Below are 144,179 nucleotides of genomic sequence, written 5' to 3'. Positions count from 1 at the left end.
ACGAGTGGCCTACTGGGACCATCCGACCGCCGTGTCATCCTCATGGAGGATGTGGATAAGAGGGGCGTGGGGTCAGCACACCGCTCTCCCGGTCGTTATGATGGTATTCTTGACCAAAGCCGCTACTATTTTTGCTGGGTAGTTTTTGGTCTTCTTTGGATAGATATATAGTCCAATTTAGCTTTGATGTCTCGAAGAACTCTTCAAATGCACCAGTTCCTGCCATTTCCTGCAATCCAGGCTGCTACTTTACTGCATATATGGCTGCCTGAAAAGTCTTTAGTGTTTCCTTATATATTTATAATTAGAATGCCAGGTAACAATTAGTTCATTTATATGTCTTTTTGTATGTAGTTCCATAACTAATGCACTGTGGTCAGAGATTATTAGGTCAACTACAGTGATCTCATAGTCCCAAGTCTTTAGATTTGTGATCACAGTGTCAAGGCGGGCACCACCTCTGATTGGTAGATGGTTTGCTACTGTGGCAATTTGATACATTGATCTGTATGGTCTCTGTATATGATGATCTTTGAACTCACTTGATGTCTAGTTTTGTTCTGTGTTGTTACATTTTACTATCACAAAGTGAATAAAGTATACCATTATGATAAAATGGTATTAAATATTATTATTATTATTTCGCCACACTGGTGACCCTGTGTTACACATTTTCTGTGAGTCCAGCGATTTGGACAATTTCCATGATCAAAATACCATAGGACAATGTGGCCCACAATAGCAATGACTGTTACAATGCAGCAACTGAAACCATCCACTGGTTCTATGCATACACGTACATCTTCTGCTTCAGTTTGCTTCAGATCATGTGCAAATAGCTAACTGTGACCAATTTTCATCAGCTTCATCACAACTAGCTTAACAAAGTGCACAGACAATGGACATCACTGCACATTCTCTTACACCCTGTGAACATTTTCCAGGACAATTGACTGATTATACCACTATTCCGACGGGTTTCTGTGCAGGCGATAGTGCTGCTGTGTCACAAAATCCATTTGTTACCCTTTCAGATTCTAACCTACAAACAATGCCGTCGGCTCTGCACCATGGTGTCATATTGCTGGTAGATTCACATAACCTCAACAAATTTGATGATGAACCACAAGTTTTTGGTTCAGTTCAATAGCAATGGTGCTTGAACAGTGACTTTTTATCAATGAAAAATGTGACTTTTGCCGCCGTCCCATCCGGTGCTCCTAGTGCACCAGAACTAGTAGACAAACCTCCCCATGTGTACCGAATCTCTTGGCAGCCAAGGCCGTTTATGCAGCGCCAGTCACACCTGCAACCACATGTGCCACATCGGGTTATATGTACGAGCATCAAGAACAGTGTCAAGTCGAGCATCGAGATACGCCGCAGGCCACCACAACATCGTCTGTTTTTACCACTATGCTCTCGCTTGTTCTTTCGGGATGTCTACCACCACTGCCTCCGCTTAACAAGGATAGCCCAAAGACATGGTTTGTGCTTGTGGACAGCATCCTCAACATCCATGGAGTCTTATTCGATGAAATGCGGTTCGTATCTTTGATTGCAGTTCTGCACGAGCACACGGATTTGACGTCTGATCTCATCCTCACGGCACCAACGAGGGATCGCTATGAATGTGCAAAATCTATTATTATTGAGTGCTTGTCAAAAACTCCACAAGAAGCAATTAATCACATAGTGCACAACATATTGCTCGGTGAGCTCACATCATAACAGTTTTGGTGAAAAGATCATAGCATTAATCGATCCCTCCTTCCTATCTGGCGCCGCTTTGTGGTCGCTATGGATAGTGAAAATACTGAAAGCTCTTCAGCTGCAACTTTTACACATGCCACTGACCCATTAGAGCTGTGCCTATGACCAGCAGATGACGCCTATAAAATTATCAGACTTCGACAACTCACCGCAATGCAGACTTCTTCACCAACAGTTGGCAATACTACACACACCCACCGAGCAAGGCCATGTAAGGTCACTCCAGTCAACAACCTCAGCTGAGGTGCTACCTGGAGCCTGCAGCAGTAAACCAGCCACCTCCTCCATCCCTCCTCACCCAGACCCCCTCTCTGCCTCATCTGATTCCAGTGCTGCAACTACAGATGTTGCACACAGTGTGCAACATCACCCCATATATCAGCTGTGTTGGTACCACACCCATCACGAAGAAATGGGTCAGAAGTGTCAGCCACTGTGCACCGTGCACCCAGACTTCTGTCGCGGGATGAGTTAGGTGCATCATCTCACGGGTATTCTACAGGGTGTCTGCAGCAACACCAATCTTCACACAATATACATCTACCTCTGGGAAGACTGTACAACACATTCTTCCTGGTCGACACCGGCACAGATACCAGTGTCAAACTTCCAGCGCTGTCAACTTTGCCACTGACATCTTCCGTCATGACACGGAGAGCAGCAAACAATTTGTTGGTCACTTTCTACGGCTTCACACACCTTTGCCTCAAACTTAAACTGAAATTTTGATTTGAATGGACATTCGTTGTGGCCAACATTGATGGCCTCTGTCGAAATTTAACGTCAGAAACGCTGCTCCATCACTCTTCTGACACATGCGTCAAGGGCTCCTTCGTCACAACACCCACATGTTTACAAACAACAACGGCTGTCCCTCGCATCAGTTGGCTGTCCTCACATCCCTTATTTCAGACCTGGTGGATTCACTGAACAAGCTACTCAACCAACGACATTGATGTGTCGGCAGCTGGGCCAACACCTTGTAGATCGAGATGGCTGAAAATGCACGCTAGACTAACGCAGACGGGCGTGAAGTACTGGAACAGGCTACGTAATTAATGCTATGAAGAAAAGTACGTAGCTGGATTAATACTTATCTTTAATCAATCATTGTGGTACATCGCTCTTGACTATACACAGGAGACTTTAATTACAATCACTGTAAGGCTAATGGCGCCTTGCTAGTTCGTAGCCATTAACTTAGCTGAAGGCTATTCTGTCTCTCGGCTAATGAGAGAGAAAGGCTTCGTACATCTAGTCGCTAGCTAGGTCGTCCGTACAACTGGGGCGAGTGCTTGTTCGTATCACGAGACCTGCCTTGTGGTGGCGCTAGGTCTGCGATCACACAGTGGCGACACGCGGGTCCGACATGTACTAAATGGACCACGGCCGATTTAAACTACCACCTAGCAAGTGTGGTGTCTGGCGGTGACACCACATTCCTCCCCCGCAAATCGGCGAACGGTCGTGAAATAAGGCTTCCGCCCGCCGTGGGGAGGACCCCATGTTGACGTATGCGATGAGGTGGGGAGCCTAACAACAGGCGAGGCTGTGCCACCCGCACCCGGCCATTCGGTCCGAGGGGAGCTAGGAAACGCCTGAAAACCTAGTCCAGGGTGCATGTCAACATGCGGTGTATGCGCCCGTAAAGAAACAGGAGGGGCCGAAGGGTCAACCTCCATTGCGTCGGGGTAGCCGACGCGCGATGACGTCATGTGGTCCAGAGCGGGCGGGAGTTCCATGGCGGAGGACAGCTGGTCACGGGAAGCGATCGGCGGCGCGTGACCCTGGGAGGCGCTTGGCGGCTGCAGCGAAGCGTCGAATGCGGGCGGCGCCGGCGGGAGAACCGGCGGCGGCGGCTGCTGCGGCGCCGCGTCGCCATGGGGCAAAATGGAAGGCATCGTCGGTAACACCTGGGGATGAGGCGAGCCAGTAGATGGGTCCCCAGGGCGCTGACCGGACGGCACCGACGCTGAAAGCAGCCGGGGAGCGGCAGAACCCGTGCGACGACAGAGGCGCAGCTGATTGAGATCCCGACGCACCTCACCAGAGGCCCCCAAAACCAAATACATCGCGCGGCCGAGGCAGCGAAGAATGCGCCCTGCGAGCCAACGCCGTGAACCTCGATAGTTGCGATAAAATACAACGTCGCCTGGAGCAAAAGCAGGAGTCTGCCGCTGCAAAGGAACCTGATGCGGCGGATGCAGCAAAGACATCAAGGTGCGATGAGGATGACCATGGAGCAATTCAGCCGGCGAGCGACCATCGCGGGGCTGAGAGCGATACGAGGACAAAAAGAGCAACAATGCGTCCTCCCGAGAATGCGACTCTTTCAATTTCAACATCTGTGACTTGAAAGTCCGGACCAATCGTTCAGCGGCACCGGTTGACTGAGGCGAAAACGGCGCGGATGTCAGATGGTGAATACCATTGGCCTGGCAGAATGACTGAAATTCTGCGGACATGAATTGTGGGCCATTGTCGCAAACAATAGTCTGCGGAAGACCTTCAATGCAAAAGATAGCAGACAATGCTTGGATGGTGGCGGAGGACATCGTGGAAGACATCCGAACAACAAAAGGAAAATTACTGAAGACGTCGACCAGAACCAACCATCGAGCATTCCAGAATGGACCAGCAAAATCAATGTGCAAGCGTTGCCAAGGGGAAGTGGCTTTTGGCCATGCAAAGACTTTCCGCGGCGGTGCGGATTGTTGTTCGGCACACGCCATGCAAGAAGAACACATATTCGTAATCGCAGCATCGATTCCGAACCAAGTACAGTGCTGACGAGCAAGTTGTTTCGTTCGCACTATACCCCAATGTCCTTGGTGAAGAAGCCGTAAGACAGAGGACTGTAACGAACGAGGAACCACGACTCGGGACTGATCATTATCAGAACGCAACAACAAAACACCACGTCGAACAAAAAGTCTCTCCTTGTGAGCAAAAAATCTGCGAACCAACGGATCCTCGATCCGAGACTTTGACAACGGCCATTGCGTAGCAACAAAACGCAAAACAGTAGCAAGGACAGGGTCAGCAGCTGTGGCTGTAGCTACACGACGAAAATCAATCGGAAACGATTCGACCACTTCATCGGTTTCCGAATCAATGAACATGCAAGCAAGTTCGGAAGAATCGAATGCTTTATCCTCAGCAACAGGCAAACGGGACAACGCATCAGCGTTGCCGTGCTGAGCAGTGGACCGATACAAGATATCGTAGCGGTACTGCGAGAGGAAAATAGACCAGCGAATGAATTTCTGTGCTGTACGCGGAGGTACAGGCTTGTTCGGATGAAAAAGCGATGTCAAAGGTTTGTGGTCTGTGATGATGGTAAAGTGACGACCATACAAGAAATCATGGAACTTAGTAACACCAAACACGAGAGCCAAAGCTTCTTTCTCTATCTGCGAGTAATTTCTTTGCGCAGACGAGAGCAATTTTGGACGCAAAGGCAATAGGGCGATCATGCGAGCCAACTTTGTGCGCAAGCACAGCACCGATCCCGAAATCCGATGCATCTACCATCATCAAAAGGGGTTTCTGGGGATCGAAAGGCGTGAGGCAAGTATTAGAAAGCAACGCCGATTTCAACTGGCGAACAGCGCGTTCGCATTCCGTCGTCCAGAGAAACGGAACACCTGCACGGCGTACGCGATGAAGCGGAGCTGAAAGAGAAGAGGCATTGCGCACATTCACTCACACCTTGTGATTCTACATGGTTCAATGTTCTTGCGACCTCCTGACGCAATGCGTGAGGAACATTGCGCGCTCTGAAAAATTGCGGTTGCGCGTTGACCTTCAGTTCCAAATGTGCTGCATAGTTTTTAGCGCAAGCTAAGCCCGGTGCAAAAATGTCTGCAAATTCTTCACATACACTAGAACCACTGTCTGTAGGCACAGTTTGATTCACTGATAGGACCTGATTTACTATAGACATGTTAAACAACTGAAATAAATCTAAGCCAAACAAGTTCACTGCAGAAGAAGAACGAAGAACATAAAATGACACAAGTTTTGTTTGTCCTTTATATGTTGCAATAAGAGTGCACTGTCCTAACACAGGTAAAGTCTGTCCTGAATAACAATGTAACTTAACATTTGCGGCACGCAACGGAGGTGCGCCCAGTTGTTTGTACGTGTCGTGATTGAGCAATGAAACTGCAGCTCCGGTATCGAGCTGGAATGGTATCACTTTGCCGTCAAAGTCTAAGTCCACAAAAAGTTTATTGTCCTGCTGACGACAAGAGCGACTGTTTTGTGCAATTTGAATAGACACTGGTACAGAATCACTTGCTAATGGACGTGATTTCCGGCGACGTCGACGCACAGTTTTTGTGGGACGAACACAGTCACTATTAGAGAAAGTGGCACTGGACGAATCGGAATTAACTACATGAATGTCCATGGGCGAAGGTCCATGATCCTGTGTGTCCTTGGTTCGATTCCGGCGCGAAGCAAAGGGCCTGGAATGATTGTGATTGTCTGATCGGAGCTTTTTCTGGCAAACACTTTGAACATGTCCTTTCCTATTACAGAAAAAGCAAATAGCTTGGCGTGACGGGCAATGTTCACGCAAATGTCTAGTAGCACACCGCGGGCATGATTTCACTGCATTTGTGGGCTGGCGCGGCACACGTGGCTTAGAGCGCGGCGGCAGCTGCGTTTGTTTGTGCGATGGCAGTTGACCGGGCCGCGCAGCTCGCCCGGCGGGCCGGTTAATGTTACACACTGCAGGCGAAGTTTCAAAAGATTCCTGAGCACAGTCAAGTGTGTCTTGTCTATCCAATATGTCTATCACTTGTTGAAGGGAGGGATTAACTAGTTTCAATATGTGCTCCCGTATGCGAACATCAGAAACGTTCTGTGCAATTGCATCACGCACCATTGTATCTGAATAAGAAAGACCACAGTCACAGTCAAAGGCACAGTCCCTAGTAAGTCCTTGCAATGTTGCTACCCACTCCCTATTAGTTTGACCGGCCGTAAGTTTTGTACGAAAAAACGTATACCGTTTTGCAACCACATTAACTGTTTCTTTGAAATAGGCATCTAAAGCAGACAAAATTTCTTCATAGGACAGAGTTGCTACGTCGCGTCGGGGAAACAATTTCACTATCACACGGTAGGTGGACACACCGACACAAGAAAGCAAAAACGGCTGCCGCTTATTACCTTGAATTCTGTAGGCGGCAAGGTGGAAGGCAAACTGGCGGGACCATTCCCGCCAAGTCTCGTGGGTTTCATCAAAACTTCGAAATGGTGGTGCAACGGCAGGTTGTGGCTGCGGTACCGGTGAAGCGGCGGCGGCCGCATCGGTTTGAAAGGCACGTTGACCCTGGACGAGCTGTCCAAGGGCATCCCATAACGCCTGCGTCTGCTGATTCTGCAAGCAATAAAATTCGGACAGTACATCTGGCGAAGCCATGACACAAATAAATTAGGGCAAAGTAAAACACAAGATCCTTTGTAGACTCGTCGCCATGTGATGTGTCGGCAGCTGGGCCAACACCTTGTAGATCGAGATGGCTGAAAATGCACGCTAGACTAACGCAGACAGGCGTGAAGTACTGGAACAGGCTACGTAATTAATGCTATGAAGAAAAGTACGTAGCTGGATTAATACTTATCTTTAATCAATCATTGTGGTACATCGCTCTTGACTATACACAGGAGACTTTAATTACAATCACTGTAAGGCTAATGGCGCCTTGCTAGTTCGTAGCCATTAACTTAGCTGAAGGCTATTCTCTCTCTCGGCTAATGAGAGAGAAAGGCTTCGTACATCTAGTCGCTAGCTAGGTCGTCCGTACAACTGGGGCGAGTGCTTGTTCGTATCACGAGACCTGCCTTGTGGTGGCGCTAGGTCTGCGATCACACAGTGGCGACACGCGGGTCCGACATGTACTAAATGGACCGCGGCCGATTTAAACTACCACCTAGCAAGTGTGGTGTCTGGCGGTGACACCACAGACATGACAATGCAGCCTTGTGTACAGCCAATGTGTCACTGCAGGCATTGATCAACAACACTTCTGCAAAGCTGGCACGTGCACGAACAACCATCGCAGTGCTTTCAGCAGCTACCACCACTACAATGCCGGCCACAGCTCGGGACTTGCTGCCTACGGGCAACATTCATCACGAACTGTCTTCTTGCTCCCACAGCAAGCAGTCCATCTCCTCCACGTCGGCAGACTATGCTCATTCTACAGCTGCCAAACCAACGAGCTATGCAGCCGCTATGAATGACGCCATCCCGCATGCTCATGTCGAGCCCGCACACCCTCACGCCACCTCGCCCACCGCTGACACAGACCATACCCCTCTCGCCACACTGACACCACATACAGCAGCTGGCCTGGACGCCACACCTGCAGCTGCTGACATATTACACGATGGCAGAGAATCTTCACCACCTTCGCCATCTATTCTATGGTTCAGTTCTCAGTTTCACAGTGCTGCATGTGACATCGTTCCCCACTCCGGAGTGCCTTCTGCTCATGTAGGCCCAATGAGATTCTCCATTAAAGTTATTATGAATGGTACATGTCAAAGGTTAATACTACAGAAGGGTCTGATGTCCACACAAAAGTACACCATCCATCGGCTAAGAAACTTCGCACAGCAAAAGAATGCATTCAGGAACTTTTACAACTAGGAATCGTATGTCCTTCTAAGAGTAATTGGTCATTGCCTATTCACCTCGTCCACAAAAAGGATTCAACCTTCTGGCTTTGCGGAGACTACCGTAGACTCAATGCCCACACCATTTTAGAAAACTACCCCATCCCCTACATTCAAGATTTTGTGTTGCAGTGTAATGGTGCTCAGCATTTCAGCATCATTGACTGTCGTAAGGCATATCATCAGATTCCAATGCACAAAGACGACATTCCTAAAACAACCATTATAACCCCATTTGGCTTGTTAAAATATTTCTATGTGCTTTATGGACTTAAAAATGCAGCTCAGACGTGGCAACGTTTTGTAGATTAATTATTTTGCCAGTTCCCATTTTATCATGCTTACCTTGACATTTTTAATTTTCTGCACCTCTGCTAATGAACATTAGCAACATCTTTCTCAGGTACTCCACATGCTTTCAGACAACGGCGTGGAGATAAACCAGGACAAATCCTAGCTGCATCAGCCAGAAGTTACATTCCTGGGCCACATAGAGAACTCTGAAGACATACACCCCACATCTGAATGTGTCGCTCACATTATGAACTTACCACCACCTGCCACTTTTTGTGGCCTGCATCGCTTCTTGGGCATGATCAATTTTTTCAGGCACCACATCCCTCATGCCGCCTACCTGCAGTCTCCTCTAACTGATGCCTTGCAAGACAAACACACCTCGGGCGATCGCAAGGTTACGTGGACCCAGGGCATGATGCGTGCCTTCAGTGACCTAAAAACAGCCCTAGTTAATGCAGTCAACTAGCCCATCCCAGTGCCAACGCACCTATCCCATTCCGTATAGACGCTAGAGAGATGGCAATCAGTGCCATACTGCAGCAACACATTTACAAAGGCTCTCAACCACTACGTTTCTTTTCAAAACAACTATCTGCCTCTCAGCGGAAATGGTCGGCATCTGACGGGGAGCAACTGGCCATTTATGAAGCCGTACGCTATTTCTGAGGGGATTCTGAAGCATGTGACGTCACCGTTTACTCGGATTCCCGTCCCCTGGTTGACGCACTGCATAACCCTGCTAGTGACCTCCCTCTGCATCGCTTCAGGTATATGGTTTTCTTCAACCAATATACAAAAGACATATATTTTATCAGAGGTTCAGGTAACATCGTAGTAGACTACATGTCACACATTAATACTATTACGAGCCTGTTTGATCCCATGGAGCTCACGTGGCTACAAACTACTGATCTGGAGATACAGTCGCTAGCTACTAAGAACTCCAGCTCTCTCCACATTCAACCACACCTTTTCCCTAGCATCACACAACCGATTCTTTGTGATACTTTGACTAACATACCATGACCACTCACACCCCTTCCCCTTTGACAGGCCATTTTCTCTTTGCCGCACAGTCTAGCTCATCCAAACATCAGAGAAACAGTATGCCTAGTAACTGAACGTTTAGTTTCGGCACACATCAAGAAAGACTGTCACGAGTGGGAACAAACTCGCGTATCTTGCCAACATCCTGAAGTTGGTCCACATGCACATCCAAAGCTCTGGGACATTTTGACATACTGAAGGGATGTTTCAAACAAGTTTATGCGGACCTTGTAGGCCCCCTACCCTCTTCTAATGGCCTCAGTTATGTTTTGTCAGTCATTGACCGCATGACGCAGTGAATGACATCTCGGCAGATACCGTGGCTTGAGCATTCACTACCTGCTGGCTCTCCTGTTTCGGCTGCCCTGCATCCATCACCGCAGATCAGGGCAGGCAATTCGAATCTCTATTCTTCAAACAATTGTTTGTCCTATGTGGTGCTAAGCGTTTACCCACATCATGCTACCACCCTCGAAGTAATGGGTTAGTGGAGCACTGGCACCACACACTAAAGGCAGTATTAACGTGCCACTAGGTCGGATACACGTCCATGGGTACTGCTAGGCGTTTGCACAGGATATAAAGACGATTCAAAGGCCTCTCTAGCAGAGAGCCTTCTTCTTCTTCTTCTTCTTCTTCTGATACTCCTAGCAGAATTTGTCGAGGACACTACTCTTCTTCATGAAGAGAGGCTACCTTCCCTAGTCGAGCAAGTTCACTCTCATATCTCGCATATGCTCATACTGCAACCACGAGCACATAGTCGTCCACCAGTCTTTTTATGCATGAAACTTGTAGGCTGTGACTTTATTCTGTTGTGAGATGATACCATTCATTTGGCTCTTACTCCACCCTGTTCAGGACCACACCTGGTTCTTGACCATGCTGCAAACACTGTGACCATCCTGCTAAATGGCATATCACAAATGGTCTCTCAACATAGAGCTAAACAGGCATGCATCCTCACTGAATACTTCTTCAACAATGAGGCCTCAATGCTTCCTCCACTTGTCAACACAACAAGTGAATCGGTTTCCAGTGAGTGTTCAGCAGGACCTTCCTCCCACCTCCTTTACATCTTGTGAAGCCAGTGTTAGTGTTCGTGTCTCCCCCCCCAGTGACAGTTATGAGTGTGACGAACTTGGAGTACCCTTCTTCTCACCTCCAACACTGTGCTCAACTGTGACCACATTTACTGTCGACCTCTTGGCATATGGCAAATTGAAAAAATGAGAGTTGGGGAGAAGTGATATTTATACATGTGTATGATAAATCCCTTCCCTCAAAAGGATATCTCTTCTTCATACCTCCTCTGTGTTGCCACAGATGACGTGCCACTGATCTCTGATCTCATTTGTACTACGATTGCAGTACACACGACATGCCTATTTGCTTCCACTGCCATGAGTGGAATGTATAACTTCTAATAAATGTTCACCAACCTGCAGTCTTCTATAGCTGTTGTCCCCTGTGCAGAAAACAGTACACAGATCATGAATCCATTATCTTGAGGCTATAAGAAACTCTCATTGAGGAACTGTTATTTAAGAAATGATTACATTTCCAATCAGTTTAGTTATACGGGCTGCCACTCGCTTCTTATTAGCAGAACACGAGAAACTGCACAATTACATTTCACTTTAGAGTCACAAATAATCTCTATTCTTCAACAAATTACTGAACATGTATCTCTGTAATTACTGTGACACTGTTCTCAACTATATGTACCAGATAACCATAGATTGCTAATGAAATCTTAACTAACACCAACCACAGCAGACAATATGTCTGTCCTCCGACACTGCCAAACCATCTCTATTCACAAACTAGACACTGCAGATTAAGTTTTAACTGATACTGTGGCAGACAACATTATTGTCCTCTGAGACTGCAGAACCAGCTCTGATCTCATAGCTGAACCACTTTGCCTGCCATCCAAGTTAGGCACGATCTGAAGATCACTGAAGTGCTTCGTCTGCCCTTTCATTTTGCAATTGTTTATTATTCTGCTGGTTATTAATACTTGTGAAATAAAGGAATGATACCGTGTTATTGAGAGATGTTGAGATATGCTTTAAACATGAGATAAAAGTAAATATGCTCTGTAATTTGTCTGGTATTAATAACAGAAGATGGCCAATTTGGCACACAACTTCTGAATGCAGCAGCTAATCGTGGAAAGGGACCACAATTAATGCAGTCTTTTTCATGATGCCCTTACCGAACAAACCATCTGTCATTGGCACCTCACACCACATTACATCCTCTTGCAACTGCTGCCTTCTCAACTGCTCTAAGAAGTGCTTCTTGTACCTGAATATGAAGGCTGAAAAGCCAGAAATATTACATATCCCATTTCCAAAAATTGGTATGTTCTGGCAGATAACAACCAGTTTGGGAAATAAGTAAAGTTTTACTCAAATTTTAGAAATTTTTTAGCTATCATCTCTCAAGAGCCATACCACTCCACTATACTTGTAATTTTTTATTGTTTTTCAGAAGTTGAATCTACTATATAATTTTTCATTCTCAGATTATTAATCAACTTATATAATCATAGACTTAAGTATTTTGTGATTAGAAAAAACTAATTGTCACCCTCAATAAAATCGTTTATAACTATATATGCAAAAATCATGAATCTTTAGTAACACTTTCTATATTAATTACATTGTTCTTTTAAACAGTAAAGATTTTCCAAGTAGCATCATTCTGCATCGTTATGTTGTTTCCAGTCTTTTTGTTAATTTACAATCTACCATTCTCTAAAGCAGTCCACTGTATCCTACCCAAGTTTCAGTTACAACTGAAACTTGTCTAGGACAAACAACTACTGGTGCAGTGCAGTCCATTAAATTCAAAGAAGTATTACTCATAAGAAGTTACATTGTTATTCACTTTTGGCACACTGCAGTTCTTTAAAATGACCAAATGCTATACTATTACTATTACTATCGGCGCATTGCTATCCATTAAATTCTACAAAATATTTCTCCAGAAGTTACACTGCTACAAAATTGCTATTATGTCAGCATCATGCCATTCTGCACTTTGAATGCGTCAATGAAGATGTCCACTTCACATGGTTACAAATATAATTAAACACAACATCTATACATTTCACAAATACATCTAGATGGAAGAACATTACACTCACACCTTTCACCAGAACATACGTAAGCAGCCCACAACAGCAACCTATACTGATGTTTCTGCTATACATTATGTGGTCTTGCATTGTGAAGCTCCAGACTTTCCAAAGTGGTGTTGAGGTCAACAACTGTCAGTCCATTCCCCCATCTCTGATCTCAGCATTAGATTAGATTAGATTAATTATTCACTCCATAGACCCATAAAAGAGGGAATCCTCCTGGGTGTGGAACATGTCAGATAAACACATTACAAAAATGTAATTAGAAAAACTTGAGTTTCATTAATTTTAAATATCCTCAGTCAATAAACAGTAAAATTACGTACATGAATTAAATTTAAACTTCTAATATTTACAGGTTTAATACTTACATCTGCTTTCATTAAATCCATCATTCAGACATTCACTAGTCTCTTGGCTATCACAACCAAATTTTCTCAAAAATTAAAGTAAATCATTCATTTCAGTGATCCTCAGTTAAGAACAGCCAGATTATGTACAAGATTTAAAATTAAACTTCCACTATTTACAGACTTAACACTTACATCTGCTTTCCATACATCCATCATTCGCACAGTAGGTAGTTACTTGGCTGTTACAACCAAGTATTGTCAAATATTAAAGTATGATAAATTTTCATTAAAATGGTCTACTTGTTGAGAAACTCATGGATGCACTTGTTGAGAAACTCATGGATGGAATAGGAGTTTGGCACGAAAAATTCTTTTAAATTATGTTTAAATTGTGCCCTGTCTGAAACTAAACTGGTAACTTATTGAAAATATGCGTTGCTGAATACTGGACTCATTTCTGGGCAAGAGTAAGTGATTTTAAATATTTATGTATATTGTTCTTTTTCCTAGTATTGATACTGTATACTAAGCAGTTAGTTGGAAAAAGAGATGTATTATTTACAACAAACTTCATTAAGGAATAAATCTACTGAGAAGCTATGGTTAATATGCCCAATTCTTTGAATATGTTTCGACATGATGTTCTTGGATTTACACTACTCATTACTCTTATTATACGATTATGTACTCTAAATAATTTTTCTGTTTGTGGAGTTACCCCAAAATATGATACCACATGACATAATGGAGTGAAAATAAGCAAAATATGCCAGTTTTTTAATATTTATATCTCCTATGTCTGACATCATTCACATTGCAAACATAGACTTGCTTAGACGCTTTAGCAGTTCGTTAGTATGTTGCTCCCAACTGAAAGTCTGTTTCAGTTTCCCGATGTAGTTTTGCTCACTGCTTTCGACTTCTCTTACCTCCGAGCCACCACTAGCCGAAAATTCCGCACTGCAAATCTATCAATCTGCAGAGCTCGATGAAGGCATCGTGGTTATTCCTGAGTTCATGAAATGGCCGAATCTGTAGTTGTTTCCAGATCTCTCCCACACAACGGCCTCCCGGAAGCTTGGATTGCAGGAGTATGTCACTACTCACAGTATACAGCTCCAGTACAGTTCCATGAAACAATACAAATTGGCTTAAATTAGTCTTTTAATAATTTTAAACAAATTTCAACTAAACATGTTTTCATACATGTTAACAATATAAATACATAATACAAAATGCTTTTTTCTGATTTAGTGTGTTTATGAACAAACCCAGTGTTAAGGTCATACTACGTCAGTGATTCGTTAATGTTTTTGTTTTGGTCACAGTTGTAGCTACAAACAGCTGGGTCATTGCCCTTCACATTCTTTAAGAGCTCTGTGCTTTCTCGCACCATTTGTTACGTCCTTAATGACTCAGATCCCTAATGAGTCACGCCATTAGCCAGCGTCACCTGCTATGCTCTTTAAACCAAATCTACGGAGGCTCACAATTGCAATTCACAGATACATCAAGAGAACATTTCAGAATTTTGCTTCGAAGATAATGCACAAACACTCATTTACCAAATCGTTGCTTCACTCCACAGTATGAGGTATCATTCCTTCTGTAGATGAGTGTCATTATTGCTACAAAAAGTGCTAGTGGAACTCTAATTCATGTAATGACTGTGTATTTTCTTCTGACTTTCATATGTGAGCATTATGTAACCTTTTAATATGTAGGGTCTAATTAACTTATTCTTAGCTTGACTTTTATTCCACATTCCTTTCAGTGTGTGTTTATACAGTCTGTCCTTTGGATTATTTGGCGTTCTATTGAAACCTTATTTACTGTGTTCATGTCTTGTAAGAGATTTCCATGTCTTTTGTTGACAATATGACTACTCCCCCGTATTTCATAAAATAGTTGGCGGAAACCACTTACCTCTTTTCTCTCTTCGTAAATAACTGGCCAACTTTCTTAAACACTACTGCTAATGTTTCCTTTTCTGTTGCTGAATATATCTTCTCCCATTTATTTAGTACGCGACTGGCAAAAGCAATGGATTTTACTTCCACTGTATCTCCATTTTCTAAGAATTGACAGAGATGAGCTCCCAACCCATATTCTGAACTGTCAGTAAAAACGCAAAAAGGTACATTTAAGTCTGGATGTGCTGAAACAATACTATTACATAATTCGTCTTTTATTTTTCGAAATTCTCATTCACACTCCTGGGTCCAGATCCATGTGGCATTCGTCTTTGTTAATTGAAGCAGGGCTTTCACATTAAGTGCCCAATTATTCACAAATTTGCTATAGAATCCGTTTAAACCAAAGAAGGCCTTCATTTGCCTTTGTTCTTAGGTCTTGGAGAGTTTCTTATAGCATTTAACTTTTCTGGGTCTGGCTAAATACCTTCAGCTGATATAACATGCCCTAGGAACTTAATTTCCCCTTTACCAAATTCGGATCTGTCCAGACTTACATTAATATTCTTCTTCTCAAAGTTACGTAACACTTGACTCAATATGTCATTGTATTCCATCCATGTTTTGGCAGACATCAACAAGTCATCAATATATACTGTAATTTTGTTCAATAGCTGCTCTCCCAGAACCTTATCTGGCATACATATAAAAGCAGCCGTCAAGATCTTCAAGTCAAATGGCAATACTCTGAATTGGTATCTTCATCCCCCATAAACAAATGCAGTAAACTTTCCACAGTTTTCTACTAGTGGGACCTGCCAGAAGCTGTTGTCAAGTCTATACTTGTTAGTATCTTGATGCCACTGAACTTCTGCACAAGCTCATCTGATGTCTCAGGCCTATCGATCTTTGGAAAAATTACTTTGTTTAAGGCTCTAGCATCCAAGGTTATGCATACTAAGCCATCTTTCTTTTACAAGTTAACTGCAATAATTACTCTGAGATCGATTGATAATTCTCCATTCAATCATTTTCTGCATCTCTTTATCTATTGCTTCTCTTTTTGCCAACGGAATGGAATACGGTTTAAACCTAAATGGATCAAGTGGTTTTACTTGGAAACCATATTCATAATCTTTCGTGCACACTGGTTTCTTTGAAAATGCTTTTTGATGCCGTAGTAGTCTTTTTCCAGTTCGTGTGCCTCTACCTTACTCGATCCCTCAATACATGTGACTTTTTAGTTGATTGTAACCTCTATACTTACCTGAATGAGATTTTCACTCTGCAGCGGAGTGTGCGCTGATATGAAACTTCCTGGCAGATTAAAACTGTGTGCCCGACCGAGACTCGAACTTGGGACCTTTGCCTTTCGCGGGCAAGTGCTCTACCATCTGAGCTACCGAAGCACGACTCACGCCCGGTACCCACAGCCTTACTTCTGCCAGTATCTCGCCTCCTACCTTCCAAACTTTACATAAGCTCTCCTGCGAACCTTGCAGAACTAGCCCTCCTGAAAGAAAGGATATAGCTGAGATATGGCTTAGCCACAGCCTGGAGGATGTTTCCAGTATGAGATTTTCACTCTGCAGCAGAGTGTGCACTGATATGAAACTTCCTGGCAGATTAAAACTGTGTGCCCGACCGAGACTCGAACTCGGGACCTTTGCCTTTCGCGGGCAAGTGCTCTACCATCTGAGCTACCGAAGCACGACTCACGCCCGGTACCCACAGCCTTACTTCTGCCAGTATCTCGCCTCCTACCTTCCAAACTTTACAGAAGCTCTCCTGCGAACCTTGCAGAACTAGCACTCCTGAAAGAAAGGATATAGCGAAGACATGGCTTAGCCACAGCATGGGGGATGTTTCCAGAATGAGATTTTCACTCGGCAGCGGAGTGTGCGCTGATATGAAATTTCCTGGCAGATTAAAACTGTGTGCCCGACCGAGACTCGAACTCAGGACCTTTGCCTTTCGCGGGCAAGTGCTCTACCATCTGAGCTACCGAAGCACGACTCACGCCCGGTACCCACAGCCTTACTTCTGCCAGTATCTCGCCTCCTACCTTCCAAACTTTACATAAGCTCTCCTGCGAACCTTGCAGAACTAGCCCTCCTGAAAGAAAGGACATAGCTGAGATATGGCTTAGCCACAGCCTGGAGGATGTTTCCAGAATGAGATTTTCACTCTGCAGCAGAGTGTGCACTGATATGAAACTTCCTGGCAGATTAAAACTGTGTGCCCGACCGAGACTCAAACTCGGGACCTTTGCCTCTCGCGGGCAAGTGCTCTAGCATCTGAGCTACCGAAGCACGACTCACGCCTGGTACCCACAGCCTTACTTCTGCCAGTATCTGGCCTCCTACCTTCCAAACTTTACAGAAGCTCTCCTGCGAACCTTGCAGAACTAGCACTCCTGAAAGAAAGGATATGGTGGAGACATGGCTTAGCCACAGCCTGGGGGATGTTTCCAGAATGAGATTTTCACTCTGCAGCGGAGTGTGGGCTGATATGAAACTTCCTGGCAGATTAAAACTGTGTGCCTGACCGAGACTCGAACTCGGGACCTTTGCCTTTCGCGGGCAAGTGCTCTAGCATCTGAGCTACCGAAGCACGACTCACGCCCGGTACCCATAGCCTTACTTCTGCCAGTATCTGGCCTCCTACCTTCCAAACTTTACAGAAGCTCTCCTGCGAACCTTGCAGAACTAACACTCCAGAAAGAAAGGATATAGTGGAGACATGGCTTAGCCACAGCCTGGGGGATGTTTCCAGAATGAGATTTTCACTCTGCAGCGGAGTGTGCGCTGATATGAAAGCCATGTCTCCGCTATATCCTTTCTTTCAGGAGTGCTAGTTCTGCAAGGTTCGCAGGAGAGCTTCTGTAAAGTTTGGAAGGTAGGAGGCGAGATACTGGCAGAAGTAAGGCTGTAGGTACCGGGCGTGAGTCGTGCTTCGGTAGCTCAGATGGTAGAGCACTTGCCTGCGAAAGGCAAAGGTCCCGAGTCGAGTCTCGGTCGGGCACACAGTTTTAATCTGCCAGGAAGTTTCATATCAGCACACACTCCGCTGCAGAGTGAAAATCTCATTCTGGAAACATCCCCCAGGCTGTGGCTAAGCCATATCTCCGCTATATCCTTTCTTTCGTGAATGCTAGTTCTGCAAGGTTCGCAGGAGGGCTTCTGTAAAGTTTGGAAGGTAGGAAGTGAGATACTGGCAGAAGTAAGGCTGTGGGTACCGGGTGTGAGTCGTGCTTCGGTAGCTCAGATGGTAGAGCACTTGACCGCGAAAGGCAAAGGTCCCGAGTTCAAGTCTCGGTCGGGCACACAGTTTTAATCTACCAGGAAGTTTCTATACTTACCTCTTCATCTGGGGCCACCCCCATGTACAAACATAAGCTTTCTTCTGGTTCGTAGTTCCAGTACATCTGTTCCCTTATGATTTGTAGTCTCACAAAATCACCTATATTTTGTGTAGCTCTATTTCCACTAAATTTAAATATTTGTTGCTCTTGTTCATCCTTTACCCTAATTGCACTCTCTGAAATATCTGGCATTGCCCTATTAGCAATTAACTAATCTGTCCCCAAAACCAAATTGATGTGCAGGCTGGGAACCACCATGGCATTCACCGAAAAATTATCTGTTTTGCATTTTGACGTCTGTTAAAAACTGCTTCTTTGTCAATTTACTTCTAGATCCAGAGGCTGTGACCACTTTAACTCCTTGTACTGATAACTCAGGAACATCTGTATCCTACTTTATTTCTTCATATAAATTGCTAGAGGCAGCAATAATTTTGCTATTTGAATCTGGGATAGCAATTGTTTTCATGTTTTGTATTTCAATTTCAATTGTTGGTTGGTACCTTTCCCTTAATTCCTGCCTATCTTCATCCATAAGTGCATTTTTTACTTCATCCCTTTCACCATATCCTAAGAAACTTACTAATGGTCCATTACATTTTGCCATTCACGATTGGACCAGATCCAAACTGTCTACTAATTTCCCAGCTCTGTATGATTCCTATCTCTTACCTGAGTATGTTCCCTATTTTGATTATCATAATATTCCCTGTTCCCACCGTAATAGCCTCCTCTGTTTGTACCCCTTTGAAAAGTGCCTCTCCCTCTTCTGGATGGGCTGCGACTATGACGCGGTTGTCTGTTTGCCTCCCAGTCACGCCATTCGTCATATCGATTCGGACCTCTGTTTTGGCTTTGCTCTCTGTCATTATGGCGGTCTGTCTGCCACCTGTTCTTTCTCCAGCCTTCTGGTAGTTGCCTATTGCTGGACAATGAGTCTAATTGCTCCAGCACATGCGTTAGGTGACTGATATTACTTTTATTTACATTGATTAACCTCTCTTGTACTGATACTAGGAATTTAAGTATAATAATCTCTATTAGGTCAGATTCTATTAATGGGTTGGTTAAGTATTGATTCTTTTCCCAGTAATGTCGGAAACATTTTTTGTAGTTGCTTCAATCACTACTTGCAAAGCTTCTGCTCCCAAAGATTTCGTTTCTAAGACTGTTTTGTGTGCTAGTAGACCAGTACTGATTCAAAAATGCTTGCATGAATTCTTTATATGTTTTACATCTGTTACTGATCCCAGTTCCCCACGATATTGCTTCTCCTTCTAACCTACTGGCCACGAATTTAATTTTTTGCTGTTCTTTCATGTTTTCAGGAATGATGCCATCAAACTGCCTAACGAAGGCTACTGGGCGTTTAGTTCCCTTACTACAGAAATGTTGGAATTTATATGCATTAGTGCAATTTCCCATGTCACTTAAAAAGACAACACCTTTCTTTCCTTCTTGTTCACACCAAATTTCTACTTTTTGCTTAACTTTATTTTCTATTTTGTCTTGCATCTCAGGGAGTACTTTCTGCTCCAGTTCTCTTAATTTTGCCTTAATAGCATTTTTGTTGCCTTTACAAGAGGATTCTATGTGTGAAATATTACAACTAAATATTTCATGGTCATTTTTGATACTTTGTGAATTATTTCATAGTATATTGTGGTTATCCTGACATGCTTTGATAGCTTTGCTTTGCTCTTTTCTTACATTACAAACTTCATTAACTGTTGTTTCTGTCATCCCATTTTGATCCTGCTAATTCTTATTTAATTTTTTGATTTCATGGTCAACCATTTGATTTTTGTCTGACTTACAGACTTACAACATTTTACCCTAATCTTTTGTTTTATAATCCATTTTCTTGCAACATCCCCCAGTTTTACCTTCAAGATTTGTAACCTTTTGTTCCATAGCACTGAATTTATTGTTGATTTCAGCTATTGCTACACTGACTTCTTCTAACCCCTTATCTATTTTATTGCTTAACTCCTCCTTATTTTCTCGTAACCCTTTAGCTGTTTTATTTCTTAATTCCTTCTTATTTCATTTTAGTGTTTTACTTAATTGGTTATCCAATTTCTCTATTTTATTTTGTGTTTCTTTTTTTTCCTTTTTTTGTTCTTGCAAAATTAATATTTTTATGGACATCATATCTTGATCATCATCCTGAGTTGGTAATATGTCAGCTGATTCTGTGCCATGACGTAATGTATGTAGCTCATCTATTGGCTCATTAGTAATGTCAATGTCATAGCCATTACCTCTGGTATCGCCATTCCAATGAATTGTTTCGTTTTGGCTAGGTACTGCAAATCCTGGGTTTACATAGTCATTGTTTGCCACTAAATCAACGTTTCCACTGCCCTCATTATTGGTTAACTCGACATTTTCAGTCAAATAATTCGTGGCTACTTCAGAATTCTCAGTGTGATCATTGGTTACTGAATTCGCTGTTCGGGACTCATCACCAAAGTTTGAATTTACATTTTCACGTTGGTTATTTGTGACTACTTTCGACACATCAACAAACCCATATCTGACTTCACCACCATTTATCTGTATCCGTCCTACCATTTCATTACTACTACTGTGAGACTGAACTCCTTCTCCACTTCTCAGAGCGTATTTTATTTCCCTTTCCCCAGACGTCCTAATATTAACGTTCCAATTACAAATCTACGACAGCTATATGTAGGTGTAACACTTACACTTTTTTTCTTCCTCAACGTACTGCCTCTGATTCTTGTAACTGTGAGCTGCACCACTGGCTGCGCTGCCGCCGCACCTGTTAAATACGACTATCTGATGCTGCCCTGCACATTGCGCCACCTCGTAGTATGAAGAATCTTGAAGTGATGATTAATAACATAATCCCATGGTCCGCACACACAATGCTAACTTTTATTCTCGTTGCATTTTTGCACATTCCATTCCTGCTTTACACCAATACTACTTTCATTGTAAATGAAAATTTGATTTTGCAGCATCAGTTATTATAGTTCAAAGTAGAGTTTAAACCAGTTCAAACACAGTTTAAAGCCTACTTATCACAGTTCTGATGCAGTCCTCTGGTCATTTACAGTCCACATGAATCACAGACCTTACACATTTCACTGGTTGGTTACAGTTTACAGTTCTCGCTAATAAAATCTAGCCTCATAATGTCCAAGAACTGCGACTTCAAAGATTATCTGCACCAGGGAGGCTATGCACACCAAGTTAAAAAAGAGAGAGTTAGAGAGAAGTGACATTTATACATATGTATGATAAATCCCTTTTGTAAAAAGTATTTCTCTTTTTGATACCTCCTCCGTGTTGTCGCAGATGACGTGCCACTGATCTTATTTGTACTAAGATTGCAGTACATGTGACATGCCTATTTGCTTCCGCTACCCTGAGTGAAATGCATAAGCTCTAATAAAAGTTCACCAACCTGCAGTCTTCTATAGTTGTTGTCCCCTGTGCAGAAAACAACACATACATCGTGAATCCATTATGTTGAGGTTGTAAGATACTCTCATCGAGAAACTGTTATTTAAGAAATGATTATGTTTCCAATCACTTTGTTTTTATGGGATGCCACTCACTTCTTATTAGCAGAACATGAGAAACTGCACAATTACATTCCACTTTAGAGTCACAAATAATTTCTTTTCTTCAACAAATTAATAAATTGCTTATCGCCATAATTACTGTCACACTGTTTTCAACTATATGTACCACACAACTATAGATTGCTAATAAAGTCTTAACTAACACTGACCATGGCAAACAACATGTCTGTCCTCTGACACTGCCAAACCAGCTCTAGTCACAAACTAGACATTGCAAGTTAAGTCTAACTGATACTGCAGCAAACAACATGTCTGTCCCCAGAGACTGCTGAACCAGCTCTGATCTCAAAGCCGAACCACTTTGCCTGCCATCCAAGTTAGGTGCAATCCGTAGATCACTGAAGTGCTTTGTCTGCCCATTCGTTTTGCAGTTGTTTATTATTCTGCTGGTTATTAATACTTGTGAAATAATGGAATGATAGCATGCTATTGAGAGATACTTTAAATATGAGATACAAGTAAATACGCCCTTTAGTTTGTCCAAACATTTAGTAAAACACTTATCAGAACCAAAATACATTAATATAGGGGTTCTGCAAGGTAGCATACTAGGACCAATACTGTTCCTGATATACATCAATGTCTTTCCCAGTAGTGTTACTCATGGTGAAAAAAACCTCTTCGCTGATGACAGCAATATTATAGTCACTGAGAAAACAAGAGAATTCCTTCCAGAATGAGATTTTCACTCTGCAGCGGAGTGTGCGCTGATATGAAACTTCCTGGCAGATTAAAACTGTGTGCCGGATCGAGACTCAAACTCGGGACCTTTGCCTTTCGTTGGTACAGCACTTGCCCACGAAAGGCAAAGGCCCCATGTTAGAGACTCGGTCCAGCACACAGTTTTAATCTGTCACGAAGTTTCAAGAGAACTCCTTGCCGAAAAAGCAAATGAAACTCTCAAGGAAGTTTACGATTGGTCAATAAGAAATAAAGTGACGTTGAACATAAAGAAAACTAATGCCATGAATTTCAGTTTGGAGAGGAAAAATGACAATGTTAAATTAAATGTAGATGGCACCTCTATAGACTGTGTAACAAATGCAAAATTTCTAGGAATGAATATTGATTCTCAGTTGAAGTGGTGTGAACACACAAAGGTAGTTGCAAACAGAATGTCATTAGCATGTTATGCACTTAGAATCCTATCATCAGTGTGTAACATGCAGTGTCTTTTAGTTACATATTATTCATATGTACACTCAATTCTTAGCTATGGAATTCTTTTTTGGGGAACAAATGCACAAAATATGAACACATTTTTCAAACTCCAGAAAGGAGCCATAAGAATAATAACCAAAAAGGATAGTCGAGCTCATTGTAAAGATCTGTTCAGAACCCTGGGGATTTTAACTGCTCCATGTGAATACATTTACCATCCAGTTGTACACATCAAAAATAACATTGGTAATTACTGCACAAACAACTCTGTCCATGACCATGCAACAAGAGATAGACTCAACTTACATTTACCAAGAAAAAATAAACATACAACTCAAAATAGCATTTTCTACCAAGGAATAAAACTGTACAATAAATTACCAAAAGAGATTAAAGAAATTGCCAAAATACACTTCTTTAAAAAGGCAGCTAAAAAGTACCTGTTATGCAATACATTTTATACATTGAAGGATTACTTAGCTAAAACAGAGCAGGGGTTTGATAAAAAATGTTATACAAATAAATAATAATAATAATGATAATAAAATGTCCAACATTCCACATAACAGCCTTACTTTGTTTTTTTCCTTCTTTTTCCTTTCTAGAAATACTTACCCCCCAAGCTATACGTAGCACAATACTAACACCTCTTCCTCTTTCTGAGCTCAACATCTCACTCATTATGGATGGATGCTGACTCAGTTTTTCAGGATAGCAAATGGGAAGTTGCAGTACAGAAAATGGCTCAGAGATCACCAGTGTGTGTGTGTGTGTGTGTGTGTGTGTGTGTGTGTGTGTGTGTAGTGAGTGAAATGTTATGAAACAATGTGTGTATTGTGTGCAGTGACTGATAGTGAGATACGAGTGAACAATGTGGCATTACATTATTTAATAAGTTATTTGTAAAAAAAGGATTGTAAACCTGGAGTAAATTTAATGATTGTCTGTAACTAGAAGTCTGTAAATATATGTATATATGAATTAGCTTATTTAAAATTGATCTAAATTTTTAAATACTTAGACATGTCCTATATCCATGTAAAAAGAGATCTATGGATGAATAAAGCTACTACTACTAGTAGCAGTATTAATAACAGGAGATCGTCATTTTGGCGCACAACTTCCGAATGCAGCAGCCAGCCACGGAGAGGGACCATAATTTAGGCGGTCTTTCTCATGATACCCGTACCGAATAAACCATCTGTGATCAGTACCCCACACCACATCACATCATCTTGCAACTGCTGCCTTCCCAACCGTTCTAAGAAGAACTTCTTGTACCTGAATATGATGGCTGCAATGCCAGATATATTACAGGCATTCCTTGTGGACGTCATCTCAGGGCAATGTTATAATGACTATTTGTTCATTTTTGTGCACCTTCTCATGTATGTAAATCTAAGGATGTTAACCTCAAGTTGGCCGAGCTATTCATTTACCCGAAAATTTTGTCAACAGCACCATTCGAGATTTCATCGACGAGGATGCCATTCAGTTGTCATTCTGTCTGTATGTGACTGTTCACAGTCCCTCCCTTCCCCTCCTATTCAGATCCCACTCCCTTCTCAATACAATTCCCTTCTTCCTTTGCTCCTACACCGTGCTCCGCACTCCCAGAGGGGGGGGGGGGGGGGGGCTGTGTGGTGGTTCGATATATCAGTAGTTCTGTTCTGTGTTGTTACGTTTTGTGACTACAAAGTGAATGAATATATTACGAGGGTCAGTCAAAAAGTAATGCCTCCTATTTTTTTTTTCTACGTTTAATTGTCAGGAAATTTAAATGCAATTACATAGGTTGAAAACCACAACATTGAGGATCATTTTGTCATTTTTCAATGTAATCTCCGCCCATCTCTACAGTTTTGGTCCATCTTTGAACAAGGGCATGTATCCCAGCACGGTAAAAATCACAGCTCTGCTTCCTAAGCCGTTGACGCACGGATGTTTTGACGGCCTCCTCATCTTCAAAATGAATCCCACGATGAGCTTCTTTTAGTGGCCCGAACAGATGGAAGTCTGATGGTGCCAGGTCAGGGCTGTGTGGGGGATGAGGCAAAACTTCCCATCCAATTTTGACAATCTCGTCAGAGGTGTGACGACTGGTGTGTGGTCTTGCATTGTCATGCAAAAGAAGAACATCTGCCATTGATTTTGTTGGGCGAACTCGCTGAAGACGTGCTTTAAGTTTGTTGAGGGTTGTGACGTATTGAACAGAATTTATTGTGCATCCCTGCTCCAAAAAATCAACCAGAATCACACCCTCTGTATCCCAGAAAACTGTTGCCATAACTTTCCCTGCCGATCGCACAGTTTTGAATTTTTTCTTCCTCGGCGAGCTTGTGTGACGCCACTCCATTGACTGCCTCTTTGATTCGGGTTCAAAAAAATGCACCCATGTTTCGTCCCCGGTCACAATTTTTTTCAGAAACTCATCTCCCTCCAAACGGAAGCGCTGCAAGTGTTGGGAGGCTATTGTTTTCCTTGCCTCTTTATTCTGATCGGTTAACATTCTTGGAACCCACCGTGCACAAACTTTTGAGTACCCCAATTGTTTAATAATCGTGATCACACTGCCTTTACTAAGAGAAATAATGCGACACACTTCATCTGCAGTCACCCGACGGTCACCACAAATGATGTCATCAACTTGCTGAATGTTGTGTGGAGTCACTGCACTCACCGGCCTGCCGCTCCGCTTTTCGTCAGTCAACGGTGTTTGCCCTTCAGCTTCCTTACGACGACGAACCCATCGTCTAACAGTGCTGACATCCACTGTCACAACACCATACACCTTCTTCAGTCTTTCATGAATGCGTATGGGCGTTTCACCTTCTGCATTCAAGAATTCAATCACACAACGCTGTCTCAAACGAACATCGATGTCAGCCATCTTACAAACTTCTGCTGTGCTGCCACCTGTTGACACAGAAAGTTACTACTGCAGTGGATTGCAGAAGAAGGTTTGAGGAATGGCGCCAAATTCAAATTTTTCACTTAACTTAATTTCTTTAAGTAGAAAAAAAATGGGAGGCATTACTTTTTCACCGACCCTCGTATTATGATAAAGTGGTGTTAAATTTATTATTTTGCCATAATATCATTACCCACCACACTAAAAATAGCCAATAACTCGCTACTAGTTTCATAAATTCTCTCTCCTTAGTGCTCTCTTCACCAAAGTTTACCCTGAAATCACCACACAATGCAATTTTTGATTTCTAGCACATTAAGCAGTGCAGATTCCATTTGATTAAGAAAAATTTCGAAGTTGCCATTTCTAGAATGGTATCCTGAAATAACAATTATATTAAGATCTATGAACTCCAAAGACGTCAACTCTAAATCTAGGTCTAAAGAGTAGCTTTTCAAATCAGTTTCTTTAATACTGAATTTGCTGTTGGCATATATAGTTACAGCACCAAAGTAAGCAGTTGTTTTGTACCATGTACTTACCAGTTTTTCACATAGACACAGCACATCTGGCTTCACTTCTTCTATAAAGAATGACAGCACATCAAGTTTAGTCCTAAGACATTATACAGTGGCACTGCTTATAACTATAGCAGTGATTTTCTCTGTGGTGTATGATCTGCTTTCACTCAGTTACTCCTGGTAACTGTTTATCATAGAGGAGCCTATTTCACAGGGATATTGGCCATTCTTCGGAATAAAAAATGCTTTAACATAACATTTTTGGGCCATATAGCGCTATTCATTACTTTATCTTTTAGCTCAATGTCAACACTAACTTCGAAATTGTTATTAAACCCCTTGGTATCAAGCTTCTCAGCTTAAAGCTGTTATGTTTAGGAAATGTCTTTTGCAGGAAACTAATGACATCTTCTGGAGTAGGTTGGCTTGAGTTCTATTTGTATTACCATGTGTCCTCTCTTTGTAGCATAAACTGTTTGTCCAGCTTTCTCGGCAACTTGCCTCCTCTTGAGGTTAACAGTGTTTTTCTCTTCTTGCTTCTCTTGCATCATTTGTGAGGTTTACCTTGGTGATTGTCATGCCTCGTAGTTGTTCTCAGGTGAGGCTGCTCACTTTGGCTGTGTCACCTGTTCCTTTTGCATGGTCTTGCAAGCGATATCTATCATCTGGATGGCATGATTGGCAACCATCTTGAATTGGGTCTTCAGCATGGTCGTCTGGGCTACCTGTGATTTTATTTGGCATACTGGGTGGTCCCCCATTTGTGTGGACATCGTTGTGGCTGCATGCTCACTGGTCTGAGTGGCTCCCGCCTCCCTTTGTGGCTGGTTGCTGAAGGTCCCCCGTAGCAGGCGACAGGTGGCTTCCATATTCATGTGGAGCACCATTTGGAACTTGGTTACAACTTCCTGCATCAAAGTCAGTGCTCCATACGTCTTGCTTGCAGTTGGTTGTTGCACCACCTTCTCCCACTGTGGCTTGGTCTTCATGGCAGCAATCCAGTGCTGACTGCCTCTGTTCTGCCACACGCAGACAACCTCCCCCTCCCTCCCCATCTCTCTCACTAATGGTGGGGTTAGCCAGCTGTGCAAGAGCAGAGGCTGCTTCTGCTTCACTTCTGTTCTGCTCTCGAGGCGAAGTCACTTTCTTGTCACGTTCTCGCCTCCTTCGGCGTCTCCTCTTGGCTTGTCCAATGTCTGCTGAGCTCGCTTGGGATCTCATTTTCTTCTATAGCAGGTCGCTGGCGTTTTTACAGCCAGCAAAGATTCAACAGCCAGGACAGCTTGCGATATGTGGTCCCCAGCATTAGGCACATGTCGGTTGGTCCTTGGCCTTCCATGGACAAGCAAGACTGGCAAGCTTGCTAATGCACTGCGGCACAATCTAGGTGAGCAGCCTCACCTGAGAAGAACTATGATGCATGACAACCACAAGGCAAACGTCACAAATAAAGCGAGAGAAGCAAGAGGAGAACAGCATTGTGGCAGTATCTCGCCAGGAGAGGCTCCACTTGCACATTGAAGCCTGTGAGCTTGTTCAGCTCATAGACTTGTTTGGTTTCCTTTCTTCTTTGCTGGTTCTCAGCTATGTCTACAGCCAAGATGAAGAGCTGCAGCTTCTTTTTGTTGGTTTTGTTGTGTACCCATATGTCCACATCTCTGTACCCAGCACTCTGAAGCCCTCTGCAGACTGTGTTTTCATTACACAGCCGTGGTGTCCCCCTTGTGGAGCACCTTGATTGCTACCATTTCTTCTTTTGTTGCATCTTCTCCACTGCTGGAACTATGTATAGGCCAAGAAAAGACTTGAGAGTCTGTTAGTCGGCCCAGAGTTCAGATCGAATCTCTATAACATCGTCATTGTCCACATATTTGGAGCTGATTCCTCCCTTCACAGCGCCTTTGAGTGTACCGAGGAAGTCCAACCATTCACCCCGCCGATACTGGAAGAAGAGGTGGAGTCGGAACATCTCTGTCGTAGATGGTCTGCTCTATGACTGTGTGATAACATATCGTCTACCCTTCTTCTTTGGAGATGGCGGGGGTGTCGCCTATGAGCTGGTGGTTATCGGAGATGCCTGGTTCGTCTTCCATGATTTTACTCTCAGTCGACCCTCAAGTACGTCACCGATGCGTCTCTGGTCTCAATTGTCCTGTTCTGCTTTCCGCGTCTTCCTTTGCGCATGGTTCACGCACACTGGCACGACAATTTGCTTTCACTGTGATGACAGCAAACAGGCCAAGTTTGCTAGGTGCACACGCCCACTAAAGTCGTCTCCAGACAGCGGTAGCGACACGCAGCAGCAGAGATACCCTTGCTCCGGCTGCCGTAGCGGAATTTCGTTGAGATGCACAAGATAGGGAAGCATGCCTTGCTTCTTTCCTCATGCCACACGTCTATGGACAAGCTAAGAACACATAGGTAAGTTTTTTTGCAAACAGGAACATTAAAATATTGTGAATACGAGTCGAAAGCTGAAACTGTAACGAACAAAAAGCAGTACCAGTAAGTAAACGAGCACTGGTTTCGGAGTTTCAGCTTCATTTGCAGTCGAAACAAATACAGTAAAAACGGAAATAAATGGATTACGAAAGCATGCTTTTGAAACGCTTCTTTCTCCTCTTGGTTATTCGAAATATATCAAGAAAAAGCAAGTAAAATTAACGAGGGAAAATGTGTCGCATAACTAGAGTAAATACACATTTAAGAACAGAAATGCATTCGAAATTACCTTCATGGAATTATGTTATTCATGCAAGCACTGTAATTTTTAGTATTTAACGAAGTTGTTGTGTGCACACGAAGGAAATAGTGGACAAGAAACAATCATCAGCTATGTACAGTGCCGGCTGGCCCCGCGTACTCCGTCTTTAAAACAATGTACAGCGAAAGTCTATAGCGCCATCACCTTTCTTTATTTTATTTCCATGACAGTTCGGAATTGAGGAATTAACAATGATAGAGCTTATTAGTGGCTAAAGCAAATTTCATAGCGTATGTTGTTGATCCATTTTGTCTAGTAAGAAGAGAAACAACATTTCAAAACATATATATATATATATATATATATATATATATATATATATATATATATATATAAGGTAATAAATAGAGCTTATTTACCTTATACAGAATGTTTTGCTTCTTACGTAAGTATGTCGTCATAAAAAGTGTATATTTCCCCTTTTTTAGAGCTTCTTCCCTGAAAATGTTGCTTAATGAAAACTGGTTCATCAAGTGCGTTCTTATTTACACACAGTAGGCGTCAACTCTGTCCTGTTATTGTAAAACCTAAATAATTTTTCGCTTTCAGAGATCTGATCTCGGTTATGGAAGAATAATCAATTGTAAAATATAATGTGGCCATAGAACATTTGCAATTTGGCACGAAAACAAAGCAAAATAATAAAATAAAGATTAAGAAGACACAAAAACACCATGTTTACTATTATAACATTAGTGAGTATGGTGAAAGTACGTTAACGTCCGATGTTAGCAGACGACGGCAGCGTCAACACTTTCGTCCCTAAAAACCTCGACAGTAACGCGACGTGATGTGACGCGACATGACCGTCTGTTGTGCGAATGCCGCCATTTGAAATCCACTGTAGAATGTCTTGTTGTGACGTGACGGCAAGTATGAATTGGCCTTACTGGGTCACTTTGTGCTTCTGATAAAAAGGGAGAGTTGTTATTTGACTTCGAGTTTGTTTCATTCTTATTCTCAGCAAAGGATAATTACAGATGTAGTGAAAACATACGAGGTCTGTTCCAAAAATTCCAGAGCATCCGCAATTTCGCGCCAATGATGTGTTGGAGCGAAATGCGGTTGGCATCTCTGCACACGCCTGTGTTTAATGTGTGACTGTCGGAAGTTTCATTGTTGTATGTGTGTTACTTATTGTTCAGTGCTGTATTGAGTAGAACATTGTGTTGCACAGTTTTGTGAAATTCGAAATGGCAGTGTTAGAGTAACAACGCATCTGCTTTAAATTTTGCGTGTACTCAAGAAAACATTTACAGCGACACGCCAAATGATACAGAAAGCCTACAGTGATGAGTGCTTAAGCCATACTCGGAATGATTCACACAGTTCACAAACTGCCGGACACAAGTTAAAAGATGACCCTCGTTCAGGACGCCCTGCTACGTCTACAGACGACGCTCTTGTCAAGGATGTCAACAAAACCATAGATGCCAATTGAAGTCTGACTGTCTGAGAGACTGCAGAAGAATGTAACATTTCGGTTGGATCATCATGAAATCCTGACACAACATCTTGGAATGTATCTTGTTGCTTTAAGGTCGTCCCACCACTCATGAGTCAAGACCTAAAAGACCTGCACCTCACAATCTGTGAAGAGCTTTTGCATCGCGCAAATGAGAACGAGATGTTCCTTAAGAGAATCATAACTGGTGATGAGATATGGATCTACGGTTATGATGTCGAGACCAAGGGTTGGGGAAAGCTCTTCAAGTCAGGTCAAATGTCAAAGCCATGCTGATACTTTTCTTTGACTTTGAAGGATTGGTTCATCATGAACTCGTGCCACAGTGACAAACTGTCAATCAATGGTACTATCGGGATGTGTTGCGGTGCATGCAAGAAAATGTGCTCTTCCATCACGATAATGCACTCGCACATTCATCACTTTTAGTGCGTGACTGTTGCACAAAAAGCGAAATCACTGAGCTGTCTAATCCTACATACTCACTAGGCCTGGCCCCTGTGGAAATTTTTTTTTATTTCCGGAGTTGAAAACCTCACTGAAAGGACGAAGATTTGCAACTATAGACGATATAAAAAAAATTCGCAGGCGGCGCTTTGCTCAATCCAACAAGAGCATACCAAGACTGCTTCCGGAACTGGAAACGCCATTGGGAACAACGTATCTGTTTCGGAAAAGACCATGCATAATATGTGAAAGATAAGTGTATACAAATGTTGTGGACAAAGTTCCAGAATTTTTTTGAATGGACCTTGTAGGTAGAGAAACCCCAGATGGCATAAAGCAGATCAAAATTTCAAATATCTACGCTTTATTAACTGATGGAGATATATAGAAAACACAAGCATACACAGCACAATATAGAGCTGACTGAGTCAGAGATTGTTGCTACAGAAGAGCTGCAGTGCTGTTCAAAGAATTTCCTCCTTGGAACACTCAGTGGACGCGAGTGGGGGGGGGGGGGGGGCGGCGTGTGGAGGATTCTGGTGTTCAACTTCACACAGGTGTGCACGACCACTAGTGGTATGACTGACTGCAAAAGCAGAGGCATGCATGAACCATTTCTCACTGCAATAAGAAGGTAGCGGAGGCATGGCTTGTAGTAGTCAAAAGAGGTGTGTCAAAATAGGTGGTACTGCGTGAGTTGAAATGGTAGCCGATGAAGTCGGCCAAAAAGAGAGTGAAGGCTGGTGGTGGAGGCTGAGGCGAGAGGGGTCGCGGGGTCAGTGCAGTGGATGTGTCTTTTTCTGATGACAGAAGTTAGGGCTGGGGATGTCCTTTAGCAGCTATGATTGTGAGAAATCTATTAATAGAATATGGGTAAGTGATGGAACCCAGATTGATCTCCGACCAGAGCTGGTATTGTTGGGAGAATGTTTCTGTACCATCATGGACGCATTGCCGATCTTGTTGTCCTTCCATGAGAAGAAAGTTGTTCACTAGTCTGAGATCTCCTCACACTATAATTACATTGTCATCTAGGTTAACATGTGGAGTATCATATATGTGATTACTTTTGTTGCTAGGCGTCTCAGTAGCGTCATGCACGGTGACGCCATTTTAAGTCTGTTGACTGTAACAATGGTTGTTCTACCATGCATCAGAATGTCAAAGATATTGTCGCCTCTCATCCATCTAATTACTTTGTGAGGACCTGAGTGGGGTGGGTTTAGTGCCAGTTGAACAGTATCTTAGCGCAGCTTTATGTTGTCACTGTCCTGGAGAGCTTTACAGGCCAAGATTTTCTGGGGTCTATGCACTTGTGGTGATGGTATCTTTGGGTATACATTTGATTTTGCAGATAAGTTGCAGCAATACATTGCATGTAGGCAGTTGCGAAGGTTCCATGAAATCCGCTAGAAGAGAGAGAGTTCCTCTGCAAAGGAGTTACAGAGAGATTATCTTGCTAAGTCATGCACACATATAGAAGAACCCATGGGAGGACGTCTCTGTCCATTTCCCTTCTTGGTACATGAGAGCAGTTTCTAAAGTATGGTACCAGCGGTCTATAAGACCATTCCTTTGAGGATGGTAAGTTGTTTTTGTGCGAAAGCACTGCATACATGATGAAGTTCAGTAAAAAGTGCTGACTCGAAAGTGCCTTGTTCTGTTGTTTTTATGGTTAGCATCCGAAATCAGAAATCCATTGGCTGATAAATGCTTTTGCAGCTCTTTCAAAATTGGTGTAGTCTCAATCCAACATGTTACTCTGTCAATCGCTGAAAGAATATATCAATATCCATTTGAATTGGGAAGGAGCCCAATAAGATCTAAATGGACGTGCTGAAAACGGCCCTTAGGAATAGAGTATCCATCGAATCGTGGCTGTGAATGCCATCCTGACAGGCAGTGCATGCCTGCATCCATCATTTACAGTTTTTCTCGACATTTGGCCTGACTAAGTGGTCAGTGACAAACTTGGTTATGGCATGAATTCCAAGATGTGGAAGTCCATGTGGTTTATTGAATATGGCTCATCTTGTGATGCGTGGCACCAGTTGATGAAGGTGGCTTTGAGAGACATCACATAGCACTTGTTTTGAAGAACTGGAACGTCCTGGCTTTCTGTGCACAATGCCATTGTGTTGCTATGCAGAAGTTCATGTAACTGTTGCAAGTTTATCAGATTCAGTACCTATTGAAAGAGTATTTACTTGCGAAACGAAATCAGCTACAAAACTGTCTACACCATGCACTTTTTGGACATCTATTGTGAATTCCAAACTGTGAAGTCCAGATGGCGAAAGTGCTGAGGACTAAAATCTTTTGTGGGATTTCGAATAGCATCCACTAGGAGGTGATGGTAGATATAAACTTCCAGAAGTCCGCCCTCAATGTCATCTTTAAAGTACCACATTGACAAAACATATCCAACAGTTCTTTATCTTAGGCTGGCCAGTTATGTTATGAGTCTGTCGGCTTTATTGAGAAGAAACACAGTGGTCATTGTGTTCCTGCTATTGACTGTTGGAAGACAGCACCAGTCACAAAATTGCTCATGTCTGTGCAGATAGTGAGTTGACAATGGATATTGAGTGAGCCAGTGTAATATCCTTGGAAAGACCGTCTTTAATTTTGTCAAATGGTTGTTGCCTGTGGTGTGTTTGCCTGCTAGTGCGTCTCTAAAAGCTGTCTTTGTGGCAGTTCCATTAGGCTGGTGTCTACGATAAAAGTTTATTATGCTAAGGAACTGGCGTAAATCATGAAAGATCTGTGGTCATGGCAGATGATGAATGAATTCAGCACATGGAGATGTAGGCTATGTGCCATTGCAGGAAACCAAATGACCAAAAAAAGGTAACTTTAGACTGACTCAGCCAACATTTATAATCACTGATGATGATGATGATGATGCCAAGTTCGCGTAAAGTGTCGAAAATTAGTTTGAGATGGTCTTCATGCTTCTCTCACGAAGTAGAGAAAACTTAAGTGTCATCCAAGTAAATGTAGCAAAAGGAGAATTTAAAAATACCACTTTCTATAAATCTTTGCCAGATTGTGCTGCAGTTGTAAGACCATACGGTATATAAAGAAATTCATACAGCCTGAAAAGGGTGATGATAGCCGTCTATGGCACATCATGAGGTTCATATGGATCTATTAAATATGCATTCTTACTATCGAATACACTAAAAACTGAAGCACCTGCCAAATAAAGTACAAACACCTGAATATTTGGGAATGGGTATTATGTGGGAGTTGAGCGCCTAATAGTCGTTGCACAGTCTAAAAGTGCTGTTATTCTTGGGTATGGGCTGAGTGGATGAGGCCCAAGGCAGGACTGGCAGACCCAGTGTGGAGTTTATTTTATGAACTGTACCATTACTGGTCATGCTCTGTTGGAACGCTCATGGAGATTATGTAAGGTGTCGAAAACACATACTGCAGGTGTACGGACACCACAAGAAGAATGCACTTGAGTGACCTGTACAGTCGTTGATAAAGCTATTGCAAGCTGCTCCAGTGGTGTGTGAGTGTCTGCTAGAGTCCGTCCCGAATCCTCTAGCTCATTTGTGAAGAGAGAAGCAGGATGGTGAGATGGTGAGGATGTTTCTGAGTGAGCTGTTCCAGATATATATGCGTGGTAGTGAGCTCATCTGCTTATGAGCGAATTTTTTCACATATTGTGAGGTTTTCTTTAATCAGGCGGATTGGTTCCTGTCATATATGAAAATATTGCTGAGTAGTATGTTGTAATTCCAGAGCCAATGAGAGGCAGTCTTGAATTATCTATCGATAGTAATTGCATGTGTCAACTGAAATGACAGTTTTGTAGCTGAGTTCTGTAGTCTCTGGTTGTTTCGTGGATGGTGGAACACAGGTAAATACTGTGAAAGAAGTCCGCTACTGTGAGACAAAAGAGTTCCAAAAGACAAATTAGGAGATAACTGAAGGTGTCGTAGAAAGTCAGCTCCCAATAGTGGTTCGTTAACATCAGCAATGAAAATTTCCAAGAGAAAACCAAAGTCCAGTGTTTGAGGTGTGGTCCCTTAGATGTGATGTATGTAGCATTTGCTGTACAGAGCTGGAAGGGAGATAAATTTTTTCCTGCCGGTGGTGCAACAGCTGGAATAATGCTAACCTCAGATTCTGTGTGGACGAGAAAATATTAACTAGAAGTGTGGGCCAAGATGTAGAGTCTGTTGTACAAGGGTTATGTGCAGCGAGATTGACTTACATCTTGAGGTGGCAGGTGACATGACTTCTTATGACTGTCTGGTCCCGTATTGTGGACCGGCCTTCCTTTTTCGGTGGTTGCACGGAGCTGTGCAGTTATGAGCTTTATTACCGAAATGTACTTGAAATCATCATTGATGTGTTCACGTCTTTTTGTCAGCAGGTAAAGTATACCAGCCAGCTAGTCGTATTTGTTAGCTGGGTGAAGGTCGTTACTCACATGGATGAGAATGACATATCATCCTCAGAGCTGTCTCTGAGCGCTTGGTACTGTTTGGTTGCTGGCTGCCTTGAGTCATGGCCTGTAGCCTTACTAAGGCACAGCTGATCACTGCTAATTGTAACTGAGAAGTTAATTTTACAATCATACAGTCTACAAAGTGTGGTATGGCATTAGTGTCACATCAATTAACTGTCTAAATGTTTGTCAGAGATAGCTCGATGTCGTTGCTCTTCTGGTATTCGGGTAAGACTTTGCATGAGAACAGTCTTCACCACGTTGTATTTGTTGATAGTTGGGGGTGAGAATGTAACATCACTAATAAGGTCTGCATGCTCTCCAAGGTGACACAGTAAAGTGACGAACTTTGAACTGTCATCAGTAATGCCATGATTGTGGTAAATACGTTTAAAGACAGAGAACCCTATTCTGGTTGTGGAACTGTGACAGGTTGGGTGATGAATTAAACCACACAACGTTGCTGTGAAAATTCCGATGTCCATATAGCGCTGCATTTGGTCGCAGAGCGAAGAAGTTCTGATGGGACATTGTCCAATCTATGGCCTTATTTCGATTTAGGTCTTTCAGTACTCTGTCAAATTTTTCTTGCAGCATCATATCTCCCATCTCATCTTCATCTACGTTCCCTTCCATTTGTATAATATTGCCTTCAAGTTCATTTCCCTTATATATACCCTCTATATACTCCTTCAACCTTCCAGCTTTACCTTCTATGTTTAGTACTGGTTTTCCATCTAATCTCTTGACGTCCACACAGCTGCTTCTCTTTTTAATATTCCTTTTGTCAAAAAAGTTCCAGAACAGGTTTTAAAAAGATTGAAAGTTTCCCTTACCAAGTAATGACCCTAGCTCCTGTGAAAGTAGTCCTCTTTGTTATCTATACACAGTTGCCAACGTTTCTTCAGATCTTTGAAGCAAGCAGTGAAATTTTCAACTGTGATGCTTGTGAGCTTATTTGTCACAGCCCATTGGATGTCTGCGGTATTTTAATGAAGCTTTTCTTTCAGTCACCATTTCACTTGCGTAAACAAGGGAAAATAGCAAGGCGAAAGGTCGGGCGAATATGGTGGATGTCCGATGGCAATAACAGAATGTCTAGCCAGATACTCGGTAATAGATAAAGCAGTATGGGCTCTTGCTTTGTTCGTTTGTTGAAGTGCTCAATCTTACATTTCTGAACATTTAAAGAAAATTGGCAATCTTTGCACCACTTTGAACTCTTACCAAGATCTACCTGAATATTTGTGCAGCTTCTTTCAGACAGTACTTCATCACAGATTACTGTGTCATCTACAAAATACCTGAAGTTACAATTAATATTGACAGCGGGATGATTGATATGCAACATGAACAGCGAGAGTCCCAGCACACATCCATGGGGCACTCTCGAAGTTACTTCTACATCTGACTATGATTCTCGATCCAAGATAATATGCTGCGTCCTCCCTACCAAAAAGTGCTCAATCCAATTACAGATTTCACTTGATACCCCATATGATCGTACTTTTGACAATAATTTCTGTTATCGAGAAATACTGCAGCTACCTGATTGCCTTGATCCAAAGCTTCAGTGTGTCATGTGAGAAAAGTGCGAGGTAGCTTTCACGTGATTAATGTTTTTGGAATCCATGCTGACTGGTATTGAGGAGGCCATTCTGTTCAAGATGCCTCATTATCTTTGAGCTCAGAATATGTTTTAAGATTCTACAACAAATTGATGTCAAGGATCCTGGACAGTAGTTTTGTGGATCACTTCTACTACCCTTCTTGTAGACGGGTGTGATGTGTGCTTTTTTCCAAGACCTAGGCACGGTTTTTTGTTCAAGTGGTCTATGATAGATTATAGTTAGAAGAGGGGCTATAACTCAGCCTCAAATTCAATATAGAATCTGATAGGGATTTCATTGGGCCCTGGAGCTTTGATCAGTTTTAACAGTTTCGCAACGCCACTGATAGGTACTAATACTTATTTTATTCACCTTTTCAGTGGTTCGAGGATTAAGTTGGAACAGTTCTCCTGGCTTTTCTTTGTAAAGTATCATTGAAAGCGGAGTTAATAATTTCAGCCTTTGCTTCGCTACCCTCAATTTCTGTTCATGGCTTATTTGCTGGGGTTTTGTGAAATATCATATGACAATATTCTGCTGTGGTAGTCACTTAAGGCATCACGCATTGCTCTCTTGACAGTAAAATACGTTTCATTCGACATCGTTCTCTATCTATGGTTCTACACTTCGATTTCCATCTATTATACAGTAATCTCTGTTTAGAAGTTCCATTGGGTACATTTCTATCCAAAGCATGGCCAACGAATCTTTTAAACCTGAGCCATAGTTCCTCTACATGATCCTGTCCTGTGCTGAAAGTTTAAGTTCCTCATTGACATGTGACATTACTGATTTTTTTATCTAGTTCACTGAATATATGTATATTTCTGCTTATTTTAGTTGTCTTTCGTACTTTGGTAATCATTGTTGTCACAACAGCTGCACAGATACCATATTCACTGTGGACACCCTCAAAGATATCAGCTCTGTTTGTTGACATAGATCCAATATTTTTTCATCGTCGGTGGGGTTCCTAACTGTTTTTTCTGGATAATTTTCAGAAAAGGCATTGAGTAAAATTTTTTACAGGATGTCTTAATACTCCGACCATTAGCAAAACTTCTTAATACACCGACCATTAACAAAACTGTCATTTTCTCAATTAAGTGTTGGATGACTGATGTTTCCACCGATGATTACAGTGTGATAGGGGAACTTACGTACAAGTGGATTGCAGTTTTCTTTAAATTTTTCGTTTACATCAGGAGATGAGTCTGGTGGGCTATAGAAGTATCCAGTTATCATTTTATGCTCGCTCTTGATATTGAGTCTCGCCCAAACAGTCTCACATGTAGCTTCAGTTTATTTCTCGGTGGATCTGAGTGTCTTGTCAACTGCAACAAATATGCCACCTCCATTTCCTTATCCTTTCGATATATATTAAATTTCTCCAAAAATCTAATGCTATAAGCTGCACCATAACATTAATAATCACCCATAAGATTTCTGTTGACGCCATGTGGAAAGCTGTGCTACTACGCAGAATTTGTGGCGTCCTTGTGAACGGTGCAACTACAGAAATCCACTAGTTGCATGTGTGAACCCGGCTTAAATTCAGTGCCTAGCCATTGGCAGCCATGCCCATTTAGCAAGAAACTTTGCGCAGAGCATCGTAAGATATTATTTAAGTGTTTACTGAAAGTAAAGCACGGTGCCCACGGTGGGTTTGTTTACGTATTGTGAGTGTAGAGTATGTGATTAATGGCAAAATTAGGTGTTGCGTATGGGCTTTGCCCACTGATTGACGAAAGTAGTTTACTTGGTGTAACAGACGATTCCCAGCCCGGTACTGTGCTTGTGACACTTGGGAGAAATATCGTTATAAGATATAAGGTACGTACTGTGAAACACAATGGTTGAGAAACCAAAGTGAATCGAATCTAGCATTGTTTTATGTTCACGCTTTCCTGATGGTTTAATTTTTACTCGGTAAGTCAACAGACAAATCCTTCTTACTAGATGTTCCCTTCGAAAGAGCAATGCCGGTTTCGTATACCAAACGTAATTTGTATTCCACCACTAATGACCTCTTAATCGACTGGACTTTAAGCCCTGTCTTCCTTCCTTGACACCGTCTGTTTCGTACCGTAACCTGACAAGCAATTTTACGTGGGAGTGTGCTGAACTGCCTTCTTATAGTGGAAAGCAGAATTACGTTTATCGTTTAATTGGCGATCATGTACTGTACTAAACACCAGTTTACATATTGTATTTGATATCAGTGTTAAGTTTCATATGACTCAACATTATGCAGTAATTCAGTCCCTACCAAATGTATGTTCTCAGTTTAATAACAGCCTAGTAGCCTAAAAGATGACTTTTACTGCATAGTTATGTGTGTGCACTTCTGTCTGTCTTGACATGGAACTAGAAATGAGTGCCTGCGAATTGTCAACAAGTGTATAACATATAGGCATGGATTAAATGCTGTCTTGTACAGTTCTGTTGTTAAACTGTGTGTGTGGTGGTAGAATACTATGAACTGTACACATATGAATAACATTGTACAGTTGCCATTGTATATTGTATAGCTACAAACAGAACCATCACATGCGCAAAATACGTAGTATATGAGATTGCATCTCAAAGTGTATACTGATGGGTCATGTTGTTTTCAAGACCTGAAGTGTTAGTGCCGACTCAAAACAGAAATAAAAGCCAAACAAAGCTGACCCATAAAGAAGCAGAGCAGATGCTTCACATTTTCATAGTTTGTTGTGCATGTTGTTGTTGTTGTCTTCAGTCCTGAAACTGGTTTGATGCAGCTCTCCATGCTACTCTATCCTGTGCAAGCTTCTTCATCTCCCAGTACTTACTGCAACCTACATCCTTCTGAATCTGCTTAGTGTATTCATCTCTTGGTCTCCCTCTATGATTTTTACCCTCCACACTGCCCTCCAACGCTAAATTTGTGATCCCTTGATGCCTCAGAACATGTCCTACCAACCGGTCCCTTCTTCTTGTCAAGTTGTGCCACAAACTCCTCTTTCCCCCAATTCTATTCAATACCTCCTCATTAGTTATGTGATCTACCCATCTAATCTTCAGCATTCTTCTGTAGCACCACATTTCGAAAGCTTCTATTCTCTTCTTGTCTGTGCATAGGTATGTATTTTTCCTTTAAATGACTGCGCCCTTTACTTAGTGTCATTAATTTCCGTATGTGTAGATAGACTGTCACAGTAAACTTTCTTGATGTTTTGTCATCTTCATCTGTTTTAAACAGTCTAAAACCAATGTTCCACCAAACATGCTGTATCATACTTTAGGCCTATAAGAATAGAACCACTGTCATCCATTGTTGTAAAACATTACTTATTCATATGACAAATCCATTTGTTTTCATGTTTTGTTATTTACATTTTACATATTTCTTTCTTTCTTTCTTTTTTTTCAAATTAATTTTTTGTGAATTAGGTAGTTACATGTACCATTACCAAGTAGCTTTGGTTCACGTAATCAAAAGGAATTTCATAAAAACAAAGAAATGTGAAACAATAACAGCAAGGCAAATAAAACAGCATTCTCAGCCACCTACAACAGAAATGATGATGTATTGAAAGCATTAACCTCAATGTTCATTTACGAACCTAGGGAGATATGAAATGTCAATCTTTTTTGACTAGGGCCTACTACGTACTGTACACAACACTTATTTTGATACATTTTGACGAGCTGCATTTCATAAATTACTGTTAGGTACAATTTTTCTGGCACTGTGCGGAAGCAAACTGAAAGAATAGGAATCATTCTATGTTAAATCAACACAGCCGACAATCTCTGATTTTTATCAAATGTGTACTCATTGCATATGAGGAGAGAATGAAAAATGGCGTTTTTCAGATTTGTATTTATTTATTTATTTATTTACTTACAAGTCAAGTTCCATAGGACCAAACTGAGAAGCAAACCTCCAAGGTCATGGAACTTGGCAGTACATGAAATTACAACTTAAAAGTAATAACGGATAAAAATAAAATGCTTATGAACCTGAAAAAAGTCAGTCCATAAGTTTAAGTAAACACAGTCACAATACAACAAGAATCAGCTTAATTTTTCAAGAAATTCCTCGACAGAATAGAAGGAGTGACACGTGAGGAAACTCTTCAGTTTTGATTTGAAAGCGTGTGTGTTACTGCTAAGATTTTTGAATTTGAGTGGTAGCTTATTGAAAATGGATGCAGAAGTACACTGCACACCATTCTGCTCAAGGTGGTTAAGGAAGTCCGATCCAAATACAGGTTTTGATTTGTGCCGACTATTAACTGTGTGAAAGTTGCTTATTCTTGGGAATAAGCTAATATTGTGAACAAGAAGTGACAGTAAGGAATATACAGGGTGTCCCAGCTATCTTGTCCACCCAAAATATCTCTGGAACAATAACAGCTATTGGAAAACGACTTTCGCCGATATCAGTGTAGGGCTGGGGCCCATGAATGTACATATTTGGAAACATTCTAAAACGCAAGCATATGTGTTTTTTAACACAAACTTATGTTTTTTTAAATGGACATCCTATATTTTTTCTTCAGCAATCCATAGCATGACAAAGCACATACACAATGGCGTTGATTGCATCGCAATATTCCCATTACATCCCTAAATATTGAGACGCGAAGTTGACGCTTGAAACACCCGACATGCGCTGCTAGCGCACGTCCTGAGGCTCAGGCGTGAACCCCATGCTGCCCGTAATCGCGTTGTGATTGACATGCGTAATCACACCTCCATGCTTATGGATTGCTGAAGAAAAAATATAGGATGTCCATTTAAAAAAAACATAAGTTTGTGTTAAAAAACACATATGCTTTCGTTTTAGAATGTTTCCAAATATGTACATTCATGGGCCCCAGCCCTACATTGATACCAGTGAAAGTCATTTTCCAATAGCTGTTATTGTTCCTGAGATATTTTGGGTGGACAAGATAGCTGGGACACCATATATATATATATATATATATATTTTTGACAGGCCTATGTCAAAATACCCAGAATCATGAACAGGGATCGACAAGAGGTTTGTGAACTTACACCACTTATTGCCTGAACTGCCTGTTTCTGTGCCAAAAATATCCTTTTAGAATGAGAAGAGTTGCCCCAAAATATAATACCATATGGCATAAGCTAATGAAAATAAGCAAAGTAGACTAATGTTTGTGTCGAACAATCACCCATTTCAGATACTGTTGAATAGTAAAAATGGCAGCATTAAATCTTTGGACAAGATCCTGAAGGTGGGCTTTCCATGACAGTTTACTATCTATCTGAACACCTAGAAATTTGAACTGTAAGTTTCACTAATCATATGCCCATTCTGTGAAATTAAGATGTCAGGTTTTGTTGAATTATGTGTTAGAAACTGTAAAAACTGAGTCTTACTGTGATTTAGCGTTAGTTTATTTTCTACAAGCCATTAACTTAGGTCATGTACTGCACTATTTGAAAATGAGCCAATGTTGCACACAACATCCTTTACTACCAAGCTTGTGTCATCAGCAAACAGAAATATTTTAGAGTTACCCGTAATACTAGAGGTCATATAATTTACATAAATGAGGAACAGGAGTGGCCCCAACACTGATCCCTGGGACAGCCCCCCATTTGACCATACCCCACTCAGACCCCACCTCACAGCCATTCTCAATATTGTGAATAATGACCTTTTACTGTCTGTTCCTAAAGTAAGAGGTGAACCAATTGTGAGCTGCTCCCCATATTCCATAATGGTCCAACTTCTGAAGCAATATTTTGTGATTAACACAATCAAACACCTTAGTTAAATCAAAAAATCTGCCTAGCGTTCGAAACCTATTGTTTAACCCATCCAGTACCTTACAGAGAAAAGAAAATATAGCATTTTCAGTTGTTAAACAACTTCTAAAGCCAAACTGTACATTTGATAGCAGATCGTGTGATATAAAATGATCAATTATCCTTACATACACAGCCTTTTCAATAATTTTAGCAAACACTGATGGCATAGAAATGGTCTAAAATTGTCTACATTCTCTCTTTCTCCCTTTTTATAGAGCAGTTTTACTACTGAGTACTTTAATCAGGAAACTGACCATCCTAAAGGAAAAATTACAGATATGGCTAAATACAGGGCTAACATGTGCAGCACAGTACTTAAATATTCCGATAGGCACTCCATCGTAACTGTGAGTCTTTAGTCTTCAGTGATTTAATTATTGACTCAGTCTGCCCCTTGTCTGTATCGCAGAGGAGTATTTCAGACATCTATCTCAGAAAGGCATTTGCCAAGAAAGTTATGATTCCCTGTAGAAACCAAATTTTTATTTAATTCACTAGCAATGGTCAGAAAATGATTGTTAAATACTGTACATATATCTGGTTTATCAGTAGCATAAGTATGACAAAAGTAATGGCCACCCAAAGGTCTAAAAATGTGTGGAAAATGTGACAAACATTGCATACAGAAATGGCTGTAATGTCTGTTCTAAGAGAAATAGAAGCACTTTCAGATAATTTTGGAAACGGCTAAGAACAAGCTTTAAAAAGGTATCCAACATTACCATATTCAAATAATGTACATAATCAAGGTCAGTGACCTTGAATAACTCGGAACATATCACCTACAAAATGTCTGAAAAAATATATTTGCGCCTTCATATTACATCACACAACATAGTAAAAAATCAAGTTAGGATGACATTTGGATTTGAAGATATTAATTTATTTCTTCAGTAGTATGACACAATAAAGCAATAAAAATTGAATGCAAACTGCAACAGAATAACTTAAAGTACTGAAAAACATGTTAACTTTTAAAAAAGATTGTGTGAAAGCAATAAACAGTAAGGTAGCAAAATGAACAGGCCAATAGCAAGCACTTGTAATATGCCAAGTACAAATGTTGATATGATTGGTGGCATAATGACAGACCACAAAATGTGTGATAGGTGCAGGAAAAAATTGACACACAAACAAGGGCTTGTGGCTGAACCTACTATGTGGAAAGATATAGGAATCACAACTCAGCGTAACTCCTCACACACATCTATTGACCATGATGTTGATGTAGTTGAATTAACTGATGGTCTGGTATCATTGGTGAGTCACCAGTGGAAAAGAAGAGACAAAGAGAAAACAGATGCAGAGAATAAGGTCGAGAAAGTGTCTGAAGTATTCCGAAATAAATACGAGAAAAAGCAGAGGGTGAAACAATGTTATGGAATCTGAAATCCCATTGAAGAGGCAAAGAAACTGGTACACCTACCTAATCTTGTGTAGGGCCCCAGTGACCACACCGAAGTGCTGCAACATGACATGGCATGGACTCGACTTATGTCTGAAGTAGTGCTGGAGGGAACTGACACCATGAATCCTGCAGGGCTGTCCATAAATCTGTAAGAGTATGAGGGGATGTAGATCTCTTCTGAACAGAACGTTGCAAGACATCCCAGATATTTTCAATAATGTTCATGTCGAGGGAGATTGGTAGCCAGCGGAAGTGTTTAAACTCGGAACAGTGTTCTTGGAGCCATTCTGTAGCAATTATGGACATGTGGGGTGTCACATTGTGTTGCTGGAATTGACCAAATCCATTGGAATGCACAATGGACATGAATGGATGTGAGTGATCAGGCAATATGCTTACAGTTATGTACATGTCACCTGTCAGAGTCATATCTAGAGGTATCGGGGGTCCCATATCACCCTAACTGCACATGTCCCACACCATTACAGAGCTCCACCAGCTTGAATAGTCCCCTGCTGACATGTAGGGTCCGTGGATTCATGAGGTTGTCTCCCTACCCGTACACATCCATCCGCTGTATACAATTTGAAATGAGACTAGTCTGAGTAGGCAACATGTTTCCAGTCATCAACAGTCCAATGTCGGTGTCAACGGGCCCAGGTGAGGTGTAAAGCTTCGTGCCGAGCAGTCATGAAGTACATGAATGGGCCTTAGCTCTGAAAGCCCATATCGATGATGTTTTGTTGAATGGTTCACACTCTGCCCCTAGCTGATCGTCCAGCATTGAAATCTACAGCAATTTGCGGAAGGGTTACACTTCTGTCATACTGAATGATTCTCTTCAGTCATTGTTGGTCCTGTTCTTGCAGGAGCTTTTACCAGCCACAGAGATGTTGGAGATTTGATGTTTTGCCGAATTCCTGATAATCACGGTACACTCGTGAAATGGTCGCATGGGAAAATCTCCACTTCATCACTACCTTATGCACCAATTATTACACCATGTTCAAATTCACTTAAAAATCGTGAAATACCTGCCATTGTAGCAGCAGGAACCGATGTATCAACTGCGCCAGACACTTGTTGCCGTATATAGGCGTTGCCAACCACAGCGCCCTATTCTGCCTGTTTACATATCTCTGTATTTGAATATGCATGCCTATACCAGTTTCATTGGCGCTTCAATGTATAACACAACTGAAAGAATAATTTAGTAATAGCACTTCAAACAGTGAGAAGAACCAAATATTGATGCTTCTTCCAAAAAGTGGGAGCATCCGAATGATTGAAAATGAATTTGAATCCTCAAACTATTTAATAATTGGTCAAAGAATGTAGTATCTTAGGAACTCCTAATCCGAGACCTAAGTGAACATTTTGTGGATTTTCACATAGAATTTTACAACAGAGTGGATATAAGCCGCTATGTGCCCGAGAAGAAGGATTTTGTTTCTGTCAAGGGACATGGTTCCAGGGTTCATAAACAAAAATGACTGGTGTAGGAAAACCTAATGATTTTTATCAGGGCATCCAGAGTTAAAGCTGAAAGTAGCATTATCCAAAGTTTGCCAGTTACGACCCAAGAACGGTGTTCTGGCTGGTGCAACCAGTACCTATAGTGTGTGTCTTTGCAGTATTCATGAAAATGTGAAGCTCATGTTGGACAGGTGATGCCAACTGTCACCTTAATGCATACAAACACTGTCTGTCCGAGAGCATTTGTAATCCTGCACAGCCAAAATGTTATATGTCAAAATGTGAGAACTGCCCAAGTGCACAATCTTTCATTATATAATCTATAGGACTTGTTCGTTCAAAATGGAACTGATGAAATAACATACAAACTTTGCACACCTACAGACCAAACATCTCTCCAAACATGTCTGTTTTGTGGAAGGCTTCTTGGGAAACCTCACTGAAGAATTCAAAAAAGCTCCTGCAGCTTCATAGCTGTCCAACAGTCTTTTCAATCTGAAAGGGACACTTGTGACAATGAATGCATTGTTGTTTGTGATTTTGCAGAGAATTATACATTTGTCATGCAGGATGAGGTTTAAGGGGGTTCACTGGAACAATGCACAGACCTCTATTCATCCATTTGTTGTTTATAATGACATCCAGAAACCTATGCAGTTGATCACATTTCATTTGTTAACAAATCAGAATGCCTTAAACATGACAGTGTTGTGTGTATTCATCTTTTACAATGCCATTGCTTAACTTATCTTTTCATCAGAGTGATTTCAGTGTCTGTTTAGAGTGTCATTTCCTTGCCACATCATATGGCAGAGGACCATGTGGTGGTATTGGGGTACCACTGAGAGACTTGCTTCCCATGCCAGTCTGCAGTGCATCTACACCTCTCAGATGATGACACCCAGGTAGCTTTTTGAATGATGTTCCAAGAACATTACAGTGTATCACTTTCATAATAAAACTAACAGGGAATATGATGAGGACGCTCCTCTCTTTCAAGAGTCATTAGCACAGATTTGCACTATTTTTGGTACCCACTAGTTGCACTGCGTTATTTCCGCTGTCCATAAAAAAATCCAAATGAATGTTTTCTCCACTTCACCATACATCAAAAATGAGTATCTGACACAGACCCACAATACTCATACCCTGTTGATATCACTGTGTTTGCTGTATGTTTGTATGAAGGTTGCTGCTGGCTTGGATGTGTTTTTAATGTTAATGAATATACCAGTGGGGTTACAAAAGCTCCCTACATCGTCATGGCTCTTCACCTTCATTGTGTACCCCAAGAAACCTGACGTCTTTACTGTGGACAAGATAGACATTTTTACAAAGGTTGATGGGAGTACAGCAACATGTCACATGTATGCCCTTTCACCAGAAGATGCTCAAAAGTGTTATATCTTGCTTCTCAGTGTTGAGGCTTGGTAACTACTGATGATGCATTTGTCATTGCATTTGGTTGTGATATTTGAATGTTTTTTTTTTTTCCATGCATTCCATACATTTGTCTAGGATGGTTGTATCATGTTTTGTGTCATTGAAGGTCAGAGATCGTGCTGTTACCTTGCGTATTACAAATACTTGCAATTGGCCTGTTCATATTGCCATACTGTGCATTGCTATTACATCATCTTTTTAAAAGTTAACATGTTTTTCAGTACTTATAACATTTTGTTTCAGTTTGCATTAAATTTCTGTTGCTTTATTGTGTCACATAGCTTTAGATATTAACTCACATGTCCTAATCCAGATGACATCCCAACTTGATTTTTCACTATGTTTAGTGTAACAATGAAGAAGCAAGTACATCTTTCTCAGAAATTTTGAAGGTGATACGTTTTGAGATATTAAAGGTCACTGACCTTAATTATGTGGTTTTTTTTTTAACATGGCCAAGTTGTATATCATTTGCAGTCTTTCCTTAGCCATTTCCAAAATTACCTGATCCATGATTCTGTCTCTATTAGAACAGAAATTACAGTCTTTTTTTGTAAGCAGTGTTTTTTGAATTTTGCACACATTTTTAGAAATTTGGGTGCTCATTCCTTTGTCATACTTGTGCTACAGTTCTGAAATTGGGCATTTTTCATTCTCTCCTCATGTGTAGTGAACACCAAATTTAATGAAAATTGGAGATGGTCAAGTTGGCAGCTGGGTTGACTTCACATGGAATGACTCCTCCTCTTTCGATTTATTTAGCCTTACAGTGCCAGAAAAAATGATACTTAACAGTAATTTAGCAAAGGCAGGTCCTTAACATTTGTCAAAACAGACATTGTATACATTAGCAACAGGCTATTGGTAAAAACTGATTGATATTATATATCTCTCTAGGTTCCTAAAGAAAAGTTTTTGTTGTGTCTGTGATGGTGTTACCAACAGAGTATTAAAATTTTATGCTACCATGATGGTACCACTCTTTAACTTAATTTACAATCAGTTAAACACACAAGGCTGCGTTCCAGAATTTTTAGTAGTAATCATTTAAAGAATGCAGACCTTGTTGATGACCTCTCATTTTGGTTTATATGTAAAGGATTATGTACACATATGGAGCTTTATATTACCCTACAAACAAAGTTCTGACTGGAGTTAAATCATGGTGATAGCTGGTTCTCTCACATATCCGAAGACTCGTTTGATGCAGCTCTCCATGCTATTCTGGTGGTTTCAGTTGCCTGAGACTGCAGTCATGTGTGTGAGCAGCATATATACACTCCTGGAAATGGAAAAAAGAACACATTGACACCGGTGTGTCAGACCCACCATACTTGCTCCGGACACTGCGAGAGGGCTGTACAAGCAATGATCACACGCACGGCACAGCGGACACACCAGGAACCGCGGTGTTGGCCGTCGAATGGCGCTAGCTGCGCAGCATTTGTGCACCGCCGCCGTCAGTGTCAGCCAGTTTGCCGTGGCATACGGAGCTCCATCGCAGTCTTTAACACTGGTAGCATGCCGCGACAGCGTGGACGTGAACCGTATGTGCAGTTGACGGACTTTGAGCGAGGGCGTATAGTGGGCATGCGGGAGGCCGGGTGGACGTACCGCCGAATTGCTCAACACGTGGGGCGTGAGGTCTCCACAGTACATCGATGTTGTCGCCAGTGGTCGGCGGAAGGTGCACGTGCCCGTCGACCTGGGACCGGACCGCAGCGACGCACGGATGCACGCCAAGACCGTAGGATCCTACGCAGTGCCGTAGGGGACCGCACCGCCACTTCCCAGCAAATTAGGGACACTGTTGCTCCTGGGGTATCGGCGAGGACCATTCGCAACCGTCTCCATGAAGCTGGGCTACGGTCCCGCACACCGTTAGGCCGTCTTCCGCTCACGCCCCAACATCGTGCAGCCCGCCTCCAGTGGTGTCGCGACAGGCGTGAATGGAGGGACGAATGGAGACGTGTCGTCTTCAGCGATGAGAGTCGCTTCTGCCTTGGTGCCAATGATGGTCGTATGCGTGTTTGGCGCCGTGCAGGTGAGCGCCTCAATCAGGACTGCATACGACCGAGGCACACAGGGCCAACACCCTGCATCATGGTGTGGGGAGCGATCTCCTACACTGGCCGTACACCACTGGTGATCGTCGAGGGGACACTGAATAGTGCACGGTACATCCAAACCGTCATCGAACCCATCGTTCTACCATTCCTAGACCGGCAAGGGAACTTGCTGTTCCAACAGGACAATGCACGTCCGCATGTATCCCGTGCTACCCAACGTGCTCTAGAAGGTGTAAGTCAACTACCCTGGCCAGCAAGATCTCCGGATCTGTCCCCCATTGAGCATGTTTGGGACTGGATGAAGCGTCGTCTCACACGGTCTGCACGTCCAGCACGAACGCTGGTCCAACTGAGGCGCCAGGTGGAAATGGCATGGCAAGCCGTTCCACAGGACTACATCCAGCATCTCTACGATCGTCTCCATGGGAGAATAGCAGCCTGCATTGCTGCGAAAGGTGGATATACACTGTACTAGTGCCGACATTGTGCATGCTCTGTTGCCTGTGTCTATGTGCCTGTGGTTCTGTCAATGTGATCATGTGATGTATCTGACCCCAGGAATGTGTCAATAAAGTTTCCCCTTCCTGGGACAATGAATTCACGGTGTTCTTATTTCAATTTCCAGGAGTGTATATATATATATATATATATATATAAAATAACAAAGATGATGTGACTTACCAAACGAAAGTGCTAGCAGCTCGATAGACACACAAACATACACACAAAATTCAAGCTTTCGCAACCAACGGTTGCTTCATCAGGAAAGAGGGAAGGAGAGGGAAAGACAAAAGGATGTGGGTTTTAAGGGAGAGGGTAAGGAGTCATTCTAATCCCGGGAGCGGAAAGATTTACCTTAGGGGGAAAAAAGGAAGCGTTCGCGCGCGCGCGCGCACACACACACACACACACACACACACATCCGCACGTACACAGACACAAGCAGACATTTGTAAGCCACTTCCGACCAGTCACATGGTGGATATATTAGTAAAGAAATTATTAAAAAGTTATTTTATCCTCACCAGTGCCTTCTTCTGATGTGCATGTCCATCCCACCTTTGTCAGAAAAGTGTTCCCACATCCAGATTGTGTAACTAATGAATAAGTATGGAAAAAATTGGGGAGAAAAAAGTAATTATGGCACAACTTTAGTAAAAAAAGAAAAGGATCAGTTAATACTGCACTTTGTGAGACATCAAGGAATCATTTTAGTATTGGAGGCAAGTGTGAGGAATAAAACTGTAGAGGGAGACCAAGGGATGAATACAGTAAGCAGGTTCAAATGTATGTTAGTTGCAGTAGTTACTTGGAGAAGATGTTTGCATGTAGTGAGCTGCAGCAAAGCAGTGTTAGGACTGAAGACCACAACAAAAGGTGTTGATATAGATGTGCTGTAGTAGGGGATGATGTGGGAGAGTTGGCTGTAGCATGGAATCCAGAGTAAAACATTTTTGAATAGGTCTTTAAGAGAGGAAATGAATTACCGAATAAAAAATACAGGGTGCTATTTAAACAAGTCATACCGCTGTTCATATCTTTGTTAATAACAAAGCTACAATGAAGGCAATCATGCTGATTGATGTTCCCCTGATGGCTAAAAAACATTTGCTTGAAACATTTTGTAATTTGCATCCGGACAAACAGTTATTTAGGGTGGTCAAGATAAGTGTACACCCTGTATAAAGTGTGGGTGAAATTTTGAAATCGTTTTGGCTGGTCAGTGTGTTTTACCACTACTTGCAGGGTAACACCCTTTAGGTAACTACAAGCCAACCAAGCCTCATTCCAATCTGAGTTTCCCAATTCATGCCCTCCCCTTGTAAGAAGCATGCTAGATGATATTTCTCAATAGCCAACCTCTATTCTCTTCTTTAGTTACAAGCTAAAACCTACATTTCAGATGTACTACCTACAGCTGTGACATGGAAATTTCGAGAAAAGCAATTACAGGTGAGTGTCCCAGCTGAGCGCTGACCAATTTGTGACTGACTGCTCATCTCGAAGGTGTGTCCTTGTAGTTACAGCTTCCCTTAAAGGAAAGTGCCATGGCTAATAGTCCAGGCTTACAATAGGTTCATAAACCAAAGTTAACAAATTGGTATACTGGCAGAGATTAAATGTTTTTTTTCCAGATTATAAATTTGAAAGAGAAGCAAAATAATAACAGTATAAAAGGGAAATTCCAATGAGAAATTTGTTACACACACTAGATTAAAGGAGGATAAGAACCACCTTGGTTCATACACGAGAAAGATGCCCTGGTCTGTTCTTACCTTCAGAAGGTGCAGTGCCCAGTACAGCACATAAAAATACATAAAAAAATCAAACAAAAACCAGTAATGCTATATTTTGGAACCACAGGTTTATATAGGGCAAAGAAGACGAAATTGTTAATGGAAGTTGGAGAGGATGGGCTGGTTGCTCAGAACTCGATCAGGTGATACGTTAACATGCAAAAAGGCAGCCACTGTAATACACTTCTGTAAAGTATTACCCATTGGGGAGGGATTACTTGGTTCTAAAAGCTAAGAATAATGCTTGAAGGGCCAATTATAAAAGATAGGTGGAAGGTAGGCATATAAAAGCCTCAGGCAACGTAAGGACACCCAACTCCATGCTACCACTTCGTATTTTTGTGGCTTTCTTCATATAATAAATCAACCTTGAAAAGATTGTGAGAGTATGGTGCAAGGAACTGACCAATTTGGGTTCTCAGAGTGGTGTCTACCCGGGCTGTAAGAACTAAGGGATGATTGTAAATTGCCTGGCTTTTGCAGATGACATGGCACTGACTGTTGATTCTCTTGAAATGGCAACAATGCAGGTAAACTGCCTCAAAAAACAGGCAGCCAAAGTGGGTGTTCAAGTGTCGCTGGTGAAAACAGAGTTCTTCACCAACATCAAAGAAGCTAACAGAGAGATGTTACTAGACCAGGGAAACATCAAAGGACTGAGAAGTTTAAGTACGTCTGCAAATGCATTGAACCCAACCTATCAGAAAAAAACATTGTCCATGAGAGTCAACAAGTTGGAACCAGCCTATCGACTGACTAAGAAAACCTACAACAAAAAATGCCTCACACAACCTGAAACTTAAGCACTACACATCAGTCATATGACCAGAAGCCCTGCATGCCATGGAATGTCTTTCCATGAACTGGAGAGGTCTGATGGAGAAGTTGGAAGTCAGAGAGAGAGGAGAATCTTCAGGAAGATCCTAGGCCCAATAGAAGAAGATGGGAATTCAGAAGGTGACATAACTGAGAGCTCTATGAACATATTGAGAGGGTCTGTGACTGTACTAGAAAAAGAAGGGTAGCTCTCTATAGTCATTTTGCAAGATTACCTCCAAACAGATTGACCGACCGTCTGTTCACCTTCTGGCAAAAGAAGAAGGTTCACACCACTTGGCTGACAGAAACTGAAAAGGACATTAAAGAATTGGGAATAACTGATCTCAAGCACAGATAGTTTGTGAGACGTACCCTGAAGAAAGCCCGAGCGTTTCAGGAAAAGCCGAAGGGAAGGTACTCCCTGACCAGAAGAAAGGAAGGAGTTACATCGGCAGTGGGTGACAGTACTGGGCAAATATTAAAGCCCAACAGTTAAACAAGCATGGTCCAAAGTAGGCCTGTTCGAAACACTCAGAAGAAGAAATCAACTAATAGGACTAACATGAAAGACTAACTCAGCATGTCAGCATGTATTTATAACAGCAAGGGGGGAGGCGGGGGGGACCACTTCTTTGAATCAGAATTTGTAGTGCATCTGACAAACTATGAAATAAAAGATCTGTCAGGACAGTGAATTGTATTGAAACCCAGATTTTGTCAGTTTCACGCATTTGATTTGTTTCATTAATCATTGAGACTGAACAAGTATGACATGTTTTTCAGATATTTTTCTACATGTAACAACATGTCATCATAATGATACTTCCAACATGAGTTAAAAAATAAATTGGTCACTACTGTCAGCATTATTGCTCTTCCTAATGTTACTGCTAGAATGGTTACTTTTATGACTGTTGTTCTTTTGCAGTTGCAAGATCAGAAGCAGATTGGTAGCTGGAGCACAAAAAGCAGACTGACATCACCTGTAATATACGACAAAGCAAACAAACAGTATGTGGGTGTGTTTCACTATAACCAAATCCGGACATGGGCAGAGAATGATGACAGGTTGGATAAAGCAAATAAAATAAAGGTAGGGTCATTAAAATTTCTTTTCTTAATTTGGTACTCATTTTAGTAATACTGTAAGTGTAAGGTATAAAAACACTAATGTTTAAATGTTTTTCAACTTAGTTTCAGGAACCCATAAACTGCATTTTGTCATCTTCTGAAGAAAAACCTCCCATTGTTCTTTTCAAAAATGGTCGTGTGTTACCATTAGATGCTGTTTTGCAAAAAAGGAAAGAAGACACCCAAAAGCCAGTTTTGGCATCAGATGAAGAAATTGAAGATTCCTATATTATATCCTCTGAAGGAAGAAATTACGTCACTTTTTTAGCACGTAACTCAAAGGTATGACAGTCATAGTAACATAGTTAATTTGAAGTGTGATTGAAACTTAGAACAAAATAGTCTCCTTGTACAAAAATGATGGGATGCTGGTGTTATGATTTTGGGAAACTAAGGCTAACTATTACAGATTTGGAAAAAAATATAACTTATTAGTTCATTTCAGCACTGATCTGAAGTGAAATGTAGCATTTTAACTGTTGAGTGTTATTAGAGTGGATTAGATATTGTGGAATCTGAACCTTTTTTCCATGTGTTGTTTGAATACTTTCTGCCTTTGGCTAGAACTAGGAAATCTGACATGCACTTCTGAATTTTACAAAGTTACTGTTGCACATACCTAAAATAAGGCCAGGTAAGAAAGTAACCCTAGTCAAAAAAGTATAATCAGGAAATACTTGAAAAAATTATGATTTGCCAGTGTGTGGCATTCTATGTTTCTGGAGTTCTAAGTTATAGATTTCTGGTTTGCTTGTGCCCACCACTAAAACTAAAATCATAATACAGAAGAAATAAGTCAGAAGTAAGTGACACACTGATTAAATGCAGCAACATCAGAAGTAGAAAAAGAAGTTGTTTATTAGCAGCAGCAGCAAGGCCAGTTTCTTAGTTCATCAAATAACAGAAGGAAGAGCAATGCACCTTCTCAGAAATCCAAAGGAGAGGTAAAGTAAACTTTCTAGGCATTGCAAGTTGATATTTCAGTGAGTCATGATGAGCACTCCGAAAGATTTCACAAAGGACTGTAACTAGTGAGTATTTGCCACACTCCAGATCCATGGGCTTGGATTTTAGTGTCTCATTAGGATATCATATGATGATTTAAGCAAAATGAAAAAGAAAATAAATTAACTGCAGTGGGTGGGATTGATTTTTTTTAAATACTCTGTATGGTGTCTTAGGTTAAGGTCCAAGAAATCACATGTTCGAGCCATTCATCCTGGTGGACACTCGTTTGCGGATAATCAGAAAAAAAAAAAAAATGGAATTTCACATGATGCTGTTTAACATTAAAAATAGTAACCATTTATGGACTGTTGAAGAAAAAAAGTACTATAGTATTTAAGTTACTGACTAGGGTGGATGGTTTGAATCTCGTCAAGCAATGGAAACTTTTTTATTTTTTTAAAAATCTTTGTCAAAATGACTTTGGTCACTATTTTTATGCAATTAATTGGTTTACAAACAATTTTTTTTAAATTTGTATTTCCTTGTCACATCGTTGTAATCAACTTATTAACTTCTTCAATTGCTCTTATTTTTTCTTCTTATATTTATTTTTCACTTGGAATACTTATGCATGTGAATTTAATTACTTTTATTTATCTGTCTTAATGTTTAAACATTTGAAAATGCCGATCTGTCGATTAAAAAACAAAAGACAAAATAATCTACTGTGCAGTGGTATCAAGAATGTATTCTTCTTTACAAGATGTACGTCTTTTTGGATTGCAATGGTCATACAAACATTTAAAATATAAATTCTTATTGTACTATGGACAAAATAACTTGGATGATGTTTTAAAGGAAAATGGGGACTATAAGTAAAATACATTTCAAGCAAAATGGGAAATAGAAGTAATGAATGCAGTTACATGGACAAAAATTTAAAATGATGAAATGGAAGACTTTAAGTCAGAGTTAACAATAATCGAAATCTCATTAATAGGCATTCCAAGTGGAAAAAGGCTGATATGAAGAAAAATGAAAGCAGTTGATATATTTCATACAATGACTTACATGTGGTGACAAGGGAATGAAAAAAATTGCATTTAAACCAATTAATCGAATAAAAATAAAGATAAAAATAATTTCGATAAAGATTTAAAAATAAAGAATTTCAAAGTGCATAACAAAGTGTGAAACCACAATCTTCTACATGTGAGGTCATTACCTTAGCCATTACGGTATACAACTGGTCTGTAAATTGTTTCTATTTTTAGTGAAATTTTGAATTTCTTTTTCATTGATTACTCGCTAATGAAGACCCACCATGGTGAATGGCTGCAGGGAGTGATTCCATGGACCTTAACATACATCACCATATAGATTATTTCAAAAAGTCAATTCTACTGCTGGGATCACTCCTTGTAAGTATCTGTCAAAGGATGCACAATTGGCTTTGGATGAAGAAAAATCCATTTTCATTTAGCTTTTACAGGCTCATACAATATGTGATCAAAAGCATCTGGACACCCCCCAAAACATGCATTTTTGCATATTAGGTGCATTGTGCTGCCACCTACTGCCAAGTACTCCAAATTAGCAACCTCAGTAGTCATTAGTCATCGTGAGAGAGAGAGAATGGCATGCTCTGCTGAACTCATAGACTTCAAACGTGGTCAGGTGATTGGATGTCACTTGTGTCATACGTCTGTATGCGAGATTTCCACACTCCTAAATATCCCTAGGTCCACTGTTTCCAATGTGATAGTGAAGTGGAAATGTGAAGGGGCACGTACAGCACAGAAGTGTGCAGGTTGACCTCATCTGTTGACCGACAGAAGAGGCTCGTAATGCGTAATAGGCAGACATGTATCTTGACCATCACACAGGAATTCCAAACTGCATCAGGATCCACAGCAAGTACTATGACAGTTAGGTGGGAGGTGAGAAAACTTGGATTTCATGGTCGAGCAGCTGCTCATAAGCCAAACATCACGCCGGTAAATGCCGAATGCCTCGCTTGGTGTAAGGAGTGTAAACATTGGACGATTGAACAGTGGTAAAACATTGTGTGCAGTGACGAATCATGGTACACAGTGTGGCAATCCATTGGCAGTGAATGGGCATATTGAATGCCCATTGAACATTGTCTGCCAGCGTGTGTAGTGCCAACAGTAAAATTCGGAGGCGATGGTGTTACAGTGAGGTTGTGCTTTTCATGGAGGAGGTTTGCACCCCTTTCTGTGTTGCATGGCACTGTCGTGGCACAGACCTACATTGATGTTTTAAACATCTTCTTGCTTGCCACTGTTGAGGAGCAGTTCGGGGATGGTGATAGCATCTTTCAACATGATCAAGCACCTGTTCGTAATGCACGACCTGTGGTAGAGTGGTTACATGACAATAACATCCCTGTAATGGACTTGCCTGCACAGAGTCTTGACCTGAATGCTATAGAACACCTTTGCGATGTTTTGGAACGGCGACTTCGTGCCAGGCCTCACCGATTGTCATCGATACCTCTCCTCAGTGCAGCACTCTGTGAAGAATGGGCTGCCATTCCCCAAAAAAAACCTTCCAGCACCTGATTGAACATATGCATTTGATAGTGGAAGTTGACATCAAGGCTAAACACCATAATGAATTCGAGCATCACCGATGGAGGGCGCCACGAACTTGTAAGTCATTTTCAGCCAGGTGTCTGGACACTTTTGATCACATAGTGAATATGTTGAGGCATTATGTTGTGATTCGTGAATGGTTAGAGACCCTAAGGTGAACAGACAGTTCATTGTAAAGGTAATTATATGTACTGAATGTATTTTTAAGAAGTCTTTTTATTATTAATCACTTACGTGAAACTTGCTCCTGAATGCTGACAGTCATGTGCGATAGTGTGCATTTGCATAATCAATGTTGAATGTACCCTGTAGTTCCATGAATAGGTTTACCTCAGTTGCAGAAAACATAGTCAGGTAACCTGCTTCTCAATATATTAGAAATAAAACTTGAATGAAATACAGCAATTAAGTTGTTCCTTAAGTTTCATAACTTGATATCTTCTGTCTGAACCATGCAGATACTCAAATTCAGGCTAATGTTAGGTGCCCGTGAACAAAATTGGATCCCTTTGTAGCACATCACTTCAAAAGCTCCTGTTGTTTTCCATTTTTTTCTACATAAACTGAAATTTAGGTATGTATCTCAAACTACTTTTCATTCTGAAAAACCAATCAAATACAAAGAGCTACAGTAAGAAACTTCAGGATTATGCCTAGTGAATCAGCATGTTCAGAATGGGGTCATATCTACTGAATAAACATTGTAAAGAAACCTTTGTGTTCAAAAATTGTTGATTGATTCTCTGTAAAAGGAGTACAACTAAACTGGCATATGACACACTGCATTTTTCCTGTACAGCACAAGAACTGACCTTCATTGCAGTAGTAATGTACGAGAGAAGATAATAAATAACTAAATAAATACAGTTTAGCAAATGTTCCATTTAGTTTATTTTAATGTTACTGGGATCATTTGTACAGTTAATCATCAGTTTGTAATGCTTCGAGAATTTTGGGGTAAATTCTAGAAACACATGGCTCTCCACCGTCTCGAACACCCGATATTTTAATGACGAGGGTGAGAGAGCCTTTTTACTGCGCCACACGTCTGTGTGTGCAGGAGGGACAGCTGTCACGAGAAGCCAGGAGCTGCGTCAGATGAGCGGCCCCGACAGGTGGTTACCAGTAACGCCTTGGAATTTACATCAAAAAGTCAAAGAGTGTTTGTATAATGTACCGTGGTTTGTGGTGTCATGAGGATTGTTACAGAGACAGATGAAGCGTGTATTGTATACAGACTCTTACTTCATGTCTTGGCTCTGTATGAGGCAGCATGTATGTAATTGTATGGGTGGTTTGTCGATTCTGACGTTTATCTTGGAACCAGATGGCTTGCTGGAGCTTGTACGGAATAATTGTTACTTTGGAGATGAGAGTTGAAAATATATTGTTGTTGAACCGAAAATATTCTACGACTACATGATTTATTTCTACATCTATATCCCCCCCCTCCCCTTGTTCCACTCGCGGATTGCGTGAGGGAAAAACAACTGTCTGAACACCTCAGTACGAGCTCTAATTTCCCTTATCTTTGAATAGTGGTCATTGCGCGATTTGAAAGTTGGTGGTAATAATATATGCTCTACATCCTCGGTGAAGGTCGGATTTCGGAATTTAGTGAGCAGCCCCTTCCATTTAGTGCGCCATGTAATTGAAAGTGTGTCCCACTTCAAACTTTCTATGAGATATGTAACGCTCTCACGATGGCTAAATGCACCAGTCAAGAATCTTGCCGCTCTTCTTTGGGCCTTCTCAATCTCTTGAACCAGACCAATCTGGTAAGTGTCCCATACAGACAAACAATACTCTAAGACTGGACAAACTAACATATCGTAAGCTATTTCCTTTATTGAAGGACTGCATCGCTTCAGGATTCTACCAATAAACCACAATCTAGAGTTCGCCTTACCCATTACTAGTGTAATCTTGATCATTCCATTTGAGATGATTTTGAATAGTCGCACCAAGATACTTGAAGGATGTCAGTGCTTCCAAAGACTGGGCATTTATTTTGTACTCATACATTAATGGGGATTTTTGCCTTGTTCTGCGCAGTAGGTTACACTTACTAATATTGAGAGATAACTACCAGTCATTACACCACGCATGTAGTTTCTGCAAATTCTCATTGATTTGTTCACAACTTTCGTGTGATGCTACTTTCCTGTAGACTACAGCATCATCGGCAAACAGTCTAATGATGCTGTCAATACCATCAACCACATTGTTTATGTAAATCGTAGAAAGCAGCGGGCCTATTACGCTGCCCTGGGGCACACCAGAAGTTACGCTTGTTTCTGTTGAAGTCACCCCATTTAGGACGATATGCTGCTCCCTGTTTGTTAGAAAACTTTCTATCCAACTGCATATGCCATCAGATAGACTGTAAGTGCGCACTTTTTGGATAAAGTGACAGTGTAGAACTGAGTCGAACGCCTTTCGAAAGTCGGGAAATATGGCATCAACCTGGGAGCCATTATCGTGCACAAAGAGGGCCAGCTGTGTCTCACATGACCGCTGTTTCCTGGAACCTTGCTGGTTTCTGCTGATGAGCTTCTCAGAGTCTAGAAAGGTCATTATGTCTGAACACAAAATATGTTCCATGAATTCTATGATTTCAAGAATAGAGAGTTGGTTAATATTATTCCCTTTAACCTGATACAGTCTTTGGGGAAGAATTAAACAGTGAGAGCGACTTAGCTGATTACCTAAAGAAGAGGATCGGCTGCGCGCAAGTGTATGAGTCAACTGGAAGAGACGTGAGCTGCGCAACCCAACACAGCACTGTCTCTTGTCATTCAAGAAAGCGTTAGAACATGGCGACCAAGTGAGAGGACTGAAAGAGAAAGGGAAATTGTAAGCCAAAAACGGGAAGAAGATACTTGAGTTGCCATAGCAACCAGGCATAACAAGACTGAGAAACTGTTTCGAGTAATTGTGTTGTGTCTACTGGACCAAAGGAAGAAATTTGTGAAAGCAACATAACATAAGACGGTAGAAGGTAATAATGTCAAAAGAATGGAGGGAAGATGTCAACTTTTCAATTAAGATGATTTGGGTGTGGGGAGGAAGCAATTCTCACACACACAGTAACCAGCCACTGACGTCGACGCAGTAACCAGCCACCAACGTTGACTGCAACAGCTGCTGTTCACCGTTGCTGACTTCGTGTCCACTCGCCGACATCGACACCACAACCAACATTCGACGCTGCCGGCACCTGTGCTATTCACCGCAGCATAAAACTCTACACTGGGTGAGCGAACAACAATAATTGTTTGAGTAGGGGGGGAAAAAAAAAGAAACTGTTCACAGACTATATTACTGTAGCTAGAACATTTAGATGAGAAGTTGTTCTAGATGATCACTAGGTCGAAAATCAATAGGGATATGGATAGCATTCAAAAAACTGGGGAAACTTCAGAACTAGCCATGGTTACGACAGTGAGTAAGGAGGCACCAGACTGGTCTGAGGTAGTGAATTTACTTAAAGCTCAGAGAGCAGATTCAGCGGCTTTAAGGAAAGAACTAAGTGATCAGAATGCTTCGTTAAGAAAAGAACTAAATGCTAAGTTACATGCTCAAAGAGCAGATTTAAATGCTCAAAATTCTTCTTTAAGACAAGAACTAAGTGATCAAAGTCTTAAGTTAGATTCAGTAAATACACAATTGAACATCAAATTAGAAGCTCAGAATGATGTTTTAAGTAGCCAAAGCAGAATCTTTAACAGTCAAGCAGCTAATATAGTTTTGTTAAAGACTGAATTTGACTCTAAATAATAAGGTAGAAAATCTGAAATTGGATTTAAAGAGTGAACAAACCAGTTCTTTGAATACTCACATTGAACAACTACTCACTGAGTTTAACCAAAGAAAGAATGAGCAATTTCAGGATTTAACTAAAAAATTTGAATTTGACATTGAAGATGAATGTAATAATATAGAAATGGAACTTGTTGAAAAATTAGGATCATTTCAGCGTGTATCCAATGTTACATTCGATGTTGTAAAGCAGAGGTTGTGCACCCTGAAAGAGAGTGTTGAGAAACAGGACAAGCTGATTCCTATAGTCCAATCACAAATTGCATGCGTCAACATGCAAGTAAATAATGTAGAACAAAATTTCAAAGAAAAAATAGTCAACTTTGACATTATAAATGTAAGTAACCTGGCAGAACCATTTGAGTGAATTATAGATCGAGAAATTTCTGAGAGTATAATCTCCGTAAACGTTGCAACTGTTGCTTTTTCCAAACAGAATGATACTAACAAGGTTATAGACAACTTGTGCAAGAAATTCAAACTTGTCCATGACAAAGTTGGAAACAGAATAACTTTATCTGATGTTGTGTTACCTAGTAAAGTGGTGATTGTTTTCCTGTTGGGAGACTTTCACTGAAAATGTAAAGAGAAGTACTGGTTTGCTCTTGCTCAAGTGAGGTTAATGTCAGATCCATGGGATCCGGGCGGAGTCACATCTGTTCCCCAGGGACGTTAACATTCTGTGTTAACGGGCAGAGTGACGACCGTCGGTTCCTGAATTGTTTTCGGTGTTGCTTCCACATTAGTTTTCCTACATCTAATTCTCTTCAAATCTTCAACTATTCTGTAATCTATTCATAACCTCTCAAACTATCCTATCATGTTAGTATTTAAGTGACCAAATATGAAGATCCGTATTGTGAGGGCTATGGTCTTTCCAGTTGTGATGTATGGATGTGCGACCTGGACCATTAGAAAGGCCGAACGGCGAAGAATTGACTCCTTCGAATTGTGGTGTTGGAGGAAACTTCTTAGAGTTCCATGGACTGCAAAGAGAACCAACAGATCAATATTGGAGCAAATTAAACCAGATTTCTCCCTGGAAGGTCTAATGTTAAAACAAAAGCTGACCTACTTTGGACACACAATGCGAAGAAGGCATGCCTCGCTGGAAAAAAACATTAATGCTGGGGAAGATTGAAGGAACTAGAAGAAGAGGACGTCAGAGGATGAGATGGATCGATGGCATCAAAGAAGCAATGTGTTCCAACCTGGAAGGTCTACGGGAGAAAGTGCAAGACAGCAAAAAGTGGCATGATTTGGTTTTTGGGGTCACGAAGAGTCGGAACCGACTAAACGAATAGAGAGAGAGAGAGAGAGAGAGAGAGAGAGAGAGAGAGAGACCAAATATGACTACAAGAAGATTGTGACTAATTTAAGAGAATCACGAATAAAAGTGATCTGTAAACGTAAAATGAAATGAACAGAATAATATTCTGGTAGAATGTGTAATGTGATGGTACTATGTAAACAGAGTGACTTTAAGACTGAATGAACAGAATAGAATATTAGATTTAAGAATAATATAATATGAGGTGACTAATGAAATAACTATCTTATCGTAGTGTATAATTTTCTATTTTTATAGAACATTTATACCTTTTATGAGATGTGGTGTAGATGGGAGGGTTTGTATCAATCTTGAAAGGGGTGGGTAGTGTAGGTAAAGACATGACTTACGCTACACACACACACACACACACACACACACACACACACACACACACACACACACACACACACCACACCTTTCAGATAACCCTCATGAACAAGTGTGACTGATTCTTCACCATTTGCCGTTCTATAGATGTAGCTAAAATTTTTCTTCGGGGGCTTCAAAGGTGAAGGTGAGAATGTCCGTTCTGCAGGAGACGTTTAACATCATACCTCCTCCGGCTTCTCACTCATGTACTGCCGAAGTAGGGATCCTGGGGAAGAGGGTGGGAAGGGTTTTCCTGTCTTTGAGGCTATCTTCTTTTTCTCCTTCAATCTTAGCAACCATCTCTATTTTTTCCTTTCTTACTTGTCATCTGAGTACTGGTCTATCTTTCCCTTTTTCCATATGCATATACTTCTATTGCTGAAGTCCTTCTCATTCTCCGTGGTTTCCTTAACCTTCAACTTATTTCACATAAGTAGGCCGAAGAATCAGGCTGCACAAACACACATCGACATACACACAAGATTACACTTAGACAGGGGACTGATGACCTCAGATGTTAAGTCCCATAGTGCTCATGGCCATTTGAACCATTTGAACACTTAGACGCAAACATGAAAATTATGGGCTAGAAACCTGAAGCGATGTCAGAACTGCTAAGGGATGGAGAGCAATAAAGACATATGTACATTTGAGTAGATGCACATATTGTATGGTTGATATATGACGGTTCTGCATCATCCCTTTCTTTTAATCTTTTGTCACTTCTTATATATTTATACGTAGGTATAAGAACAGAGACAGTTCTACATCCCACAAGGAAGTGTGAGAAATGAAGGAGAGCAGAAACTAAGGAAGAACTAATGAGCATAAGCCGGGGAGGAACGAATGGTGATGATTATTTTGGAATATCAGTTGAATATTTATTCTAATGGTTTGTAGGGGAAGTATAGAATAAAGAAAGGTATGATATATTGAATTATATGTAATATGAGGTCTGCTGAAAGCGTAGAAGTTGAGAAGTTATGGAGGGCGCTAGGACATCAAATAAGGTACCCAGAGGTAAGAGTGAAGTGTGAAGTAGAACTGAATTTTGCCAGGTAATATTTAGCGACAGTACACACAAATATGTATACTAGGCAATGAACCATGGGGCCTACTCACAAAGGATAAGGGGGACCGCACCCAGCTTTTATTAAATGAAGAAAAAGGCAGATAGGCAGACCGAAGAGAGGCTGACCTATACTGTGCGGGCAGGGGCACCAAGAAGGGGATTGACCTGTACCATAGAATATAGGAATAAGAAAGAGGCGTACCTACCAAAGCAGAAAGAGGTAGTGCGTCCATAGGATCAACCCGGAGATAAAGTATAGGTACTGTGCCTAAAGGGAAGGACAGTATCATGACAGAAGTCACCCAGTTTTATAGAGATTATTCTGATAAGTTTGGATTCTTTACATCGGCAGCGTTATTAGGAGTTACGAGTGTCAGAAAGAGCACGTTCATTTTTTTTCTCCAGAGTTTCTTCCAGACTACAAGTTACTGTAGGAAATGAGACTGTTAAGTACTAAAGAAAAGGTAGTTTAGAGAATTATACTAAAGGATGAGGCAATCAGTAGTCTTTGCCACCTGGAGTTTGTGATTGGAAATAAAAAATGCTGTCAGCACAATTCCTAGATGTAAAAGTACTAACTCCAACATCGGGTGAAATGATCAGATAGTTATTGTCGAAACGAACAAAAACAAGAAAAGGAAAATCTAAGTATTAAGTACACAAGGACTAAAAGAGATATATTGTATATTGATTGAAATATAAATTAGTGTTGTGATAGATATTAATGTACATGATGAATATGTGTAAAATATTGCGTGTTCGAGCTAAGGGAGGGAAATGTAGTGATTCGAGGATTTCGGGGTAAATTCTAGGAACGCTTGGCTTTCCACCATCTCGAACACCCGATATTTTAATGATGAGGGTGAGAGAGCCTGTTTACTGCACCACACTCGTCTGTGTGTGTAGGAGGGACAGCTGTCACGAGAACCCAGGAGCTGCATCAGATGAGCGGCCCTGACAAGTGGTTACCAGCAGTGCCTTGGAATTTACATGAAAAAGTCAAAAAGTGTTTGTATAATGTTCTGTGGTTTGTGGTGTCATGAGGATTGTTACAGAGACATATGAAGTATGTATTGTATAGAGACTCTTACTTCATGTCTTGGCTCTGTATGAGGCAGCACTTATGTAATTGTATGGCTGTTTTGTCGATTCTGACGTTTATCTTGGAAGCAGTTGGCTTGCTGGAGCTTGTACAGAATAATTGTTAGTTTGGAGATGAGAATTGAAAATATATTGTTGTTGAACTGAAAAGATTCTACAAGTACATGATTTATTTCAAGAATAGAGAGCTGGTTAATATTATTCCCTTTAACCTGACACAGTCTTCGGAGAAGAATTAAACAGTGAGAGCAATGTATCTGATGACCCAAAGTAGAGGATCAGCTGCACACGCAACATATGAGTCAATTGGAAGAGACGTGAGCCGCGCAACCCAACACAGCACTGTCTCTTGTCGTCCAAGAAAGTGTCAGAAGTTGTATGGAATGAGTCACTTTATATTCATATGTACCATATTTTATGGACTCTAAGATGCTACAGACTGTAGGACACATCGTAATTTTTAAGCAGTTAAAAAAAAAAAAAAAAATTCTATTTTTATTATTAGATTGCAAAGCAAGACGAAAAGAATTCTTAATTATAAAACTGAACTGACCTTTCAAATCCCTGAAAATAGTCATCTTCTAGTTTTGGCTTTTTTTTCTTTCAGTCCTCTGTTTGCACATTTAGTCTTCCTCTTTTTTTTTCAGTTCTTCTTTACTAGACCGCCAATTGTGAAATTTTTTTTTTTTTCCTGTTGGTGGAAGGCCAAAACGCTGATCAGTTGCTCTGTTTCCAACTACTTCTGTGTATGCTATTACTTTCAATTTTAGTCCTCATCATATGATTACCATTTATTTTTTCCCATTACGAAACTAGCTACCAACAAAAACTTACTGTTACCGAAAACCTAAATCCAGGGTTGCCACAGGTTCTGGAAACAGGGAATTTCAAACACGTCAGGGAAATCAGGGAAATATCACGGAAATTTGAAAAAGCACAGCATAAATCTTGTTTTTGTCTCAGTAGATGAAATGGTTTGTTTAGTGAGGTGTCGTACATTGTCATTGGCTGGATGCAGCTGAGTACGTGCGCTGCTTCCCTACTCTCTCATTATTGCTGCTTCTCGTCTTCCTACCACTCCCCTCAGCTTGCAGTCAGTGTTGCCACTACTTCTTGTCACTAGCCTAACGGATTCCGATGACAGGCTGGGAGGCGTGAGGAGTGGTTTGTTTGGATCTGATTCTCGGAGACTGTAGATGCAGGGGCTGGAGACGGCAGTCGTGTGCATGAGTTGTGTCTGAGTGATTGTGTGAATGTGTGTGTGTTCTGGTTTTCTGACAAAAGCTATCGCTGAAAATTTAGTTGTAGGAGTGTGATTGTCTTTTCTGTGTGCCTGTCTGCAGCTCAGCAACCATCTTTATGGTGAGTGAGTTGTTACCCATCTTCATTATTATTTATTCTCAGAGTATTTGAAAAAGTTATCTGTTGCATACATCGATCACTTTCGTCTCATTTCATCAACATGCTATCTGTGGCTAGTGAGTAGCTGGTCACACAAGTGGATTTCCACAATGGGCCAAAACTGCAGGCCATTTCTACAATTGTCTGTAATGGATCAGGTCTGCCAGTCTGAAGCCATTCAGTTCCCACTAATGTGTAGGCCCTGCCTGTCAGAACTAGTCTCACAGATCTGCCCACAGGCTGGGTCTGTCTGTGTATGGTGTAAGGCAGGGGATTTTCATGGTTCATCCATGGACCCAGGACTGTGGTGGTCCTCAGCAGGCCAGAGGCCATCGGCAGTGGATTTCAGGAATTGCGACCGTCTCACCTCAAGGCGTTTTATAGACATTTTATTTGTTCTAGTACATTTTGGCACTTAAAATGTAGTTTATATGTTAGAAAGTATGGATGATAAGAAGAAGAAAATTGTGTCAGTCGCTGGCAGTTTGTACGCTGTGTACTCATATATTTCTTGAAAGAAAAATCATAAAATACTTGTAAAATAATGGATATAATACAGTGGGTAATAACTGACAATAACGAACATATTAGAATCAACATTTTATTGGCAGTCACCTACAGTCTTTGTTTACACAATTCTTCCCCACCTTATACAATTCTTTCAAGAGGCCTAATTTTTTTCTGAAATCAGTGAAGGTGTTTTAAATTTGTCTTGGGACTCCAAGGAAACTCTTATTTTTGTCACCAAATGTGTTATGTTTTATTGAAATAAAATAACATCGGTGGTCTTAATGAAGCACACATACTATTTGACTTGCTTTCTCCAACTAAAAGCAATTATTTGCAAAAGATGTTGATGTTAGTACTTAAGATTTTTGGTCATATCAGGAAACGCCATCTCCTTGCGAGTTTTTTTTAGATATTTCCTCATTTGCACTATTGTTTCTTGTACTGTAGCTGCAAAGACAGATTGCCAATTTATGTCTTAAGTTATCCTTGAGATCTCAAAATTTGTCAGGGAAAAATGCCAAAACTTGTCTGGAACTCAGGGAATTTCATGTGGGGAAACATGTGGCAACCCTGGTACCACTTTCAGTTCAAGTTCACTGGCACCGTAGACTGTAATGATGCACCATAGGCTAGACAGTGTTCTGGGTGTGTGTTGTTGAGGCGGGAAGGAGACATTGTTAGCAAGCTTGTGAATCCCTGCAAAACTCGTATTCGTCACATTGCTGCACTGCTGTTGCTGTTTTAAACCAGTGGTGCCAAATAGAGATAGGTTTCCCGTGGCATTGAATATATGGCCATTTTTAAGACCGCCAGGAATTTAAATCAAACACTAGAAATTTTATATTAATTTTGAGTAAGATGCACTTGAATTTTGGAGGCAATTTTTCAAAGAAAAGAGTGCATCTTACAGTCTCAACGGTATGGCTACATGCTGACCATTTACAAGTGCTTTTTTTCCAGCTGTAAATTAATAATTCTTACTCACCACTGTATACAAATCATGTAAATAAATGTCAAGGAGAAACTTTTTCGGCTTTCAAATTTAACTCCAGTGTCTGCCAGACACTTTATGTTATTGAACAGGTGATTAAAAACTTTGGTAGCAGAGTAGTGGTCCCTTTTTGGGCTGAAGTCTACCTTAATGTGGAATAATGAATGTAATTTTTTCTTCTGCTTTGTAGCTAAGTACATCATTGTTCCTTTTCAAATATAGTGAGTTATTTTCAACAAACTTCATGAGAGAGTACCCATACACTGTGAAGCAGTAGTCAAAAATACCTAATTCCTTAAACAGATGTCCACAAAATAATCATGGATGAAAGCCAATATTATGCCTTCAGCTTTTTGTACAATGAAAACTAAATTTCTTAAACTTGAGTTTTTCCATAATGTTGTTCTATGTGAAATATGTTAACATAACAATTTATCAGTTTCCAAGATTTGCAATGATGGAAAGTGCAAATGTGGCTGAACTGAGTTGTTCTAGGAGTTCAAGAATGTGGTTTTTCATGATTAAGTTATCAACGAAATAGACACCTAAAATTTTGAGTTTTTCGCCATAGTTATTACTTCTGCTCCATGTGTTATGTTGTTATGTCATGGACATAATATCATTATATGTGAATGTCACATCTTTTTGAAATCATTTGCAGAAAAACATTCTCTAATACTTTTTTGAACATTGTTTGTCATTTCTTCTGTTCCTGTATGCCTACTTGGATTTAGTACAATAAATTATCAATGTCATCTGCAAATGGAACCAGTAACCAGTTCTGTTTGGCCTCTCTCTCTCTCTCTCTCTCTCTCTCTCTCTCTCTCTCTCTCTCTCTCTCTCTCTGTGTGTGTGTGTGTGTGTGTGTGTGTGTGTGTGTGTGTGCGTGTGTGTGTGTGTGTGTGTGTGTGTGTGTGTGTGTGTGGGCGGGCGCGCGCGCGTGCGAGTGTTTTTCTGCATCTGATGAAGGCCTGTCTGACAGCTTAATCTATTTTTAATGTACATTAAAAGCACCCATGTGCTCCTGTGTCTGAGATTGAACCTTGTGGAATGCTTCTAAAATGTGGTGAATATATGAGGTCTGTTCAAAAAATTCTGGAACTTTGTCCACAAAATTTTTCTACGTTTACCTTTTACTTATTGTGCATGGTGTCCTTCGAAATACTGTTCTTGAAATTTGATACTCTGCTCCCAGTGCTGTCTCCACTTCCGGAAGCAGTCTTGGTACGTCTATAGCTGGATTGTGCAAAAAGCTATCTGCGAGCTTTCTTTTATCTCATCAAGAGTTGCAAATCTTTGTCCTTTCAGTGTGGTTTTCAACTTCCAAAATAAAAGAAGTCCACACGGGTCAGGTCTGGAGAGTACAGAGGATGAGGCAGCACAGTGATTTAATTTTTTGTGCTGTAGTCATGCACCAAAAGCGATGAATGTACGGTTGCCTTATTGTCATGGAAGAGCTACAAACTGTCTCACCACATTTCAGGCCCTTCCGTTCTCACATTTTCTCACATGCGTCGCAACATGTCCTGATAGTACCATTGATTAACAATTTGTCCGTGGCAAGAACTCGTGATGAACTAATCCTTCAAAGTCAAATAAAACTATCAGCATGGCATTGACATTTAACTTCAGCTGATTAGCTTTTTCTGGTCTTGGAGAACCTCTCCCGATCTATTGTGAAGATTGAAGCTTGGTCTCAACATCAGACCCATGGACACACATTTCATCACTGGTTATGATTCTTAAGAGAAACATCTCACTCTCATTTGCACGATCCAAAAGCTCTCCTCAGATTGCAAGGCGAAGGTCGTTCTGGTCCTGACTCATGAGCCATGGGACAGACTTGGCGACAACACAATGCATTCGGAGATGCTGTGTCAGGGTTTCATGACATGATCCAACTGAAATGTTACATTCTTCTGTAATCTCTTGGAGAGTCAATCTCCGACTGGCATGCTCAATTTCATTGATATTCCTGACACGAGCATCGTCGATAGTTGTCGGAGGGTGTTCTGAATGAGGGTCATCTTTAATTTCCATCCTGCCATTTTCAAGCCATGTGAACCACACCTAACACTGAGTATGGCTTAATCACTCATCACTGTAGGGTTCCTGCATCATTTGGTGTGTCACTGTAAAGATTTTCTTGAGTTTCACACAAAATTTAATGCAGACACATTGCTCCTCTGCTTCTGCCATTTTGAAATTCGCAAACTGTGCGACACAATGTTCTACCCAATACAGCACTGAACAGTAACTAACAGACATACAACAATGAAACTTCCAGCAGTTACACATTACACACAGGCTTGTATAGGGTTGCCAACCACATTTTGCTTCAACACACCATTGGCACGAAATTCTGAATGTTGCGAAATTTTTTGAACAAACCTCGTATATATAACTGACATTCCCAGTTGATCAACTGTTCTGAAATTGAAACAGTGATTTGCTAAGGATATTATTGTTGCTCAGGTAGATGATATATCCTTCTCAGATTTTTTGGGAAATGATGGCAGTAGTGAAACCAGTTGGTAGTTACTGATGCTGTCCTATTTCATTTTTTATAGATGCAGCTTTAACAATGGTATATTTCAGTCTCACTGGAAAAATGCTCTGACTTAGTGATGCAGTACATATTTTAGAAATGACAATAGTTGTTATGTGGGAAACACTTTAGTACTCTGTTAAAAATACTATCAAATCCAGATGAGCTTTTATTTTTGAGAGAATATGTAACTTTATTAATTATTTATTAATTAAGAAGAAGTGAGAGAGACATCTGTATTATCAACAATAATGGAAATTCCTGGATCCACACGTACATGAAACAATATGTAAAAGAATTTCCCACCTATAGTGGGCTGATGTATGATGCATAGATACACGTAACAGAAAACAGTGTTCATAGTAGCTTTCAAGCTCTTGCTCTTTTCGTACAAAAAGTATACACATTCACTTACATGGATACCCAAATGATCACTACCACAGCAAGACAGATTGTTATCAGTTATTGAGAGAACTTGTGTGGGCAGTTTGAGGTGGGGTGGGGGTGGGAAACGATCGTGAGGCAAGGAAAGGGTAACAGGATAATGTGAGGCAGATCTTTTGACAGATGATCCAGCGGCTGCACAGCTAGATGAAAGGAGTTCTGATGATAGAGCATACAAGAGATATAGAAAGAGGGAGAGGGTGGCGAGAGGGAGACGGATGAAGAAGGTGGAGATGAAGAAGGAGACAGGGAGGGGACAGAGACAAGCTAAGGCTTGCTATTGGTTTCAAAATACTTGTGACCTGGTATCTTGCTTCTGATTTGTCCTGTATCATCTGTCTTAAATGCCTGCATCATATCAGCTACCTAGCAGCAAGACTATTTTTTCATAATCTCTTTTTCATTGACACTCAGTTTTCTGCTAAAAGTCTGGTACAACCTACAGTTGGATGAGAGGCTCTTCTCCTACCATTTCAGGCGACACAACAAATTTATTAGATTGTGGAATCTCAAATGCAAATGAAGAAGCAGAATAACTGTTCACCCTTTTGCCCATTACTACTTACATTTCCCCAGTTCCCACAGCCTTTTTCCTCCCTTCAACCTATCTGGTTCAAATGTCACATAATTTAATGCAGCCTGAAAGGCACAAAACTGTGCTTTCTGCTCTATGATTCTCTTGTCTTTTTAACAGAGCCAACAGTTCCATGAGAGAGCTTTGAGTTTCCCATTCAATTCCCCTCTACAATTACCCCACTGGAACTCCAAGCCACAATCTTCACCACTTCCTGACTGAATACCCTACGGTAACATTCACATTTGTTACACATTGAGAAACAAAATTTGTGCCCAAAAACAGTTGCAAACCAATTGACACACTGTACACTACACAAATTTTCATTATTTATGAGCTGCAAAATACTAGGCCTACAGATAGCATTTCAAATGTATAATAAACATATAAAGTTAGTTATTTCCACTCAAAATGAGCCCTGTGCTCACTTAACTGCAATATGTGTTAATTAAGTTGCTCAAAATAAAGTGTTACTTTTAATCATCACTTAGCGCGTGATATGGGACAAAGTTTACTTTTTGCAAAATACAGCCTGCTTCAAGTGATGCAGCTTATGTGACAATTTAAATTAAAAAACTCAGAAGTTTGAGTATGTGCATTGATAAGAACTTGAACTCAAAAGTACATAGGTATTACAAAATGTTTAAGGTTAGTGACTTTTTCAACATGGATGCCAGAAGATTTTAGAGATGAAAGGGGCTGTTTAAATGGATTGGCGTATTGTGGACTAATATTCCTGTTATCACTTATAAGAATATGGAATGCCCACTTAACTATAATTGTCATTATTGTTATTTATTAAAACAAGTGGTATTTAGGAAATATTGCACTTTCAATGAGGGCTAAAGGCTGTAGGATGGTCCATAACAACAGACATTCATAACACATTACCGATCTCATTTCAAGTACTAGGAAACTAAAAATAATACCATTTGTAGAGATTATTATTATTATTATTGTTATTATTTTCAATTATTCCCATTTAAAGAGAGTGTGAATTCCTCTATGATGATTGTTTATGTTTTTTTCTGAGCCCAAATTTTCTTGGTGTGTTCACTGCGTTTCTTTTGCTCCGCTGTCCATTTGCATCCTGGTCTCTTCTGTGTTGTGGTGTCAAATTTATGTTTTTTGATGATGTTCCTGAATTCAGTTCTATTTTCTGCATTGTTTACTGTTATGTGTGCTTGTCTGAGGTCCTCTTCAACTTCTTTTATCGATTTTGTTTTTCCCCTGCCTGAGTTGATGACTTTAATAATTCGCTTTGAAATTTTGTTTTCATTCATCCTGTGGATATGTCCGTAGAACTGCATTCTTCTTTTCCTTATTGTATCCATAATCTTCTCTGTGTATTTATATAATTCTGATGTTGGTCTCTTCTTCCAAATTCCTTGCTCTTGTATCGAGCCAAAAATTTTCCTGAGAATTTTCCTTTCATGTTTCCCTATTCAATTGATTTTAGTTTGCCCACCTATTTGTGTTGTTTCAGATGCATACAGGCCACCGGAAGTATGACAGTGTTGTAGTGCCTCAATTTTGCATTAATGGATATGGACTTTTTGTTATAATAGTTCCACGTGAGTATATGCTTTCTGTAGTTTTTTTTTATTCTTTCCTCATTGGCCTTTAGTTTGATCCCTGATGGCTGGATGATTTCTCCCAGGTACTTAAAATGTGGTAGTTGTACAATTTTCCCATGGGTTGTCACAAGAGGCAATTTGTCTCGTGGCATTCTTTCTATGTACTGGGTTTTCTCATACGAAATTTGCAGGCCAGTTCTTTGTGCAATTTCGCATTACTTCTGTATGGCGTTAGTGGCTTCTTTTCTATTATTTGTGAGGATTGCAAGATCATCTGCAAAAGCTAAACACTTCACATTGAATCTATTATTAATTTTTTCAAGAATGATATTAAAGAGTAATGGTGAAAGTCTGTCACCCTGTCCCACTCCAGTTTGGATTTCAAATGGTTCAGAGATATCCCCCATAAATTTAACCTTGGAGACTGTGACAGTTAATGTTTGCCTAATGATTGCTCTTGTCTTTCTGTCGATGCTGAATTCTTCCAGCGCGTTGCAGAGTGCTACTCTGTCTATTGAGTCATAGGCCTTTTTAAAATCTACAAAAGGGACCACTGTGTTTTGGGTGTTTCTCATCTGGAGAATCATTTACAGATTCCAGATCTGTTCTATGCATGGTCGTCCCTTGCGAAAACCAGCCTGGTATTCTCCTATTTGTGGGTCAGCTTTTTCTTCTAATCTCTTCATGAGAACTTTTGATAGGATTTTATATGTGACCGGCACGAGTGAGATACCCTTGTAATTATTTGGTTCAGTTTTGCACCCTTTTTTGTGGAGTGAATGGATGAGTGCGCATTTCAAATTATTATTAATAGTATTAAAATACATGAATACAACTTAGTTGTTATTGATTTGTAGTGCTATATTACACAGATGTGTAACTGTGTGACGGTGTAGAAAGTATTAACAAAAAAAAGTTATGCCTGAATGTTTTAAAACAAAAAACAAAACAAAAAAGACAAAAAATTATTGTGGAAGAATGTGTTTATTTGTCAATGACAGATAACACACCGAGGTGACAAAAGTCATGGGGTACCTCCTAGTATCCTGTCAGAACTCCTTTTGCCTGGCATAGTGCAGTAATTTAATATGGCAGTTGTTGAAAGTCCCCTGCAGAAATATTGAGCCATGTTGCCTCCATAGCCATCCACAATTTCAAAGGTGCTGCCATTGCAGGATTTTGTCCACGAACTGACCTCTCGATTATGTCCCATCCATGTTCGATGGGTTTCATGTTGGGCGATCGGGATGGCCAAATCATTCGCTCGATGTGTGCAGAATGTTCTTCAAATCAATTGCGAACAATTGTGGCCTGGTGACATAGCACATCGCCATCTATAAAAAACCATTGTTGTTTGGAAACACGAAGCCCATGAATGGCTGCAGATGGTCTCAGAGGAGCAAAACATAACCAAGACCCAGTCCATTTCATGTAAACACAGCCCACACCATTGTTGCCCACCCTCTACTTGCAGAGTGCCTTGTTGACAACTTGGGTCAGTGGCTTTGTGTGGTCTGCAGCCATACTCGAACCCTACCATCAGCTCTTGCCAACTGAAATCAGGACTCATATGACCATTCCATTCTAGGGTCCAGCCGATATGGTCAAGAGCCCAAGAGAAGCACTGCAGGCAATGTCATGCTGTTTGCAATGGCACTCATCTCGCTCATCTGCTGCCATAGCTCATTAATGCCAAATTTTGCCATACTGTCCTAATGGATTTATTCATCATAACTCCCACATTGATTTCTACTTTTATTTCACATTGTGCTGCTTGTCTGTTAGCACTGTCAACTCCCTCTGAATGCCTCTTCTTTCGATCATTAAGTGGAGGCCATCAGCCATTGCATTGTTGTTGTTGTTGTTGTTGTTGTCTTCAGTCCTGAGACTGGTTGTGAACAGTGAAAGTAAACTGCTGTGAAATGCAACTATGTACCTGTCGGCTACATTATTTAAAGTAGTCAGTGTTGTACTACCACACCCCATTTTTCAGCCGGTATCACAACGCAGTACGTCGACACTGGGGACAACAAACGAAGAAATAAAGAAGGTGAACCGTCACAACTGTATACCTCGGATATTGAATTCCCCAACAATTTCCTAAATGGAATGTTTATGTGTCTATCTCCAACTACCGTTCTGTGTTCAATGTCTGTTAATTCCCTCATGCAGCCATAATCACATCGGAAACCTTTTCACATGAATGACCTGAGTCTGAGTACAGTGATAGCTCTGCCAATGCATTACCCTTTTATACCTTTCTGTATATGATATTACGAACATCTGTATATGTGCATATTGCTATCCGATGACTTTGTCACATCAGTATAGTTTGTAACACATGGTGTCCATTGTGGAATTCTTTATGTAGCTGCATATGCCGACATCATCTTCACAGTACATTTATTCTGTTGTTGTCAACAATCATTGATTGTCTACAAGTAACTGGAACTTTCACAAGTATGATACTGTAAGGAAAAATTACACATGTTAACCAATGATCAGCTTCAGTATTGTGCAAAGAGTAGGGGGGGGGGGGGGGGGGGAGAGAGAGAGAGAGAGAGAGAGAGAGAGAGAGAGGGGGGGGGGGATATTTCTGCTGTATTAAACCAGAAATGAAGTTAATTTATCACTATCATATGATGAAAACTGGTAAGTATAACTATAAATGTCCTTTTAGTTGTCACACATGCACTTGGAAGATGTGTCTGATATATCAGATTTGTTACATACTGACTCGTTCCATATCATAATAAATTGTTTGTCATATTGTCTGTGGTACAAAGCACAAGGCGATCTAAACAGTTCTTATGCATTTTAGTTCTATTGTACGTCTGTATCTCTGAAATAACGAGAGTAACATATACGAACACAATTAGACTGTCCTAGTACTTATTCTTGTATAAAAGATCCTTGGACTTCTGGCCACATTAATTCAGGGTAGTAGACTGTATTTACCCTGAATTGCCACAGCAAGAAGTCCGAGAATGTTTTGTACAACAGTGCCGTAGTGGAAGAGTTTGATCCCTTAGTGCTTATTCTTGTTGCAGAATGGTGTATTTTTGTATGTGATACCTGTTGTTGGATCCAGGAATGAAATACAAAAAGTAAACTTAAATAGGGATGAACCTGACGTAACCTTAAAAGGCTTTACAGTTGTCCAGGATTCATCTTCCTGCCACATTTTCACTTTATGTGAGTATTTGGACATGTTTTAAGATATACCAGTTTCACTGTTTTTATTGAAAGGCTTGAACAAATGAACATTTGGGTTTTCAGGGAGTGATGGCAAACTATTCTCACTGAACGTCTTCCATACCTCAGACATAAAGTCTCCCGGAAATTTTATGCAAGCAGTCTCATGTGTCAACACCAAGAATCCAGTTGTGCTGAAGGCACTGAGTAGCACATATTTAATGTTGTATGGTGCAGATCCTAGTGAAGAAGGTTTGTGTTTAGCCGATAATTTCTTAACTTAACATTACAGGTGTAAAAAAAAAAAATTCGAGCATTTTGAGCTTCAGCATTTTAAGAGCGACATGGTCACATATTTACTTGACGTTTGTTATGAGTACTTCTATCTTTAATGTTGTAATATGTCAATATTATACTCCGTACCTATTGCTGCCTTCTGGAACTTTCAGAGCTTAGTGTGCCTTTTCACTGATGGTGCATTGTCTTGGAGTTCTGTGCTCCAGTGTTAGTGGTCGCATGCTGTCTTGGTATCGCATGCGGCAACGTTGCAGGTCAATCAGTATGAAGAATTTTGCTAGAAATTGTAATTAATAGTTGAATGTGTTACATCAGTCTGTAGGAGAAAAGTGTTTGAGTAATTGAGCTATTTCACAGAAAGGCACATAGGATTAGTTACGAGATTTATGGTTGAAACAGTGTTGTGTTTATTAATCAGTAATTTTGATGGAGAAACACATTGATATCAAAACATAAAATAAAAAGGCTGTTATGATTAAAGACTACCTGTTTTTTAGAGTTGAAACACACTGTAGCAATGGTTACTTCATTGTGAATGCGAAACAAGCATAATTTTGCGTGAGACTGGATGCTTTTTGACATTGTTAGGGAAATGTGTTACGTGCTAAAGGGACTATAAACAAAGTTCTTTGACTTGTGCTGTTATTACTTCTGTGTGACATTTCCCATTCTTTAACTGAAAACTTAAATATTTGAAACATATAAGAGTAAAGTATTTGCATTAAGCACACGGTCAGGTCTATTTCGTAATGAAGTGTGTTCCCTTGTAAACCTTCCATACTTGGGTCCAATAATTGCAAAAATTAGTCTGTAACTAAATTGAAGAGACATTGCTGGAGCTTTACACACATTTTGTGTTAATAACAAATTCTTTATTATTTACTTTTTTAAAACTCGTATTTGTGCAAAATAAGAGTGTTGTTTTGTAATGCCACTAGGTTGTGAACTGACAGTTGCAGCTGAAATTGGCTTGGTACATGAAATTTCGCCATGCAAAGAGGGTCCTATTTGACAGTGATATAATCTGGCATTAACATTTATATGATGCAGATTTCCGAGTTCAATTTCATCCGAGTCATTTTTGGTGTTACTGTAAGGTCAGTTGCTTTACACTTTCATCCGAGTTACTGATCAGGCACTTCAAAAGTACAAAGGAGAGGCAGCAGAAATATCTCTTGGGGATGCTTTGGATCATAGATCATTTTTATGATTATTAATTCTTGAAGGAGAAAGGACAGGACACGAAAAGAGCTGTAAGCCTAATGAGTACACTTAAAACAGAAAGAGAAATTTTTAAAAAGATACTTGCATGTCATTAATCATTTCAGTATAATTTGACAGATAAGAACTGAGAGTTTTCCTTGAATAAACTACAAAACTCACACCAAACCTGGGCTTTAGAATCTTTCTGATGTTTACTGTAACAGTAAAATAAAATTGCCCTTCCTGTAGTCCCATATTTAGGCTGGCATGTCTGACATGTATGTCATCATGTATCATGTTGTTCTACTTCTATTTTTATATTGTGCTGTCATCTCCAATGGATATGAACTGGTTTGACTTATGGGTATTGACTTATTGGTAATGGAAAATTAATATTGCAACTTCGCAAGCTCCTGAAATTTGGGAATGACCCTGTCAAATTTTATAGTACCCACTTAGTTTCTTTCCATATGCATACACATACTTTTACATTTATCTCCTCGGATGAATACAGCATGTAATGTGCTACTGTTTGCATAATAGATTAGGGCAGTAGTGCTGAGTAACATGGGCATATGACTCCTATAGATTGTTTAGACAGCAAATGCTCAGGTAATGTGGTTCCAAAGCTGGTCTAGCAGACAGCACATGCTTTGACCCTTCCTGCACATTGTTAGCAAGAAGAGTTTTTGAACTGGGTAACCACAGAGAGAGGTGCAGGCAAAATGCCCTTTATACTTTTGATGTATGCTGTTTGTACAGCAAGTATTAGAGATGTAGTGCTTGTTGGGGCATTTTATCAAACAATATGGGTGCAGAAAATTTTGACATGTCAAACTTATTTGCATGTGCACTTTTTCCAAGATGGAGCAGTTAGCAAATCACTGAAAATTTTGAAAGTTAATAACTTTTGACCACAGTGGACTGTGATAACTTACAGCATACCATATTCCAGATCGTGATGAGGAATTTCAGAATATGTACTCGCAGTGCACCCCAGTGTAATAATAGTTGTTTGTAACTGAGAAACGGGGTAAATATGTTTATTGTTGCATGTATTTCTGTTAGGGTAATTATGAATTATGGTAATTAAGAGTATAAAAATGACAATCATTTACATGGGTTACATGCTTCATAAATTCTGATGACACCAACACAGTGGTGGCTTGTGCAAAATTTTACCGATGTGCAACAACATCTACATCTATATCATACTCCACAAGCCACCTATTGGTGTGTGGCAGAGGGTACTTTAGGTGCCACTATCTGATCCCTCCAACCCTGTTCCACTCGCAAATAGTGAGTGGGAATAATGATTGTCAGTAAACCTCTATATTGGCTCTAATTTCTTGAATTTTCTCCTCATTGTCAATATGCAAGAGGTATGTGGAGGGAAGTAATATGTTGTCCAACTGCTCCTGAAAAGTGCTGTCCCGAAATTTCAATAGTAAAGCTCTCCATGATTCCCAACACCTCTCTTGTAATGTCTGCCAGTGGAGTTTGTTTAGCATCTCTGTAATGCTCTCTCGCCAGGTAAACAATCCCGTGACGAAATGTGCCGCTCTTTGCTGGATCTTCTCTATCTCCTCTATCAGTCCTACGTGATAGGGATCCCAGATAGGTGAACAATACTGAAGAATTGGGCAAACAAGCGCCTTATAAGCCACTTCTTTCATGGACGAGTTACATTTCCTTAAGATTCTTCCAATGAATCTGAGTCTGGTGTCTGCTTTTCCCACTACCTGTTTTATATGGTCATTCCACTTAAGGTTGCTCTGGATAGTTATGCCTATATATTTTACAGCAGACGCTGTCTCCGGTTGTTTATCATCAGTAGTGTAGCTGTACAGTAGGGGATTTATTTTCCTATTTATGCGCAATATGTTACATTTATTTATGTTCAATGCCAGTTGCCAGAGTCTGCACTATTCATCAATCCTTTGCAGGTCTTCTGCAAATTCTCACTATCTTCTGGCATTGCTACTTTGGTATAGACAACTGCGTCATCTGCGAATAGCCTTAAAGAGCATCTGATGCTTTCTACTAGATCATTTGTATGTATTGTAAACACACTTCCCTGTGGTACTCTGGATATTACCTTTACATCTGCTGATTTAGTTCCATTAAGAGTGATTTGTTGCATTCTATCTGCAAGAAAGTCTTGAATCCAATCGCAGGTCTGCTCAGGTACTCTTTAAGCTCGTATTTTTTTCATTAAAGGGCAATGCGGGATGGTGTCCAATGCCTTACTGAAATCAAGGAACGTGGCATCAACCTGAGCGCTGTTGTCCACTGCACTGTGGATCTTGTAAAGGAACAGAGCGAGCTGAGTTTTGCAGGATCTCTGTTTACAGAATTCATGTTTACTTTTATAGAGAAGATGTTCAGTTTCCAAAAACGCCATAATTCTTGAGCATGAAACATGTTCCATAATTCTACAACAGATTGATGTCAACGATATAGGTCTGTTATTGTGTGGATCTGTCGTATGACCTTTCTTAAAAATGGGAATGACCTGTGCTTTTTTCCAGTCATTGGATACCTTTCATTGCTCAAATGATCTACAATAAATTACTGCTAGAAGGAGAACAAGTTCTTTTGCATAATCTTTACAGAATCTTATAGGTATTTCATCTGGTCCTCTAGCCTTTCCACTACTAAGTGATTGTAGCTGCTTTTCAATGCTGCGATTGGTTATCTCAGTATCTGCTATTTCGATGTTCGTACGACGATTGGAAGGAGGGACAGTGTTACGATCTTCCACGGTGAAACAACTTTGGAAGACCGAATTCAGTATTTTGGCCTTCTCTCTCTTGTGTGGTCACTGAGAGAATGAATAGATGCTTTTGACCCAGTTACTGATTTTACATATGTGGTCGTCTATAGGCTTTTAATTTGCAAGGGCAGTAATTGTAACTAAATTCAGTTTATTAATAATACGTATATCAATTGAACTTTTAAATATATTTAATTTTATAATTGTATAACACTTCGAGAAATAGAAAAAAGAAATAAACCAGTGGGAATCAAATTCGGGCCACAAAATTGTGAGTCTGTTGTCTTAAATGCTTAGTTGCTGCGCCATTATGAGATATGCTGCTCAAATATCCCTCGTGCTATATATGTAGATCCTTAGAGAGCTTTTTACCTGTTCCTGTGGATCACTCAAGTGGTATATTCTACGAACTTGAAAGGGTAATCTACCTGCTTCTAGTCACATAGCTTGAGCCAGGTCAGTAAGTCTCGTCCCATTTCCTCCTTTTTTTAGCTTTAGATCCAGGAGAAACCTATCTGTCTCCTTAAATCTCACTTTCTTCTCCAAAGATCTACTGCAAAAGTGCCTCTATAGTAGATAACCTACAGAAAACACTTTCATACCAAAAGGTGGTGGCATTTCTCACTTTTGCTGTATTAATTTTGTTTGTTCATGACTAGTTTCAGCCTTCTAGCCCACTGTCAAGTGATTCTTGTGATTCTGCAATAGAAAACTATGCCTTACATATTGAAATTTCAGCATTTTTAAATATGTTTTTTTCTATTTGCTCTTGTCCACAAATGTTGTCTTGTTGGTTTGACGGCTTGATATTTACAGAGGTATTATACCCTTCCATGCTTTCACAATGTGTTACATGGAATTTCAAAGACAAATACCACTCTTGTGCAGTGAGCAACTTAGTAGTCGTAGGACTGGAAGGGATGACACCATATCAGAGCATGCCCAGTGGAAAACGGACAGCTGGATTCCTTCTCTGAGTTCATCGTAGTGTGGCTGATGATCATTTCAGCACTTGATCATAGCATACTGGTTTCTAGTCATACTGGAGAGAGCACTACAAAACATGTTTTTGTCCTACCAGCATGTATTCGAGGAGAAATGGCATAACTTTAGTGTGATTCGTGGCTTGCCCTCGAAGAGAAATGGTGTAATTTTAGTTTGATTTCTGGCTTAATTTGAAGAGAAATGGGGTAATTTTAGAGTGTTATTTACAGTGTACTGTAGCATGTTAGCTGCTGCTACACCATTGGAGTGGGGAGAGAATTCCCATATAAGACTGATGTGCCACAGCACTTGAAAATTTGTTCATGAAGATTCTGTCATTTTATTGTAATACCAATGCAATCACTTCAAACTTGAATGAGAAATTATGTACACACTAGTTTGCAAATAATCATATTGTGAAACTTCAGTTTCTCCCACATATAAAATATTCAAACAACTTTTGTGAATACGGGTGGGTGAAGTCTTTGACGATCGCTGATATTTTTACAGGTGTACACCCCGCCATTTTTAAGGCACAAATGCAGTGAGAGAGAGTTATGCAAGAAAATTTAAATCTTCGCTAAGCAGGACACATGCAGAAAGACAACATAGGCACCGTTAAAAGGGTCGCCACACAACTTTAGATGACAAATATTGAAAATCATTGATAGTGAATTTTAATTGTAACAGGTGATAAAGTAGCATTAATTCTGTCCCTCTGTTGTTTGATTGGAGGGCCGGGGGGGGGGGGGGGGGGGGGGGAATTCGACCAGGATTCAAGCAAAAGTGTCTGCATAAACTGGTGTCCCAACAGCTGGAGGTACATGCCAGATTGTCCGTCTTGTTATATTACTTAGGATGGCTGGTGCCAAGGCAATATTCTGCAATAGCAGATTTGCTTCATTGTTGTAAGCGTGTGTGATGCTTAGGCTCACCAGCAGTCCTCCACACTCCTGATGGTCTAACCAGTGTATATGTTACAACTTCAAGGGATTCCGTAGGCACCTGCCGTATTCGAACCAGGATCACCCTTTACAGACCCTAAAGGGGCCCTTATCTTAGACAGTGTTTGAAAAACACACTTCACATCATTTTTCTACAAATACAACCACTCCTGTTGGAAATGAAACGTACGTGAGGCTGCGGCCTCATTATTTTTTTCATCACTCACTCGATTTGTGTTTGGTCCACAGCACAACACTCAGCTGATCTGTGGCTTTCACTGTAACCTTTCAGGTGAAAGGTGATTTCGAGGTGGGCCAAGTCAGCTGAGAAACTTTCAGGGTCTGAGATGGCATGGGCCCTGTGTTTTAAGGTATGAAGTACACCTCCATGCTGAGCCAGCTGCTGACAATTATCAGCCTAAATGTCCAGATCAGTGAGAGTTGCTTCCTGTAAACAGCACGTCCCAATGTACCATCAACCTTTTCAAGGAATGGAAGGTAGCCATCCTTTTCCACTTCCATCAAGGAAGTGAATATTTAGGTGGACTGAATTAAGATGTTCTCAAAAGTTGTTTAAATTCTCAATTCCGTGAGCCCAAACAACAAAAGTATCATCTACATATCTAAAAAAGCAACAGGTTTCAAAGCACTGACTCCAGGGCACGTTCCTCGAAATCTCCCATAAACAGCTCAGTAATAATAGGTGACGAAGGGCTCTCCACCACAACTCCATCTGTCTGTTTATAGAACAAGTCACTGAATAAAAAGTAAGTGGGAGTCAACATATGTTGAACTAAGTTAGTTAATTCAACACTGAACCTAACCTCACTTAATGAATGAGAGAGAGGAATGTGTGTGGGGAGACTCCATCGAGACTCACTGAAATATCAGACTCTTTCAAACACAGTCCCTCTAATTGACATAAGAAATCTGCTGCATTCTTAATGTGATGTACACACTGACCTACAAGTGTGTTCAACAGAATAGCAATGTGTTTTGCTACACATTATTTTGGAGCACCAACTGCGGGGGATAATCTCTTTCAACAGGGAATGTTTATTCAGGAGGTTATTAGTCTTCCTCTCAGCCCTTTTTGTTGGATCAGCTCTGAGTTTACAATATGCTGGATCGGATAGTAAACACTGCATCTTTTGTACATAATCCTCCTTGTCCTACACGAATGTAGCATAGCCCTTGTCCTTGAATAAACTAACAATATCAGGATACATGCGGAGTGAATACAAAACAGCCCTCTCTGCTGCTGTAATCTCTTGGGCAAACGTGCCCAAGTCAGCACATGACATGCTTCTCTCTGAAAGCTTTCTCCATGAGATTGATCACGGAACATCAAGATTATTCATAGCACCCTGCAGCCTGTATTACACACACACACACACACACACACACACACACACACACACAACACCACCACCACATATATGCACACATAAGTGCACCATATGCTTCCACACAGGATGTTAAATGTATATTTGGCATTTAACCATGAGGAAACACACTGACAAAAACTCGCTGACGTGCTCATTCATATAGTAGAAGATATTTATGTATCACTCCTGTCTCATCCCTTCCCTAGGTGGAATAGGGATGTCTTACTTCCACACTTTTTGTATTCAAATAATATCATGTTTATATCAGAGCTTGTTGAAATAGTTTCAGCAGAATAATCTGGATAAACTTAAATCTCTCCCCACTCTTCTTTCCTCCTGCTACACCTCTTTCCCTCTTCCAACTGCTTCCTCACACACAATCCCTCTTCCACCTGGGTCCTCACACCCAGTGCATTCTCTGACTGCCTCCTCACACCCAGTGCATTCTCTAACTGCCTCCTCACAATGTCCCCCCTTCCACCTACCTCCTCACAACCTGTCCCTCTTCCACCTGCCTCTCCAAATCCCTTCCACCTGTCTCCTCTCACCATGTTTCTTTTCCAATCATCTGCATCCTCCATCTGCCTATACACCTCCCACACCTGTCCCCTCTATTTGTCCATCTCCTTCTCATCCATCTCTCTGTCCATCTCCTCTTGCCCTCTCTCTCTGCGTACCTCTCAAAATATTGGCAGTTGTTGAAGACATCACTGGGCTGCACTCCCTTAAGCTTTTTGAACAACAATTGTTTTTTGGTGTCATGTTTGTCACCGCAGAAACATACTGTTTTCTGTGCCTTCAGATTACAGTTTTAGATTTTATGAAAAAAATATTGGTTGTCAGTTAATGACACTGGAGCCAGTATACATGCTTTTCTAGTGAGATTTTAGTCAAATTCGGGTATCGCTAAGCAGTGCTTTTCAGTTATTTTCATTGAATAAATGAGGTATTTATTTCGGTTACTGCCTGATGGAACTAATGTTGATTTTAGGAGTATGCTGTAAAAGAGAATGCAGATGCAGAGGTTGGGTTCTGCCAAACCTTAGACAGAGCCAGAATCAGTAAAAAAGTTGCTATCATTGTTCCAGAGATGTTGTATTGAACTATGAGTATCATTACAGCAGAGTACTCTCTCTCTCTCTCTCTCTCTCTCTCTCTCTCTCTCTCTCTCTCTCTCTCTCCCCCTCCCTGACACACACACACACACACACACACACACACACACACACACACACTAAAGTTTTTGTTAGCATTATACGATTCACTATTGGATATTTTTTGGGACATGCAGTATTTCAGTTTGCCCAGTTAGGGGGGGGGGGAAACTGAACAAATGTACATCACCATGGCTATGCACTGAATTTGGGTGCTTGTTTTTCTTATTTTCATTAGGTGCCTTTATGCTGGTGCTGAATTTGCAGTTCCGACTGGTAAAATCAAGACTGCACTTCAAACTCTTCAGCCCGCGGCCCCAGGTGTGGCGTGTGCAGTCGGCACTGCTTCTCCCTGTTGGCCTTAGCCTGGTGGTAGTGCCATTTCACATAGGTGATGAACGCCTTGCTGCCCTACTAGGCACTTCACGGCCTCTTCTTTCTGAAGCTGGATTGCGGCCAGCTATTGTGGCTGACTGGGGCACTACCAGTGATACTGGCTCCAGTGTGGGTTCAGCACAGAATATCTTCTCCACGGCACCGAATCACATTCGTGAAAGGCTGGAAGGTGTTGCATCAGATGGCTGGCCACAGGCACTGTAAGTTGTACAGGATGCTGTGCATTTTTCTGATAATATCTGAAATGATATACATAGTCAGTGATTATTTTTCTTGTTTACTTATTGCCAGTCGCATTTGTGTGAAACATGGGAAGGAAATTAAGGTCTCCAATTAGACTAGCTAGCACCAGTGTTCTCTACTGTAGAACTGTTTGTGATTCAAGAATAAAAGTCAAAATGTTTTCCCAAAATGTCAGTCATTACTTAATCTCCTAGAGTATACATTGTTGTGCACCTGTTGAGATTTTTCGTGAATACTTTAATACATCATGTGTCAGAATGATTATTTTCTGTGGCATAGAAATATATGATGTCGATCAAAAGGGGCAATGACGATAACTTGTTTAACATAAGTAACAGAGCCATATTGAATATTCACACTGACCCACTTTTCAGTCTTTGAAATTTGGTGAATTTCAGCTTTTGTTACTTAAAACAACTTTGTTCCTGTATCATCTTTCAATACTTGCAAGAATGTTGCTGCAAGCAGCTCACATAAATGAACCTATGTAAAATGATCCATCAGTTCGTTTATATGCCCTTAAATGCTGGATTATGCTCCTGACGCTGAGAAGTATAGTTTCATCAAAACAAACAAATCTGTCCATTTTTCTGATATAAGAGAAATCTTCTGTGGAGGCCTTGAATAGAATCGTAAAATCAGGTCAGACGAAGATGGCATTTTCATGTTTATGGTGAGGTCTTTTAATATCTTGGAGCATTGCGTATAATGTTGTTTGATGAATTTCATTACTTCTATTTGCTACTTGTACAGCAGAATTGTGACATGTTGAGTGCATAGGTTTCGTTGCAGTTTCTCTTTGGGTGGTGATACAGTTTTCACATTGATGGAGATTATTTTAAATGATGACCTTGAAAAGGCTGTAAGAGTTGATGTTTGTAGTGTGAAAGGTTTGGGTGGCATTATATCACTGTCCTAGTATTGTACAATAGCATATGAAGTCTTTTGTGATCCTGATGCAACATAAAATATGCTTGATTTTTTAAAGCATTAATCAAAAGTGTTGTAATATAATATTTGTATTTCATTGTGATATTTAACTGTGTAACGACGTGTTTTAACATCATGATATTATGATTATTATTATTATTATTTTATTATTACTATTATTATTAGTAGTAGTATTAGTAGTAGTAGTAGTAGTAGTAGTAGTAGTAGTAGTAGCATATTCCAAATAATGGAAGGAGTACGAGTAACCATTTATTGTGTAGTAGAGTTCCCAACATGTTTAATTATAGTTATGCCATTTACAAAATTTGCACTAAGTGTTGGCAAAGTAATGATAGTATTAACTTCTATCTTTTGGCTACAGGCTATCTTTACAAAACAGCTGATCTGTGTTTCATTCCTACTGTGTGCTGCCATTGAATTCCCTGTTAAAGAAGAAAAATCTTCAACTCATATTCATCCTAGAGTTCAGTGTGGTTTTGGAGACATGCTCTTGTGTGCTAGCAGGATTAAGAGTTAGGTGAAACATCTCAAAGACAGGAACAAAAGCATAATATATGAGACCTATAGCAGTCATCCTTGAACTGCCTTCACAGTAGACAACAATAAAAGAGTTGATGAGTTCATTATCTAATTAGTTATGTCACTGTGAGTGAGATTGCAATTTAAGAAAATTTGAAACTTTGGTTTATCAAGAAGTTTCTACCAGGTGAATCGTACTTCTACTGACTAAAGACTGGAAATCTCAGATACAAACTTTCACCCATTGTGTTCGGAGGAGATTTTGAAATGTAGGAGATGATTTTGTGATGAACATTGAGACAGGTGATGAAACCTGATTCCATTGTTGTGAACCTGAAACAAAGTGACAAAGTACAGATTGGCACCATGAGGATTCACCATCTGCAAAGAGAGCAAGGACAGTGTGATCTGCTGGGAAAGTTATGAGCAGTCTTCTGGGATGCAGAAGATTACATTCTGGCTGTTTGACTAGACAAACCATAAATGCTGTTCTTTACATCCAGACACATCTAAATATTCCACAGTGAAACCTTGGGAAGAAGATTGTCCAGCAGTACAATGTTTGGCAACACACTGCTTATGTCACTGTGGAGAAAATTAGGAATTCGAGCATTTGTCTTCTCCACCCTGGAGCCATAGCATGGCAGTCTACCATCTTTTTGGTTTTGTGAAAGAACACCAGCATATCCAATGCTGTGAGACACTGGAGGACTTCAAGAAAGCAGTGCATGACTATCTTTGAGTAGCCAGAAATGACTTCTATTGCAAAGGAATTTACTGACTTGGAAAAGAATGGGAAAAACGTATGCAGTGAAATGGAGATAGTATTGAAAATTGAATGAAAACTTTATAGTTTAGAGTGGTATACATTAGTTGTCTAAAAAATAAAAGATAATATTCATAACAGTGGGTTGCTTTTGACTTTCAGTACAGTCAATGTATAAGGTGTTACTGGGATGATGATATTATTGTTACAGTCTGTCATTTGCAGAAGCTTTTTGGTGCCTTTTATGAATGGAAAGTGGCCATTTTTTAAATTATCAAAAAGCTCATTGTTTGTAATTTTTAAAAAAACAACGCAGTACGAAATGTTACTGTGTTCTCCATCTGAAGAAACTCGGTTAACAGAGAAATATATGTAATGAAAAACAAATGTGTAAGGGAGTAACTGCATAGATATTTAGGTACTAGTCACTACTCATCAGCCATGGGAAAAAAGGAAAAGGCTGCAGAGGGTTTTTTTCTTCCAGTGATTGTTATATGTGTTGTTCCACTGTCACATGTATGTTGTTGTCATATTCTACTGGGAATCAGAAATTTTGAGATAACTGTCTTATTGCAGTTGTTCAGCTTCTAAGGCATATGTCAGATGTCATTTGCAGGAAGTCATTACTGCTGATGCTGACAGATTTCACATAATCTCATTACCGAGTGAAGTGTGCAATGTTTGCATTCAGGATGAATAGGATTCCAGTCACTGTTGACCACTCAGGTTTAGATTTTCTGTGTTTTCCCTAAATCACTTAAACTGAATACAGGGTTGGTTCCGTTGGAGAGGTCTTAGTTGAATTCCTGTTCCAATATATGCAGCCTGAGGCTCTGCTCCATTCCAAATGACCTAATCATCAGTTGAGTACTAAACCCTCATCATATATCATCTACAGTTATTTTTGGCAATCCTTGTAAAGTTAAATGATTCTATTCACTGAGACTTGGAAGGTAGCATGCTTAAGGCTCTGAACTCTTATTTGCAGGAAACAGTATTCAAATTCCTGTCCAGCTACATTGCTTTAGTTTTTAGAGTGTTGCTAAACCACTTCATGTTAAGTCTAGGATGGTTCCGTACAAAGGGCTATTACCAATTCTGTGGCCCATATTTGTCTGCCTCAGGATATGCCCATACCTGATGGTCTGTATGTGAATATTATGTCAAACTGTAACCGTGTATTGATACAGGCCACCTGTGGTACCTTTACATTTTACAATGTTGCTCTTAATGGGCAGTGCTGACAAGGGAAACTTCCCATCACACCTCCGTCAGGTTTAGTAGTGAAATAACCCATTGGATAGCCCGTCAAAAATGGAACACAGATCAAGCATGAAATAGGAAGAAGGTGTACTGAACTGTGAGAAAAGAAGCAAAGTAGAAACAGTAAATGATCCAAGCTTAAGATGTACAACATTGATCAAAGTCCAAGAACCATAGTGTTGTGGTTGTGTGGTCATGTTGTTGGACTGCAAAGTGGGAAATCTATGTTCAGATCTTCCTGATGCATTTTTGTTTTCACAAAATTATGAGGTTTTTGTCGGTCATTGCTGTTTCTCTTCTCCTTCTGTAGTCTTGGTAATTGTCGTACTACGCATTGGTTATAGAATATAGTCATGTCGTAAGAATATACTACTGTTGCAAGTAAATGTGATGAAAAGTGAGAGCAGATGAGATGCCGCATAGACCTCTCACAGATATAAAAACAACAAATATACGGATGTGAATTATGTTACAAAGGAATTCAAGAGCCAAAACTTCCAAAATAGAACGTAGGAGTCATAACTTGCGGTACTTGTGTAGAACAAATAGGAGCTACATACGTCTAGAGGCCCCTTCCTTGCACATCGCTGTTGAAAATGGATGTTACACCACGATGCAGGCACAAATTTGAATACAGTAAACAGACACATCACTGACTAGATGGACAGTTCACGATTTTGAGAAGAAGAAGAAGAAGAAGAAGAAGAAGAAGAAAATGGGGCACAAGTGAGATTTGAACACGGATCTCCCACCTTGCAGTCCAACAGCATGACCACAGAACCATGACGCCACGGCTATTCGAATTCACTAGATGTTGCACATCTTGGGCTTGGACTGTTCAGTGTTTCAATTTGGCTTCCTTTTTCACAGTTCAGTACACCTTCTTCCTGTTTTCATGCTTGATCTGTGCTCAGTTTTTGACAGACCATCCACTGGGCCATCTTAAGACTAAATCTGATGGGGTTGCAATGGGAAGTTTCCCTTGTAAGTATTACTGCACAAGTCAGAGATCTCCTGTTGTACCTTACACAGCTGTCCAGCTGCGAGGGCACCTATGTAATATACTACCTACAATACTGCACATCTGCTTCTTCATGTGCAACAACAAATGCTGGTCACACAACATCAGTTATCATTCATATTACTTCACAAACATGCAGTGTTGTGAAGTACAAGTGTTTCCATTATTTTGAAACAATCTCTTCATTAGTGGGTAATAGACTAAAAGCTGATAGTTGTACTATTTTACAGTAAAGCCTGTGCTGTTATGATTTATTTCTGATTTTTAATGTCTGGAGTGCTGTTGGTTTCATACTACTGCATGATATGAAAAGTTAAAGAGAATTTTCTGCTCCTTGTCATTACACTGGACAACAGAGTTGTTTAAGCATAATGTTTGATTTTGTTTCCAGAATATTTTGTGAAATTCTGCCTCATCTGATACAGAAGAAAGATGTTAAAAGCCTAGAATGGTGCTTAAGACACCTCACAGACTTACCAGAAGATGGCCTTGTGCAAGTATTATCATTCTGCCTGTCAGCGAATGATACAGTTTTTGATTCTGGTGTGCCAGCTGTTGATGGGGACACGTCATTTTTAATGAATGGTAAAGTTCACAGTTATGCTTTCATTTAGTATAATTTTGTGTTGTCACAACTTGAAATCAATTTATTAGGTTAAATTGGAAGATGAATTAATATTTTCATAGTGGTTAAGTACTTGTCTAAGTGTGATCATGTTGAGATGAAATGCAAATTGATTTTTAGAGCAGCAATTTTCTAATCTTTACTGGAGAAAATGCTCAGATGCTGACTACAGACTCCAGTCCACAGCTAGTTAAATCCAGATAGTGTACACCATTGACTAATTAATTAATCCATTAACAGTCTACATTGTCAAGCCCTGACAGTAAAGTATGTTAGAATAAATACAAAAGACTGCCGTTATCCAGTTTTGAGCCATGAAACTAATCCCTATATCTTTATAATAGAACTGTATTTACAGGTTGGAGGACACCCATTTGCAATCTAAGATGGCAGTGCATATTCGCATATTTTGCTATAGGAAATGCATAACATATTAAAACCAGTTAGTTGACTTACCAACTCCTGCATGTGGCATAACAAAAATTCCTGTACTATCGTATCAAATATTTTACATATCACAGACGTGATATTTTTTTATTTTTCAGTTGTTGCCATCTCTTATTGACCTCTCTTGTGCTCTTCTGTCGCTTGACTTTCTAGACCTGATCACTTGTGTTACTTCTTTTTTCTTATTCCATCAGTATTATCATTTCACACAACAGTTTTCCTCTTCAGTTGAATGAAGGCATCTCCAGTTCCAATGACTTGTATTTCTGTCTACCAATTTACACATAGTAATAATAATTTATTTTATAATTGTGAAGACTTCCATGGTCAGAATCAGTTGACATAAAAGTTTCCTGAGTATGTTACCTTATTACACTTTAAAAATGTATTACTAGTGAAACAAACATTTTGGCCATGGTTACAGTGCCCTCCTTCTTGGTGTATTTTTGTGTCCAGAGTAACTTACATTTTGCCATGACTGCTCACTGAGGATGAGGATGACATTGGGCCATAATTTGAAAAAAAAAAACAAAAAAACATTGATGTAAGCGGTCTCTTGTGATGGAAGGAGAGAGAAACGTATTGTAATAGGTTACTATGATGGAATGAGTACCCGCCTGGTTAGCTGAGAGCGCTAATGCGCTGCTTCCTGGACTCGGGTAGGCGTGCTGGCCCCGTTTCGAATCCGCCCGGCAGCTTAACGATGGAGGCTGGTGTGCTGGCCAGTCTGGATGTGGTTTTTAGGCAGTTTTCCACATCCCACTAGGTGAATACTGGGCTGGTCCCCATGTCCTGCCTCAGTTACCCGGCTCGCAGACATCTGAACACTTTCGCACTATTCCTTGGATTACACTAGACACAGACAGTTGGGGGTACACAAATTCCGTCCTGGGGGTATGGGGTGGCGGCAGGAAGGGCATCTGGCCACCCCTTAAATTAACCTTGCCAAATCTGATTAATTATGCCGACACTGCATCGTTGCGGGCAAAAGGCCCAAGTGAAAGATAGAAAGAAAGAACTGTGATGGAATGGGTAAGAATCTGCTGTGGCCTGTTACTTCTTACAGTGTGTCCTATATTGGTAGTCATCAACAAATGAGGTTTGAAGCCATGTTTTCCTCCTGTTGGGTTTAGGGTATGCAGCAGCAATTACTTGATAGTAACACTCATGTTTCATTTTGTTTTTGTGGCCTATTGGGCTCTAATGGCTGGCAACCAGGATGGGGCAAGCCTGACTCTGTCCTCCTCTCTATTAGTGTTTTAAGGATGTTTCAGTATTTCAGTGGTGTCTCATATGTTGCATTGCACCATCCCTGGGTGCTTGGCATGTACACAGGTTTCATTAAATTTTATTTCCCTGCCACGATTTGTCTGGCATTCAGCCTCTTTATATTCGTTGTGCTCCCCAAGTCCCATATAGCGCTTGTGCTCCCGTATGCATGTTGCTGCTGGCCAGCAGGTTTCACCACTGTATACTTCTCCACACTCCCATTCCACCTTGTACACATCTGCAGTGTGCATAACATCTACCTTGTCCTTGGTGGAGCTGCTGTTGAAGGCAGATTAGACACCAACACAACAGAGGTATTTACCAGTCTGGTTAGACACATTCTTCACATAGGGTAAGTACAATGCTGGCTGCAGTTTGATGATTTCCTACCCATCTTCCATTCATTTGTTTTTTGTTTCCATGGCTGTGTGAATTGATTTAGAGTTGTAACGATTTACTAAGAATAGGATATTACAGTGTCAGTGTTATTCCAAATTACGATGCATTGTTAGTGGAACAAGCACTGCAGTGACCACATCTGCTTTGAAATATATGATATTAATTCACAGTTGCAAATATGGACAACCATCAGCTGTATAATGGAACGAAGACAATAAAAATCCATGCTGGACTGGGACTCGAACCCAGATTTCCTGCTTATCATGAGCAGTCACGTTACCATTAGGCTATCCAAGCACAACTCATGGACAGACCCAAAATTCCATATGTTGTCAGCTGTCAGCCATGTATCTTGCTGTGAGTCATGCTCAGGTAGCCTAATGGTAAGCCAGCTATTTGCAATAAATGGGAAATCCAAGTCTGAGTTCCAATCTGACCCGGATTTTCATTGTCATTGTTTCACCATACAGTTGATGGTTGTCCATATTCGCAACTGCGAATTAATTTCATGTATTTACCAAGAAGGTAAATACACATTTACAGCCTTTTGAGCTCAGGTGTTATTATTGTGTGGATCACATAGGTGCTGCATGCAGGTAGTCAGGGAATGGATGACTGAGTTCTTCTGTGCTTGGTGTGATTGGATTGGGCATGTAAGTACTTGTTAATATATGTTGGCTTCTGGTATACTCTGTGCCACATGTGCCATCCATTGTCTTGTATACTTCCATGTCTAGGAATGGAATTCCACCATTATCCTCTACTTCAAGCATGAACTGGATTTTCTGGTGCCTTCTGCAATGGATGGGACATTAGGGCACAGGGTATAAATATCTGTGGAAGCTGCCCGGATCTGACCACTGGACTGGAGTACGTACAGTGCTAACAGTTCATACACTACCTCTAACTCCCTCCTAGCAACTTCCACCAATAACCTGTACCACAACAAAACAAAGAGTTTAGTTCAAAATCAGCAGAAAAGATCACAGAAATACCATGCTGAAATTTCCAAGGAAACAAATGTAATTCAGTTAAACCTAGCCAAATCTCTTCCTTTTATCCAAAAATATCTCCAGCTAGCTAATGGCTCCACACTGTGCTATGATGCTTCTTTCTACTGAACATGTACACACTCACTAAACCCCAACATTTGCTGCAAAAGTCATGAAAGTGCTTCAGCAGAATTCATGCTCTTTGCACAGGTACACATTTTCAAATGCATTGTAGGCTTTCCATACAGGAAAAGCACCTAGCTGACTATGGAGGATCACTAACTCCTGACCTGCAAAATGTTAACCACTTTAAAACACACAAGCTCCATCACACAGGGCTATCTCAATCCCTCCCCCCAAAAGGACTGATACATGCCTGCATGAGTTCCAAAGTGCACCACTGAATGTGACTACGAAGGCTTTCCCGGTGTAATAATTGATAATATTCTTCTCGGGTGTGCAGCCGGATCATAACGTCTTCATGACACAATATTTCCGCGGTCCAACTGGCTGCCATCTTCAGGTGAGAGTGCTGGTGCACAGACTCGCTGGAAATGACTTCCCAGCCCAAGCAGCGGCCCCTATATAGGCCGCAGAAGGCCCACGATGCGTGCGCGAGGTGGTGTCGTAACTGCCCTCTGGCGCAAATAAGCATACCACGCCGCCAGTGGTGCAAACAGGCGAAATAGAGATATTGCTATAAAAAACTGAAAAATTAAAAAATTTTATTCCGATGATCGAAAAACAGACCGTTGTTTTTTAATGTCTGATAACACCGGGTCCCAAGTCTTACTTAAAAGATAACCCTTGTCTCTATTAATAAGGTTATGAGATAAACAAACTCTATGGATTCTTTTAAAACACAGTCCCAATAGCGAGATGCAGGGGCAACCATTTGTGTCTTGTCATACAACGTTCTGTGTCCCTCAGTGAGACAGTGCTCCGCCTCTGCAGATTTCTCAGGTTGGAGCAACCGTGTGTGCCGCTGGTGCTCAACACATCGGTCCTGAATGGTCTGGATTGTCTGACCAATATAAGCCTTCCCACAGTGGCAAGGGATCTTGTACACACCAGGCTTCCCCAAACCAAAGTCATCCTTAACAGAGCCAAGAAGTGCTCTAATCTTGGCTGGCAGATGAAAAATACTTTTGATATGATATCTTTTCAGACTTCTTTCTATCTTTGAGGAAATGCTCCCAGCAAAAGGCAGAAAAGCCACCGGTTTGCAGGTATCTTCTGGTGGTTCAGGTGAAGGTCCAAACTGGAAAGAACTACAGATAAGATGGTCCAGTTCTTGTGTCAAGCTTTCTCCATTTGAAATGGCATAAGCTCTTCTCACCAAGGTCTGCAGGACCCCCATACGCTGGAACGCTGGATGACAGTTAGAAGCATGCAGGTAATGGTCTGTGTGCGGAGGCTTTCGATAAACACTGTGTCCCAGTGTCCCATCATCCTTTCTGTACACCAGAACATCCAGAAACGGAAGCTTTCGATCACTTTCCACCTCCATGGTAAACTATGGGGAGCCCGTTGTCCCCAATACTCGCCAATCTTTTTATGGAAGATTTTGAGGACATGGTGCTGAACACAGTGTCCTTAAAACCAACCTGTTTATGGAGGTACATTGACAATACATTTATGGTGTGGCATCATGGGAGAGAAGCTCTTGACCGCCTCCTAGATCCTTTTAGTTCCCTGCATCCTAGCATCAAGTTAGTGAGAAGCGCTTATGCCATTTCAGATGGAGAAAGCTTGACACAAGAACTGGACCATCTTATCCATCGTGCTTTCCAGTTTGGACCTTCACCTGAACCACCAGAAGATACCTGCAAATCGGTGGCTTTTCTGTCTTTTGCTGGGATCATTTCCTCGAAGATAGAAAGACTTCTGAAAAGATATCATATCAAAAGTATTTTTCGTCCACCAGCCAAGATTAGAGCACTTCTCGGCTCTGTTATGGATGACTTGGGTTTGAGGAAGCCTGGTGTGTACAAGATCCCTTGCCACTGTGGGAAGGCTTATATTGGTCAGACAATCCGGACCGTTCAAGACCGATGTGTTGAGCACCAGCGGCACACACGGTTGCTCCAACCTGAGAAATCTGCAGAGGCGGAGCACTGTCTCACCGAGGCACTCAGAATGTTATATGACGAGACACAAATGGTTGCCCCTGCATCTTGCTATTGGGACTGTGTTTTAAAAGAATCCATAGAGATTCATTTATCTCATAATCTTATTAATAGAGACAAGGGTTATCTTTTAAGTAAGGCTTGGGACTCGGTGTTATCAGACATTAAAAAACAATGGTCTGTGTTTCGATTGTCGGAATAAAAATTAGCGATATCTCTATTTCGCCTGTTTCCAACACTGGCGGCGTGGAATGTTTATTTGCGCTAGAGGGCAGTTACGGCACCTTCTCGCGCACCCGTTGTGGGCCTTCTGCGGCCTATACAGGGGGCCACCGCTTGCGCTGGGAAGTCAGTTCCGGCGAGATTGTGCACCAGCACTCTCACCTGAAGATTGTGGCCAGTTGGATCGCGGAAATATTGTGTCATGAAGACGTTATGATTCGGCTGCAGACCCGAGAAGAATATTATGCACCACTGAATTCTTTAATATGTAACCTTTTCAGCATGTCAGAGTCAGGAGCAGCATGCTGGCCTCTTCATTGGCCATGCTCTGCTCCCACTAGAAGTGCTCCTGAAAGGTGCCCCTTGCTGTAAGAAGTTGCAGAAGTTTCTTACCAACAGATGTTGTAAAACATCAGCTGTCAGGAAAAAATCACTCACCCTAGAGCACAGCCTAGTATTCTCAAGCCCATTTAGAAAGATTCGGGAAAGACCAGCCCATCCATCCCAAGCTGAACAGTTATGGCACTGGAGATACAGAGGAATTTTCTGTCTGCATGTTTTATGGAATTCAAAGAAAGTACTAGCTGATCAGTGAGGATGGTGAAGAGAATGGGGCTTATTTTACAATACAGAACAGCTCTAGCTCAGTGACTTTTCATAGAGTTTGATGAAAAACATATTGCATATCAGCCTCATACCAGTGAACTCCCCCCCCCCCCCCCCCCCCCCTCCCTCCACATCTTCTTATTTGAAGAATTGTGATCTCATGTTTATGATGTCATATTTCCTGAACTTTGTAACATGTGGTGTGATAATTTTGCAGGCACATTCTGTGGGGTATGTATACCATTTGCAAATTGTGTTGTGAATAGAGCTGGTAGTGAGGAAGTAGAGATTAGAATGTCATGACTGGTGCTGAAGTTTTGCTGCGTGAACAGCTAAAATGTATTTTGTGGATGGTGTAAGAGAAAAAGTTTTGAAAATGTGTGAAATTATGTGTAAAGGTTGTTGGAAGTCACTAAGTGTTCTCATTGTCAAATACTGGATGAATATACAAAGTTTCCAAGTTTAATATTTGATTTTATGAATTAATATTTGACTTATCATGCTAAACCATTAATGTAATATTAATCCCCTTAAGAAGTAGATCATGTCAGTACTTTAAATTTTTAACTTCAGCCCATATTTATGTGAAGTACTGGAAGCTGTTAGATACCCAACCTGCAACTGGGACTAGGTGTCCGTAGCCATGTAGTAATACAGATCATCAATCTAAGAAAATGGCATGACTGTTAGCTAAGCCACATGGGCCAGTCTGACACCAGTTTATTTTAATATGCGTCAAATATTGCTGTCAACATGAAGGACATTAAGTGTTCCTATCAGAAGTTCTCGCAATGAGAAGGCTGAGGGCACTAGCAGTTGGGAGGAAGCTTCCCACATATGATTCTTCACAGGGAAACAATGTAGAAAGAAAAAATGCCAGCAGGACTTATATTTAGATGCCAAGGAAAGGGATGCATGACAAGACTTGATGTTAAATTGTTTGAAGATTGTATGGAAGAGAAAACCAGGCTTCTTTGCTTAATAGAGGGAAAATTTTGATGCTGGATTTGTTGATAGGATATCTCACCCAGCAAGTTAAGGATCTCTTAGGAAATAACAACACAGGCCAGGTAATAATTCCTGTTGGCATTACCTCACAACTTCAAGTAATGGATGTTGTTTTGAATAGACCTTTTAAGGCTCACCTGTGACAGACAGCTTTACAAAGAGTGGCTTTGCCAAGGAGACCAAGCCTTCGCTCTAGGTGGGAAGTTACAGAAACACTCAATACCCATGCTGGGCCAGTGGGTCCTTAGAAAGTACTGCATAGCTAATGTTGTGGATGGCTCAGAAGACGGCATACTGTAGGATGAGTAGGAATTCCAGTATGCTTACAAATGAAGATGATGACGATGAAGATTAAAAATAGGGGTGCAACAGATTGCTGAATTAGATAGTAAGTGCCGTGTCTGTGGTTGTTGCTTCTACTGTGGTCACTGTCTACATGTTGAGATGGCTTCACCATCTCTCTCCAAAAGGAAGAGGAATGCATTGTCTAGCTGGTGCCTGATGACCCTGCACACGTGCCATATAGCATCGCTCTGTGGACTGCCACCCTGCCAGATGCCTGCAGCTGATGCAGCTCCATTGCACTGCGACAACTGCTGTGGTAACGAGGGCACTACGATCACCAAACACAGCCGGAATTATCTCACATCTGCAAAGCTACATTGTGCTGAACACTTCCTAGTATCCACATGTTGGGTGGCCTCTGTAGGACTGCTGCCTGCACCTCTCCAGCAGTCTGATGTTGAGTCTGAACTCAACTCTGAATCCAAGTACTGCGATGAGTCACTGATGCAATGCAATAGCATCAAGACAGTGGGAGTGCAACCAACGATTTAGATCATGACCAATTCCGAACATGACTGCATCTGAGTAAACTGTGATCCCAGACTGTGTGCTTTCTCTCATGCCTTCCTGGAACTTTATTGAATGAGTGGCAGTTATTCTGTTAGATCAGGACAATCTCTTACTTTATTTCATAGAGATTCTGTTTTCCGTTGTTCATGTTTTCTTGCCTGCTTTCCTGTCAAATAAACTTCCATTGTGCAATGTTCCCTGGGTGCCTTCCTTTTTTCTGCATGCACCATCCTACCACGGGACACTGTAGTTAGAAAAGGGCAAAGGTAAAAATTAATGTAGGCCCTTTTTTTGCTTATTTTATTCTCCTTGTGTTATCAAAATACAGACAATCAATAAATGACATTGGTTTAGATTAGGTATAATGTTAACTTTTTTAGGCAGATACTTTATATCGGTAAAACAGCTTGTAATTTTGAGTAGTCAGAACATGTTAAAAATAAAAATTTCTGAAGGAGCCTTTTTAAAAAAATGGGGGGAGGGGGTTGTCTTATACTCAGATAAATATAGTACACATTTAACTGATGGTAACCACTCTATTGAATGCCCATAAACCACATACATTTTTAACTACCAAATACTGACGTAGTGACTGTTGTGGCTCAATACCAACTAGAGACTAACTACAGCTATGTGCACAACACCTACCTACAGACATGCAGTTACATAAAACAACAGACTGGTAAAATACTAAGCTATTTCATTTTAAAATGTTAACACAAAAGACAGGAAAGTAAAAGTGACAACGGTGCAGTAGCCAGTGAAGTAAGATTGATTAACCAATAGCTGTTTAATTAGAAAATAAAAAATAATAGGTACCATTTATGAGAGTGATGTTTTAATGTGCATGGGAATTCCCAAGGTTCGCTAAGAAGTCTCAAAAATGTTGAGTCTCCTAATTTGAATAATTAACAAACTGACTGGTTAAGTAAGTGAAAGTATACAGTTTTGGAAACAGAAAATTGTAATACACAATTATGGCACAAAAGTTTTGCATATGTATAACTTCTGAAATACTATTTTTTTTTTAGAAAAAAAGAAAGCTTACTGAAAATCGGAGAAAGTGGGCTTTTAAGTGAGCTATGTCAATCACGAAACAAACAGTTTCTAAGCAGCACTGAAATTTGACATGCAGGCAGTTTGTAATCATTGAAAACCAAGAATATGTCTTTAAAAAAAATGTTTCCATTAGAACTGTGGTGACTCTTTCCATTTGCCTCCATCTGTAGCAACACTGAAAACCAGCAAACAGCGAAGCGTCCTGTTCAAAGGCTCCATCACGAGTGAGGAGCCCTCTGTTGTGCTGTAGTTGTTAGTTTTTAGGAATAATATCCCTGAACCAGCTCATGTGGCTTTTCCAAAATGGCCCATTATTTATTGTTATCCCTAGCAATTAGTGTACCTGTATAGTCATGTATGCCCCTCAGGATCATAGAAGGGAACCTAAATCGTTCCTTCAGAACTAAATATACTATTGTCACCAGCAATCAGTAAATCAAACAATGAACAATGAAATTTAATGAAATGCTGCTTGAGTAAGTAAGAAATAAGTTATTTCATGTAACTATCATATATGTTCTTCTAATGAAAAGAGATGAGAAAAGGAAAAAGAAAGTAATTTTGGCGTAGGAGTGGTATGAGAGTGAGTAGGATAAGCCCACCTTGCTTTGTTACTGTGCTACAGTAACTGTAAATCTTAAGTACTGATTCACTATGAAATATGTTATGCACAATATTTGTATCTTTCAAAAAATGTTCAAAAGTATGCATTATTCACATAGCTGGACACTGAAATTTGGAGTGGATGATTTATAATTTTTATTTATTTTTTAAACTGGGATACTACTGTTAAAACTGTACAAAGCTCAAATGTAGATTACAACTGATGCTGTACCACAAAACATGTCTTTCACTGCATTCACTATACAACAATACACAATATATCCTGAGTTGTTCATGAGTATTGATACAGTTGACACGAGAAACAAATTTAAGTTTTATGTAAAGTTTTTGAACCAAGTTTTAGAAAGTGAATTTATCTGACACACACAATTTTATTCAGACACAAAGTTAATACCGAAGTCTGCTTAGGTGTGTAAATAGGCATGTGAAATCCATAGATTTGGCATGTAACTCGATTTGTAACACCTACTAAACTAAGTGTTCCAAAAATGAGCACTGTAGTGTTGTTATATCTCACAAAAATAACATAAAATTGTAGAGCACAGCAAGGCACATTGGAATCTTTTTATTTCTCTCCTTTTCCACTACTCCCCTTTCCCCCCCTCCCCACCTCTTCCCAGCCCTCCATCTAACCTGCAGCACTTCATTGTCCGCCACCCCAACATACTATCTCTTCCCCTCCCAACCCCAGCCTCCTCTTTACCCCCACCCAGTTGCCACTCTCATCATGCAGTGGTGCTGCCGCTCGAGTATGGTTTCAGTTGACTGAGACTGCAGTCGTGTGTGCGAGTAGAGTTTGCGTGACTCTCTCTCTCTCTCTCTCTCTCTCTCTCTCTCTCTCTCTGTGTGTGTGTGTGTGTGTGTGTGTGTGTGTGTGTGTGTGTGTGTGTGTGTGTGTGTGTGCGCGTGCGTGTCAGTCATCTATTGTTGATGAAGGTCGTAATGGCCGAAAGCTTTAATTGTGAGAGTCTTTTTGTTGTGCCTATCTGTGACTCAGCATCTCTGCTATATGGTGAATAACATTTAGGATTCTGATTGGACTCATTACATGCGTGGCTCTTTCTGTTTCCAGTTCTTGACTGTGAAAATAAATGTGCCTAATAGTGTTCAGAATCTGGTTCATTGTTTACCGTATTCAATATTGTAAATGCAACTTTTGCTACATGGCTTACATTTTGAAACTAAGAAATACATTGTAATCCCTTTTGTGTAGCTTCACATAATTATTATACTATAAATACAGTGAGTCTTATATGCCACTGGAATTTGCATTTGTAACTAGCTCTTTCGATGAATTGCTTATGTCTTTTTTTTTTTTTTAAATGTTGCTGCAGGTGTTCTGGATGACGATGCAGACATTGGAATCAACAAAATTATGAAGATAAAGCCGTTAAGTCCTCCTGGTAGGGCACATCTCTTGCAATTAGCTCTGAATGCTCATGTGAGTGATGCAAAACTGACAGCACATCTGCGCACACTTCCACTGGATGAGGTGCTACTCTTGCTACGTCATTTAGTTTACCAGCTGCAGCAAGACGTGACTGATGTTCGGCTGCTGAACTGGTCGTGCACAGTGCTTGATGCCCACTATCAGCAGCTGCTGCTCAGCAGAGACAACCAGGTTGCCCAGTTACTTGCCGCCTTCCATCAGATTGTCATTGGAAATGTGAGTCCAGAAGCTTTTTGTCTAATTCATGAGACTTTGAGCAAATAATGCATAATGTAGCAGTAGCAGAATGGTTGGCTCATATCTGATGTGTGTGACTGTATCATTTTGAGTTTTATATTATACAGTATTAGATCAACTGAAAAGATATTTGAACTTGTGTATACTTCATGCACCCATACATGCATAATTAAGTGGCTCTTAGGCTTTGAACAGGATTATGATGGTATACCAGCACTTGACTGTTAGATGAAGTATTGATTGTGATTAGGCAGATATGAAGTTAATTGCTTTTAGAACTGTGGAATTCCAATTCCTTTTCAGAGCAAAATCTTTGAAAGTACAAACATACACATTTCTGTTTTATTTGACCCATTTTTTCCAAATTAAAGAAAAGTGATGTGTTACTATTCTCTAGTATTCATGCAGTGCAACTTCCACTATAGTTACTTTGTTCATTAAAGTCACAAATATCTTTGATCAGTTAAGTAATTTAAATGGAAGTTACTCAGTATCAAGACTTATTTGTGATGCTGCATCATGACTGTAAGTAGTGTTTCAAATTGAGGAAGGTGGGAAGGTAGGAACAGTGGGAATAATAAGATTTGAAGAGGGCTGCGAAATTGGAGGTAACTGGGGGAGAGGGGAACACAAACACAGTGCCCTGGAAGAAAGAATATTTGGGAATGGTTGAGGGGAAGAGGAGGAATGAGGAAGAAGAGAAAAGGGGAGGTGGTAGCAAGGAAGGAACAGGAGGTCAAAGAAGGGGTTAAAAATACAGTTAACAGAGGCTAGGATGGGAAGAGTGAAGAATGTCTGAAACAAAGGATAGGGGAGGAAGAGCAGAGGGGCACAGGAAAAGCCGAGTTTAAAGTTGGCAACAGCAGGTACTGCATGACAACTGATTTACCTCACACTGCCACACCTACATCATTGATAATAGTTTGATCTATTGGAATGTTATTAGAAGAGGAATAGGATGAAGATATAATTCAAGATGGATAGGTTGTTGGGAAAGATAATGAATAAAGAGGACACTACCACTTCGGCCTGGTTAACAGTGATAGAGGGGAGGTCAGAATTGTGGGAGGTTACGGCCTGGAAGGTTAATTTTTGTGCTAGACCCAGCAGGTGTTCCTACCTGTGAAGGTGTTGCTGAGAACTAGTGCTGGTATGAGCTGTAGTGTCCATGGATATTTCAGCTATAATAAGATGGGGTTTTGCTAAGGTAGGGATTACAGATTTTGAAGTGAAAGTATTAGGGGTATTCATAAAGAAACGAGCCAGAGGCATAATTACAGAAACCAGTACCTGTATATAAGAAGTGTTGACCCTGGCTGTGTCTCTGCTGTTGAAACACTTGTTCTGGTACCGAGTGCCGTGGGTTTCAAATCTGCGCCAGATGACGTGGACCTAGATTACCACTAGAGGTCTCTCCAGCCATCGCGCCGTAAGCCGTGGCTGTGCGCGCTCCTGGCCCGCGTATAATGTGAGGACACCACGGTGGAGCACGTGGTCCCAGTGGCCAATAGTGACGTACCTTATCTTGTATTTAAGCGCCTGCCTCTCACTCAGGGAGGCAGTCTGATATTCGCATGAGTCTCTTGATATCTCGCTTACAGACATCATGTTTACTTTGCTTGTTTCCATGTACAAGTGGACGTTGTTGATTTCATGAGGTTTTTGATTGTGACCCTGTTGCTTCTTATGTGTTGTTGTTCTTGGTATCTTGCTCGGTCATCTGTCGTTGTGCGTGTCCATCCTTTCCCGTTCGTCTGTCTAGTTTGTTCGCGGGCCGCTCCTGTTCGGTCCCGCCTGCTTTTGTTCACAGCCACCCCACGACTACAACGGTCGCGGTTACAACACTTGTCCCACTGTGACACAAGGCGGTGAATGGCTGTCTCATAAAATTTCCGGGGCTGCGATGTTAACCAGTTCCGCACATGCAGCTGGACGTCGTCGTCCGGGTAGAATCGTTTGCCCCCCCCCCCCCCCTCCCCCCCAAGAGCCTTTTTTAGGGGATGAAAAATGGCATAACCATAGGGAGAGAGATCCGGACTGTATGGAGGGTGGCTGAGAACCTCCCAGTTGAATTTCTGCATGAGTGACATGACTATGTTGGCCATATCTGGCTTTGCATTGTCGTGGATCAGAATGACCCCATGGGTGAGATTGCCTGGTCGTTTTGATTTTATCGCTTGGCGAAGGGTTTGTGAGTAACACTGGGCATTCACTGTTGTCCCATGATGCAGGAAGTGAATCTGAAGGGGGCCATCTGGATCAAAGAAGAACGTCGGCATAACCTTTCCAATTCATCTCAGACGATGACGTCCAGCTGTACATGCGGAACTGGTTATCATCACAGCCCTAGGAATTTTATGAGACGGCCATTCACTGCCTTGTGTCATAGTGGGATAAGTGTCTCAACAGCCAGGGTTAGTACTCCTAACATAAAGATACTGGTTTCTGTAATTATGCCTCTGGCTTTTTTTTTTTTTTTTTTTTTTTTTTTTTTTTTTTTTTTTTTTTTTTTTTTTTTTAATGCTCCTTATATTTGCCTTTTGCAATCTACATTTTCTTTTCTTTTCAAGATCCCCCCCCCCCCCCCCCCCCCTTTTTTTTTTACCACCTGCAAAAGCTTCCCAGTTGGAATGTCGTTCAGCACATTGATGTAGGTTGCTGAAAGCTTTTCAAATAAAAAGCACAGTCATTTTCTGTGATTATTGAGAACAGGAAGAAGCCACATGGTATTAGGTCATGCTGGTAGGATCGATAAGATAGCACTCACATCTGTTTCTTTTGGCAAAATGTTGGCATTTTTGCCACTGTGTGAATTATTAAATTACCTTGGTGTAAGTGGATATGATTTTTCTTTGACTGGGGGTATTTTGCAATCCAAGAAGCAGTGACTTGAACCAAGTAATGTGTCTCAGTCACATTATTGCACATCTTGTATCCTGATGAACAGTGGTTGGATCTCCTGTTATTTACTTCCATCTTGTAAATATGATAACTTTTATAAAATATGTTGATATCTATATCATTATTGTGAAATGAAAAGATGTACAATTAACATTGATACCATGTGAGAAAAAAGGCTGTAACTCTTTGAAACTAAACCCAAAAAAGGAGAGAGAAATAAAATATTTACAAGTAATGGAATGCAGGATTAGTTACTCTGAATTTTGAATCAGGAGTAGCAAAAGGTATAGTTAAAAATTCAAAGTTGTTGAGGGCCCTAAGAGCAGATATTCAAATTTCTAAAAGTGATTGTGATTTATTGTACCTGATGTGTGGCATCAGGGCACCCCGCCTTCAGTTGCTGGTCTGGGTGTCAATCTGTATAGAAATGATGTGTTTCTAGACACACCAGAAATGCACATGAAGCCTCCCCCTTTCTGCCGGCATTTTTCACTAAATGAATGTTGCTTTCTTGAAGTGCGGTGACTGGAAACTTTCAGTTTAGTTGTGATCCATGAATGACGCATTTACTGTATGTACCTGTGATGAACCTGAACTTCGTAATTTTGATAGTTTCCAGAATTTCTTGACTGTGTAACCCTTTCCCCTACCCATTGGACTATGCAGAATACAGTACACTTATTAAATAAACCACAGTCAGTAACTTCTTAAATGAGCTTACATGTAACAAAGAGTCTAGAATAACAACAGCTCAACTCAAATTAAGTGGTAGACCACTAGAATATTCTTGGGATGTTGTTCATATTACTGAAGACTGCTCTAAATTGAAATTAATTGGATTTTATATAAAAAAAAAGTTCATTTGCTTCCACAGCAACATCTTCAACTCATTTAGTCTTAGATATATGCTTTTCAAGTTCTGTAAGATCCATGAGGATGTTTACGTACACCATGGTCCCGTCATAAAATCTGATTGGTGGTTTTGTAGCCTCACAACTGACCAACACTCGCATTCAAGGGGAGGCAACTTGTGAGACTACAGAAATTGTGTATGAGTAGATGTGAAAGTTTGTCTAGCGTTCTGTATTGGCATGGCCAACACTAACCTCACACTCAAATGATCTACACTTGAAGTACCCAATACACGACTGTTAAATTTAGTATTGAACATAATAGCAGGAAATTTGGTACTTGTCTCATTGCATGAATTTATTGTATTTACTCTATGATAAGGCAAGGCTTTTTCTTCAACTCATCATTCAGAAATAGAGGCTTGTCTTAGATTCACAGATTGAATTATTGCTGCTGAGGTCAATGTTTATACACTGTGTAAAAGACCAATATAGGGGTCATCCTGCTTTGCCAGTTGTAGAGTCATGTGCAGATTTATTTTGAAGAATTTGTAAGGGTTGGAGGGGGAATTAGAATGAGTGTGGGAAGGGGAATGGTAAGCAGGCAGCAGATTTCGTGTGTGCTACCAACCATGGGAATGTATACCATGTACCTCGGCGTTTTATGTACTTATACCAACTTTGAACTGAAGTTTGCCTGAATCCATTTGCAATTGGAATTGAACTGACTTTGAAATTGGATAAATACTCAAAATAGTACTTATTTCTAAAGGTGGTGGTGGTGGTGGTGGTGGTGGTGGTGGTGGTGATTATTAGATTGTGGGGTGCTCAACTGCGCGGTTATCAGCGCCCGTACAAATTCCCAACCGTTTCTCAGTCCAATCTTCCACTTGCATGAAGGATGATGAAATGATGAGGACAACACAAACACCCAGTCATCTCGAGGCAGGTGAAAATCCCTGACCCCGCAGGGAATAGAACCTGGGACCCCGTGCTCGGGAAGCGAGAACGCAACCGCAAGACCATGAGCTGCGGACCTTATTTCTAAAGGAGAGGTAAAAGTATAGTTAAGGCCCAGTGGCATATTTATGTGTGTTGTGCAGCAGTGTTGTCAACATGCACCATGAGATATAATGGAAACAAAGGAGGTTTCTCAGCTGAAGGTTCTAGGTAGCCAATGAGGGAGCAGCGGGCAGACAACATGTTTGAAAGCAAGAGACAAAGGAATATATCACATTCTCATGTCAATATAGATGTGAAATGTGCTATGTATTCAGGAAAAAGCAGCTGTGTTCTCATTCTCACTGCAGCCTCAACCTCGGAAATCACAAAATTTTTATAAGTAATAGCCAAGTATTTGTAACAACTAAGATCATAAATTTAATTACTACTTGTTCCTTTGGCCGCAAATATTGCTGTGCTATTAGGTCACAACCTAATCACAGCCTCTTAATTCGTGAGGTATTCAGAAAAACAGTGAAATATTTGTGACAACAGCGAAGAAGAGAATGGTTTCAATTTCAGTGCTAGAAATTCATTGGCTCTTTGCTCGCCTGTCATTGTTTACGTGAAAGTATAATCTCACTGACTACACAAAACTCAACACCTTGCCAACTTGTCTGCAGTAGACACACAGTGCCATAACTGTTGTTGGTCCTGATCTAGAAAATAGAGATGCCACTGTCTTGGGTAGTAAGCAAAGAAGGAAGTGAAGATTAAAAAAAAGATTTAAACTATTTCTTTTTGTTTATCTTATTTCTCCTTGTATTATCAAAATGTACACAATCAATAAATGGTATAGGTTTAGAATAGGTGTAATGTTAACTTTTCGGCAGATATTCTGTGCCAACAAAACAGTTTGTAATTTTGAAAATCAGAATATTTAAAAAATAAAAATTATGCACTTGACTTTCACCATCAACTTGCTACCAAATTACAGTAATTCTTTATCCTTCTCATCTTTTCATTTACTAAACAAGGAAGCGCAGTGTTTAAAACATTGAATTCTTGTGTGGGAGGAGTGAAGTTAAAGTTCTGTCTGGCCATACAGATGTAGGTTTTCCGTGATTTCCCTAAATCATGTTAGGAGGTCTGTTCCTTTGACAAGGACAAAGCTGCTTTATTTTTCCTTTCTTATCCAGCATGTGATGGTCCGCTTTGGTTAGAGGTTCTACTCAGTTCTGATGAACTTTTAGGTCTCATATGTTGCTGTACTGAAAAAAGTATCATGGAACTGAATTTTAAAATTGGCGCATCCAAAATAATTTGCAGTATACTATAGTTGATGGCTAGTTCCAGTTTTACAATTTATACAGCTATAGGCATGCAGATCTCTTCCTTTGGAAATACATATGGAAGAAGAATCACCCAATCATTAAACACCACCACAGTATTGGTTAAAGTCAGTGGTGTGATGTACAGTGACAGACACATGAAAGTAAATTGCACACAAAATAACTTGGAATATTATCACCAGCATTAACAACAATGTCCATGAACAGAATTAGTAGATCATAATACTTTCAAGCTGTGTATTTAGTAGCTCTCCCAAGATTTTAAGACATAAAGATATTACTTAGTCTCAGTCTGTTTACAAACATCTTTGTCACACCTATAATATTTTGGTGCAGAATTTCACTTTAACCAGCACTAATTTGTTAGTCACAGACTCTGACACAAAGTGACAGAGAGATGTTATACGTGTACCGTTTGGCTGCAAACTGCTGATTTTGGGGTAGGGGTGGCCATTTAAAGACAGACGTAAGAACATGATGTGAATTATAAAACTACTTAATGCTTTGAAATTTGGCTGGGTTAGATTTTGCTATTTTCATGGACTCTTAAGACTTAAGTATTGTTTGATTTATGGAAAATGTTTCAGATTAATAATTCACGAATGTACATGGAATATTATTATTATTATGTGTCATCTGAAATCCGTTCATTACAAGTATGGCATCCATCTTGAAACAAAAATTTTATGATTCTAAATTATTTGAAATCTTAATTACTGACTGAATTGATTAGTGAGATTTATTATCTGATTCATAAAAAATAAAGCAATTTATTTATTTATTTAATCCTATGGCGAGGGCCCCCCGTTGGGCAGGCCGTTTGCTGGGTACCGGTCTTTCAATTTGTCACCACTTCAGTGACCTACAGTTGATATGGATGATAGGATGATGATGATGATGACAGCACAACACCCAGTCCCTGGGTGGAGAAAAATCCCCGACCCAGCTGGGAATCGAACCCGGGCCCAGAGGACTGACAATCCATCACTCTGGCCATTCAGCTACTGGGGGCAGACAATAAAGCAATAAAGTTTATTGTTAAAAGTTCCTAATCGTGCAGCCGTCAAGGCAAAATAGATAATTGAAATATTGGGGAGGGAGGGGGGGGGGGGGGTCAGAATTATTTCAGTTGTGTCAATTATTTCATAATTAATTGCAGATAATTCCAAATATGTTCTCAGAAAGTTTGGAATGTCTGCTTTTGAATGAATGGTTGCATTATCTCCTCTGCTCCTTATTTGCTCACAGTTCAAAAATGGTTCAAATGGCTCTGAGCACTATGGGACTTAACTTCTGAGGTCATCAGTCCCCTAGAACTTAGAACTACTTAAACCTAACTAACCTAAGGACATCACGCACATCCATGTCCAAGGCAAGATTCGAACCTGCGACCGTAGCGGTTCCAGACTGTAGTGTCTAGAACCACTCGGCCACCCCGGCCGGCTTGCTTACAGGGCTTTACTATTATTTGACATTGCCGGAACTTCAGTTACCTATATCTTTTAATTATTCAGACTTATAGTTAAACTAAGTGCATCATCAGAATCAGGAAGATAAATATAAACAATTGAAATATAATTGTAACTGATCTTTTACGTAAATAACAGTTTTACATATTCCCGCAGAGATGAACTATTATATGTACAACTGCGTAAGATATAGAATAAAACAGTGAAAAATTTTAGTTATTCTTGGGAGCAGAAAATGTAACAGATGGATTTGATTTCAACTTGCTACATTAAGCTGAGCTAGTGCTCCACATTTGCACAAGCAGGCGCGCGCGCACGCGCCCACACACACACACACACACACACACACACACACACACACACACACACACACAAAGTGACTGCCATCTCAGACCAGAATGTAGTTGTCATGTGGAATGGAAGCAGCAATCTGGAGGGGCCATGGAAACGGAAGGGGAAGGGATAGCAAGGACTAGACTGCTAACAAGAGCAATGTTGGGAACAGGAGTGGGGGGGGAGGGGATTGGGGGGCATTGTCGGAGAGTGAGCAAGGTGATAGGCCAGAGGGGGGTGGAAACTGTTGGGTGGAGTGTGTAGGGACAGTAGGTTACTTTAGGCTGAGTATAGGATAATTTGTGTTCTCCACTGTCCTGGCTTCAGTGCTTCAATGTACAGTAACCTATTGTCTCCACACATTCCACCCAACAGTTACCACACCTCTGTCTTATCTTCTCCTCTCTGTTCTCGTCCCCTCACCCTCTTTGTGAGCTGCTCTCTGCCACTGCACCGACCCATCTCACCCCTTACCCCCCCCCCCCCCCCCCCCCCATTTTTTTTTATGGTCTCCATGCTCCCCACTTCACAGTCTCCCGACACTGCATCTGTTGGCACTCTAGTCCTTGCATACTCCACCAGATGGCATCCCCCCCTCCTCCACCACCCGTACCGTGCTATCCCTTCTCCACTCTCTCCAGATTGCTGCTTCTGTTCTATTTGACAGTAATGTTCCAGTCTGAGCTGCGGAAGATGGCGGTCATGTGTTCATGAGTTGTGGTTGCTTGTGTGAATGAATTTGTGTGTGTTTTTCCTTTTCTGAAAAAGGCTTTGGCCGAAAGGTGATATGTAAATGTCTTTTTTATTGTGCCTGTCTGCAACTCAGCATCTCATCTTTACAGTAAGTAGCAATCTATCTTTTCCTTATATTGTTGATATTCCATGCTGGATTTTATTGTCCGAGGATGCTAAACTAGTAACTTGCCATTGTCTTTATCCTTCCCATCTTGTCAATTCCTATTTCGCTGTTTGGTTTCATCTTCATTTTTATTACGTTTTTGTCTCTGTTTTAGCCTTTTCATAATTTTTTTACAGGTGCTTACACTAACCATTTCTATTTGCACTGTAGATTTTTCCAGATTTAAACTTGTGTTATTAATCCATCAATTCCCAAGAACATTTTACAAGTACTCTGCGCATCTTGTGTTAGGTGGACCAGAAAGTAACATTGTTTGTGCACTTGTCAATATTTGACTGTCATTTATCTGCTCATTGTGTACTTCAAAGTCATGCCAAAGACATTTTAAAGTTAGAGTGACTTTTTATGTATAAATAACTGAGTCTTAACTTTTTTTTTTTTTTGCAATTTATGGTGAAATGGCCAGCCAAACACCAGAAGAGGTACATATGTAGCATTGTATGTTTTCTAGTTTCATAAGGGTAGTAAAGAACAGGCAAACAAAAACATTTATGATGTTTATTCAAGTGCATTTGAGGTGATTTTCGAAGTTCAAGTCTGGTAATGTTGATCTTTCAGGCTTGTATCGATCCGAAAGGTCAACAGCATTAAACAGTAACATGTTATGAGCAGAAGTGGAGGCAGCCTTGGTTGACCATCCAAGAACATTTGCAGCAGATTGGTAAAGACAACCAAAACTAACCGATGCACCATGTGCAACATATTGCTCATGTGGAAAATCACATAAGCATTTTTTTCTCATTGTTTGATCACTGGTGATGAAAAATGGGTCTTCTGTGATCATACAAAATGCAAAAGGCAGTGGCAGTGTGTGAATGAACCACCACAAAGCGCAGCTAAACAGAGTGTACACCTCCAGAGGCACTTTTGTGCATTTGGTGGATTATTCACTTGATGGTTCATCTTGAGGTGCTGAAACCTGGACAAACGGTGATGTAGACCTTTACTGTGAACAACTGGATTGAGTAAATCAGTCTTTAATTAAAAGTACCCATCAGTTGTGAACAGAAAAGGCATTATTTTGCAGCATAATAATGCAAGAGCTCACTGTGCAGGACAAGTCCTGGAAAAAATTAATGAACTGGGTTGGGAAGTTTTGCCTCACCTACCACATTTGTCCAGTTTTGCGCCATTGGGTTTTCATTTATTCCATTAGCAACAACATTTTATAAGTGACAAAAAATGTGAAATGTGATCGATGCCCAAAATGCTATCTTCAGATACTTTTCTCAAAAACTAATGGATTTTTATTGATCTGTAATTGAAAATTTGCATACTACATGGCAAAAGGTTACTCATAATGAGAGTGATTAAATAACTGATTAAAAATAAAAACTTGTTAGCACTTTATCTGTTCGAATTTTATGCGGAAAAAAAGACATTACGTTTTGGTCCCCCTAATATCTCTTTTTAGTAGTTGGAACTTCCTTATCCTCCTTTCCACCAACTGAGCTTCTGTACTTTAGCTATTGTGTTTTGTACCTGCCCCACCTTCCCGTAAAAGAATTGTTGAACCAGTTGTCTCCCATAATGTTGCTGTTTATTATTATTGATCATTGTCAGTATCATGTATTTTAGTTGAAGCAAATAGCTGTTAACTGTAATTGATTCAAGAAATCATTTTATTACAAACTAAACTCTCTATATGTATTATGTTACAGTTGAGCTGCATGAAGGATCTTGAGACATCAGCAGCAATTCTCCATAGGCTGAAAGCAGGAAAACCATTGAAAAAGCGACAGTGTAGTAACAAAGTGTATTCAATTGAAACACTTCGCTTGTATTAATGTATCGTAGTTGAAAATAAATGTTAAAATTGACTGTGTTTGTGTGATTAAAAAACCTTAGAAGTTCAATGTGCCTTCATTATTCAGTGATATAGTCCCACACCCCTAAGTAGAGGGTATAAGATTTTCCATTATTTGATTGGTAAGAAATTTATATATATATAAAGAAAGGAACTCATTTGATTAATAGGAAAATGCTATACTAGCTTGATGTATAAATGAACAAGCATGTATAGTTGTGCGTTTTGGTAAAGTTGAGTAGAAAGATTATTCTGAGATTTAGAATTATATTTATGATAAGCTGATTAAAATTACTCTGTGATTAACGTTTCAGCGAGTTGAATGGTAAGGGCCAGGTGCCAGCCAATCACAACTGCTTCTTAGGCTCCAAGTGGTTACTGCATAACCTGTCCTGCAGGAACAAGTGTTTCCAGGTGACATGGGCGTGTCTGCAGGGGTTAAGAGGGGTCCATGTGAGGCAGGCAGGAGGGGAAGGGAAACACTGTCAATGTGCAGCGATTTTTGCATTGCTCTCTATACAAATATTTTTATGCAAATAATGCAGAAGTGTACGTGTTGCTGAAATTAGTCTTTGGTAAAAATTATTGTTTCTGCTGAAAAATATTGGAAAGAAAAATGTCAGATTCATCATCTTTATCACACAATCATAAATAAACTATTTGGTTGAAAGCTTCAATTCCTCTGCAACGTACAATCTCACATCATAGCTTGTGTTTAGTGGTCATAGTTATTATGATGTTTGGAAATTAAGAATCCTAAAGCAATTGCCTAAATATATACAAGTCCAACATGTCCGCTTTTGAGTGATGAAGTAGACAGTGCACAGAAAAGGGTCATTCCAAGCTAATAATGTAAGTGCAAGGGATGAGTATGAGGAGGAATGAGAATATATACCAAAAGGCTGTATAGGTAAGCCAACCAATGCTGTTCTTATTTCTGTGTCTAATGTTTCTATTCATAGGCCGAACAAGTGTAATGCATTATTTCACAACTGTGCTATGCGCAGAGTGAGCTATTCAAGTAGATTAGATTCAGTTTTCGTTCTGTGGACCCAAAAATGAAATGATTCTTGTGGGTGTGGAACATATCAGAAAGTATAACATAAAAAAACCATAGAATGTGTGAATATAATAATTTGTCAGGAAATTGTCAAGATATGTGAATACATTACAGTAACCTGGAACTGGCTAATATTTACAGAATTAATACACTACCAGAATGAAACATAGTTATGCAATCGTACACAAAATACCTAATCTTGACTGATGTGACCAGGTGATGTCAGAACTGAAATGTAACAGACATTTTTATGTAAAATTGTCTAATAGTCCCTGTTAAGATAATTACACACTTTGCTCTCTGAAAACTTTTGCTTGGTTTGACAAGTTACCCCAAAATATGATCCCATATGGCATAATTGAATGAAAGTATGCAAAGTTTTTTGAATATTTATGCCTTCTACATTTGACGTCATTCACATTGTAAATACAAGCGTGTTTAGCCGCTTCAGCAATTATGTAGTATGCCCTTCCCAACTAAATTTATTATCGAGTTGTAATCCCATAATAATAAATTCAGTTGGAAAGGGTATACTACAGAATCGAGTTGTAATCCCATAATAATAAATTCAGTTGGAAAGGGTATACTACAGAATCGAGTTGTAATCCCAGAACCCCCCATGAATCATGGACCTTGTCGTTAGTGGGGAGGCTTGCGTGCCTCAATGATACAGACAGCTATACCATAGGTGCAACCACAATGGAGGGGTATCTGTTTAGAGGCCAGACAAACATATGGTTCCTGAAGAGAGGCAGCAGCCTTTTCAGTAGTTGCAGGGCCAACAGTCTGGATGATTGACTTATCTGGCCTTGTAACACTAATCAAAACAGCCTCGCTGTGATGGTACTGTGAAGGGCTCAAAGCAAGGGGAACTAAAGCCGTAATTTTTCACGAGGGCATGCAGCTTTACTGTATGGTTAAATGATGATGGCGTTCTCTTGGGTAAAATATACCGGAGGTAAAATAGTCCCCCATTCGGACCTACGGGCAGGGACTACTCAGGAGGATATTGTTACCAGGAGAAAGAAAACTGGCATTCTATGGATCGGAGCGTGGAATATCAGATCCCTTAATCGGGCAGGTAGGTCAGAAAATTTAAAAAGGGAAATGGATAGGTTAAAGTTAGATATAGTGGGAATCAGTGAAGTTCAGTGGCAGGAGGAACAAGACTTCTGGTCAGGTGAATACAGGGTTACAAATACAAAATCAAATGGGGGTAATGCAGGAGTAGGTTTAATAATGAATAAAAAAATAGGAGTGCGGGTAAGCTACTACAAACAGCATGGTGAACACATTATTGTGGCCAAGATAGACACGATGCCCACACCTACCACAGTAGTACAAGTTTATATGCCAACTAGCTCAGCAGATGACGAAGAAATTGAAGAAATGTATGATGAGATAAAAGAAATTATTCAGATAGTGAAGGGAGACGAAAATTTAATAGTCATGGGTGACTGGAATTCGATAGTAGGAAAAGGAAGAGAAGGAAATGTAGTAGGTGAATATGGAATAGGGGTAAAAATGAAAGAGAAAGCCACCTGGTAGTATTTTGCACAGAGCATAACTTAATCATATCTAACACTTGGTTCAAGAATCATGAAAGAAGGTTGTATACATGGAAGAAACCTGGAGATACTGACAGGTTTCAGATAGATTATATAATGGTAAGACAGAGATTTAGGAACCAGGTTTTAAATTGTAAGACATTTCCAGGGGCAGATGTGGACTCTGACCACAATCTATTGGTTATGAACTGTAGATTAAAACTAAAGAAATGGCAAAAAGGGGGTAATTTATGGAGATGGGACCTGGATAAACTGACTAAACCAGAGGTTGTACAGAGTTTCAGGGAGGGCATAAGGGAACAATTGAGAGGAATAGCGGAAAGAAATACAGTAAGAAGAAGAATGGGTAGCTTTGAGGGATGAAGTAGTGAAGGCAGCAGAGGATCAAGTACGTAAAAAGACTAGGGCTAATAGAAATCCTTGGGTAACAGAAGAGATATTGAATTTAATTTATGAATGGAGAAAATACAAAAATGCAGTAAATGAAGCAGGAAAAAAGGAATACAAACGTCTCAAAAATGAGATTGACATGAAGTGCAAAATGGCTAAGCAGGGATGGCTAGATGACAAATGTAAGGATGTAGAGGCTTATCTCACTAGGGGCAAGATAGATACTTCCTACAGGAAAATTAAAGAGACCTTTGGAGAAAAGAGAGCCACTTGTATAAATATCAAGGGCTCAGATGGAAACCCAATTCTAAGAAGGGAAAGCAGAAAGGTGGAAGGAGTATATATAGGGTCATCACAAGGGCGATGTCCTTGAGGACAATATTATGGAAATGGAAGAGGATGTAGATGAAGATGAAATGGAAGATATGCTGCTGCGCGAAGAGAGAGCACTGAAAGACCTAAGTCGAAACAAGGCCCCGGGAGTAGACAACATTCCATTAGAACTACTGATAGCCTTGGGAGAGTCAATCCTGGCAAAACTCTACCATCTGGTGAGCAAGACGTATCAGACAGGCGAAATACCCTCAGACTTCAAGAATAATATAATAATTCCAATCCCAAAGAAAGCAAGTGTTGACAGATGTGAAAATTACCGAACGATCAGTTTAATGAGTCACGGGTGCAAAATACTAACACAAATTCTTTACAGACAAATGGAAAAACTTGTAGGAGCAGACCTCAGGGCAGATCAGTTCGGATTCCGTAGAAATGTTGGAACACTTGAGGCAATACTAACCCTACGACTTATCTTAGAAGATAGATTAAGGGAAGGCAAACCTACGTTTCTAGCATTTGTAGACTTAGAGAAAGCTTTTGACAATGTTGACTGGAATACTCTCTTTCAAATTCTGAAGGTGGCAGGGATCAAATACAGGGAGAAAAAGGCTATTTACAATTTGTATAGAAACCAGATGGCAGTAATAAGAGTCAAGGGGCATGAAAGAGAAGCAGCGGTTGGGAAGGGAGTGAGGCTGGTTTGTAGCCTATCCTCGATGTTATTCAATCTGTATATTGAACAAGCAGTAAAGGAACCAAAAGAAAAATTCGGAGTAGGAACTAAAATCCATGGAGAACAAATAAAAACTTTGAGGTTTGCCGATGACATTGTAATTCTGACGGAGACAGCAAAGGACCTGGAAGAGCAGTTGAACAGAATGGAAAGTGTCTTGAAAGGAGGATACAATATGAACATCAACAAAAGCAAAACGAGGATAGTAGAATGTAGTCAATTAAGTCAAGTGATGCTGAGGGAATTAGATTAGGAAATGAGACACTTAAAGTAGTAAAGGAGTTTTGCTATTTGGGGAGCAAAATAACTGATGATGTTCGAAGTAGAGAAGATATAAAATGCAGACTGGCAATGGCAAGGAAAGCGTTTCAGAAGAAAAGAAATTTGTTAACATCGAGTATAGATTTAAGTGTCAGGAAGTCGTTTCTGAAAGTAGGTGTATGGAGTGTAGCCATGTATGGAAGTGAAACATGGACGATAAATATTTTGGACAAGAAGAGAATAGAAGCTACAGAAGAATGCTGAAGATTAGAGGGGAAAATCAGATAACTAATGAGGAGATATTGAGTAGGATTGGGGAAAAGTGGAGTTTGTGGCTCAACTTGACTAGAAGAAGGGATCGGTTGGTAGGGCATGTTCTGAGGCATCAAGGGATCACCAATTTATTATTGGAGGGCAGCGTGGAGGGTAAAAATCGTAGAGGGAGACCAAGAGATGAATACACTAAGCATATTCAGAAGGACGTAGGTTGCAGTAGATACTGGGAGACGAAGAAGCTTGCACAGGATAGAGCAGCATGGAGAGCTGCATCAAACCAGTTTCAGGACTGAAGACCACAACAACAACGACAGGTAAGATTTCAGAGTGATAAAATGGGTGAACCACTGCGAGACTAATGCGTTGACAGTCTAATAAAACAAGAAATCCATTTTGCATGGAGGTACACCTCTATGCAGTTCTTTTTCTTCGGCATTTCAGTACTCATTCACTTTCTTGACATGCACAGCATACGATAGAATGGCTTGCTTCTTTCCTCAATGCACATGTGTAGGAGCTAGCAAAGAACACGTGATAAGTTTTTGCAAACGTGAACACTAAAAATGTCGTGCATACGAGTTGAAAGCTGAAAATACACTACTGGCCATTAAAATTGCTACACCAGGAAGAAATACAAATGATGAACGGGTATTCATTGGACAAATATATTATACTAGAACTGACATGTGATTACGTTTTCACGCAATTTGGGTGCATAGATCCTGTTTGCTACACCTGGGCATTGAGTCAAACAGAGCTTGGATGGCGTGTACAGGTACAGCTGCCCATGCAGCTTCAACACGATACCACAGTTCATCAAGAGTAGTGACTGGCGTATTGTGACGAGCCAGTTGCTCGCCCACCATTGACCAGACGTTTTCAATTGGTGAGAGATCTGGAGAATGTACTGGCCAGGGCAGCAGTCGAACATTTTCTGTATCCAGAAAGGCCCGTACAGGACTTGCAACACGCGGTCGTGCATTATTCTAGGGCTTCGCAGGGATCGAATGAAGGATAGAGCCACGGGTCGTAACACAACTCAAATGTAACGTCCACTGTTCAAAGTGCCGTCACTGCTAACAAGAGGTGACCGAGACGTGTAACCAATGGCACCCCATACCATCACGCCGGGTGATACGCCAGTACGGCGATCACGAATACACGCTTCCATGTCCGTTCACCGCGATGTCGCCAAACACGGATGCGACCATCATGATGCTGTAAACAGAACCTGGATTCATACGAAAACATGACGTTTTGCCATTCGTGCACCCAGATTCGTCGTTGAGTACACCATCACAGGCGCTCCTGTCTGTGATGCAGCGGCAAGGGTAACCGCAGCCATGGGCTCCGAGTTGATAGACCATGCTGCTGCAAACGTCGTCGAACTGTTCGTGCAGATGGTTGTTGTCTTGCAAACGTTCCCATCTGTTGACTCGGGGATCGAGACGTGGCTGCACGGTCCGTTACAGCCATGCGGATAAGATGCCTGTCATCTCGACTGCTAGTGACACGAGGCCGTTGGGATCCAGGACGGCTTTCCGTATTACCCTCCTGAACCCACCGATTCCATATTCTGCCAACAGTCATTGGATCTCACCCAACGCGAGCAGCAATGTCGCGATACGATAAACCGCAATCGCTATAGGCTACAATCCGACCTTTATCAAAGTCGGAAACGTGATGGTACGCATTTCTCCTCCTTACACGAGGCATCACAACAGGCTACGCCGGTCAACTGCCGTTTGTGTATGAGAAATCGGTTGGAAACTTTCCTCATGTCAGCACGTTGTAGGTGTCGCCACCGGCGCCAACCTTGTGTGAATTCTCTGAAAAGCTAATCATTTGCATATCACAGCATCTTCTTCCTGTCGGTTAAATTTCGCGTCTGTAGCACGTCATTTTCGTGGTGTAGCAATTTCAATGGCCAGTAGTGTATAACTAACAAGAAGCAGTACCGATGCCACTAAGGAAACAAGCGTTGGTTTTGGAACTCCAGTTTCACTTGCTATAGACAGCCCAGGGTCTACGACATTTCCGAAAGATATGTTCATTTTACATGGCACATCTTTCTGAACAGTTTGATATATAAAACATATATGTTGGAGGAAATGTAAGACATGTTATTTGGTCTTCCGCACATCACTGTATTTCGCTTTGTGGAATTCAAACGCGTATATTTTGTAATGGAAGCCATCAAGTCTATATTTAGGACAGTGGAAATTAAAATGGCCTGTGGTGACTCTCCTGTTCCCAGTCGGCCGGTTTGACATACTCCCCCCCTTAAAAAACTCAATTAATACTGGGTGGAATTATTTGTGACTGACAGAAAATAACTCGTCAGAAAATTTGCACACTTTATCGCTTATTAGTTAATAACTTTCTGTTTTGTGTGACATACAATTAAATGTAGGAAACATAAAACCAGTAAAGGCAAGAGACAAGCAAGACTGTACACATTTCTTAAATCCTTAGGGCCCAGCACTTTTTTCTCTCTAATCTTGCTACAGCTTTACACGGCGTGCTTTCCTTTCTGTAACCTCATCTAAATTCGTCAAACTTTTTGCTACACGAAAAATCAAAATGTTGTTGTCTAATACTGAAAAAACTGTTAATACGAACAGCACCCAAGACTGACGCGGTTTCTCTATTTGATTACGTCCATTTTGTCACTGTCTGCTAGATAAAACGAAATAGGCCTTACTAATATTGCAGGAGTTGAAACACACGCCAAATAAGCGAGACTGTTTTGGCATAAATGGTCATTTCTATCTACCTCATTTACATAAATAAAACGACAGAATATAACTCACGAAGTACCAATATAAAATACCTATTAGTTGTACTACATGCAAAAAGTTTTATCGTAGGGAGTAGTTTCACATTTCATTCATATGCTCTAGTTTCTCATGCATCAGATGGAAAACTAGTATTAAATTTTCATGTAAATTTGGACTCGTCGTATTCTTCCATATAATTTGTTCGATGCCCCCATTTCTTCTCCTTCATTGTTCTAGCAAAAAATCTTGTCATCACTAATTCTGTGACTATTCCTGCCTTTCACAAAACTTATTTTCCAGTTAAGTTCACTAAGCCTGCCAGAATCACCAGTTTAGTTATCCCGCGTTTATTCTCCGGTTAGGCGTTATTACGTGTTCGTAAAACATGTTTCCCGCGCTATTCTGGGTAGAGAACTTAGGCGTTTGCTAACCAGGGCCTGTGCAACTGGCCGCTACTTGTGTAGCGATCTGGCAAAAATTTTCTGTCAAAATTTCATTTCCTGGGATACACCGAGAAGGTAATACGTAATCTTTTACACCGAGAAGGTAATATGTAATCTTTCTTACCTGTTATTTCCTCTCTGGTAATATGAATATAGATATTGCTAATAATTATAACAACACTGATCATTCGCACACCCAATCAACAACATAAACGAACCGCAATTGGCATTCAGCCGTTTGGATTTATTCGGCTCAACGCGTATAGCACCGTCACCTTTAGTCTGCAGGAAAGTTTTCTGTTTCTAGTTGCGAAGGGGATTGCCCTGGCAGAGACACCGCGTACACTACGCATGCATCAAAAATCAGCGTACGATTAGTTCAGAAATCATCTTAGAACATATTCAAAAATGTTCAGAAACCAACAGTGACGCGTTTCAAAATAATGTGAATAATCGATAGACCAACTTGCGCAGGATGCTAGACACTTTGTGAAACAAGGTTTTTTCTACAAAAATATGAGTTTGATGCCTTCCCAAAATTGATACCTGGGCAGATACCATGGTTTGCACCCCGATAAATCCGGGCCTGGCTATTGACACAAATACAGTAAAAGTGGATTACGAAAGTATGCTTTCCACATCACTTTCTTCTGTTTATGGTTATCCGAAATGTAGCAACAAAAAATAATTTACGTTAACGAGGCCAAATGTCTCGTATTACTAGAGCAAATACGCATTGAAGAACACAAAAACATTCGAAATTTCTTCCTGACACTATGTTATTCACGTAAGCTCTATAATTTTTAGTGTTTAAAGTAGTTGTTGTGCACACACGACAGAAATAATGAACAAGCAGCAAGCGTGAACAGTAGTCTAATAATGTTTTGGGCTACTTAAAACGGCGGCAGTCCGCGCCCACTCTGGCTTCAAAACAACGTTCAGCGTAAGTCTGTATTGCCACCTCCCTCGTTTTTTTTACCTCCATGTTTGACAGAGACATACACATTAACTTTTTTGTGGAATTTACACACACCTTAATGTCTAATCATCATACATTAATATTTACCGCAAATTTGCGGAGTATATTAAGATGTCACACACACTACAGTGTCCAAGTATCTCACCTCGCCATGTTTTTTTCCTCTCACTACAGCACATGTGGACGCCAGCGGTTTTCAGTGCACAGCACTCAAACATTTGTTATAAATACGCATCTGCCAAAACAGATATAAAGGGAGTACTTAATGAAAGTTCCAGTTTCAAAACGCTGTAGAAACGGAACCACTACCGAGAATGACATCGTAAATGTCTTATGTAAATGGGGTTGGCTAAAAATGACAGATAAATCGCAATACGATGGCTATTGTTTGAGCTGGAAATTATGTGATCCGTACTACTCAATGTACATGACTGCACAAGTTCGTCAGTCAACAGTTCTGGCACTGCTTGTTAGGCAAGCCCATCCTCCATGACAAGACTGTATCACATCGGATAACAAAAATCGGTTTTTAATCGTCCTGAGGTCAAAAACCGCATAAAAAGCAAAATGAGATCGGTTTTTAACTGTCTTGGGGCCAAACACGACACAAAAAACAGAATGACATTGGTTTCTAATTGTCGAGAGACTGGCAAAAGATATGTTCAGTACGTTGCCCACTGTTTTCTGCCACATGTTGAAGTCGAGAAACAGCAGGTTCCACAACGGGTCAGAGTGTTTTGGCGTCACGTTCAGAATGCGTTTCACAATGGATGGCTTCAGTTCAGCTACATTCGTAATTGGAGTACTGAATTCAACATCCTTCAGATAACCCCACAGCCAGAAGTCACACAGATTAAGGTTGGGTGATCTGGACGGCCAGACTGTAGGGGGGGGGGGGGGGGGGGGGGGGGGAAGGGGGGGCGGGAGGAGGGTACGGCTGATAATTCTGGCATTTCCAAGATGCCTCTGCAGCAGCCTCTTCACTTGCTGCACAGTTTGAACAGGAGCGTGATCCTGCATAAAAATAGTTTTACACACACATCAACACTGCTCTAGGCTTGGAGTGATGTTGGTATGCAAAAGACTTATAGTTTTTACCGTAGAGTAAATATCTCTGGAGTGAGCATTGCGTTCTGCGCGTGTTGTCAACATTAAACCAGGATTGTCACGTGTTTTCGGGACTTCGCTGTGCATGTGTGCTTTCTGCAGAGTTTGAAGTTTATAATATCAAGAGTTCTTGTTGTGTTTTCACCGTTTGTTGATAGTGTAATAGCTATGGTGAATTACTGTTGTTGCTACGGATGCAAAGAAAAACATGTGAAAGGAGGGATAGTAACTTTTCATGTGTACTATGTTTAAAAATTTCGAGACGCATTATAATTAAGGCTTGATTCTGTAGACCTATATTTCTACGATTTTATGACTGTGTAATAGATACTACGGCTCGTACAAAAGCTGACAAACAATCGCTTCCTCTCGTAAATTTGCTAGTGGAACAGGAAAGAGAATGGTTAGTTGTTTCAGCAAATACTATCCTCCATGCATTTATCAGTGACTTGTCGATTATGTATACAGATTTGAAAGACGGGAGACAGATAAATTCAATAGAGTGGGAGTCTGTAATTGTCTTCGTATAATATGTGTGTCAAAACCTTTTTGTTTACTATAAAGTTACAGTAGGAGACCATGTTAAGTGTGTCTAGGACATGGAGAATGATTATGTGTGATTTATATTTTAGTTTCCCGAAGGATGAACAACGAGCAAAACATGTGGCTCCAGGAAATAAGGAGGAGTAATTTTGTCCCCACGAAATATTCCGAAGTATGTTCAAAACACTTTGAAGAGGAATGTTTAGACAGAGAAAAATTTGGACGTGTGTGGCTGAAGGTAGATGCTATACCAACTATTTTTAATTTTCCACAGCACCTACTACCAATTTCTGCATTCAGCTTAAATACATTTTCTTCACAAATCAAATAAAAAACACAATAGTGTAGCTAATCAAAGTACACATTCATCTTCTTTGGTGTATTTTGCCTTCAATTTATTTTCTTCACCATTTGATTAAGAAGCGTAAAATATTAGTAAACATGTCCCCAAACTCTTTCATTTGTATCACTTTCCACTTCCCATTATGGTGTTATATGGGTTGACTATTACATGACCAACTGTATTTGCTTTACAGTACATTTATTCTCCCATCTCCTTTTTTCCCCCTTCTTACTCAGTCTACTATTTATTTAATAAACTGGGACCAAGTACGTAAAATGTGTTAAATAAAATGTATGTATGTGAAATCTTATGGGACTTAACTGCTAAGGTCATCAGTCCCTAAGCTTACACACTACTTAACCTAAATTATCCTAAGGACGAACACACACACCCATGCCCGAGGGAGGACTCGAACCTCCGCCGGGACCAGCCGCACTGTTAAATAAACACTTCAAAGTGTCACCAGTAAGAAAAATTGTGCTTTAGGTCGCAAAAACGAGAAAATAAATACGCAGAAATAGCAGAAAAACAGGACGAATTAGCAGGGATATAATCGCTAATGTGTGGCAAATTCGGTGTTTTTCGGACACTTGCAAAAGTACTAGCTTACTGTCAAGTCGTTTTGCAAGACTATCACTGCAAAAATGTACGTCAGGCTCTGTAATACTATAAAGTGCCGTATCATACCGAAAACTACCAAAAATCGAGTGCATCTGAACTGTGACACCTATTGCAAAGAAGCAGAATGCAATATCACTTGCCCTTAAAAGTTACGTAGCTGGCTTATTCCCGGTATCAAATGGATACTGTTAAAATGTCTGCGCAACGTATATAAATAATCCACGACACGTACGAAAAGAATCCGTCTGTACTAGGGATGTAGTGACATTCGAAATATACAGGGCGCTATACGGACAAACACACAACGTCCCGAGAACACGTGACCAGGCCGGCAATTTGTGTTGACAACACAAAATCTGTTTTGCGCATGTGAATGCTCACTGGTTTTTACCAGTAGCGGTGGATGTAACAGTATCCGCAGGACTCGTCTCCTCGAATAAATGTGGCTCTATTATAAACGATACCCTCAACCCGCACCACAAAGTCACCTTTGCAGAATGAAGTGGTACCAGCTGATGTACCGAGCGAGGTGGCGCAGTGGTTAGCACACTGGACTCGCATTCGGGAGGACGACGGTTCAATCCCGCGTCCGGCCATCCTGATTTAGGTTTTCCGTGATTTCCCTAAATCACTCCAGGCAAATACCGGGATGGTTCCTTTGAAAGGGCACGGCCGACTTCCTTCCCCGTCCTTCCCTAATCCGATGAGCCCGATGACCTCGCTGTTTGGTCTCTTCCCCCCAAAACAATCCAAATCCAGCTGACGTGCATGCAGGTTTTCTGCTGCCCACATTCTGCAACTCTGCATATTTATTTTGTACAGACAGCAACGCAGGAGGTTTCAAAGGATTTAATGCTCCATGGCTCCAGGCCCCCTTCAACGTTCGGGGAATTTCCCTTGCACTGCATGTCTGCACACCTCCATTCAACCACTCCTGCAATGCTGTGGCCACATCTTCGACGGACGCCAGATCAATTGATTTCTTCCCCCTACCACGTTGTATTTCATAAAAACCTGCCATTTTGAATTTTGTAAACATTTTCTCCAGACCTTTAGCAGACATGATATCAATTCATTTTTTATCTCCAGAACGTTTGCAGGACTACTGGTGCACAGTTACCGTTCTTGTAAACGAGCTTTACCAGCAGCACAAGATCCTTCATGGAGACAGTCACCTTGGGCGTCTCGGACGGAGACTGAGGAACAGCATGTAAGCATACTGTTGTACCACCGGTATATCGATAGTCACCTCTCTGGTGAGGGCAGAGCTTATGAAGAGTCATGGCTTGGTTGCCCTGTTGATGCTGTGGCTGCCTCATGCATTTCCCAAGTTATTGTGATGTAATTAAAAATGTTTGTCGCCAGGTTGTACATCTCACATCAGTGTTCACCCCTCAATATTAACGTTTATTCAGAGGTGACGAATTTCGTTCTTTTGTGTTGAGTTGGGAGGTCGATAATCAACGCACTGGGATGGTTTCAGGATGATAACGAGGACTGGATTGACTTTAATTACGAGTTCTACGTGAAAGCAACATGTATGGTTGGGCTGTCTGAATTTCACCAGCGTAAGTACTTTCTCGTTTTGAATAGTGCACACTGACTATTTGAAATATCTGCATCACGATTCGATCATGCACATGCTTGTGTAATGAATGAAGTAATTGCTTAGTACTGACTGGAAGAACTATGGTTTGCATTGACTTATAGAACACCTTTTGAACTGTGAATTTCATGTGTGTTTTGTGTTGCAGGTATGTGACTGGTATAATATTACTTCAACAATAACGTCAGTACTTCACAACATACCGGCCAGAGTGGTCGAGCAGTTCCAGGCGCTACAGTCTGGAACCGCGCGACCGCTACCGTCGCAGGTTCGAATCCTGCCTCGGGCATGGATGTTTGTGATGTCCTTAGGTTAGTTAGGTTTAAGTAGTTCTAAGTTCTAGGGGACTGATGACCTTAGAAGTTAAGTCCCATAGTGCTCAGAGCCATTTGGACCATTTGGACTTCACAACAATTTGCATGATTGGAATGCAAATACTGTCTTCGTCGGCTGTGGAGTAATAATAACTGAACACTGCAGCCAAAACCTGCATGTTTGTTTGACAGAATATACTGATTTCTATCAGACTAAGTTGGTATTGTTTGTGTGAGTGGCTCTGCACCGTGCTGGATAATAATTACTACGCACTATAGAAACAGGCAGTGCAAGGAGATGGGAACAACCTCTGTGGGAAAAACAGGTGTGTGATGTTTGTGCACACAGTCAGTAATTATTCAACCCTCCTCTGTTTCTGTGTTTCTGCAGAACAAGTATATCAGTTTATCCCTGGGTGCATTACATGGTGACCATGTCATGACTCACAGTCTTCGGTGATAAAATGCCATGCCTCCCGGTGTGGCCGAGCGGTTCTAGGCGCTTCAGTCTGTAACAGCGAGACCGCTACGGTCGCAGGTTCGACTCCTGCCTCGGGCATGGACGTGTGTGATGTCCTTAGGGTAATTAGGTTTAAGTAGTTCTAAGTTCTAGGGGACTGATGACCTCAGATATGAAGTCCCATAGTGCTCAGAGCCATTTGAACCATTTGAATTTTGATAAGATGCACATTATTTAAACTGAAACTGTGAAGAACTTTAAACAATGAATTCAAACAGTGAACAATTTCGGATGTTGTGTGTCGTCAGACAGACTGAGCATGGTGCAAACTAAGGAGTTCAAGTAACAGTGATCCTACTCGTGTATTAAGAGAACAGTGCAATGAACCTGTGTTTGAGAAGAAGTCTGCTAGTGTGTGCTGCGTCATCTGCGAAAGGAGAGCATCTACGGCCAAGGCAAACAACTACGCTGCTGCATTTTGCTGAACGGCCAGCGGGTGTCAGTACTGATCAACACGGCGACGTCTGGAGCTGGTGCATTGTCAGGGTTGCACAGGCTGCTGAGAAGACAACAATGGAAATGTTACACAGTGGTGCAATCCCTCGCACTGAAATGAAATGTCGTGTGACGAGGGCCCCCCGTCGGGTAGACCGTTCGCCTGGTGCAAGTCTTTCGATTTGACGCTACTTCGGCGACTTGCGCGTCGATGGGAATGAAATGATGATGATTAGGACAACACAACACCCAGTCCCTGAGCGGAGAAAATCTCCGACTCAGCCGGGAATCGAACCCGGGCCCAGTGGATTGACAGTTTGTCGCGCTGACCACTCAGCTACCGGGGACGGACTCCCTCGCACTATTGAAGCACCGGAACGTAACTGAGAGGCAACGCAGACCTTATTTAGGTAATTTCAGTAAAATGCAAGATAGTGATAATTGAATATAGTAGAGGCAACGTGTAATACTAATGTTGTGTCTTGACATTTGTCAGTCAGTGTTGATGATGATGAGTCCCATACTTCTTTACAGAGCGTAGGGGAGCGACGCGGGAGACCCGCGCCGCCTTACTAGGCAAGGTCCTAGTGGAAGTGGTTTGCCATTGCCTTCCTCCGACCGTAATGGGGATGAAGGGTGACGATGAAGACGACACAACAACACCCAGTTATCTCGAGGCAGGAAAAATCCCTGACCCCGCCGGGAATCGAACCCGGGACCCAGTGCTCGGGAAGCGAGAACGCTACCGCGAGACCACGAGCTGCGGACTTGTCAGTCAGTACATTGATGTAAATGTCGTTGCCCAGTCTCTACGTAGTAGCCCACACTAATCTGTTAACACAATGCGAAATCAGAATTGAATACATTGTGTATATATAGCTAAATTTCTGGGTCATTTGATTCTGTGTATATCTGGAGTGCTTCTCAGCCGGACCGATGACCTAGCAGTTTGGTACCCCCCCCCCCCCCCCCCGCCCCCTTCCCCCCCTTTAAACCAACCAACCAACTTCTCAGCACAAAATGCGGCGTTGAACGGTTACAGCTTTGAAAACTGACTTGTTCTGTTTTTGTACTGTCAAGAGGGTGGTATTGTATTTTATGGAAATGGGGACCTAGAAACGACGGAGAGGCTACGTCCCCGCCGTAGCCCTCAGTGGTGCACAACCCCACAACAGGCTACAGCAGTCCACTCACCCCACCGCCGCCCCACACCGAACCCAGGGTTATTGTGCAGTTCGGCCCCCAGTGGGCCCCCCGGGAACGTCTCACACCAGACGAGAGTAACCCTAATGTTTGCGTGGTAGAGTAATTATGGTGTACGCGTACGTGGAGAAAGTGTTTGTGCAGCAATCGCTGACATAGTATAACTGAGGCGGAATAAGGGGAACCAGTCCGCATTCGCCGAGGCAGATGGAAAACCGCCTTAAAAACCATCCACGGGCTGGCCGGCACACCGGACCACGACACTAATCCGCCGGGCAGGTTCGTGTCGGGGACCGGGACGCCTTCCCGCGCGGGAAGGCACAGCTAACCGGGCGGGCTGCAGGAGGGTTACTGTGATTTAGTTTTCCAATTATATTTTATTTTCTTGTTCATGTGACATGTTTTAGTTCAGAATGTCAGATAATGAAATCAATGCAGCTGCGATGATCATGGACGTAGATGTAGATTTGTCAGACGAAAATAATCCGATAGGGGCGAAACATCAAGCAGATAGATGTGGAAAGATTCTTGTACAGGAGACCGTAGTTTGTTGTCGGATGAAGAGTACAGGTGAATAACGGTCATCTATTCTGGGTACACCTAGACGAGATGAATGTAGGTCTGAGTCTGACATGTTCGCAATACTGATGGAAATGCTGAAGAAGGAATTTGAAGAGACTGCTAAGAAAATAGAAGAGAATAGTAAGCAAATGGAACAGAATCTTACAGCTGTTAAAGAAGATGGGTGATGAGCATAATCAAAAGATAGACGCATTTATAGCTCGCGCAGATCAGCAGGTCGAAGATTATTCAAAACGTTCTGAGAAGGTCGAATCTGAAGACAGTGCAGTAAATCAGTAGCTTAGAGGGAAGGTTGCAGCTTACGACGAACATTTTGAGAGACTGGATGGGGAAGTGCAGGAGTATAAACATAAGGTGCAAGCCGTTGTGCTGAACCAAGATGCTTACGTGAATCATGTAGAACAAGTATGCAATGATGTAAGTAAGTCACAATCACTGGTTGAACAACAGGTCAAAAATGAAGACGTTATTATGCAGCGGAGGCATAACAAGATGCAGCATAGTTAGTGTGCAAAATGACGAAGTCTTTCTTAGTATTGGGAATTTTAGACGTTTTGATTCAAACAGAAAATGGCATCCGAGAAACTATTTAGACCAATTTAAAGGTGTGCTACCGGATCTACGGGATGAACAGCGGAAGATACGCCTCATTGCATCGAGAATGGAGGGCGAAGATGGTACCTGGAGATGAAGATTGGACATAAGTGCGATAGGTATGAGGACTTCAAAAAGGAATTTTTAAAACAGTACTGGTCTCCACGAAAGAATAATAATATTCCAAACAGCTTACATCAAGGTAGAAGGTTTGATAAAGGGCGTTACTAGCACCTAAAGAAGTTATTTCAATATTATTAAGTAAGAAACATGTACTTAGACTGATCGATCAAGACAGAGGGAATAGTATAATTATTCATGTGTAAACTACCGTAGCAATTCAGGAGAAATTACTGGCGATTGCTAAGGATGATGTAGACGTGATAACGTCAGCCTGAGGACGACTAGATATGTTGGATGAACAACAAGGCACAGAAGAAGGTAAACGTGATAGATGGAAAGGCGAAAGGAACTAGTATGTGATGGCGCAATGATAAATTGTGTAATGGCCAGCGTTGGAATCGAGAGAATGACGGAAGATTTGAACGCAGTTTTTGAGGTCGCAGAGGCTACTGAGAACAACGTGGCGGTTATGGCTACTGGAACATGGAGTGCGTAACAATTGAGGAGATCGAGTGAGTTGACAGGGGATAAAATGTAAACAATGACCATGACATGGTGCGGTGTGATGGAAGTACGTTTAACTAGGCGACATTCCTGATGTGGCCCGGCCGGGAACAAATGACATACGGCCAGCAGTCATGTCAGTATGCAAGGGAGGCGCCAAAACTGGCATAATTGATGATTTAATGTGGGTAGATGATAATGAGTATAATGAAATTATACAACCTGTAGTAGAAGCAGATATTTTTGGAGCCTGGGTAGATGTTGTGGTCGTCGCAGGAAGCCATGTCTATTCTGTGTGCCTGAAGCTCTACGAAATTGTTAGAGCAGGGAAGAGAGATACCAAATTTTCCAGTGCTTAGAATATGCATTGCGAGTGCTACGGATGCAAAAAGCAAAGTAATTAAGGAGTAAATCTTAGTCACAATGAGGCTTAATGGTGAATTTCATAATGTATTGGCACTTGTGAGCCAGGGTTAGCATTGCCCATGGTTTCCTGTGTTGATTGGTTAATGGAGCAGGAAGCTCGCTTGAATTTTGAGAGAGGTAGCGTAGAAGTGTAACAGAAAGGAAAGGAATCAGTTATCGACCTTGAAGGAAGAATTAATGTTAGGGAAGATAGAAGAACGACTGAGTTATGTTGTTTAACTGATTTGCAGTTCCCAACACGGAGTATTACAAAGACAGACTCGACACTGTTATGTAAGAAGCAACGGAGACAGGAAGACAAGGCTGACACAGTGGATCTTGAACTTCTTGTTGAGATTGGAGATAGGCAGTTTGAATGAGCTTCTGAAGAGGCATAAGCAAGTTTTCTCGAGTGATCCAGGGGTGATAAAGAGTGCAGAGTGTAAACTGTAGGTGAGATAACATTAAACATTTTTCATATGGTCAAATGTGGTCCCGCAGTCAAGATGAAGCAGTGGAGGAGGCAATCAAGATGTTCATCATGAAAATAATCGAACGATCGACCAGTCAGTATAACAACTCATTATTTGTGGTACAAAAATGGAGAAAAATGGAATGGTGATGTCGCAATTCGTACATATTACCTGCACAAGCTCAGTAAGTGGAAGGAATACATAGAAGACTTTGAGGGAGTTCAAAAATGGTTCAAATGGCTCTGAGCACTATGGGACTTAACTTCTGAGGTCATCAGTCCCATAGAACTTAGAACTACTTAAACCTAATGACTGATGACCTCAGATGTTAAGTCGCATAGTGCTGAGAGCCATTTGTGTGAGAATGTTCAACAGAGAAAGGAGTGCCATACTACGATAGTGTGACCCATGAGATTTGAGATAGGGGATCCAGTGTTAATTATGACTCATATGGGTTCAACCAAGGTGAATGAAGAGGTACAGAACATTCATTGTGAATACAAGAGTCCATATCGTAAAGACATTGAATGTAAAGACACTGAGTGTCCAAATACTGTATAGTTGGAAGATGTGAAATCTGGTAAATGTAAGGGTAAACAGCACATGATGAACATCAAACCATACCATTGCGAGCAGTATCAGCGACAAATATGTTTCTGGCTCATGTAAAGTGAGTTAATTCTGGAATGTATGTAATCATGTAGTTGGCTACTTATGGACATGACAGCCTTTCATTGGTATGTAGAAGTTTATTGGTTCTTGTGTGAACAGTTTAGTGATATTTCCTTTGTGTGTTTAGAGATATGTGAGGACACTCAAATAGAGTGATATAGTGGGTACAGTGATTAGTTTTAACATACAGAGTAATCTGATATTCTATCTATGTATTGTGTATTTAGTTATGTCTGTTCCGTGTGTCTTTTTCTTTGAGAGAGTGACAGATTGGTGGTGTTTTAATTTTATTAGTAAGTTTTCTCAGTATAGATTAATTACTTTTGGGTTTTGATAAAGAAAAGGCATATTTCTGATAAGCACAATATTTTCAGTATGCACAAGCCCACTTCAAGTTTTCTAATGCTTCTTGAGTTCATGTGGTTTTGTTTGATATTATTTGAGTATGGTGCTATGGCTACTAGTGGTAGGTATAAGCTGTATGTCTCATGAGTAGCTTAGGAGTAAGTTAGTACTGATAGTGTACTGTTACACTTGTTTTATGTACGATGTGGACGTGCTATTGCCAGGTAATGATAGCAATCTGATGGCTGTGTGTTGTGAGAATTGTATGCTGTGACAGTTGGCAGCACTGCAGTGCATCAACCCCTCCCCACCTTTCCCTCTAGCAAATGCCCCAATGGTGCAGTTCTTTGAATAATGGAAGTTTTCTTGTGCGGATGGCCAAGTGCTGTTGTGTAAGTGTATAACTTTTTCTTCCTGTTCAGTATCAAAGGTGTATTAGATGACTACATCTTACAAAGCGTTTATGCATCCGTAATTTCTTTTCCAGTAACTTAAATAATATTGTATTCCACTGTGTTTGCTTTCTTTGTCTTTTTGCTTGTAATTATGTCCTGTTGTAACGGGGTGCACTTTAGGCAGGCTGGTACATGTATTTGATTTCCTTCGTATGTATTGTGATATTATGTTTCTTGATGTTTAGTTTAGGTGTCATGATGTCGCTATGTCGTCATCATTTAACCACGGCAGTACTCGAGGGAGGGGTATTCCACACCCCTACACCCACTCCAAACCCACTCTTGGAGAGACTTCTTTTCTTGTTTCTTTGCAGTTATCTTCCAGGATTCGAAAACATTTCTGTGTGGGAGTGCAAGCATATTGTTGTATCACTGACTTACCTATAATCGCCTCTCTCCCGAGGGTGGAGTGCATGAAGAGTGGGAGCTTGGTTGCCATGGGGTGTGGGCTTCGTGCTGTATTGATGCCGTGACTGCACCAGGCATTTCTTAAGCTATTGTGCTGTAATCAAAAATGTTTGTCACGCAGGTTGTACATTTCATATCAGCTTTCACCACTTAGTATTAACGTTTATCTAAAAGATGACAATTTGGGTTCTCATGTGTCATTTTGGGAGGTCAATAACCAACCATATCGGGATGGTTATGGGAAGATAACGTAGACTGGACTGACTCTAATTGCAAGTTCTAAGTGAAACCAACATGTGTGGTTGGACTAAAAAATGGCTCTGAGCACTATGGGACTTAACATCTGAGGTCATCAGTCCCCTAGAACTTAGAACTACTTAAACCTAACTAACTTAAGGACATCACACGCATTCATGCCCGAGGCAGGATACGAACCTGCGACCGTAGCAGTCGCGCGGTTCTGGATTGAAGCGCCTAGAACCGCTCGGCCACCTCGGCCGGCGTGGTTGGACTATCTGAATATCACGGGCATAGGTAATTCCTCATTTCGGATATTACGCACTGACTATTTGAAACATCTGCTTTGCAGTTTGGTCATGCACATGCTCGTGTAATGAATAAAGGAATTTTTTAATACTGACAGGAAGAACTGTGGTCTGCGTTGACTTATGAAACACCTTCTGAACAGTGAATTTGTTGTGTGTTCTGTGTTGCAAGTATTTGAATGGTATAAACAATAACCCAAGTTCATCAGAAAATTAGCGTGAGTGGAATGCAGATACTGGCTACGTCAGTTGTGGAGTAATGTTAATTGTGAACAGTGCAGCCCAACCCTGTGTGTGTGTTTAACGGAATATACTGAATTCTACCAGACTAAGTTGGCACTGTGTGTTTTAGTGGCTCTGCACCATGTTAGATAATAATTATTAAGGACCATCGACATAGGCAGTGCAAGGAGATGAGAGCAGCCTCTATGGGAAAACCAGGTACGTGTGCTTACGTAGACAGTCATTAATTTTTCAACCCCCCTCTTCCTGTGTTTAGGAAGTACTTGAGCAGAACAAATATATCACTTTATCCCCGGGTTTGTTACAAGCCATTTACGGCACGTCTGTTGGTGTGAATGTTCTGATGCTTATAGCGCCATCTATTGGTCAAATTATTGGTGAATTTTTTTGTTTCATGACGTTTCCATCCGTGTCAATAAATTCCTGTTCAAATTTGATGTCATTCTGAACAGTGGTTCTCTTCCTACAGCGTTTTGAATATGGAATTTTAATTATGTACATTCTACAATTACACATATGCCAATTCTTTTTTGGCTGGTACATTCGCATTTTGCTCTCTTCTGCCAGTTTTAATAATTTCCAATGCGGTTCCCTACCAAACTGCCAATTTTATAGCCAGTTTTACCAATTTCCAGCTTGAGTGCCACTAGAAAAACCTTTTCTTGCGGACAGTATTGTGACATCATTATTTTACACTGTCAAAGTATCTTACCATGGCATATGTATGACGTATGTACGGCATATGTGTGGTGTATGTGTGGTGTATGTACAATGTAAACATGATGTATCTGTGGCGTCATTGAGGCATGTGCATGGTGTAATTGTGGTGCAGTTGGGGAGCATGTGAGGCGTGTACATAGCCATGGCGCCAGTTTAACAATTATATAGAACATACCAATTTGCAGATTTGGCATCATGCTAAACTGCCAATTTGATAACCAATTTTTATCAGTTTTTAGATTTGACAACCTATCCAGTTTACCAGTTGTGCAGCTAATTTACGAATTTCTAGATTTGTCATCCTACTAAACTGCCAAGTGTATAACCAATACTACGAATTTCCTACCAAATGAAAAATGTGCTACAGTTGACAGTTACAATACTTCTTGCTCCAAGTTCAACTGCAAGTGTGTGTGCTGTTATCGATTGATAGGGCTGAAAATAAAAACAGTTTTGGGCTATATTGAGTTACCGCTGACAATGACAGTAAAAACCAATCTTTGTCAGCCGCAGGTGGCTGGGTATGCGCTGCAGGGGTGACTTTTACAGGGCAGTGACATGCTGTATTCCTCCTGACTGCTTGACCATCCAAATAAACTTGACGCAGAAGGCTTAGCTGTGTCTCAGGCAATAGTAGGTCGTGTAACACCTCTGTGTCCTGGTGGAGCATTTCTGCCATTATTGGATTAGGGGCTCTTTGAGCTGTGAACAGTTGCTGATGAGACTGTGCCACTGCACAGTCAAACAACAAGTCTGAAAGGCTGGGAAGACATCCTGTGGACAGTGGCTGCCACTGATGAGCAATAGTTCATTTCAGAACACATCCGTGTCCTGCTCCAGCACCACATCATAGTAATTAATAATAACGACAAAACGTAAGTAACGCATACAGAGTTTGTCCAAACGTTATTAATTTATCACAATAGGTCATTGTGTCTGTAAAATATACATGCAATAGTACTTTATCACTCGTGGAAGTAGTACAATATTATCTGTTACCCTCATGGTGTGTTGGAGATTTGTGACATGCGCATCCAGACTGATGGCTTTTGCTAATAATAACCACCAAGAATTGAAAAATATTTACTGCCAGACTACTTCGTCCCAGCTGATAGCTGCTGCTGCTGGCAGCGCTTCATGCTTAACAAAGTCAGACAGAAAATGAGGCACTCATGCAGTCAAATTGTGAAAATTAAAATTGCTCGAAGGCTGGGAGGCTGAATTTGCACGCCATTAGCGCCCTGAGGTCCCACAGTGATTCACACACATTTAATGTCATTGGCCTGTTTAAACAGAACCACGCGCAAATTAATTAGCGCACTCCCGTGACATGGAGATGTTGTGGTGGAGGGGGGGGGGGGGGGAGGAGGCGCCACATGTGGCTGGGTATGCTCTGTAGAGGTGACTTTTATAGGACAGTGATATGATGATGTCATGATCGTGGCTCAACTGCCTGGATGCAATGATATCAGAGTTCCAGCAATACTAATGCTGGTTTCAGCAAAGTACACTGAAGCGTCAAAGAAACTGATGAAGGTATGCGTATTAAAATAAAGAGATATGCAAACAGGCAGAATACAGTGCTACGGTCGACAACGCCTATATAAACAAGTGTATGGCACAGTTGTTAGATCAGTTACTGCTGCTACAACATCAGATTATCAAGATTTAAGTGAGTTTCAACTTGGTATTATAGTCGGTACACGAGCAATGGGACACAGCATCTCCGAGGTAGCGATGTAGTGGAGATTTTCGCATACGACCATTTCATGAGTGTACCATGAACATCAGGAACCCGGCAAAGCGTCGCTGCGGCTGGAAAAAGATCCCGCAAGAATGGGACCAACGACGACTGAAGAGAATCATTCAACGTGACTGAAGTGCAACCCTTCCACAAATTACTGCACATTTCAATGCTGGGCCATCAACAAGTGTCAGCGTGCAAACCATTCAACGAAACATCATCAATATGGGTTTTCAGAGCTGAACACCCACTCGTGAACCCTTGATGACTGCGCGACTCGAAGCTTTACGCCTCGCCTGGGCCCATCAACACCGACACTGGACTGTTGATGACTGGAAACATGTTGCCTGATCAGCCAAGTCTCGTTTCAAATTGTATTGAGCGGATGGACATGTACGGGTATCGAGACAACTTCGTGAATCCGTGGACCCTGATGTCAGCAAGGGACTGTTCCAGCTCATATAGGCTTTGCAGTGGTGTGGACTGCGTGCAGTTGGAGTGGTGTGGGACCCCTTATACGTCTAGATATGACTCTGACAGGCGACATGTACCTAAGCATCTCGTCTGATCACCTGCATTTATTCATGTCCATTGTGCATTCCGATGGCCTTGGGCAATTCCTGCAGAACAACATGACACCCCACAGGCCCAGAATTGCTACACAGTGGCTCCAGGAACACTCTTCTGAGTTTAAACACTTCCACTGGCCACCAAACTCCCTAGACATGAACATTATTCGTATCTGGGACGCCTTGCAACCTGCTGTTCAGAAGAGATCTCCACCCCTTCGTACTCTTACCGATTTATTGACAGCCCTGAAGGAACCAAAACGGCCTTGCTGTGCTGGTACTGCGAACGGCTGAAAGCAAGGGGAAACTACAGCCGTAATTTTTCCCGAGGGCATGCAGCTTTACTGTATGATTACATGATGATGGCGTCCTCTTGGGTAAAATATTCCGGAGGTAAAATAGTCCCCCATTCGGATCTCCGGGCGGGGACTACTCAAGAGGATGTCGTTATCAGGAGAAAGAAAACTGGCGTTCTACGGATCGGAGCGTGGAATGTCAGATCCCTTAATCGGGCAGGTAGGTTAGAAAATTTAAAAAGGGAAATGGATAGGTTGAAGTTAGATATAGTGGGAATTAGTGAAGTTCGGTAGCAGGAGGAACAAGACTTCTGGTCAGGTGACTACAGGGTTATAAACACAAAATCAAATAGGGGTAATGCAGGAGTAGGTTTAATAATGAATAGGAAAATAGGAATGCGGGTAAGCTACTACAAACAGCATAGTGAACGCATTATTGTGGCCAAGATAGATACGAAGCCCACACCTACTACAGTAGTACAAGTTTATATGCCAACTAGCTCTGCAGATGACGAAGAAATTGAAGAAATGTATGATGAAATAAAAGAAATTATTCAGATTGTGAAGGGAGACGAAAATTTAATAGTCATGGGTGACTGGAATTCGAGTGTAGGAAGAGGGAGAGAAGGAAACATAGTAGGTGAATATGGATTGGGGGACAGAAATGAAAGAGGAAGCCGCCTGGTAGAATTTTGCACAGAGCACAATATAATCATAACTAACACTTGGTTTAAGAATCATGAAAGAAGGTTGTATACATGGAAGAACCCTGGAGATACTAAAAGGTATCAGATAGATTATATAATGGTAAGACAGAGATTTAGGAACCAGGTTTTAAATTGTAAGACATTTCCAGGGGCAGATGTGGACTCTGACCACAATCTATTGGTTATGACCTGTAGATTAAAACTGAAGAAACTGCAAAAAGGTGGGAATTTAAGGAGATGGGACCTGGATAAACTAAAAGAACCAGAGGTTGTACAGAGATTCAGGGAGAGCATAAGGGAGCAATTGACAGGAATGGGGGAAATAAATACAGTAGAAGAAGAATGGGTAGCTTTGAGGGATGAAGTAGTGAAGGCAGCAGAGGATCAAGTAGGTAAAAAGACGAGGGCTAGTAGAAATCCTTGGGTAACAGAAGAAATATTGAATTTAATTGATGAAAGGAGAAAATATAAAAATGCAGTAAGTGAAACAGGAAAAAAGGAATACAAACGTCTCAAAAATGAGATCGACAGGAAGTGCAAAATGGCTAAGCAGGGATGGCTAGAGGACAAATGTAAGGATGTAGATGCTTATCTCACTAGGGGTAAGATAGATACCGCCTACAGGAAAATTAAAGAGACCTTTGGAGATAAGAGAACGACTTGTATGAATATCAAGAGCTTAGATGGAAACCCAGTTCTAAGCAAAGAAGGGAATGCAGAAAGGTGGAAGGAGTATATAGAGGGTCTATACAAGGGCAATGTACTTGAGGACAATATTATGGAAATGGAAGAGGATGTAGATGAAATTGAAATGGGAGATTTGTTACTGCGTGAAGAGTTTGACAGAGCACTGAAAGACCTGAGTCGAAACAAGGCCCCCGGAGTAGACAATGTTCCATTGGAACTACTGACGGCCGTGGGAGAGCCAGTCCTGACAAAACTCTACCATCTGGTGAGCAAGATGTATGAAACAGGCGAAATACCCTCAGACTTCAAGAAGAATATAATAATTCCAATCCCAAAGAAAGCAGGTGTTGACAGATGTGAAAATTACCGAACTATCAGCTTAATAAGTCACAGCTGCAAAATACTAACACGAATTCTTTACAGACGAATGGAAATACTAGTAGAAGCCAACCTCGGGGAAGATCAGTTTGGATTCCGTAGAAACACTGGAACACGTGAGGCAATACTGACCTTACGACTTATCTTAGAAGAAAGATTAAGGAAAGGCAAACCTACGTTTCTAGCATTTGTAGACTTAGAGAAAGCTTTTGACAATGTTGACTGGAATACTCTCTTTCAAATTCTAAAGGTGGCAGGGGTAAAATACAGGGAGCGAAAGGCTATTTACAATTTGTACAGAAACCAGATGGCAGTTATAAGAGTCGAGGGACATGAAAGGGAAGCAGTGGTTGGGAAGGGAGTAAGACAGGGTTGTAGCCTCTCCCCGATGTTGTTCAATCTGTATATTGAGCAAGCAGTAAAGGAAACAAAAGAAAAATTCGGAGTAGGTATTAAAATTCATGGAGAAGAAATAAAAACTTTGAGGTTCGCCGATGACATTGTAATTCTGTCAGAGACAGCAAAGGACTTGGAAGAGCAGTTGAATGGAATGGACAGTGTCTTGAAAGGAGGATATAAGATGAACATCAACAAAAGCAAAACAAGGATAATGGAATGTAGTCTCATTAAGTCGGGTGATGCTGAGGGAATTAGATTAGGAAATGAGGCACTTAAAGTAGTAAAGGAGTTTTGCTATTTGGGGAGCAAAATAACTGATGATGGTCGAAGTAGAGAGGATATAAAATGTAGGCTGGCAATGGCAAGGAAAGCGTTTCTGAAGAAGAGAAATTTGTTAACATCCAGTATTGATTTAAGTGTCAGGAAGTCATTTCTGAAAGTATTCGTATGGAGTGTAGCCATGTATGGAAGTGAAACATGGACGATAAATAGTTTGGACAAGAAGAGAATAGAAGCTTTCGAAATGTGGTGCTACAGAAGAATGCTGAAGATTAGATGGGTAGATCACATAACTAATGAGGAAGTATTGAATAGGATTGGGGAGAAGAGAAGTTTGTGGCACAACTTGACCAGAAGAAGGGATCGGTTGGTAGGACATGTTCTGAGGCATCAAGGGATCACCAATTTAGTATTGGAGGGCAGCGTGGAGGGTAAAAATCGTAGAGGGAGACCAAGAGATGAATACACTAAGCAGATTCAGAAGTATGTAGGTTGCAGTAGGTACTGGGAGATGAAAAAGCTTGCACAGGATAGAGTAGCATGGAGAGCTGCATCAAACCAGTCTCAGGACTGAAGACCACAACAACAACAACTGAAGGATTAAAAGTATCAATTCCCTCCAGCACAACTTGAGACATTAGTCGAGACCATGTCACATCGTGTTGCGGCACTTCTGCGTGCTCGTGGGGGCCGTAGACCATATTAGGCAGCAGTACCAGTTTCTCTCGCCCTATGACAGCCTGAGCACTGGATGCTGACATCAGTGATTCCGTAGACGCTGATGTCACCGATTCTTTGAATGTTGATGCTGACATGAGCACTTTTGCTCGGAACATACACTACTCCTCTACTATGCTTTCCATATGGCGTGATAGCTGAGTGGCTAGAACAAATGGTCATGAATTTTGTTTATGAGTGGACATTTAAATCTGAATGGCACCGACTCAGTGAGAGAATATAATAATAATTTTGGTAAACATTTTTGAAAAGCAGTGATCAATTAATTGTTATATTTTGACTAAAGTTCAGTCTTGACCACATCATGTATGTTTTAATGATATAGGTAACCGGTTTCGGTTCTATCTACAAAATCATCATCAGACCCATGGCTCCCTTAGGATGGTAGGTTGACTGCGTAGCAGCGAGGAGAGCTCCGCCTACCATCCTAAGGGAGCCATGGGTCTGATGATGATTTTGTAGAAAGAACCGAAACCGGTTACCTATATCATTAAAACATACATGATGTGGTCAAGACTGAACTTTAGTCAAAATATAATATAATAATAACTTTTTTTAGAATGGCGGAATATAAACGTAGATTAACAAGTTTACTACGTTTCTCCTCTCTGTGTACCATCTCCTTTCTGTTAGATTTAAATGCTAAGAGATGCAACTGCACTCACAATCACCTGCTGGTGCTTGATAAGATGGGTTAGCTGAAAGTGGTGCCGAGACACATAATAGGCAATGTTGCAGCTTTTTTAGTTTTTAAGTAATGCAGTGTAAGCATTGCAAGTATTGCAGCCGAGGCTTAGAAGTAAGTGGGTGAATATATCACACAGTATTGCAAACCGTATTGCGTAAGGGATTCTGAAGCAGGTGTTAGCTGGGTTTGCGTTGCTGTTCATTTTCTGTATTAATGACCTTGCGGACCATATTAATAGTAACAGAGCCGCAGACTTTTCACAGACATGAATGACGATGTAATGCCTTCTGAAAGAAGCTGTACAATTATTCAGTCAGATATTGATAAGATTTCAAACTGGTGCAGTGGCTGACAACTTGTTTAGTGTTCAAAAATAGAATGTAAAATTGTGCACTTCACAGAACGAAAATACGTGGTATCTTACGACTGTAATATCAATGAATCATACTTGGAACCAGTCAACTAATACAAATACAAGGGTGTAACAATGTGAAATGGATGATCACATGGACTCAGTTACGTGTAAAGCAGAGGGAAGACTGTGGTTCGTCGGAAGATCAGAACAAACTGCAAAAGATTTAGAAAATATATCTGTGTGGTACGAAAATTGGCAATCGACTCCAAATAGTGAAGAGTATGAGGTCATCCATATGAGTGCTAAAAGAATCCGTTAAATGTTGGTTACGCGATAAATCAATCAAATCTTAAAGCCGTATATTCAACTAAATACCTAGGAGTTACTATCACGAACCCCTTAAATTGGAAAGAACACATAGAAAACGTTATGCGGAAGGTGAACCAAAGACTGTTTTATTGGTAGAACATTTAGAAGATGCAACAGATCTTGTAAAGACACTGCCTACACTACGTTTGTCCCTCTTCTTTTGGAATATTGCTATACGGCGTGGGACCCTTACCAGATAGGATTAATGGAGTACATTGAGAAAGTTAAAAGAAGTATTATCAAGAAATAGGGGAGAGAATGTCACGGACATGATAAAGGATTTGGGGTGGATAGTATTAAAACAAAGGCGTTCTCGTTACGGCGGGATCTTCTCACGAAATTTCAGCTACCAACTTTCTCCTTCGAATGCGGAAATATCTCGTTGACGTTGACCTACATAGAGAGAAACGATCATCCTAAAGAAATAAGGGAAATCAGAGCTCGCACGAAAAGATGTAGGTGTTCGTGTTTTCCGCGCATTATTCAAGAATGGGATAATAGAGGATTACTGTGAAGGTGGTTCGATGAGCCCTCTGCCTAGCACTTAAGTGTGATTTGCAGAGTATCCACGTTGATGTAGATGTAGAAAACTAAGCTGCATTTAGTCTACGAAGGGGATTGCATACAACACGCTCGTCCGATTCATCCTAGAATGTTGTCCAAGTATGTGGGACCGATACCAACTAGGACTAACAGACAATACTGAACAGATACTAATCAGGGTAGCATGAATGGTCACAGGTTTGGTTGACCTGAGGGTTAAGGAGATGGTGAAAGAACTGGACTGACAGACACTTGAAGACAGACACAAACTATCCCAGAAAATATACTCAGAAAGTTTCGAGAGCATTTGTCCCGTGATCTCTACGTGAATGGAACGAGAGAAAGTCCTGATAACCTGTACATAAGGACGTACCCTCCGCAATGCACTCCATAGTGATTTGTGGAATATAAATGTATCTAGTACACTACAGGGTGCTTTCTGAACGAGTCCCACACAAGAGAATTTAAAGATTGAATGCTTCAGAATCATGCATATAATAACAAAAAGGCGATGGAGTATCGTTGTGGTCTGGAGTTTTTTTTTTTTGTGGCATATGCTAGGAACATTAATCTATGTGGAAAGCATCTTAGATTGGTTTAATAAGCAGTACACACTTGAAAATGAACTTCACTCGTGCTACATCCGGGGAGTTTGGGAGGCTCCAGCAAGGTAATAAACCCTATGTTCATAAATGGTTGGAAGAGCCTGGTGGAAACTTCAGAGTATTTCTCTGACTCCAAAGTTATTCGGATCGGAACCCAACTGAACGTCTGTTGCGACAACCTTGTTCATAGTATCTGATGTGTGAACACTTTGCCATACACACACTTCAACACTTGTTGGAAGCACTGCAAGCAGCATATTTGAATGTGGTTTTTCTGGCACTCTGGCAACGATTGTTTGTTCATCAGCACAAGTGAGAACAATTGTTGTGCTCAGTTGTCGTTAGGCAGGGCGCCCACCCGAGTGATGTGGCAATTAGAGATGGGTCGAACTGGTTCATTCCCGTGAACTACTTCATTCATTTCACTCTTTGCCTGAAGCGTTCAAATGAAGTAGTTCATTCATGAAGTACTGAAGCCTGGCGAAGTCGCCCAGTTCGCCGCTCAGCCGCGGCTACGCTCGCTTCGCCTCGCTCGTACAATAAAGCTTCGTAATACTTCATAATTTTACCAACAGATGGCCGAACTATGCAGTAATGTGCACGCAACGTTTTACCCCAGATCACGTAAGAAACAGATTGACCGTCCTTACGGCGGAACAGGCAACCGTAAAAATAGTTTTCCCGTCGGTCAACAGATGTCGCAGGCGACGCTACAATGCTAACTGACCTGTCCATGTCGCGGAATTGGCAACGCTGTATCTTCGGTGACGTAAATGACGCTGATTTGTGTTCAGCTAGAGCGTTGCGCGCGAAATGTATTCGTCACACAGCTCACAGCTGACTGTAGACTATGATCGGCTATGGTTTTTCCCGAGTTTTCAATCGAAGAATGTAGATTAGCTCCTGTAATTCTACAAACCAAGTTTATTTTTACTATAGGGATACTTCTCACAATCATATGCGAAATTAAATAAATGAAAAGTAACACACAAATATTTCTCGTGAGTTACTGTTTAAATCCAGACTGTGTTGCAGTCGCATAGGTTTTACACTCGCCTTCCATGCCGTCTATTTCCTCTTTGTTATACAGCTCTTCTGATACGGATTATGGTGGTAAAAAAGATCTCCACGTGCAGGTTAACACTAGAAAGTTTTCAAAACCTCAACGTCTTTGAAATATAATCCGTTAATTTACTGACAAATATTACACTGAGCAGTGGTTTTCGCGTCTTGACATTACCGACGTAATTATTTATTTTGCATAAAGTATGTATAGGGATTAGGTGAGTTATAACTACAAGATATTTTTCACATTGAGA

At 40.9% G+C, this 144,179-nt stretch overlaps 1 protein-coding gene across 1 annotated transcript; it reads left to right on the top strand.

Annotated features, from left to right (window-relative positions):
• The first annotated feature begins 39,118 nt into the window (after positions 1-39,118).
• On the top strand, positions 39,119-112,965 carry LOC124605655 (nucleolar protein 11). Its single transcript, XM_047137481.1, has 9 exons — positions 39,119-39,388; positions 53,810-53,974; positions 54,076-54,294; positions 76,371-76,515; positions 76,600-76,767; positions 85,500-85,857; positions 90,812-91,005; positions 101,990-102,321; positions 112,771-112,965. Exons 1-9 carry the CDS (start codon positions 39,257-39,259, stop codon positions 112,894-112,896), a joined length of 1,839 nt encoding a protein of 612 aa, XP_046993437.1. The 5' UTR covers positions 39,119-39,256; the 3' UTR covers positions 112,897-112,965.
• The last annotated feature ends 31,214 nt before the right edge of the window (positions 112,966-144,179 follow it).

The sequence above is a fragment of the Schistocerca americana genome, chromosome 3 (genome assembly GCF_021461395.2).
Source record: "Schistocerca americana isolate TAMUIC-IGC-003095 chromosome 3, iqSchAmer2.1, whole genome shotgun sequence".
Classification (NCBI taxonomy): Eukaryota; Metazoa; Arthropoda; class Insecta; order Orthoptera; family Acrididae; genus Schistocerca; species Schistocerca americana.
Note: the sequence above shows the minus strand (reverse complement) of the source record. Positions and strands in the feature narration are given on the sequence as shown.

Excerpts from the sequence above, each read along its gene's own strand:
- LOC124605655 (XM_047137481.1), top strand. The coding sequence starts at position 39,257 with ATGGCAAAATTAGGTGTTGCGTATGGGCTTTGCCCACTGATTGACGAA. Across the intron at positions 76,516-76,599 it reads CTGCCACATTTTCACTTTAT|GGAGTGATGGCAAACTATTC; the intron begins GTGAGTATTTGG and ends TTGGGTTTTCAG. Across the intron at positions 85,858-90,811 it reads GATGGCTGGCCACAGGCACT|AATATTTTGTGAAATTCTGC; the intron begins GTAAGTTGTACA and ends TTTTGTTTCCAG.